Below are 144,179 nucleotides of genomic sequence, written 5' to 3'. Positions count from 1 at the left end.
AAAAAGCAGACACTTTATCTCAGTGTGTTTACAGGAAAAGGAATGCAACAAAATAGAAGCATACAATGGTCAGAAGTCAGAAAGAAGAGTGAGCCAAAAGAACAGAAGAAGAGATTCCAGGACTTGTAGAATCCAAGTAATCCGCCAGAGTGTGAAAGTGCAAAACTCGAAGGAGAAAGAACCTGAAGCAGAATCTGGATAAAAAAACCTTTGCAGCTGAATAACTCACAGAACCATCTTTCCAACGATATCTGGCAAGCCCAGAAAAGAGTCTGAATGAGCGAAATATGGCTTTCGAAAGGCAAAATAGACCATTTGGCTTTGACTGCCAAAATAGGAAACCAAATTGTAGAAAAAATCAAAAAAACTTGTAGCATCATCTCCGTCTCAGAACCATCTTTTCGACGCATTTTTTGGATCAAAAAAATACGTCCGTATGCTCAAGTTACGAAAGAAAAATCGACAAGGCCTCCTCATGAAGAGCATATGCTAAAAGTGAAACTTGGGCACAATAATCAAGGAAAAAAATAGCACCACTGCGATCTACTCAAAAAATCATGCACTTTCAAAAAAAGAATCACCTCGATACGAGGTCGTATGAGAAAGTTATGATCCCCCGAAGTTTCCAAAACGAGAACTGTGCACAGTCACGGCTGAGAATCTGCAATTTTTGAAGAATTCATGCATGAAAATCAAAAAAAAACTCCACTAATGGATAGAGAAAAAAAAAATAGCAAAGTTCATAACAAGAATCATCAAAATCGGAGTCCGTATGAGCAAGAATAAGACATTTGAAAACTGCATTCAAATCTGCGACTGCCAATGGAGAGGGGTATGGCTGTAGCTTTGCATGCTCGATTCTGCAAAACATACAGCTTGCATGCAAAATCTAAAAGATACCCAGATGGTTTTTTGGGGCTGCAAACAAAACCCAGAAAGCATTTTTCTTGCTAATGTACAGAAGATGTTGCTGTAGTGTAAATCAAACACTTTTAACAATAAAAAACGGCTCCAAAAATCAAAAAATGACCCCAGCAACTAGAATATGAAATGCAAATGCTAGATCAGCTTCCTAAGTCCACCAAAGGCATACTGGAACCTGCAAAACTGATTGAAAATTCCAAATATGCAAGTTGGTTGTCAGATTTGAGATTGAAACCCTAGAGAAAAATCATTTTTGTCAAAACTTTTTTTATTCTTAGGATCATACAAAGATGCAAGAGAAGAGCATACTTCATTTTTCAAAAAACTACAATAAAATTTATTTGCCCCCCTCGAATCTCTCAAATAAGAAAACTAAAATCTACTCTTGCACATAGAAAAGCTCTGATACCATGTTAGAATCTGATAAGATAATAACCCAGAAAACTGGTGCAAAGAGTAAATATCTAAAATATGAATGCAAATGATACAAAATCAAAATAGCATCATAGAGTTAGTCTCCAAGAGAGTAATGCAAATGCTAGAAGCAAAATAGCATTAAGAGGACGCAAAAACAAGAGATACAAATACAAGTCAGGTAGCATGTTTATATAGGCTAGGAAGAGGGAGGAGGTGGCAACACCAACCAATGAGGAGCAATCATCTATCAGACTAAAGATAGCAAAGTATCTTCCCAAGATAGCTAATGGATGCTCACATGTAGGAAGGTGGCACCTCACAACCATTCACCTAATAAGACATGCTTTATTAACCTAAGCGAGATTATTAAAAGTGTAGGAAAAACCTTGCAAAATAGGAAAAATAAAAAACTACACTAACACCCGCAAGAGGTTATGCCAAACCTCCTTAGCATTGGTGGGAAGCTCTCTATTATAGGAGAGGTAAATTTGAACACAGTTGGAATACTAAGACCCACTAGTCACCGGCTCTAGATAACCTTGATAGGAAGCCATTTTCTTCCATTTTCTAGGTGCATGTGGTTTTACATTTCTCTTTGGTTCTATTGATATTGTGCTTGCAAGTACTTTAAAACTTAATAATAAACACTAGTGTGGATCACAAATCCTTCAAGAAAGACAAACTTCAAACCAGTATCGAGAAACCATGTCCAAGATGAAAACATTGTTGAATAATCCTGAAAGTAGTGCGTATACTACATAAAACAGTGCTTTTGAATATTCCTGTAACACTTCTAATCTATGTTATGATGCATATACTTATAAAATAGTGCATCTGAGCCTTCAAGAAGGCATCCAATTCATGAAATAGCACATCTTGTGATACATCTGAGAAAAAACATAAAATAGATGCTATCTGTGTGCATCATAATTGTGAACAAATGATAAATTTGGATACCCTTTTCCTTGATGGTATTTTACAAATTTTGAGAAGTTTCATATCTGACCAAAAACATCCTTTTTGAAATAAGAAGAGCTACAAACATCATTATCAACCCAACAATTATCATTGCTTCATTTGGCACATCAAGTTAGAAATGTTTGGAGACACACATCCATCCCTTACCTAACTTCGTGAAAGTGAAACTCATCCTATCAACATTCGTAAACACCTTGTCCAATCTAACTTGTTACCACAGACAAATCACAATCAATGGGAACCCTTTCCTTTTTGAAAATTTCCTAAGAACTAAAGGAATCCAACTCACGTTTCATGCCACTACATAAAACCGGTATAGCTACAAAACCAAAGCAATTTCCTATATGAGTGAGTGCTATAATAGCCAATAGAACCATCAAACACACAAAACCTCTAAATCTCCTCAAGCTTACTACAACAACAGATTGCCCACAAAATGCAGTTATTCACAAGTCACCCTTGTTCAATCAAAACTCAGAATATGTGGCCACAATGGGTTTATCTAACGTATGGGATGACAAAAGTATCGAAACTAAGATCAAAGATTTCCAAGAAAATCCTAAGCTTGTCGACATCATGGACAAGATACTCAAAAAACATAAGGAACGTTATATACTAGTGTTAGCACAACAAGGTGTGAAATTACCATCCAATTTTGATGTGACCAACTTCAAATGAGATAAATAAGAGTCATCCCTAGATGTTGTCATGCAAAAGTTACAAGACCTACAAGTGCAAATGGAAAGAATGAAGAGAGGAAAAACACAACCTATAGAATTCAGCCTCGAGAAGGTGTGTCCTCTCCCCTTTGACAAGAACATTACCTTCACTCCTTTCCCACAAAATGTACAAATACCAAAATATGATAAATATTTTGGCACATTAGATCCGCAAGATCACCTTAGATAGTTCTATACCTTGAGTATGGAAATTTTTCCATGACACAACATACCTGGTGCAATTGTTCCCTAGAAGCCTTGGAGGGAAAGCCATGGAGTGGTTCTCCAAGCTACCCTCCAATATTAAAACCTTTGACCAACTAGCTTTCGTATTCATCTCCCAATATTCCTACAATATCAAAAGGGAAGTTACAATGATCAACCTATGCAACATGAAACAACTCCCTGGTGAGTCACTCAAAACTTTCTTACAAAGGTGGAGACAGACTTTCGCTAAGTATCACAGAGACATACTTGATAAAGAGAAGACTAGCATCTTCATTAATAGTCTCTCCAAGCCAATGAATTATTGGCTCCAACTCCAAGGGCCCAAAGATTTCAAAACCACCTTAGAAAATGCTACTAAGGTAGAAGAGACCTTACCAAATAATGACATCATTAAACTATCAAAAGATGGTAAGTTTTTTTCAAATAACTCCATGCAGACTCATAATTCCTCTAATCGGGCCACCGATAAACAAAAGTCGTGTTGGCAAAATAGCAACAAGAACACTGTTAATGATGGGATGGTTGAAGCCAACCATGTGAAACCTCAAAACCAATCCCATCTAAACCAAGCATATCCTTTTGTCAATAACACCAACCCAAATGCATCCCAATAAGGCAATGCCCGCTCGTTCTATCGATGCAATGTGAAAACCCCCTCAATGACCAATCAACAATTTGCTTACAATCAAGCTCCTCCTCCTAGTAGATACCAATCTTCCGATATACCCAAGGTATATACTCCTATCAAAGTGTCTTACAAGAGTGTCTTGCAAACCCTCTTGGTGGATGAGCTCATTATACTTCCTAAGGCTAAACCCTATGAACCTCAAGTCAAACCAAAATGGTGGAATGACAAGCACATTCTTGCCTACCATCAAAATAAGGGGGCATTTAACGAATAATCATTTTACTCCTAAGGAGGCAATCCAAAAATTGATCAATGACGGGGTCATCGAAGTAAACAACCTTAGCAATAATGAAGACCATACAGCCTTCAAGAATCCCTTCATGAGTCATGAAAAGGGTGAATCCTCCAAAGCCAACCAAAATGCACCCCCTCACACTAAGGTTAATTATGTGCATCATTACAACAATACCATTAACATGATTTTCAGCTTTGATGACACCATAAATGTCATCATAGTTAAGGATAAAAACAAAAAACAATCCTCAAACACTGTTACCTGAGGTCAAGCCTCTAAAGTTATCCTACCAGGACCTGTGACAAATCTTGATCATGCAGCTATAAGCTCCTCCTTGCCCAAGTACAACTTGGTCAACCAATTACTTAAAACTCCTGCCCATATCTCCATTTTTGAACTATTATAGATTTCCTCAGAGCATAAAGAAATACTTACCAAAGCCTTAGTACTAAACAACCTAGATGTGAGAAGATTTCAAAACATGGTCAGCAACTTGGTTGCCCCTCACAAAGTATCTTTTTTAGCCCAAGATGACATGTCCATCATCCAATCCCAAATCTCTCCTTTGCATATTGAAGTCTTTATCCATAGAAATAGGGTTAAGCAATCATTGGTCGATGGTGGAGCAGGCCTCAATATTTGCACACTCAATTTAGTAAGAGCACTAGGGTATACAAAGGATGTTGTTGACCCAAGGAAGAAAATTACCATCAAAGCTTACAATGATGAGGAAAGATCCTCCAAAGGCATGGTTATTTTGCCAATCAGAGTAGGACTAGTTGTGAATGAGATTGTTTGTCAGGTCTTAGATCTACAATTAACTTATAACATCCTATTGGGAAGACCGTGGATTCATGACATCAGTTCATTCCCTCCACTTATCACCATTCTCTTAAATTTCCTTGCATGGGTCAAGAAGTGACCATACCCGGAGACCAACATTTTGCACAATATTGTAATTCCCTAGTTCCTCACAATCGGGAAGAAACTAATACACCAATAAATAACATCAGCCAGTCCATAACTATAAACACTTCATGCTCTATCAACCAAAATGATGACCACTCATCAACGTCAACTAAGGGTAAAGAGAAAGTAGGTTGTTTAGGTCCTTTCATTCCTTCACCATCATCATCCAAAGACCCTAAATGGTCACACTGTGAAGAAATGGATAGATTGATGAAAGAATTTGATAGAAAATGTAAATTGCATCGCAAAGGGGTGGGCGAGTACTCAGTTTCTTTATTTGATCCCCTACTTTCTCTAAGATCTCATGGAAAACTATCATCCACAAAGCCTTATCATGCACATTTTATTAAAGCAAGCATCAGGCCTCCAAACTCAATGGTAGAAATCAATCAACAAAACATTGATATCTCTCCCACCTACATGAAAAATGTTTTGACCTAATGAAAAAGATGGGATACATTGGAGATGGTCCTTTAGGAAAAGGGACATGCATCATTGAACCTCTAATGGCACAATTCAAGTCCAACAAGTCTAAAATGGGGGTAGGATATGATGAACAATATAGGACAAAAGCCTCTTCTGAAGCTCATACTAAGCATAGTGATTCCTCCCCTTCCACCCTTGCGTAGGTACCTAAAAAAAAGGATGGTTATGGATAGAAAACAACTGACATCATAAATGTGAACCTATCCCTCTCAGGTTCATATCCCATGAAAGAACCATCTATAAACACCTCTAATAACAAAGATGATGATGATTCCACTAAATGGGAATTTGAGTCATTGTCCAAGGAGTCTCTTCACGATAAAGAATGTGATGTAGCTCACATACCCACACATGACAGTTTGGCTACACAAGGAACAACTCATAGTCCAAGACCCACTTTGTTGAGAATCAAGATACAATAGAGCAGCTTAGAAGATGATGAACATGTCAAAGGATTTCAATTTCAAACCTTATTTCATGACTTCTTTCCAATAGAGGTTGAAGATGACTACTATGAGCCTCTCGCAAGCTCTACTTTTTCCAAAACTCTAGAAGCAATGATAACTTTAAGAAACCCCTCCCAAAAAAAAGTTTAAAATGCTAGTGAATCCAACATTTTGTGAGCAAGAAAATTTTAATGTCGAGGGTGATTTTTTTGTTCCATATAGGGAAATAAAATATTATATGTTGGCAAATTTTTTCTTGCCCTAGCAAAAATCATTTTAAATGTGGCGAATTAAATTTTTTTTTTCTAACAAATAAATAAATTATGGTTAGTTTTTCCCTTGCCAAAAATGAATTAATAATGTCAGAGGTGAATTACTTGTTTTGTAGGAAAATGAATAATAATGGTCTTGGCTAATCTTTAGTGGTAAACTAAAAAATTGTTTAATCTAAAAGCAAAATTTGCACATGTATTGGCTAGTGATTATACTAACTACTAAGTAGTCACTTCAAGTTTCAGCTTGTGTACTGTCTTAGGTGTATTTTTATTTTTATTATTATTAATGTCGTAACATCATTACATCAGTGTCACTATTACCAAGTTGGCTACAATCACTTTCATATTGTTAATAGTAAATACAATAGTTTTATTGTTCGTTGATTAGTTAGAGATCAACAATAGAACATGCATCTTAGGGCTACTCACTTGAAAAGACCTAGAGTCGCACATAATTCTCCAGAATGGAGACATGTGGAAAGGTTTTTATGGAAATCATTACTCAATGTCAAACACTATTGATTGTCCAACATTAATGCCAGTACATTTCGACGTTTCACACACTTGAAAATTTAATAGGAATACAAAAAAATAAGAAATGAAAGATCGCGAACACCAAAGAATTAAATGCAACTGCAATTAAATAGCCTCTTCAATTCCTCTTTCATTATCATTTATCATATTCTTCAATCTGAATTTAGTTTGTAGTTGCACTTTGCAAAGTTTCTTGAATCTTAGTAATGGATATGCCAATTCACCTGAAATACACTACAATGGCTCTGCAAAAGCCCTTTTTGGGCAGGATTCCTAACGATGTCCTCGCCATGGTTTGCAAGGTAGATGCTCAAAGTCCTTTTATCCACCATGCCATATTCATAGTACTCAGCCATGAAATTTGAGAAATGATAAGAGGTACCGTGTGTCCACGGATATTACCCCCTGCTTCCTTGTGTCTCTTCTCAACCTTGGAGGTAGTCAAACAGACATGCTGATGCTTTTGCATAATGTTTTAAGGAAACATTTTTAGAAGATGATGTCAAAATTCTTGTATTGGCCAAGCAGGTATCGAGGTCAGGCATTGGCATCCCTTTTGCAAATGTAGAAGACAAGTGTTGGGAGGAAGGCATAGGGTGCATTATATATAAGCATCATTTCTTGCTCGGTATGAATGATTAGCAATTGACTCACCATCAGAAGTGGGTGTGGCTCGAAAGGGATTTTCTATGAAAATGGTTGTTGTTGGATGATGTCAACGAAATTGACTTCATAAGGCTGGATGAGTTCAGTGACATCTGTTGGGACTAAAGATGGAGTAACTAAGAGGGGGGGTGAATCAGTTACTACAAAAACTACTCCACAAATCCCTTAGATGTCTAGTTACTGCTGATACTTGGTAACCATAACTTGTTACTGATCTTCAAGCATTCATGCATGCAATTGTAAATAAAATGAACAGAAGAGACACCAGATTTAACATGGAAACCCAATATGAGAAAAACCACCAAGTAACTAGTTACCAATTTTCACTCTTCTGAAGTGAGCCCTGTTAGGAGCCAACCCTATTAAAGGTTACAATACACACTGTTAGGTGTGACCCTGTTAGAGGATTTAATCACCCTATTAGGAGTGGCCTTGCTAGAGGTCTTTAGAACAATTCAACTGAACTGTCACCTTGTTAGAGGATTTACAAAATGGCTGTTAAACCAACTCTGTTAAGAGATTTGAAATCACTGCTATACTGGTTAGAAAATAACAATGAATTGACCTGAATAAGATGCAACTGAATTTGTTGATTACAGGTCTCTATTATGCACCATTAGATCCTCTTCGATCAAATATGGCTTTGTTGCTCCTTAATGATCTCTGATCATTCTTCAAAATTCGCTTTCACAATACTCAGTCATTCTTCACATTCATATCACATCAAATCCACCACTTGCACTTAGAATTTGCAAATTGACCTCTTATATATACCATTCAGATTATCAAGTCAGCTCATTCATAAGTTACATTTATCAATAAACCATACATCAGTCGGCTACAAATATTACTTTAAACAAATAAACGTTATTCCATAAGTCAATCAAATCTTTCATTGGCTGACCCTGTTCAGTAAATACTGCTTCCAAAAATAATTTCCTGAGTTAACCATCTTGACTCGATTAATAATTGCAATATCTGCAAAATCCTTTGGTTGTCGAGTTAACTCAGTAAGAACTAAATTCCTTTATTGTCCATGAGAGCTTGGTAAGAACTGTTTCTACCATATTTCCCTTTGATGACCGAGTGAGCTTAATAACAACTAAATTTCTTTGTTTAACCTTGAAAGCTCGGTAACAGTTGTCTGCTCGGTAGACACTGTAAACCTGTTTTACTAACCTTTTGAGCTTGGTAGGCTCTATCTTTTTCCTTGCTGACCATCTGAGCTTAGTAGACTCTGTCTGATGACTAATATGACATTTGTGTTGCATCAAAGACAACACACAATTGAACAATTGTATCCAACAGACATCATCCTCTCCAATAGATTCCTCATGAACGGACTTGAAGACCTTTCTGATTAAAGGCTTCAAGCCCTTGGCCCCTCAATCCGCTAATGCTTCCAGCCTCCCTAGTTCCCTGGTTCCCTGTTCCCTGTTTCTTGAATATTGTTTCCTTACCCATTGCTCTTAGGGCAAAAAAATGTTTTTAAGATATCTATATTTTTCTTTGGATTGGACCTTGCCCTTTTTTGTAAATTAAGAAATAGTATAACCAGGCTAATTTAATTAGCTATTTTGAATATCTATGCTATGAATTAATATTATGTACATTGTACAATCTAAGATATTATCAATGAAAACAATAGTTTTTGGCTTCTCAAATTGTTGTTCTTGTTAGTCTACAACTTTGTAAGTTTTTTTTTGGCATCTTGATTCTCAATGCACTGTTGAAATGTTACTATTAGTTTGCGACTTTGTTAGAAATAGTTAACTATTAATAATTAACTATTTTTCTTTAATCTGATTGGTTAAAACAAATGGAGCTTCAAGGAAAACTAAAAATTAATAGATTATAACCTTAACAAAGTTAAATATAATTTTGATAATTTATGTGTCAAATTTTTATTTCATGCCTATCTTGTCACCTATTGCTAACTTTTTTTCATTATGAAATCTTTTAAATGATGAAGAATAGTTTATAAACAATTATCACAATTTTTAATATATGTTAAATTTTAATAATTTATAGATATTTTAACTATATTATATTTTAATTTTGAAACTAAATAATAAATATGAATAAAAATATAGCATTTCCAATTATATTTTTAAATTGTAATTATTTTATTTACATTAAACTATTGTCATTATTATTATTTCATGATATCTTGCACCAATTTTATTTTATAAAATTTAATATATCTTCATTGAATTTTTCATATCATCTTTACAATAAAAATCTTATGATAGAAAAGAAAATCATTTTTATAATAGAAAAGAAAATCATTTATTTATATATATTAAAATTATTATAATAATTATAATAAATTATATTATATATATAATATTTTATATAAATAATTAAATTAACATCATGATTTTGACATGCTCATTGCTCAAGCTTACAAGTAAAATAATAATAATTAATAACAATTTCTTTTATTTTTCTCTATATTAATCAATATGCTATGTAAATTGAAAATTCTTTTCAATAACTGCGATTCAATTTTGGGCCAAATTTTAAAAGATTGAAGATAAAGTCTATTTCTACCTAAAATCGGGACATGTGTACTCGAAGATTCTACTTGAAATCTTGATTGTTGCATAAAAGAAGGATCGACGGCCCGAGATGAATTTCGAGTTGATTTGGAGAATGCTTTCCCATGTGCCTAAATTCATCCAGAATCGTGATACGTGTCTGGTCATTGCCAATTGGAAGACTCGGTTAATATTATTAATAATTATGTTTATAAAAAATTCTCACAATTATCAATATATGTTAATAATTTATAGATAATTAAACTATATTACATTTTTATTTTGAAACTAAATAATAAATATAAATATAAATATAATAAATATGAATAAAAATATAACATTTGTAATTATATTTTTAAATTTTATTTAAATTAAACTATCGCCATTATAATTTATTAATAATTATCAGTACTTGTCGGTAGGTACTAGACTTAGGGCTAAGAGCTAAATATTTTATTTACAATGTGATTCATTAATGTGAATATTTTTATTTTTTTAATGTAAGTGCATTGGTTTATATTTTATATTTTAACAATGTATTTTTTAATAAACCATATTATGTTTTTTGTCATTCAATTAAAAATAATATTACTTATATTATATAGTCATTTAAAATTTTTTATTATTATAAAAATATTTTTTATTTTTATTTATAATTATTTATTATATAATAGAACATATAATATAATTATTTATAATATGATATAATTATAACCATATGATATATATATATATATATAATGGAACATATATATCAATGATTATATAATTTATTTATGAATAAAATTTAAATTTAAATTAACATCATTATAAGAAAATATAATTATATTACATTTTTAGTAATTAAAATATTTTTTATATTATAATAAATTTGTTAAATTTAAATTAGATTTATATAAAAACTAAGGCAAGTACTAGTGGCACTTGTTTCATATTTTGCACCAATTTTATTTTTTAAAATTTAATATATCTTCATTGAATTTTTCATATCATCTTTACAATAAAATGTTTATGATAGAAAAGAAAATCTTTTATTTATATTATATTATAGCTATTATAATTATTATTATAAATTATATATTTTATATTTAAAAAATATTTTATATAAATCATTAAATTAACTCAAAATTGAGACATGTGTACTACAAGATTCTACCCGAAAATTGAAATCCCGACCATTGACTAAAAGAAAGATTGATGGCCTGAGATGAATTTTGGGCCGATTTGAGGAATGCTTTCCCAAATGCCTAGATTCATCTAGAATTGTGACACGTGTCCTTGACAAGTGTCATGATTGACATGTGTCATGATTCTGGATGACTCTTGACAACAGCGATATCACTCCACAAATTCACCCAAAAATCATATTGAATCATCGATAATTAAGTTCTATTTTTATTAATTAATTTATTTTAAATGAAAAAATTTATTCAAATGTATATCAATGTAATAAATTTTTTCTTTTTTGTATTATTGTTATGTACATTACTAAATTATTGAGTCTTGACTCTTTATGTCGTTTACATGTACATTGTACATACTATTAGTAAAGTACCTAAAACCATTGATTACATAATACTTTCTTTTTAACTATTAACCATGTATGCTTTTAGAGTATGAAGTTGAAAGTTCTCCAAGTCGAGTCTAATACGATAGGGTTTTTTTATTTCAAATTTTCAAAGACTGGCAGAATTCTATTTTGTGTTCTGAAGACTGAAAGTGTGAAACTTAAGAATCAGACGACAACACCAATTATCCAATCTCGATTCTGGGTATTTAATTTTTTTTTAACTTTTTCCATTGCAATTTGCAGCAATAAAAATCTTGATTTTAACTGTCTTAGGTTTACACTTTATAATTATTTTAAATAGGGTCTAAAGAAGAATTTTGTGTAATAACCAGTCGTAGTCATGGAAAAAACAAAGTCAAAAACCTCCCATACGAGTGCAATCATAAAGGAAAAGAAACACATCATAGAACTCAAGAAAGTGCAACAAACCCTAGGTTTCACCGATGAATGTCATGATATTTTTTATTCTATTATCCATGGAGATTTGGGAATCATGGAAATTAGGCATTCATTGTTTAATAAGTGGAAAGATCCATTGAAGGGGAGAAATTGTTACAAATATAACAACAGTATTTGTCCACATACCCGAAGTATTATCTTGCCCTGAAACTGTAATGCTATTCGCTCAGAATTATGATAAAAATAGAAAGGCAATTGTAAACCAAAACACTCAAGAGAAAATTTATCAATGTGGACGGTGACATCAACAATTTCAAGGATGTTGACAATGCAGGCCTAAATCTGACGTTTCAGATCTAGCGGTGAGATCTAACAGTGAATGCTTCCGCTCCTCGACCATATAAGCAATGTGGAATGTGGGGAAGCACCTAGCTGACATTGGTGTTGATGTGGCATGGGTAGGCTTATGACAAATGGGTAGGCAGTGGCAGGTACTCAATAAGACATGACATGGCAATGATTGAGCGGCAGGAGGTCCAATGAGAAGTTGCCACATGGTAGTGTATTAGGTGACCAGTGGACCAATCAGAGAGTGTCATTTGGAACCTAGGTGGCAGGTGATTTGGTAGACCCCAACCAATGGTGTGTTGCCACGATGCATAGGTGGTCAAGGTAGGTTGACCCGAATTGCAAAATAAGAGGGAAAAATCCCCAAAAGTGTAGAAATATGTTTTAAAAGGTCTTTCCAAAAAAGGGCACGAATTGCAAAATAAGAGGGAAAAATCCCCAAAAGTGTAGAAATATGTTTTAAAAGGTCTTTCCCCACATTGTGAAGTTGCTCGACCATTTAAGCAATGTGGGGAAGGTGAGATCTATCAGTCAATGCTTCCCCTCCTCAACCATTTAAGCAATGTGGGGAAGCACCTAGCTGACATGTGGCAGTAGGCTTGGTTGGTGTTGATGTGGCATGGGTAGGCTTTTGAAAAACTGCAAGGTACTGATGGTGAGGTGGCAAGTACTCAATAAGAGATGACATGGCAATGACTGAGCGGCAGGAGGTCCAATGAGAAGTTGCCACATGGTAGTGTGTTAGGTGACCAGTGGACCAATCAGAGAGTGTCATTTGGCACCTAGGTGGCAGGTGATTTGGTATACCCCAACCAATGGTGTGTTGCCACGATGCATAGGTGGTCAAGGTAGGTTGACCTGAATTGCAAAATAAGAGGGAAAAATCCCCAAAAGTGTAGAAATATGTAGATTTGACTTGAGTTAATTTATCACAAATAATCTAACTTTATTGTGCTTCCACAAAATCTCTAACCTCCCATTCTAGTGCTGGAACATAATGAGTAGGATGAGATAAATTTTTTAATATATAATAATTCTTTTATTTTTGCAATTTATAATATTTACAATGTTTAACAATCTAGATATTTATATTCTTATATTTAAATATTTTATATTTAGGAAAATATATTTTAATGGACATCTGATTTCAGAATTTGGTTATACATCACAATTATAAAATATTAAACTAATATTGACAAAGAAATTTCCACTTTAGAATTTCATTAGGACTTTATAGCTTGCAAAACACAGATGTGATTTAACAACTTTTATGTTTCCAACTACAATGCTTTACTACCATTTAACTAAACAACTTTTATGTTTCCAACTACAATGCTTTACTACCATTTAACTTTCATTATATGTTCTCTTGCTATTTGACAAGTTTATAACGCTCTCATTTCATAAATAATTAGGAAATAAACAAGTATTCTCAACTTGTCAACAAAATTGTTTTCTTGAACAAATATTCTTAGTGCTAAGTAAAACTTTGATCAAATCTATTTAAAACTTATCAACTATTGATCTACTTAGCTATCATATCCAAAAATGCATGTTTCACATGAACATAATTGTTCTTATCAATTGAACATTTTAGCTATCATATGGAATCTATCTATGTTTCCCCATCTTCTCACCCTATATATTCATTTCTTTGTCTCACATAATTCTTCTTCCATCTCCTAAGCAGAAGGTCGTAGGTTCGACCCCTACCTGGCACGCGTACCCTTTACAGTTTACCGTTTTAAGTCAATCTCCTACTTTCTTCTCCAACACTCCATTTTGTATTGACTGGTGCATTGCTGAGCGCATAACTAATTATAATGTTGATTCCCTCCTCTCCTGCCTCGAATATTTTCAATAGAAGCTCGAGAAGTTTATAGAAGAGTACAATATATCTTACTACCATTTGAAGTGCTCTCATTCTACCCTCAAAATATTAAAAACATAACATGTACTGAATGGAACATCAATTTAATTTTGTTATGTTTAAATTGAATTTATCTTGCAATGGTTTATAGTGACAGTCTTGCTAAGAATAAAAATGTCGTAGCTATTACCAACCATAAAATGGCTCAAATTTGCTTTGTTCACAAGCATTGACAAATTATCTATTTAATCAGTTTCTTCTAGTTTCTCAACCACCTCTTATCGAACCATCTCAAGACCATCACATTATCATGTTGGTTATCTTATCTTTATTTATAGGTGGATCTTCATATAGAGGGATGAAAAACACCTCAAAATGTACTCAACCGAAAATTTATCCATAATTGAGAGTGAATTTTTCACTCTATTAGACCTAGGGCTAGGGTTTAAACCAAAAAGCTTTAACAAGCGCATTGACTTGGATAAACTAGCATAGGTTTATGACAAATTGAAAATAATTTGTCAAGATTCATTTATTAAGGGTTTAATAAACTATGAGTCCTCTACTAGTGTTACACTGGACATAGACCATAAGCCTCTTTATCAGTATGATATTTTTGTGCCATGGGTTCAGAATATTATTTCTTTGTTATCATTTTGTCTAGGATTGGACACTAACAAGGAAGTGGGGGCTAGTGTTCTTGAAATGATTTATAATATCCATTGTTGAGGTCAGTCAGTTGAGAAGGTAGATGTAAGATATAATTTTGTTCAACACATTCTTGAATCTATGCAACAACAATTACTAATGATTAAGCAAAGTACAACTACAGGCAAGACGAAGACATTTAGGTTCACAAGTTACTTGTGCTACTTTCTTTTAGCAAAACATCACCCAATATTTGAGACAGAGAACAACAAGCTTGATATTGAGGTCTATAAGTTTGATGAGAAAACTCAAAAGAAATTAGAGACTCCAAGTCTGGTATATGAGTGGACACATAAGATGAGGATGATTGTTGCAAATAAAAACTACAACTATTTTGTAGACTTCTTTTTGGCACCTATTTACCAAAAAATCACAGGCACTTCGATGCCTAGATTTCTTGTGTCTTGTAAAGATTGCATTCAACTAGGAAGTCAAATTCAATTACTTGACTAGTTCTTCATGGAAGAGTACATTGTCTTAAAGTTTTGCGATTCAGTAGTTGAACCCTGCAAACTTCCAATGCATGTTACAGAAAGGGTTTTTACACTAGAATATGTATGGTAGATGGAGAGCGCATATGAACTTTTAAGTGGAAAAAAAAAAAAAAACAATATTTCCTTCCTTGCATTTTGCAATTGAAGACCTCACATTTGAGAGAAAGTCTTTCAAAGTGGCAAATGAATTGGTGACTTTTTTTGGCATTGATTTTTTCAGTCACTGGAATTATGATCCACTGAACATAATAAAAATGAGACTTATTGTCATTGATAGAAAAGTTAGAAAACAAAGATTCATGGGATGAGGTTAAGAAAGAGATAGAGAAACATGCAATAGAGAATAATATTTCAATGCAAGAATTGTCATCCCAAATTATGACATTGCACAAATCAAAACCTCTGACATACTTAAATTTCTACAAGAAAGCATCTAAACCTTCTAAGAGGCTATGCCAAAAAAAATTAAAGAGGCATTTGTAATTGAATTGTGCTATCAAACCAAGATGACTGATTTTTGCAAAATGTGGCAAAATTTGGGTGAACCAATGACATCTGCTAGTTTTGATGAAATTGAGGAGGATGAACTTTTTAGCAATTATTGGAATAAAGAGTATCCAACTGTACTATATGATTTTGGCAATGATAGTGATAATGAAAGAAAGAAGGACCTCAAGTCTGATGTCAACATTCAAGATATTTAGGATTCTGGGTCAACCAGGGGCAAAGATATTGTTAAACTTCAAATGAGTGATTCTATTAAACAAATGTATAGTAAAGGGGCAACTATGATACAAAAAATGAGTTATGCAAGTATAGGGCCCATTGGTGCAAGTGGTGAAGGGATTTGAAATCCAGTTCCAGTACTAGACCCACCCAAAAGAGGATGTAATCCAGTCATTGGACTGTCTGAGATTGAAGATGATTCATCTAGAAAGGGAAAAAACATTATACTTCTACTTTTGAAGGTCATCCCAAAGCATTATTTGTTAAATCTTCAAATCCAGATGTAGTTGATCCCACTAACACTGGCATTGGCACTAGCATGGATGAACTTTGTGCAAAAAAGAAAAAAGTTATGACAATTACACCACCAATAATGTCAGCGATTACTTCACCAATGTATGCACCAGTAGCTTCTATACAAAACCCAGAAAAAAGTCCTAAAACACCAAGATTTGGAATGGGCCATCTTCAGTATGTTGAAAATCCTCAAAATACAATTGTAGGTGGAGTAAGTGTAACTGGAGTTGGAGGAGCATACAACAATACAACTGATAATTCACCTTTCAAACACTCTATTGTGTTAGTAAATCCAAATTTTAGTTTGAACAAGTTTGCATCAAAGTTTGAATAGACAAGTGAAAGAAATAGGCAAATTATGAAGACTTTGAAAAGTGATGCAATTGCTGAATGTCAGGGGTCTACTAATAGAATATTTCCAACATATGATCCAAATAATGAAATGATGAACTTCATGACTGTTATGCCCCTGGATAGAGATAATAATCCACCAGAAAATGTAATAAATCATAACAATATACAATTTACTAGTCTTCAAATGGATTTGTCAAAAGTGAACAATATGGACAAAATCAATATATCAAAAGAGAGCAACAAAATGGTCTACTCTACACTTCTAAAAGCGGAAAGGGAAAACAAAAGGCTTACAAAGAAAATAGAAAAGTTACAGGTAGACCTTGATAATGTAAAGGTGAAGGAGAAAGCAGCAGACAATAAGTTCAAAGAATTGCAAAATAGGATAAAGAAATCTTCTCCTACAGAGGCAATTGTCTAGCAAGAAAAGATGAATGAACAAGTGCAAGATTTGACTAAAGAATTGGATGAGTGCCAAAAAAGACTTTAGCATGAACAAGCCTCTACTGCACAGTTGTTCAAGTTTGTAGAGAGTAGTGCACAGGTCAACAATAAATTAAAAATTGACCTAGACTCTGTTGTCAAGGAAAAATAATAATTTGAAGATTGAATTGGAGAATGAAAAGAAAAATTTGAAGTCTAGGGCAAGGATAATTTTTAATTTGCAAAAAGAATTGGGGAATGAGAAGAAAAAGGAGGAGTCTAGTGCAAACACAATCCACAATTTGAATAAGCAATTGGAGAATATGAAACAAAAAGAGGAGTCAACTGCAAAAACTATCAGTGATTTGAAGAAGGAATTGGAGAATGCAAAGAAAATAGAGTCTAGTGCTACTGCAAACACTAACACAATCCACCATATGAGGAGGGAATTGGAAATGCAAAGAAAAAAGAGGAGTCAGCTGCAAAGAAAATCATCGATTTGAGAAAGGAATTGGAGAACGTGAAGAAAGAGGAGTCTACTCAAAGACTCCGTGATTTGAAGAAGGAATTGGACAATGCAAAGAAAAAGGAGAAGTCCACTGCAAAGACAATCCATGATTTGAAAAGGGAACTTGAGGATGAGAAGAAAAAAGAGGTAACCACTGCAAATAAAATCCAAGATTTGAAGAAGAAATTGGAGGATGAGAGGAAAAGAGCAACTAATTGGCAAGGGCAACTAGAGGAAATACAGAAAAGGAGTGAAAAATAGATGTCTAAAATGAAGAAAAAGATGGAGAATGTAATGGAAAAAAATAGAATGACCTCTTTCAAAGACCATCATGTGAAGGATACTATAATAAACACAATTAAGCTTATCAAACAAGAAAATTGGGACAAAATAATGAAGAACAGTGATAGTTTGTTTGAAAGGCTTGATTTAAATAGCAATCTCAGACTTGTCTTTGAAAATGTAAAAAATGATATTGTGGGTAAAAGACAAATCTTCACCAATTCCTTAAAATATCTTGCCTCTATAATGACCATTGAAGTCTATCACAATTGTGAACAAGTAACAGAAATAGCTGAAGCTCTCAAATCTGCTTCCAAAGACTTGATAAAGATGAATAACATCATACTAAACTACTGACTTGGATTACCAAATCCAACTAACTCAGACAAAAAATCCATTGGAAAATAAAATTACATGAAAAAGTTACGAGACAGCATAAATTCTGATTTAGGCAACTTGCCTAAGGAAACCACTCTAGAAAGAATTGCAAGTTGCATCAAACCACTATCAGTAATGAATGAAGTTATAGATAAATTCTTTGATTCATGTAAAAATATCTGTCAGAAGTATTTATTGTTGATGAGGTTACAACTATTTAGCTACAACTTCAAACAAATGGAGCTTTCAAATGATGCAGAATGTAGTGCCCTAAAGAAATTCATTGAAGCTGGGACATCTTCTCAAACTAAAACTATTATTGTTGTTGTCAGTGGTAGTCATAGCTGATAGCACTAATAAGTAAAAACTTAGTAAGTGATAGTACTATAATCATTTTGTAACTTGTTGCTCTTTAATTTCAAATTTTGGATTTAATTTCAACTTTATTTAATGTTAATTGTTACAGGAATCAAGAGCCAGCATATTAGGATAGTTGGGCAGCTAGGCACTAGCATACTATTACTACACAGAGTAGATGGAAAAAAATTCCCTACTACTTGAAAAAATTGTACAATTAACAATGTGATTATATACCAAAGTAACAAGAATCAGAATTGGATCAGAATCAGCAAGCTCGAATCAAATCGTGAATCAGATCATCAAATCATGTGAATCGTGTGAATCGCCATGATTCTTAGAACTATGTTGTATGCACATAATGTATTATGTAGTAATAATCTAATTATACATACAATTAAAAACCGACCTACAACTATTGTTGCTCCCTTGTATCTACAAAAGGGAATTTAGGGTCAACGGTCATTTCAATTTGACATCAAGTCATTTGCAAAGGGTTGTAATTGTTTGTAATTGTTAAATGTATTATGTTACAAGCTGATTTGTAATTATAAATTATAATACAATTTTTTTTTAATAGAGCTTAGTATGTTAAATGCATTATGTTACAATTTCTTAAAGAAACTAGAATCAATGAAAATCTCAACATGTTAAAAGAATACAATCAATGAAAATCTCAACATGTAAGTTTGTAACATCAACATGTTCAAAAAAAAAATTAAGCATCTATAAAAGGACAGTGAATGAAGGCTATAAATTGATTTCTACAAACATAATTTATTAGTAGATAGAGTCTTAGATCAAAGCTACTACTACTAGCCTACTACTTGACTTACGCAGAAGTTAGAACTTAAGGTTGAGAAGCTACTATAGTTGCCAATCTGCCTAGACTGGCTCAACATCACTATCATCAGAATCCTCCTCATTTATTGCATATAACATTTCATTGTTCATTGTGTTTTCTTCAGATTCACTATCAGTATCAATATGCATGCCAAGGTCAACATCATCATCATTGCTTCCACTATTAGGACATGAACCACTACCACTGCCACTGCCACTTGGGTCTGAAATGTTGGCAATCCCTCTTCTTTGAGATTGGTTTCTCCAAATGCTAAGAGCCCTATCATATGAGAAACTATCTACCTCGTACCTAGAATTATAGAGCCTCAAACAATTATTCAAATTTTTGTCTAATTTGTTTCTAACCTTTGACTTCAAGAAGCACAAAGTACTGAAAACTCTCTCATCCTCCACTGAACCCAATATCATTGTTAAACATAAATCGCAACCTTGAAATATTTTGGTATATATTCTCTTAACTAATTTCTCTCACCAAGATTTTTCCAAAGCTTTGTTACCGCTCCCTCTTCATTTGGGTTCTCCATAAGATCATATTATTCCCTCATTATGTTTGCAAAAGAATATGATTGATCTCTCATTCAAGATTCATCTAAAATTTCATTTATAGTTACTCCATTGATTACTTTAGGTTTGCGAAAATGTTGAATCAAATTCGTCATCCTTCTTCAAAAATTAGTCAGACAGTTTAGAGACCAATATTTTGGAAATACAATTGACATTGCTTCAAGAAGTTCCTCTAGGGGGAATCTAAATCTAATTTCTGACGAAAGATTGTAGCAAACTCACTTGACAAATTCAAGCATAGAGTCTTTGATCTTCCTGAAGTCTTCACTTGTAACATGTGAAAGTACCTTCTTTGGTTCTGATTCAACTTTGTTTCCTACTTCATTGGGGTTGGAGTCAGGGTTGACGCAGGCATAGTACTGCATTGATATGTCAACTCCATGTACCCTAGCATAAACCTCATCGTTTGCACCAATATGTGAAAAGTTTTGAGGATTGTTCAAATATGTGATTTCTATCCACTTTGCAAACTTTGATTCATCTAATGGTAGCAATCGATACAAAGTATCCAGGCTATTATATGTCATTTTACGCAGCTTATTATATTTTGCAATGTACATAGCTCTTTGTTGAACCTTTTTTATAATATTTCTCATGTCCTGTAGCATGGGGAGAATAGCTGCTAAAGTTAAGAGTATCTTAACATTAGTTAGACTTGAATATCACCGAGGGAATTTGTCTCGCACAAAGTGGATTAATCCAAGCAATGAAGGATATTCAGAGATTACTCGATGCACTGGTCCATCCAAAGAAATCCATCTGGTACCATTGTCTTTAAGAAGATTCTTCCCATCAGTAAGTCCTTGAGAAAAGTGTTAAAATTCTCGAACTCATTTTGGACTTCAACAAAAGTATTGGTAAATCTCTTTGATTAGAGATTTCACTTTATCTACACAGCTAAAATTGCTGACAATTCTAAAAGCTAGATTCATTTGATGGGCCATGCAATTAATGGGAATAGTGTAGGGTGCCAAATCATTCTTGATCTTTTTGCAAAAACTGCCTGTATGACCTTGCATAACTGAAGTTCCATCCGCTCCAACACACACCAACTTTTTGGAAATCTCCATTTTATCCAAACCTCCACATTCAATTAGAGTACTCTTTAATAAATCATATAAATGTTTAGTTTTTGCACTACAATTCAATTTAGCAACAGATAGCAGAAAGGGTTGACGACAAAGATTGTTTATACTATAAACATGCATGCACACCTAGGAAGTATTATCAATTGTTGTAACTTCATCTAGAGATAGTGCAATGAAATTTGAGTGTTTTATTTTTTCCTTCATATCTTCTTTTTCAACCTGTGCAAGACATCTAGCCCATTACCACCATCTATTTACTGACCAATGACTATTCGAATAGTTTCAAAGTTTGAAAAAGTGCAATAAGGTAGTAATTGAAGGGTAGCCTGTCATAGGACATCCTCTACTTAAAATATAAAATACCACACTTAATTGAACTACTTTTCTCATATTTTACACTTCCATTGCTTTCCCAATGAAATCTTTGATGAAACCTTTTACTATAGAATGCTTCTCCCGTATTTTCTGGTGTAACTCGTATATTTTGACATTCCTAATATGCAAATAGTTGTCCTTTGTTTTCCAAGTTAGCATGGATTTTTCAACTCCATCTATAGTTTCTTTTTTGTAAACTTTACCAACATGCTTTTCTATGGTATCAAATTTAAGCTGCAACCTCTTCTCCTTCTTTGTTATCTTTGTGCAAATCTTACATTTGCATTCTACGGGAGTCTCACCATCAATTGGATTGGCCACTAGTTCAATGAACTAGTACTTTTCCACACATTCTAACTGAAAATTCCTTTTGGACAAATCCCAATGAGATTGATCTTTCTTTGATTCCAATTTTCTTTTCCCCTTTTGTGCATGAACATGATTTATGGAATCACTTTTGGTTTTCTCACCCTACTGGTTTGGGATTGACTCCAACTCTATAATATCAATTTCTAAGTCCCTACTCAAGGGAAGAGCCTCAAAATTGTGTTCAAGTTCGTTCTTGTTAGATTTAGGATCTTTGCAAATGTAATAACATTGTTCTAATTCTATGTGTTTCAATTGTAGATTTCCAAGATATATAAATATATCTTCAAGAGGCATGTGTTGTGAAGAGACATGTCTCTATGGTTATATTAATTAATAATTAATTATAACATTATTAATTATAACATATATATATATATATATATATAATGTCTAATTAATGATTGCTAATAACCATAGAAGGATTAACTCTAGGACAGTTCAATCCAACAGAAGCTACAACTTAACACTCCCTCTTAGCTTAGGAGGATTGTTATAGAATACAGTATCATGATAAACTTAGAATGTCATATTAAAGAAATCAATATATATTTAACACACTAGATGTTATCCTTTGATAATATAAGTTTCAACAATAAGTCTTAATCATATAGTTGTGATCTTTATGTTTATAATAGACATCGCTTCACAAAATGTGTCAATATAAACATGCCAACAATATCTAATTCTAACAATGATATGTATATCAATCATTTTCTACCACAGCTATGACTTAGATAGAATTGAGGTTATCTCAACACTCCCTCTTTAAAAATGAGGGTTTGAAACATCTTTATACTACTAGGTATGAGTACCACTCAAAATGTGGCTGATAGAATATCCACCAGTAGTTTCAATATACAAAATTGCTAACATCCTTAATACTCCCTCTTAACTAGGGAAGATTGATATATAACACATTATTCTCTTGAGTATATGAAGAGGTATGATCTTAGAATGATATTCCTAAAATGACTTAGTAAGAATATCAGTATAATTCCATCAAGACACATATGTATATATCAACATATTTAACATATGGAATTTAATTCAATTCACTATGAGGCTAAATCCCTCAACTCTCCCTCTTTAGAAAAGAGGGAATTTAAAGAAGTATAACACAAGATTATACACCACTTAAAATGTGGTCAGATTATGGTGTCTAGAAAAATCTAGCCCAAAGAACCATAATAGATTTTTCATGGTGTCTGGCAAAATCTAGCCTGAAGAACCATGATGGTTATCAATGTGTCCAACAAAATCTGGCCCAAAGAACAATTACACCAATTTACCTTCAACACATTTGAAGGAGGGTCATCCAATCTGAATAACCAATTTACCTTCAACACATTTGAAGGAGGTTCATCCAATCTGAATAACCAATTTACCTTCAACACATTTGAAGGAGGGTCATCTATTGATAAGATCATCACCTTACAATAGATACCTTAAAACATATGTCAATGAAAGATCGTCACCTTCCATGACATATACACACCAACTAAATGATGCAAGTGTACCTCCATATCAACTAAATGATATAACTCATCCTTGTGATAAGTGCACAAGTATCACTCTTAAGATACATATCACAAGGTCACATGACATTAAGTCATGGAGCATTTTCCACAAGAGTAGATTTATTGCTATATGCATATAATCATCAACCATATGATATTAGTCAATAAGTGCATAAGAAACAAAAAAACATTAATCATATCAAGTTTACCTCTGAAGCGATATGGTCTACTCCCTCTAAATCTAATAATAATCTTTTCGACCTTTAGGTGATAAGTCAATACTTCCTCATGATGTGCATAGAGTAGGCCCATCATAAATCATGAAGACACACCCATGTATTTCTAGACTCCCTCTTATTATAAATCTTTTGAGCTCCAACATTGCCTTAAAAGAAATGTTAGACTCCCTCTTAATAAAGAAGGATACTCTAATCTCAATCATCATGGATATTTGTTTCAAGATCCTCACATTATCACAACTTCTTTGGAGCTACTATCATAAGATTGTTCTAATATAAAGGAAATGATCAAGGAAAATAACTCTTATAGTATGTATAGAATTACAAATAGGAGAGAGACTACAATGAGTAAATAAATGAAAAAGATAGGAAATACTTATTTGTACATGAAGGTTCAGAAATTTCCTTCTTAGATTATTTGAGAATGGAATACGGTTCAAGTGGGAATAGAACAGTGACTATCATTCCCCCCTCAATGTAAGATTCCCACTCTTATATTGTTGACCCATAAGATCTACTTCAGTCTTGTGTCTCATCTACATATTTTAAGTAGAGTTTTGGTGATGGTTATCATACCAAATGTGTATGTGTTCAATGGAATCCTTTTAATAGACTAAAAAATTCGTAGTTATGATATCTTGCCCCGCAAAAATGTGCACCTTATTTCTTTTAACTATATTTCTCAAATGGACCCATAACTTGATCGAAAAATTATAATAAGTTCTTCACACTCTTCTATTACAAATTATCAGTATTACACTTTTTTATCATAAGCTTACAATGTATGACCCACCATCATAGGAATATGGGTATTCAACCAACAATACATTGTAGCAATAGGGTTCCTTCTGCAATCCTTTTTGGCTGTAGTAATTCTCTTGACTAAGTTTACACAAAAATTGGGATCTAAAGTCAACACTGAAATATGGACTATATTAGTATGAACAAGCTCATGTGATCCCGCAACTCGAGGCAAATAATCATCTGCTTCTTCAACCAAATTAGAAAGAAATGAATTGATGCAAATCTGTACTACTAGAGACCTGTGTTGGACTGCAGTTTGACTCTGTTTTGTACCCTTCAGTAGATGGCAACCCTCTCAATATAGTCCACCGAGAATTTCTATCCACAATAATCACTAATTGTTTTGGCATTAGATTTCATATAAGCATTGCCCTCTTTGCCACTTTTTACTCTAATTTCTCCTTTGTCCAAATATTTTATTGAAGACTCTTGGAACTTATCATCTGCTCATAGTATCCTCTATGATAGTATAGGGGTTCAAATTTTTATTTTTTTATTTTTTTTAAAATTAAAATCTGCTTTCCATCTTTCCCACGACAAGGCCCTTACTCTCGTTTTCATAATCCACCGTAATGAATTATTTGTATTTAATTAAATCATGGCTTTGATCACACCCTTTCTTATCTTAGTTTTTTTTTTTAAATTGCACTAAAAACAATTTTAATCTTTAGGCCGTGCAATTACTTTGAACAAATCATTCACATATTGTCATATGTGTCAAACTTCTTGTAATGGACGGGTTACATTCCTTATAGATGCGTTGGGGGCTTAATCTTTGTTTCTCTGTAGACTTGGAGACTCATACCAATAGACACATTCCTTATATGACATCATTTCTCTCTATACCAATCATTTCTTTCCTCTATCTGTGTGTCTATTTTGTTGTCAATAGAACCCCATTTCAGAGTATAACAGACAATGACTTGGCAGATATGTGGCCACTTTGACTATTCATGTGTATTCCCTATTATTTGTGTTTGCAAGATTTACAACTTCTCATTCTTACTCATTATGATTCATTGTAATTGCTCAAGAATCATAAATTCCAACATCCTATCTTTGTATAGAAAGTTTATTTTCTATTTTAAACACTCAATATCATTCCCCTAAATATTATTTGATATCATTTTGATAGAGAGATGTATCATCTTCCGCACTTTTCCGTCTGAAGACTTTTGTTGTTCATAAGTTCATTGATGTTGTGACCGGTTCGGATTTCTTTTACCAGACATGCACGAACTTGGTAAGCCTACTTCAAAGGTGTTCATGCCAGACTGCAATTCATAATACTAGTGTTTTTGTTCAATTTAATGTGTTCATGTCAAGGAAGTTAAGGATCAATGATAGAGAAACTTAACAGTCTTTTATATCAGATTATATCAGATGATAGCTTTAAACTTTATCACAGATTTATATATTTATATTCTTCCTTGAAGAATAATATATATGATCAACTTATCTCAGCCTTGATTGAGATTGCAATAATATTGTGATTATAAATATATATTGAGAACTTTATGAAGAATGCTCTTAATATATGATTCAAATGACTACACTGTGAATTGCCTTTTAATGATAACAATATATTGTATATCATATGCTTGCTATAAGTAACAATATTGCCTCCTTTATTAATATGTTATGGCATATAATATATTCTCCTTGGCAATTTTATGACCGTCCAAGAATTAAAACCAGCCAATTCACTTTAGAACAATCAGATAACCTAACTATAATTGTGTTCTAGGATTACTTTCCTGAATCTGTTGTTTAATTTACCACCTGAAAACCACTATAGTTGAAGCGATGAAGGCCATAGATATATTGTACTTTGAACCATCATAATTTTATTATCCTTCTACATTTGCAATTGGCTCTGATACCATGTTAGATTTAGGATCTCTACAAATGTAATAACATTGTTGTAATTCTATGTGTTTCAATTGCAGATTTCCATGATATATAAATATATCTTCAAGAGGCATGTGTTGTGAAGAGACATGTCTCTATGGTTATATTAATTAATCATTAATTAAAACATTATTAATTATAACATATATATTATAGTATGTCTAATTAATGATTGCCAATAACCATAGAAGGATTAACTCTAGGACAGTTCAATCCAACAGAAGCTACAACTTAACAGTTCTTGACTAAGATATCAAGTTCACCAACTTGAACTTCAATATGGTCTGAGTCTCCAACTTGTGATGAATCTCCTTTTTCAATAAGCACTGGGGATCTAACTTGTGAATCTTGTAGGTTGTGAACATTTCCACAACCAAAATATGCTGCTATGCTTTTGCATTTTGGTAACTGTGGCCTCTCTAGGCTTTCAGGGATCCTACTAGAACCCCTGTTACCCCTCTTGTTTGACATTGCAAATCGATAAAAGCTCAATTTAGTTGTTGAACAAAAGACTCAAATAGTGATAACTCAAAGACTATGAACAGTGATAGTAGACTACTTAGACTACATATAATAACAATAATATGATTCATTCTCCAAAAAATGATACTACTGCTACAGTACTACAGTCTACGATACTACCCAATATAATTCACAAACCTATAGGCTATCTTAGCATGTGAGATGTCCAGTCACCAGTGGTAAAACTTAAAAATAACCAATATCACTGTCCCAATATGGTAGTACCGCTGTCGACATAAAAAAATAAAAAATCACTTACCTTTTACGAAAACTAGGGTCCACGAGTCAATGGGCAATGCATTCAGCACTTTGAAACTTTGGCGGCAATAAGAAATGCCAGTCTCTAGACTAAAAAATAGTGAATTGTGTTGAATAATAATATCTTATAGTCCAATCTAGGTTGGTGAATTATGCAAGATTAACAAGCGGGAATGTCAAACGTAGGTGAAGCGCACCTTCCTATGCAATCCCACAGTATGAAACAATTGGCTAAACAAGGCTGGTGGTCAACACATGTTGAGAAAATGATAGGCAATGCCCAACCCAAGGGAAAATTATTTGGTCGTAGTAATGGTGAAATAATGTGGGCCAATAAGAAATAAACATGTAAAAGCTGGCAAAATATTTAAAATAAATGTATCCAAAATGTATATTGCATTGGTGATTGGACCGATATTTTTGACCAATCATGTGATAACTAAAGGGGTGACTACCATGGGTGTTGAACCCAAATTTGATAAATATCCAGCGACATGGTTGGCCTACGTTGCATGTGTTATTCACCAAATGATGATTGACCCATGAGACAAGATCAGCAAAAGGAAAATATTTTCCATTAAAGTAATCTCTATCTAGAAGAAGCTCATGTCATAGATCTAATAGATATAGCATATGAGCCATCCAATGAAATCATGTTTTAAACCTTGTTGAACCTGTTCCATGTTATGAATCATTACCCCTAGTGCATCCTGAACTCATTAACTGGGATACAACTGAGCCTTACCACATCCCTCATCTTGACACTAACTGTAAAGTATTCTTCTACCTTAACGCAGTTAAACCATCTCATCGACAAAGAATAGAAGAAAGGCATATAGTTGAGTCTGGTATCAATTACCTTAGCCACATTAGAATAGGTCAAGCATCCCACAACCTCAATGATCACTACCAAGTTGTGGTTGACCTCGAGAAAAAAATGGAAACAAACAAAAGTGACACATCCCAAAGTGAAAACTCAATTGTGGCACCCATGGATGGGGTGATCGATACTTTACCCAAACAATCCAAGGAAAGATCTTCTATTTTGATTGAACCAATAGAACCAGTCAACATTGGCATAGAGCAAGAACCAAGGGTCATCTATTTAGCACAATCCTTAAGCACAAAGGAAAGACAGGCATTCATCCACTTCTTTAAAGAAATATAGATAAACTTTGCATGGTCTTATGCAGACATGCTCAGCTTAGACCCAAATTTAATCCTCCATCATCTCAATATCTCTCTGGAGGCCAAGCCAGTAAAACAAAAGCTTAGAAAGATGCATCCCCATATAGCTCTGTTAGTCAAAGAAAAGTTAGAAAAGTTATTTAGCATCAATTTCATCCAACCCTTGGCATATGCATCATGGACATCCAACATTGTTCTCATATCAAAGAAGAATAGAAGCATACAGATCTGCATCAATTTTTGAGATTTAAACAAAGCATCTCCCAAAGATGATTTCGCTCTTCCCAACATTGACACCATTGTCGATCTAACAGTAGGTCATTCCATGTTTTCACTCATGGATAGTTTTTTGGGGTATAATCAGATCAAGATAGCACCAGAAGATCAAGAGAAAATAGTTTTTACTTGTGTGTGGGGTACATTTTGTTGGAACATGATGCCCTTTGGGCTAAAGAATGTTGGGGCTACCTATCAACATGCTATGACCACTATCTTTCATGATATGATGCATGTCTTTATGGAAGATTATGTGGATGACATTCTCACCAAATCCCATAGCTAAGAAGAACATCTCCCCATACTGGCCAAAATATTCACCTACCTAGAAGTGTTTAAAGTCAGGCTCAATCCCAAGAAATGCACTTTTGGTGTCAGATCAGGCAAGCTTTTGGGATACATTATCTTGGCCAAAGGAATAGAAATTGACCCAAAAAAGGTACAAGCCATAATCAGTATGCAACCTCTGAAAAACCTGAGTCAGTTACACTCTCTCCAAGGCAGGCTTCAATGAGTTCGTCAATCCATTTCTTTGTTAGCAGAAAAGTGTGTGCCCTTCACCCATTTACTACACAAAGATATAATTTTTAAATGGGATGACCAATGTCAGAAGAATTTTGAAATACTTAAAACCTACTTGATGAGTCTACCCATGTTGGTACCTCTAGTATCACACAAACCATTACTATTGTACATTTCTCTAACAGCACTAGTACATTTGGGCTTATTTTTTGACCTTTATTGGTCAAAATTTTGACCCAAACTTTGACCAAACTTTGACCAAATTTGACCAACCCATTGGTTGAAATTTTTGTCGTCAAAATTTTGACCAATGCGTTGGTCGAAAACTTTTGAAATCGTTAGCACATTTTCTGCCAAGCATTGGTCAAAATTTCAACCAATACTTGGTAGAAAATTGCCAAGCATCGGTCAAAATTTTGACCACTGCTTGGTAGAAAACTACCAAGCATTGGTCAAAAAAATTTTGAGGCCCACTTCAGCAATGGCCCTTCCTATGAAATTGCTGTCTAAAACCTTTCTAATGAGATAATGTGTTATGAGCTCTTCATCAATGGGATGGAACATGAATCCAAGAGGCATTTATTCATCACCCATATCATGACTAGGCAAAGGAAATTAATATGGGTGATAGGGAAGAGAATTCAATAATAGATGCTCTACACTTTAGTTACAGTCATGATATGGGTGGTGCACAACTACCTCCTAGATTCACGTTCCATCCCACTGATGAAGAGCTCATAACACATTATCTCATTAGAAAGGTTTTAGATAGCAATTTCACAGGAAGGGCCATTGCTGAAGTGGACCTCAACAACTGTGAGCCTCAGGGAGGGGGGAGTGGTTCAATTCTCTCCTTTATTATTCACTATGTGTATAATCCCACACACCCACACACCCATTTGATCTCGAATGATGATATGTATTGAATGTTGAGTGTCTATGTTGAGTGCTCCAAAACCATACATTTCATACCTTCATCTATGCACAATGTCTTTCTAGTTTCTTTCTACTCGCACACCGATTTCATTTCATATGATCATCTAAAAACTGTGTCACTCTAAGATCTCAATTGTTTCCTCTTGATTGATCATCTCATAATTGTTGAATGAGAGCTTTGGGATAAGCTATAGGCATCCATCAAAGCATAAAGGATTTTTTTAGATGGTGTAGATGAAGTAGTAACATTTGCCTTGGGAGACATGCTTGCAAAATGGAAGCATAAATAAGTCATGTGAATTGTTTGACAGGATGCCTGAATGTAATGTGGTCATCAAAAGCCATGGTTGCTGGATATGCACAAAATAGATATATTGAGAGAACATATTTTTTTAAGTTCCAACTTCCCTGGTAGACATGCATGCAAAATGTGGAATCCTAGAGAAATAGTTCAATTGAATCCTCCTCTTCGAAGAAGGCTACAACAAATACATAGCTCAATTGAATGGCCTATAGACACCATCAAGATCAACATTTTGGACAATCCATCAGGATCCTGAATTTCCACCCACACATTAATGAGGCTTGGCTCAAGCACTTCTTTTGGTGTTTGAACATAACCAATGCAAGTAATAAGCAGCAAATTCTATATCAGAGTTCAACTCTAGCAATTCAAATTTTGTTTAATTCATGAAGAATTATCAAGACTTGTCCTTGAAAAGTTAATATCAATTTTTATTAAATGCAGTGATCAATTCCATCAAAGCTAAGCCACAATTTCAAAACCTTATGCCAAATAGATATCTAATGCCCATTTGCCATTACATTGAAAGCAAGAAATGAAAATCTACTATTCCTTCAAAACATTTAGGTGCTGAAACAACTCATCTAGTGATATCCAATTGATTAAATAGTTTCCAACCAACAAAACATTTATGAATCTACATCACATACTTCAAGTGAAAGAAAAATGTCTCTTTTACATTAAAGAGTTTGATAGTTGAATTTACATCAATGGACACAAATACTAAAAGAATGAAATTTGATTTTTGCAATCCACAATATCTAAATTGTAAAATTAATCTACTAACTAAAAAATACCAAAGAGAATTTGGGACATCCATCATCATGTATCTTCAAGCTCCATAAATGAAGGATTTGGCTTCATAAACTTTAAAACATTTGAACTCAAGGATTGTAAGGCTCCAACACAATTTCAAAACCCCAATACAACACTCTCTCAAATTGTTCCAAGAGTCCAATTCTCTGCCCTTTAGGCTTGCTACATACTTGAAATGGGGATGACTTTGGCTTTTCACAAGATATGTGACAATGTAATGATGCTCACTAATGCCCTATTTGGTGTATTACAACATATCATGGATTTCCTTATGTTTGTTTCGGATTAGCACAACTACCCTTGACTGGTACCTTATTTTTATGCATTAAAATGACTACTTTTTCAAAGGAAGTATCATCAAATGACATCCAATCAACCCCAACTCCTGGATAGTGATTTATTACCTCTTCAATTGCTCAATCCCAAAAGGAATTTCTCTTGAATACCATGCAACATCAAAACCCCCAAACTAGCACTCCCAAACCCTTGAATAGTGGCTTGCCACCCACTCTTTGTTGGTTTTAATTTGTCTTCTATTTAGCTTTGTATTATGGCTATTATGTGTTATCAACCAATTCTCAATCTATATATAGGACTATCGGTACTGATCAAATAGCTAGAAAGAAGGAGAAGGGGCAACATCATGCCTTGTCAAGATGCAACTATCACTTTTCATTAATGATCTTAGAGGATCTATCAACAAACAATGAACTCAACTTGCCTCTATTCAAAATTCTTTCAAGCTTAACAGCATAGAATTTGGGCACACGTAGACAAGGAGATGGAAGATATGGAGTGGTTGGGAACATAGGTTGAGCAGATGACTACAGCAAAACTAGCACAAAATGATAATGTCCACAAAGGCACTCTGAAGAACTGTGGAACATTTATCACATGAATAATCAATCCATCTTGACAAGTGGTTTGCAAACCACCTATCATTGAATCAAAGTCCATTTTTAGTTTTTGTTCTCCTTGTATTAAGGGTACTACTATTAAATTTTTTCATCCAATTCTCGATCTTTGTGTATGACTGTAGGCAGATGGCATATTCTTTATAGGGCCTATGGTAATATTGATAGGCAACCATTACCATTAAATAGATTACCAAACAATATTTGATTTCATTTGTACTCAAAGCTTAACAATTTCACATCTATCTATTACTTAAAATGATAAAATAGTACTTTTAAGCCCAAGAGTAAAATCTATGAGAATGAAGTGGTTTGAGTTATACCTAAGAATTGACCATGTACCACTTCCGGAGATGCCTAATATTGAATTTTGGGCATCCCCCGATCCTTTAGTCATGTTCCAAGTCTGGTAATTTGTTCTCATCCCAAAGCACATGATAATGTGTTGGTCTGTTGGTCCCCTGTAAACAATAGAAACCAAATCAATTTTTGTTATAATAAATAGCAAAGAAAGCATGACAAGTTGATCTAAGAAATAAGTATTATACCTGTATCTCAGCATGATTGCAGAGATAAAAGTCAAATTCTATGGGATGGAAAATTTTGGAATCAACCACAGTGCCTAAAAAAATATAGAAAACCCACATCAACGTTACAAATTGACACCTTTGAATAGAGTAGAGCAGTACTATATAGCCTCATAGGACCTTCCTACCTGGAAATATGTTCCCACTTCTATCGATAAAATGCCTATCTACATGGTTGTTTGCAAATAGTCTAGAATGGTGCCTCTTTTGAACAACAACAAATGTCACTGAGGGCTGGTAATTTGGCTCAAGAGATGCACAAGCCTGTTCACACCACAAAAATTTTAGTTCATATAGCATTTAGTTGTCTTCTTTAACAAAATCCAAAGAGAATACAAACAAACTAATGAGCCGTGTCAATCTTAATTGAATAGCAAGTACTATAGTGAGTATTAGGAAACTGACCCTATGAATAGCATCCAGTTCATAAAGTAGAACTTGGTAAAATTGTCCTTCACTTACACCATCTCTGAATAAATACCAAAGTTGTCACTAAGGAGACATAAGAAATGTATAACTAAATCTCACCATAAAAACCAATCAAAATGAAATAAATTACCTATAAAATATGATTCGCAGAGGCTTTTGTCATGTTGCTCTGCAAAAAAAAATCAGTGGCTCCCTACAAAGAATCAAAGTGAAATAATCATTCAAATTTGATATGTGTATCTGTGCACATGTAAGCATGTGCCTCAAATAATTCACATGCCTTGTCTATGCTTCCATAGTTTGCATTAGTCTACCAAGACAATTTGAACTTCAACATCTCACAAAATGCCTCTATCCTTTGTACTTTGATGGATGTCTATAGCCTATTCCAAAGCTCTCATTCAACATAGGAAGGCTAGATGTTGGTAAAGGTTTCCATGTTTTCTTTTGAGACCAAATATCTTGTAATCATGACATGTCATCAGACTGCATTTCTTTGAGGTAATCAGTCAAAAAGTTCCCATGCCTTTGTGATGAACCTCCTTATAGCAATATCGTGAGAATGCTCGAAATAACAGAATACAAAGTGATAGCAGAACTCAGAATGAATCTACTGATCGCAGGCCACTTCGAGGGGGTAACCTCCTTTGAGCAAGCTCAATACAATAAATTCGTCCGTGCTCATCAAGGGCCTCAACCTATTCTTATATACTGAGTACGATCTAGAAAAGTAATACTACCTATGCATGTGGGATAATAAAATATACTCACGGGACGACTTACAAAGCATATGCGTCCAACAACACTACTCTAACAAAATAAACAGAAGGAACACACAGGTTCCTAACATCCCCTCTCCCTTAGAAAAAAGCTTTGTCCTCAAAGCTTAAGGTGTGGAAATTGTTGTTGAATCTGAAGAAGGGGTTCCTAGGTAGCATCCTCTGGTTGCATGCCATGCCACTGAATCAAGACCTCAGAGATGGAGCGAGAGCGAAGCTGGCGAGTGCGCTGGTCAATGATTGCCACCGGCTCCAGGATAATGGATCCTTCCGTATCCATTTCAGGGAGAGTAGTTTGTGCTCTGACAGTGGTACCCAGAACTTTCTTTAGACAAGAAACATGAAAGACTGGATGAATGCGGGAAGAAGGAGGAAGTTCCAGTTTATAAGCAACTGAACCAATCTTCTGCAGAACCTTATAAGGCCCATAAAATTTTGGGGCCAGCTTATGACGCCCTTTCAGCTTTAGGGAGGATTGTTTGTATGGCTGTAGATGAAGAAAAACCATATCCCCAACTTGAAATGAGCGCTCAGAATGGTGTTGATCTGCTTGTTGTTTCATCCGATTACGGGCCATGTGAAGATTATCCTGTAAGGTACGAAGAATCTGATCCCTGCTGCGGAGAACTATGTCAACTGCCTAGACTGGTGAGCTGTTGGGAGTGTAGGGAAGGAGCACTGGAGGTGCCTGACCATAGACTGCTTCATATGGAGTCATTTTAGAGGCAGTGTGGTAAGAGGTATTGTACCACCATTCAGCTAAAGGGAGCCACTTGGCCCACTGATGTTGCTGTTCGGAAGTGAAGCAACGAAGATAAGTTTCCAAGCATTTATTGACAATTTCAGTTTGACCATCAGTTTGTGGGTGATAGCCCGAACTCATCTTCAGTTTGGTGCCAGTTTTCTGAAACAGTTCAGTCCAAAAATGACTGGTAAAAGTTGCATCACGATCAGAGACAATGGAAGAAGGGAGTCCATGAAGACGAAATATCTGGTCCATGAAGATTTGTGCAACAGAGGAGGCAGTATAGGGGTGGCTGAGGGCACAAAAATGACTATATTTCGAGAGACGATCAACCACAACCAAGATCACTGTCTTGCCACCGGATTTAGGAAGCCCTTCAATGAAATCCATAGAAATATCAGTCCAAATCCGTGTAGGGATGGGCAATGGTTCGAGCAAGCCAGGAAGGAGGGTCGTTTCACCCTTGTGGCGTTGGCAAGTATCACATTCAGCCACCATCTGTTGAATCGTCTGTTTCATCCCTTTCCAAAAGAAGTTTCTCCTTGCTCGCTCATAAGTTTTGAGGAAGCCTAAGTGCCCTGCTGAAGGAGAAGCATGGAGTTCATAAAAAATAGCCTGATGTAGAGCTGGGTTCTGAGGAAGCACTAGCCGACCCTTGTATCGAAGAGAAGCACCATCCCAAGAGTAATGTGGTATAGCAGAAGGATTATTGGCTAGCTGGTGAATGATTTGAGATAAAGAAGAGTCACTGTCATAGCCCTGCTGAACAGACGCTAACTAATTGGGAATGGGCATAGAAATAGCGGAAAGGGAAGCTTGATTATCAAATGTGCGAGAAAGAGCATCTGCCACAATATTCTCCTTACCCTTCTTGTAGGTGATCTCATAATCATACCCCATGAGTTTGCTGACCCATTTCTGTTGTGTAGGAGAGGATACCCGTTGTTCCAGGAAGTATTTCAGACTTTGGTGATCGGTTCTGATGCAAAAATGACTCCCTAAGAGGTATGGCCGCCACTTCTGTACAGCATGCAAAATAGCCATCATTTCTTTTTCATAAGTAGAGAGGGCTAGATTCTTACCAGAGAGGGCTTTGCTAGTGAACGCAATAGGATGGTCATCTTGCAGGAGAACAGCACCCAATCCATTGCCGCAAGCATCACTCTCAATAGTGAAGGGTTTGGAAAAATCTGGCATCGCGAGAACAGGTGTACTGCACATAGCCTGTTTCAGTTGTTCAAATGCAGTCTCAGCAACAGGGGTCCAGGAGAAGGCATCATTTTTTAACAGAGCTGTCAATGGTGCTGCAATTTTCCCGTAATCTTTGACAAACTTGCGGTAGTAGCCAGTCAACCCCAAAAAACCCCGAAGGCTCTTGAGAGTTTTAGGATGCGGCCAAGTTTTCATGGCATCTATTTTTGTAGGATCCACCCGCACTCCATGGTGTGCAACAATATGCCCGAGATACTCCACTTCCTCCTGGCCAAACACACATTTAGATAGTTTTGCACAGAGTTGATGATCAGAGAGAAGTTGCAAGACAAGCTCCAGATGATGGAGATGCTCAGCCCAAGTTTTGCTATATATGAGGATATCATCAAAGAAGACCAGAATGAATTTCTGGAGGTATGGTCGAAATATGTTATTCATCACTGCCTAAAATGTTGAAGGAGCATTCGTGAGGCCAAAGGGCATGACTAAAAATTCATAGTGATCATCATGTGTGCGGAAGGCAGTTTTAGGTATATCCTCCTCATTAACCCGAATTTGATGATACCCAGAACGAAGATCTAACTTGGAGAAAAAATGAGCCCCATGAAGTTCATCAAGAAGTTCATCAACAACTGGAATGGGAAACTTGTCCTTTATAGTGAGATGATTAAGTGCTCGAAAATCAATGCAGAGTCGCCATGACCCATCTTTTTTGCGAACAAGCAGAACTGGAGAAGAAAAGGAACTGGTACTAGGGCGAATAATACCTTGCTTCAGTAAGTCACGGACAAGTATCTCGATTTCGGTCTTCTGATGAAATGGGTAGCGGTAGGGCCTGATGTTGGGCGGAACACTGCCAGGAAGGAGCTGAATACGGTGGTCCTCTGGACGAGAAGGAGGTAATCCCACAGGTTCAACAAATACACCAGAATACTTGTCCAAAATGTGTTGGAGATCGGAAGGAGTGCTAGAGACTGCTGATGGCTGCATCTGAATGGAATGGAGCTGAGCGATGACACCATGTGAATTCTTCTTAAGAAGTTTTTCCATACGGTGTGAACTGATGATGCTGAGAGACCCTGGTTGTAAGCCTTTCAAAGTGTGTTGGTGCCCCTCGGCTGAAAACTGCATCCAAAGTTCAGCAAAATCCCAGAGAATGGGGCCAAGAGTGCGTAACCATTGGGCACCCAAAACCACATCACAGCCACCTAAGGGTAAGGCAAACATGTCAGAGCGCATGTTATAATCGCCAATAGAGAGACGCACATTGCGACATTTCCCTTTACAAGGTAAAGTGCCCCCATTGGCAATCATGACTTCAAAGCTAGAGCAGGGATGGATAAAGCAATCAGCCTGTTTGGCTATTCGTGGATCAATGAAGTTATGAGTGCTACCAGAATCAATGAGTATAGTAAGAGGGATCTTCTTGAAGAAACCCTGGACCCGCATGGTTTGTGGAGTAGTGACTCCTGCCAAAGCATGGACAGATATCTCTGGTGGAGCTTCTGGTGAAGGAGGTTCAGGCTGGTGAGGCTCAACCTCATCATCCACTGTTTCCTGAGCATCTACATATTCTTCCAGTTAAGGTGGAGAATCCACATCCAAGAGATAGAGCTTTTGCTGAACACATCTATGGCCCCGAGACCATTTCTCATCACAATTATAACAAAGCCCTTTGTCTCGCCTGACTCGCATCTCTGTTTCAGACAAGTGCTTGATCGGAGTAGTTCTGGGAGCTGGTATGACTGGAGGGTTGTGAGAACCTGTATTTCTGAATGGAACAAAATTAGATCTGGAGCGTTGTAGAGCACTAATCTTGTCTTCCGCTAACTTAGCCAACCCAAGGGCTTCCATCATTGTAGTAGGTCGAAACATTTTGACTTCTGAGCGAAGTGCATCCTTCAGACCACTGACAAAACAACTACGGAAGAATTCATCAGACAAGCCCTCTGTGTGATTAGCTAATTTTTCAAACTCTGTCTGGTATTCTCTTACAGTGCCTATTTGACGTAGTTTAGTGAGTGCTCCTGTGAAATCATCAAAGGAACTAGGGCCAAAGCGCTCCAAAATGAGGGTGCACAATTCTCTCCACGTTGGGCCTACATTAGCCTTGATGTACCAACGGAACCATTGAAGAGCTTCATGTTCCAAATGAAAAGATGCAAGGGGGACTTTGTGGTTATCCAAAGTATTATGCAAGCTGAAATACTGCTCTGCCCTATAGATCCATCCAGTCGGATCAGAACCATCGAAGCGTGGAAAATCAAGCTTTGGTCCACGGAAATTGCCAGAAGAGGACCCAGTATCTCCTGAATGGTTTCGGCTCATGGCTGACTGCTGAAACTTAAGACCCAGAATTTTGTCATCCAGATCTTGAAGTTTGGTTTTGAGGGATGCCATTTCTTCTTCCATGATTTTTGCTCCTGTACGCGTAACAACCATAAAGCAAGGTTTTTTTTTTTTTTTTTTTTTTTTTTTTTTTGGAATGGGTAGAAGATGAGAAACAAAAACTTTTTTAGTTACGGCAAACTTGGATTTGGGTAAAACTCAGATAGGAAATGGGTGTTCGACGGGTGGTGGGAGACTATCTGGGGACAAGGGAAACAGAAAAATGAGGGTTTCAAGGGTAGGGAGGCGAAATGAGGCGAACAGTCCAAGAGGGATAAGGGAGCAAAATGAGGAATTGAATCTTGTGGCGCAGTTTGGTGGCGATTGGATGAGAGGTGAAAAAGATAGGGCAAACCCTAAAATTAGATAAATGAGGGATTTAGGGCTTTGATATGTAAAATTTGGGGTTGGGTCGCCAAGGAAGGAAGTGTGCGAAATGATATTGCAGATGTTCTGCGAAAGTATGAGCAGAAACAGAAAGCAAACAAGGAAGCTACGACTAAAAAACAGAAAAAATTTTACTCTTTTTTTTTTTTTTTTTTTTTTTTTTTTTTTTGAACAGTCGACTTAGAAAAATTCACTCACAGACAGAGCAACTGAAAAGAGTTATTGCAATAACAAGAGATATTAGAAGTGAGAGGAACCTGAAGGCCACGACAGAAAAAAAATTTGATGTAATTTCCACCCAGCGAGCCCAAGAGAGTGCTCTGATACCAGATGTGATGAACCTCCTTATAGCAATATCGTGAGAATGCTCGAAATAACAGAATACAAAGTGATAGCAGAACTCAGAATGAATCTACTGATCGCAGGCCACTTCGAGGGGGTAACCTCCTTTGAGCAAGCTCAATACAATAAATTCGTCCGTGCTCATCAAGGGCCTCAACCTATTCTTATATACTGAGTACGATCTAGAAAAGTAATACTACCTATGCATGTGGGATAATAAAATATACTCACGGGACGACTTACAAAGCATATGCGTCCAACAACACTACTCTAACAAAATAAACAGAAGGAACACACAGGTTCCTAACAGCCTTCTACATGCTTCCACATTTTGCATCCATATATGTATGAATGCACATATATATGCATACAACATGCATGCCCATATAAATATACATGCATATGTGTGTATATATTGCACGTACATGTTTGCACATATGTATCCACGAGATTCCATTTAACACTAGATACATGCAAGCATGTGTATAAAAACATACATATATACATACATATATGCATAAATATATACATACATACATGTTTGCACATATATATCAACTTTGTACATACATGCACAAATAACAATAATGAGCTATCCATCTTGACCATTGAGGACAACAAGGTCTGAGATCAATAGCCCTACCCACCTGCCTACCCTATCAATCTCCAGTAGCACTGGTTACAAACTCCCACCAGCAATCATTAATCAACAATCATAAAAATGATAATAACAAGATCAAACAGTGTGCTTTCTCAGAAGAAGATCCTTATCCTTCTCTATAGTTTCTTCATCATCTTCTTCTTCTCCATGCCTTTTTCATCATCACAAGAAGAGTCGTTAACTGTCTTGTTTCATAAGAATTGGTCCTGCACACAGTGTTAAGGATAGCAAAACAAGTATTTCCTTGCAATCATACATTCATAGTTGTCTAATAATCGGAGAGGCAATCAAATAGTTTTTATTTGTTCCATATCAAATAGTTTGTATTTGTTCCATAGGTTAAAACTCACCAACTTGCAAGCACTCACAAAACAATCTCTTTGGGTAAGTAAACTCACCAGCAAGTTTTTTGGGGGTTCCTTGTCAAGAGGCATGAGTAAATGGGAAAAACACACCCACTGGTGCACAATGCCAGTTAATAGCCAAAAAAGCATCAAAACCAATTCGTTTCAAATTTCTCTTGTCATGTTTCACTACTTCAACAATCTGACAACATTTGATGCATTTGCAAGTAATTGCAAAGTATATTTTGTAATATTGCACTAATTCGACAAACTTTTTGGGAGCATTTTAAATAGTATGCAATAATGGCCATAATTGTTAGAGTAAATAATTATATATTAATTATTTATTCTATTTACTTAAGCTTACTTAGGTTAACGCATTTATATTTAGTTGTTGTAGTGATGAGTTGTTGACAACACGGGAGTTTGTTCCCTTCTAGCATGTTCCACCTTTTTGTGGATGCTTATTTGTCAACCTTATCTTCTACCACTTTCCAGCTTGTTCTACAAGCTTCCATGAGGCCTTTATATTTGGGCTCTCTCATTGTATTTTCTCATTGCATTCTCATTGTAAATACATTTTTATTATTTTTTAATATGTTCTCTCTCATGTATGTTTAGGGTTTTTCCAAGCTCCACCTCTTCTTTCTTTGGTTTCCCTTCGATAGGTTATTTGCATGCAGGTGATCTTGGCAAGCTGTGGAGTTGGATTTCATCAACTCCTAAAATAATCGTGTTCTTTTCTCCCTTTTTTGACATCTGTTTTATGATTTTATCTCACTATCATCCTAAGGCTTTATTTATTTTTCTACTTGTTTTTAATTTCTAGGGTTCACATTTTATAACCTTAAAAAAAAATTGGCTAATACTAGTGTTTAAAATTGAAATTGTGTTTGAGTTATGGCATTGGGAAAACAAAAAAGCTAGTAGAAACCAAGGGGAACTTATGTGAAAGGACTGGTCACACAAAGATTGTTCTAAAATGATAGGGTTTACTTCTATTAAGAAAAAAAGCCTCTGGAAGAAATATTGCATACACAAATTTTGAATCGAATTAGACCACTCTCTCAATTCAACATGTGCACAATATCAACTACAATTTATCAAAAATTGTGATCACCTCAACGTGAAAATTTATTTAAGATATGGTGATTAAAAGTTAGGTTTTTTCTCAAAATCAATGCAACTCAGAGGACCAAAGCTTTGCTGATTAGTTTAACATAGACTGGTGAATAGAAAATTCATAATAAAAATTTGATGAACAGATGTGAGAGGATGGTTATGTTCACTAGAAGAGGGCTTGACCATTATTTTAAAGGACTAAAAATACTTAAGTCCAAGCTAGACAAGAGGAATATGCAAATCAGGGGCAAATGATAGAAACAGAAAAAGTAAAAGGAAAATTTTATTTAGGGATAAACAATGATTCATACATTGGCCCTACAACAAAGATTTTGGTGCTTGATCACGAGATTGAGAAACATGAAGACAAGAATAATGAGACTGCAAGGTTCTCCAAGTTAAGCACTCACCACTTGCTGAATAAAGGAAGCATCTTGCAGTCTAGCAACCCATGTGAAGTACTCAATTAAGAGGAGCCTACTAGAGAGTTGGTCAGCACATTATTTTTCATTGTTGAGATATTTTAGAAACCCAGAACCCCAAATAGCAAAAGCAAACAAACAAATTCAAGACTATTTAAGCTTTATCCAATAATAATATCCCATGAGTCCAAGAACAAAATTTGACTACAAGGGTGGTGACGAGAAGTGTGGGGCAGCATCCCTTCAAACCATATAAATTCTTCTATAGTTCATGTTCAATGACACAACTTTTCCATTTCAAAAACATAAGCATGTTGTCTAGTGTCCTCTTAAATTAATGAAAATCAATACAATCAGAGAAACAACAAGAAGAAAGATGAAGAATCAAACACCTGAAGGATACAGTGTTGATGCAGCTTCAGAAAGATCATTTGAAGGACATGACATGCTCAGGATGAAGGAGCTTTGAGATTCATTACTACACTCGAGAATGGGCTCATCTTCAATCTTTTGAAATATCACACACTTGATTTTTTTCCACATCTTGTTCAAACCATATAATGCAATCTCATCTATGAATCGTATTAAAAGCTAATAGAGCATCTTCGCTAGCTAATCTCCCTTGTGAGCTCAACTGAAAGAGAATTCCTAAAGAAACTCAGTTTGCAAATCTATTTTTGCTAAAAGGAATTGAAGAGAAAACAAATCCTTATGCTAAATGAACAGACCAAAAAATCATATGTAAAAATAAAGGCAAGTGTAACCTTCGTTGGCATCTTCCCCCCCTATGCCAAAATGGAAGCTCTAGAGTAGGTCATGGACATCCATCAAAGTATGATGAAAAGACTATTATTGTCAAATAATTTTTATTGTTGGAAATTCAATGATAGATATATATGAAAAATACAAAAGAATAGACAAGGCACATTATTCTTCAAAGTGATGTTATCTCATGGAAATCCATGATTGTGGGATATGCAATAAATGGATATATTAAATATACATTGTTCAAACTTGAAAAATAGTAGAATTGGTAATGGTAGTTGTTCGATACATATGCAAAATACAGAAGAATAGACAAGGCACATTATTCTTTCTTTAAAGTGATGTCATCTCATGGGAATCCATGAATGTAGGATATGCAATAAATGGATATATTAAATATTCGTTGTTCAAACTTGTAAAAAAATAGAATTGGTAATGGTAGTTGTAAGGAAACATTTCACTACTTCTTTAGCCTGCTTCTAAGTTGTGGTAAAATGGCACCTCGAGAACATAGTATGGACATCAAGAAAAACATAGAGGTTAATGGTGGAAGTCTCCCTCTCCAACCACCAGAATCCTATCAAATCTGCAGCTGTGCATCAAGATGGTCTAGAATGGAAAGATCTCTATAGAAATTTGGTGCATAAAGAACCTATAGTTAGCTCATATTTAAACCAATATCAAGATTCTAGAATGTCCCCACATAGGACAAAGCGATTCTCCACATCTCAACAAAATTAACATCTAGAATAAATTTTTAAGGTTCAACATTCTCAAAACCTCCAAATATTTTGCAAAAAAATTAAGCTATTGATAGAAAAGATGACTTATTGGGATGAGAAGATGAGAGATAGATGGATTTGGGTTTTGCAATTCCTTGGTATGTTAGTTTGAGCTTCACTTGGTTTCTAGAATACTATAATATTCTCTACTTAACAAGGCCAACAACGTGAAGGTGGAAACTCATCTGGCCTCACCCCCCTCCCCCTAACATCAATCTAAATTCCCCATTAACATCTAATTACATACTTGATTCATTTCATTCATCCATTTATGAACTATAACATTCAATCAATACAATCACATAACATTCATTAATATGATATAAAATTCATTAATATGCAATAGTAATCAAGACTTTATATTATATTATCAAAAGATTTTACAAAAGTTTCGTCATGTTCAACTGTAGGCACTAGGGGAAAAATAATAGGGCAAAGAAAACCTCTGGTATAGCCTAGGATCGGAGTCCTGTATACATTACAGATACCTTTTATAAGGGTCTTTAAGAAGGCATACCTCCTTTTATACAAGGGGAAGATTTCTAATAGAAGAACCTCCAAAAACAAATACAAGGTTGGATCAAAATCCTTCTCAGCCAGATTCCCTTCCCAACATATTGGTGATTACAAATAATAGCAGCTGAGAGGGTTACAAATATTAATGTTGGAGGAAATTGGAGCGACAAAATTTTGAGGAGATCTCTGGTCTGGTTAAAGAAATGGTGGACACTAGAGGTAAACGTTTCAATCCTTGAATAACCTGCAATAAAAAAACAATATTCCACAAGAGCCATAGGAGAATGTTGAAGATAGTCACAATGTTAATTAGCACATCGTGACTATCTTCGGCATTCTCCTATGACTCTTGTGGTTCTAATCTTATAACATGAGGTTTCCTCTTCTTTTTTCGAGCATAAGGCTGATGCGGCCCTGTAATAAGAAATAAATGGGTTTAATTCTTTTTTTTTAAAATTAATGTTATAAGTATTTCATTAATCTAAAGAACATAATAGGGATTTTTCTTTACTTGATAAAGCAACTACAAGAGGCACCAAATCTTTGGTAGAACACGTAAAAGTGGCCACTTTATAGAGTACAACATTAGAATAGTTAGTTGTAAAAGAAATGCCTAAGAGTACGTAGTGTTTGGGCACAAGATTAAGGAATGGTCCAAAAATCATAAACTTCAAAAGTAAACAGATGGGAAAAATCACAATCCTAACATATCAATGTGTTATTTAATAATGTGCCTGCAATATATATGGTGGTGACTTGAACAATTGAGAATGTTGAATATCATCAGTAGCTTGTCTTCCATCCCCATTCTTATAGATCATAATCAAATCGTAGATATTTTATATAAAAGAAGCCCAAAAAAGAACATACAAAAAGGGCCATAGCATAGATAATCGCTATCATCAAATGCAATTGGAATGCTTGGTATAGTAGAAAAGGAGAAACCCCTTACCAATATGGAAGATGCAAAGTGACATAAGGGAGAGATAAGTTTAAAAAATTTAAAGCATTGTCATAGATGAATAAGTGAAGTTCAAGATAGTGAGGCTAATTTGGATTATGTACAACACAAAGAAAACCAAAATGTAATAGCAAATTTTAATAGAGAAATGAACTATATAAACTTATAAAGCTCATAATAATAATAGGCTATAAACAAGAGCTAAATTCTAAGTAGACAAAGTCTGGACACATGAAGCGTACCTGATTGATCAAAACCAAATCATTGCCAAGCCTTTTAACCATTCCTTAATAGCACTTTCTCTATCACCAAGTTTACAGCAAGATTTCTGTTTATTTTTGGATCTAACATTATTTTGGCCTCTAGGGCAATAAAACACAAAGTGCTAGGAAAACATAAAGTGCAATAAAACACAAACAAGTACACAAAACACAAATCATGATCCTCAATTGTGTTGACATAAAATTTTTTGATAATCATATAGTGTTTTCTGACCAAGCTAGTACAAACAGCTAAATAGAATGTGCACCCATGCGAGAAGAGACAGGAAAGCTTGTATGAATCGATGGGCATTATTATGGACTTGAGAATTTTAATTATGGACGCACCTTTTTATTATCATCATGATAATAAATACTATGAGAGTCGAGAGACTTCAAAATTTGAAATATGGATGCAAGTGAGGGCTAAAGAAAACTATGAGATTGTTGATTGTAAACTTAAAAAGGAAAGAATAGATGCATATTAGTCATAAAATATGCATTTAAAGTGATGAAGCACAAGTTGTTTCAGATAATGTTTGTAGAAAACTCTCTAGAATGTAGTGTGGATCATTGTGGAAGTACAATGTGGCTAAGGTACCTAAGGGACTATCAAAATTGATCCACTGTTAGTCCAAAACATGTTTAATTCATGTGAATTGAAATAACATTAATAGAGTTGTAAATTATTTACCTACAAGAATGGTTGAATACAGGCTAACAGAATGGTGAAGGCCAACAAAATAGATGACTTGGCTAGAGAAACTTCATAGAAAAGATAAATAATGGGATAAAAAAAGGTTAGCATGGCTCCCAACTCATCAACAAACAAACAGGGAACCTCATAGGCACAATATGGATAAAGCATTACGTATTATGTTGTTTCTTAGGTATATCTATTTATTTTTCTTAAGAATCTTATCTGATCATGATAATTTCAAAAGCACATAAACTTTGCAAAAATAAATTATGTTAAAACTGACCTCTGCCACTACTGATGTGATCTCCTACATAGTGGGTTGCTTGGAAGCGTATACTGTTATCATATAAATAAGTAAGACCAATCAATAAAGAAGATGCAAACCATGCAAGGATGGACCAAACTTTTCTTAAATTTAAGTGTCTAAATATTGAGCCAATAATTAAATCCTTACCAATCTTCTTGTTACAGACATCAAGAACATATAAAACATAAAGGAAGAAGATAACTATGAGAACAGAGCACAATTAGATGCTTAACTAAAAAATTAATTAAAAATAATTGATTCAACAAAATAATGATTACATTTCTAGACAAAGGAAAAGTGGAGATGAGATATACTGGCAAAGATGAGCCCTCCTTACTCATACAACAAAATAAAATTTGAAACTTAAATAATAGATCCCAAACAATTCACAAGAGGTAGCATAGAAAGAGAAACTACAAACAACTTGTGGAAACAGCTTCAAACACTCATAAAAACACAGCTTATTTGTGGGAGTAATAGAAAATATAGCTTATTTGTGTTTAAAGGATCAACTTTATACCTGGAGGTTTATTTTACTCCAGCAATGAGAATCCTCATCAACTGAACCTGGTAACCAAAATTGATTCTTCTACATGGCAGTTGGACTTATTGGGAAGAGAGAATTTGATAGAATTACTAGGTGGTTGATATGGCAGTCTTGTTAGTATTGTGTGTAATTTAATACCCAGACACCACTTGTTTTAACTCACTTAAATCATAATTTACATTCTAAATTAGCAATGTTAATTGGGAATGCCTGGAAAGCTACTAATTATATATCGACAAGTATTAATGAATATGAAAATAATTATCGAAAAAATGGGATTGGTGTAGTATAACTGCATCTATAAATTGATAATGCACCATCATTTTTTGGTAATAGAATCTAGTACCTTATTGTCTTTGTAGATGATTAATTATTTGAATTTGAAATTTCATGGCATGTGTGCCTTCTTATGCAATCTTCTATGGATTAGCAGCAAGAGTGAAGGCTCAAGTGTAAAATGCACGTGATTAACTCACTTTTAGAAATATTTTTTATAGATGGAATGTCTTGCCTACATGTCCTTGAAGAAAAAACTTTGCGTGCAGTGTGTGTCCAATAGTGTACCATGTGACCATGTCTTGCTTCCCCTCTAAATGTGGATATTAGATTCTTTAATGTGATTATCTATTTAGATGAATAGGGGAAATTTATTTTTAATAACATTTTATAAAAACATAAAAGCCTATGCACCTAATTCCACCCTTCAGTGATGAAATTGTGAAGATGGCACGCATCATGAAGCCTTGTGTAGCTCCAAAAGTATTAATATGGACTCTATGGTAGGGCATATGTCCCTCAACCCTGTCTTGCATCATGAACCCCCACACCCCCCCCCCCCCCCCCACACAGAACCCACTAGGGCACTACCCCTCAACCCCATTAAGGTCTCTAGTGCTAGACCCCCATTACTTTTAGGGTCTCCTGTCATGTATGAAACTTGATTATAATGAAGAGATCACAAGGAATTGGGATCTGACCTTTGAGTGTATTGACATAGATGTTATTGTTGCACAATTTTCTAGAAATCTCTTTACATGAGACAACTTGTGGAAGTGGAATTGTCACTCATTGTGGTTCAAGTGAAGTTGAACCAGATGTTCACTTGATGCTTTTGATGCAAAGCAATATGAAGATTATCAATTTTAAATATTGATTGCAATTTTTCATTTTTATTGGAATTTAACAAATCCCTAGATTATGTTTTTATGAGTATTTCCATTTTTTTCATATTAAGAGGCGCTTAAATGTTTTGTTTATTGGAAATTATGAGTATCACTAGTTTATATTATATATTGTTATATTTTTTAAAATATATTATACATGTACATTGAAGTGTCTGTTAATGGTGCTTCATTTTTTATTGGCTCTAAAAATAACAATGAAGCAGAGACTTTTGTGGCTTTGAAGGGTTTAAGAGAAGTTGTAGCTTTCTGATGCAAGAAGTACAGACCAAGGGTGACTCCCTTGTTATTGTTACAACCTTATGAGAAATCAGATTTAAGATTGGTGTTTAAGCAACGTGTCAACCCAAGATGTGCCAACCCTTGCATTTTGTTAAAGCCATTATAGGTATGGATGCGTGGATACAATTCCAAATGTGACTTTCAAATTGATGACCATAATCATGTTCAAGAACATCTCCTCTATTATTATTTTATATAATCATAGATCTGACCCAAGATGGTAAATAGAAGAATACAAGGCTTGGGACTACTTTGAAGAAAGTGCAAATAAAGATAAGCAAAGGAAAATTTTAGGTATTGTTCCCACTTTTAGGAGAAAATGTGTCATTTGCACGCTCATTATACATAAAAAAATAACATAATTAAAGTGAGTTAAGAAATAATGAGAAACCATGGTAAAGAATGTTGTATTTTAATCACAAATTGAATTTAAAAAGTTATGGATATTTATATTGCTATATATGCCTAATAAATAAAAATACATTATATATAAGGCAAGAGCCTACAACACAATAGTAAATTGTGAGCATCTTATATGAGAATTGATCACAACACATAATAATAATGATCTTGACTTCAGCCTTTTATCGATAAAATATTGATGCAGGAGCATCCAGAGGTATAAGGGCAATCCTGTGTCACCCAAAAAAATGTACTTAGACTTAGTTTCTATTTTATGTCTTTACATTTTTGATACCCATTTGGCTCAAATAAAGGTTCCAACTCTCATAGTTCAACTATCAGTGCATTTAAAAATCCCGAAAAAATAGGAGCATGCAATTTGACCATCATTTTGGTGACCTAGAAGGTGTGACTTGGCCAGATGAATGTAGTCGAGATTTAGAGCATTCCAGAAAAAGAATCAGGTCAAAAGGCCCCACGGTTCGAAAGTTATTGCAGTTTTTCGAGTTTTGGAGACCCCCTAAGAATGCTTCAGAGTCAGATTTGGGGCATTAAATGACCTCAAAAAGGGTCGAAAAATGGGGGACGAGCGAAGCTTGTCCATAGGGCTATAGAGCGCTTCGAGAGCTTTCCGAAAATGTAAACGGTTTGTCAATCGGAGTTACGGTTCAAAAGTTATGCCTCCCGGAAGTTCGGCTACCGTTTCTGGATTCTTCTAGAATTGCACCGACTTCTAACGCAGCTTCCGGAACCTTCTATTTTGTCGGTGGATGCCCACTAGCACTTTCTAGAATATACTCCTAGTCCTTAACCCTCCGGGGTCTATTTAAGGAGGTTTATGGCATTGTAAAAGGCAGTTCGGATTGGAGCTTGAGAGGAGGTGCTAAAAGGAGAAATATTCTCCAGATTTATGCTATTGTAAGCCCGCAGGGCATATTTTGAGTTTATTTTATTTGCACTGTTTGTACCAGCTTATTTTCTCAGTTAATATAATTTCCCCTTTCTATTGTGTCTATTCTGGTATTTGGGTTGTGTCCCCATCAAGTGGTATCAGAGCGGGTTTTCCTGAGTGTGTAGACAGAGCGCCGACTGTGAGGCAGTTTGCACCAGGACTGTGTGGTTGTGGGTTCGAGTTAGAAGATGCCTCCACGAAGAGAGCATGGTGGAAGGGCCAGAGCTGTTGATCCTGAGGAGGTTAGAGCCCTCCAGAGACAGGTACAAGCATTGCAAGAGGAGCTTCGTAGAGGAGAAAATATTGCCGCAGATGACAATAGTGAGGATGACAATGAAGAGGAAGTAATGGAAGTTGACGGGGAAGTTCTGAATCCTGTAGAGGAAAGGCTTTTTAGGGCCATTTCTAGGTTTGGGAAAAGACCTACAATTGAAGTGGGTATATTTTCGGGAAATTTGAAACCAGATGAGTTGATCGATTGGATCAATGAACTGGATGAATACTTTGAGTATGAGGATATAAGGGATCCAGATAGGGTTAAGTTTGCAAAGGCCAAACTAAAAGGCCATGCCAAAATCTGGTGGCAAGAGGTTCAACTGGAAAGACTTAGAAGAGGAAAGGAGAAGATCACAAGATGGGATCGCATGGTGGACAAATTGAAGAAGCAGTTCATTCCTGTGGACTACGAGCTAGATCTGTTTAAGAAGATGCATGGGTTAAAGCAAGCAGGAAGATCAGTCCAAGAATATACAGAAGAATTTTACCGACTCTTGATTAGAGCAGGGCATGCAGAAGCAAATAAGGAGAAGGTTGCTCGTTATATCAGTGGGTTACGACCTAGCATCCAGGAGGAATTAAGTCTGGTAAGAATGACCAGCGTTGAAGAAGCATACCAGTTTGCCCTACGAGTTGAAGAGAAGCTGAGTAAAAGGTTTGAAGGAAGACAAAGAGGGCACGGTCAAGGAGGAAGGGGAAGCGGTAGATCATCTGGAGGCCGCAATGAAACTCAAAAGAAAAATGAAGATGAGGGTACTAGTAGGAACCAGAGGAATGAGGGTTTCAATCGCTCCCGTGATCAAGATTTTGGAAATCAAAGAGGAAGAGGTAGAGGACGTGGGCAAGGAAGAGGAGGCTTCCGTGGTACCTGTTTCCATTGCAATGAAGAAGGTCATCGTGCCTTTGAATGCCCTCAACGACAAGGAAGGACAGATAGGAGAGCTGAGGGCCAAGCTAGGGTTGCTCATGTGGATGAGGATGCACAATCATCACATTCAGAGGATGCAGAAAGAGGAGAGGCCTTGGTAAATGAAAGAGTCCTACTAAGTGGGGAGAATGAACCAGGGCAACGGAGGAGTCTATTCCGTACCAGATGCAAGTGTGAGGATAAATGTTGTGATGTGATCATTGATGGTGGTAGCACTGATAACCTGGTATCAGAAGAGATGGTCTCTAAGCTGAAGCTCAAGAGAGAGAAACATCCCCAGCCCTATCGGATTTCTTGGGTAAAAGATGATCATAAGGTCCTGGTAAGTGAACAATGTTTAGTAAAATTCAAAATTGGGAGTTACCATGATGAAGTTCTCTGTGATGTTATTTCGATGGATGTTTGCCATCTACTGTTGGGTAGACCATGGCAGTTTGATAGACATGCAATACATGATGGACATGCAAACACATACTCTCTGACAAAGGATGGAGTTCGCCACAAATTGAAGCCCATGAAAAAGGAAGGTGAAAAGGTATGTAGCAGTGCTAGGATTTGTCTTGTTGATGGAAGGAAGTTTTTAGATGGCATGAAACATCAGCGCATGTGCTATGCTTTGATTCCTAGAAAAGATAAAGAAGGTAGTAGTGAAATACCATTTGAAGTTTCAGATTTACTAGGAGAATTTGGAGATATTATCTCTGATAATGTTCCAGATGGATTGCCACCAGTAAGGCAAATCAGTCATCAGATAGATCTGATTCCAGGAGCTAGTTTGCCTAACAAGGCTGCTCACAGGATGACTCCTACTGAAACAGAGGAGCTAAATAGACAGGTTCAGGAGCTGTTGAGGAAGGGCTTGATTCGAGAGAGCCTGAGTCCATGTGCAGTACCTGCAGTACTTGCACCAAAGAAGGATGGAGAGTGGAGGATGTGTACAGATTCTCGAGCTATAAATAGGATAACCATCAAGTACCGGTTTCCTTTACCAAGGATGGATGATCTTATGGACTGCTTGAGCGGAGCTCAGTACTTCACAAAGATAGATCTGAAGAGTGGCTATCATCAAATACGGATTTGAGAAGGAGATGAGTGGAAAACAGCCTTCAAGACCAAGGAGGGTCTTTATGAGTGGTTAGTCATGCCCTTTGGATTGACGAACGCCCCAAGCACCTTCATGCGGCTCATGAATGAGGTACTTAAGAAGTTCTTGGGAAAATTTGTTATTGTCTATTTGGATGATATTTTAATTTTCAGCAAGACTTTGGAAGAACATTTACTGCATATTCGTAGTGTCTTTGAAAGGCTAAGGGAAGAGAAACTGTTAATTAATCTAAAGAAGTGTGTCTTTGCAAAAAGGGAGTTAGTCTATTTGGGATTTGTTATATCACCTGAAGGTCTCAAAATGGATCCAGAGAAGGTAAAAGCCATCTTGGAATGGCCTACTCCAAGGTCTGCTACTGAGGTAAGATCATTTCATGGTCTAGTTAGTTTTTACAGAAAGTTTATTAAGAATTTCAGTGGCATATGTGCACCCCTAACTGATACAATAAGAGGGGATAGAAAAGAGTTCAAATGGACCGCAGCAGCTGCGAGAAGTTTTGAATTGCTGAAGAAGAAGGTGACTGAACAGCCTGTGTTGGCACTTCCAGATTTCAGAAAAGTATTCCAGGTGGACTGTGATGCTAGTGGTAGCGCTATTGGGGCTGTATTAAACCAAGAAGGTAAGCCTATTGCATATTTTAGTGAAAAATTGAATGATGCAAAGAAGAAGTATTCTGTTTATGATCAAGAGTTCTATGCGATAGTTCAGGCCTTAAAGAAATGGAGGCATTATTTATTGCCAAAGGAATTTGTTTTGTATACTGATCATCAGGCATTACAGTACCTAAATAGCCAAGGTAAGTTGAATCAGAGACATATGAAGTGGGTAGAATTCTTGCAGAGTTATACATTTGTGTTAAAGCATAGAAGTGGAAAATCTAACAGGGTTGCAGATGCATTAAGTAGGAGACAGTTGTTGCTTACAACAATGCAGGTTGAAGTAGTTGGGTTTGATGAACTCAAGAATTTGTACCCCGAGGATCCTGATTTTGCTGAAGCATGGAAATCTTGTAAAGAACCTGTTGCTGTAGATAGAACCAAGTGGTTGGACTATTTGATTCAGGATGGCATGTTGTTCAAAGGTAGTCAATTGTGCATTCCAAGGAGTTCCATGAGGGAAAATCTGATTAAGGAGAAACACAGTGGAGGGATGGCAGGACATTTTGGTCGGGATAAGACCATTTCCATTCTTAGAGAACATTATTTTTGGCCTCAAATTACACAGGATGTGAAGAAGTTTGTACAGAGTTGCCAGGTTTGTCAAGTTGCCAAGGGGTTTAGTCAAAATACTGGCCTATATCAGCCATTGCCTGTTCCATCAAGGCCATGGGAAGACATAAGTATGGATTTTGTTCTTGGATTGCCAAGGACACAAAGGGGTAATGACTCAGTATTCGTGGTGGTTGATAGGTTCTCCAAAATGGCACATTTCATTCCATGCCATAAAACTCATGATGCTGTCCATATTGCAGACTTGTTTTTCAAAGAGGTGGTAAGACTACATGGTCTTCCAAGGAGTATAGTTTCTGACCGAGATACTAAATTTGTGGGGTATTTCTGGAGGACATTGTGGAAGAAGTTGAGAACAGACTTGAAATTCAGTTCCACGCATCACCCACAGACTGATGGCCAAACAGAAGTGGTAAATAGAAGTCTGGGCAATTTGCTGAGATGTTTAGTTGGAGATAAGCCTAAGGGATGGGATTTGATTCTACCACAGGCAGAGTTTGCTTATAATAACTCTGTAAATAGGAGTACTGGAAAATCACCATTTCAAATTGTATATGGAAATAGCCCAAGGACTGCACCAGAATTGAGGAAGATAGAACAAGGGGAGAGAACAAGTGCTGAAGCTGAGGATTTTGCTGAACACATCAAGCATCTACATGAGGAGGTCCAAGCACACATTATCAAGATGAATCAAGAGTATAAAGCTAGGGCTGATGCAAGGAGAAGACATAAGGAATTCCAAGTAGGGGATCTTGTCATGGTACACTTACGAAAAGAAAGATTTCCAGTTGGTACTTACAACAAGCTGAAAATGAAGAAATTTGGCCCCTGCAAAATTTTGAAGAAACATAACTCAGGAAATGCATATGAGGTGGAGCTGCCAGATGGTATTCACATTTCTCCCATTTTCAACATTGCAGATTTGACAGAGTATCATGATGATGGTGCTGATGAGGAGCTGGTTTTAGAGCCATGTCCAATTCCTGCTTCTAAGAAGGAGGAGATAGAAGACATTCTAGATCATCGTGTGGGTAGGAGTACCAGAAACAGGCAGTATGAAGAGTATTTGGTCAAATGGAAAGGACGACCGATCGAAGACTCAACTTGGATTTCAGCAGCTGAGGTTTCCCATTTGGGATTTCCTCTACCATCCATAAAGTGACAGGGTCACTTTTCAATCTACCCTGGGTGTCTGATGCAGGAGCATCCAGAGGTATAAGGGCAATCCTGTGTCACCCAAAAAAATGTACTTAGACTTAGTTTCTATTTTATGTCTTTACATTTTTGATACCCATTTGGCTCAAATAAAGGTTCCAACTCTCATAGTTCAACTATCAGTGCATTTAAAAATCCCGAAAAAATAGGAGCATGCAATTTGACCATCATTTTGGTGACCTAGAAGGTGTGACTTGGCCAGATGAATGTAATCGAGATTTAGAGCATTCCAGAAAAAGAATCAGGTCAAAAGGCCCCACGGTTCGAAAGTTATTGCAGTTTTTCGGGTTTTGGAGACCCCCTAAGAATGCTTCAGAGTCAGATTTGGGGCATTAAATGACCTCGAAAAGGGTCAAAAAATGGGGGACGAGCGAAGCTTGTCCATAGGGCTATAGAGCGCTTCGAGAGCTTTCCGAAAATGTAAACGGTTCGTCAATCGGAGTTACGGTTCAAAAGTTATGCCTCCCGGAAGTTCGGCTACCGTTTCTGGATTCTTCTAGAATTGCACCGACTTCTAACGCAGCTTCCGGAACCTTCTATTTTGTCGGTGGATGCCCACTAGCACTTTCTAGAATATACTCCTAGTCCTTAACCCTCCGGGGTCTATTTAAGGAGGTTTATGGCATTGTAAAAGGCAGTTCGGATTGGAGCTTGAGAGGAGGTGCTAAAAGGAGAAATATTCTCCAGATTTATGCTATTGTAAGCCCGCAGGGCATATTTTGAGTTTATTTTCTTTGCACTGTTTGTACCAGCTTATTTTCTCAGTTAATATAATTTCCCCTTTCTATTGTGTCTATTCTGGTATTTGGGTTGTGTCCCCATCAAATATATATAATTAGTAAGCAATAAGACAATGGGGCTTGTGAAAAAAAAGAGGTGAGTTTCAAAAGCCTCAAGGCCCATACTTAACTAGTTTCACTTTTATACTGTAGAGTATTGACCATCACTCGGCACCAACAAGAAGAAAGAACAAAGTGCAGGTTTTGCAAGGAAACCCAAGATGCTCCTGCATCAGACAACTAGGGTTGGAGAAATGATTCTCTCGAGTCATGCAAGTGTCACAAACTGAGCTAAATCCAACTCAGATTGATAAATCCATGTAGCATCTTCGACTAGTTGGTTCTTCCATTTCACCAAATACTCATAGTAATCTTTTCCTCTTGTGCTCTTACCAACTCTTTGATCCAATACCTTTTCAACTTCTTCAATCTGTTTCTTAGTATAATCTTCTGACACAACAACTTCATCATCTGACTCATGATACTTTTATAAATCAACAACATTGAATATAGGAGATATATCCATTTCATTAGGTAACTCAACTTCATAAGCATTACCACTATCAAACTTCTTCAAGATCTTACAAGGTCTAAATTTCTTCATCTTCAGCTTACTGTATTTTCCAACTAGGAATCTTCCTTTCTTCAAATGAACCATCACCTCATCACCAACTTGAAAATCATGGTGTCTTCTAGACTGATTAGCATTCTCCTTATACTGTTGATTACTTTGTTCCAACCTCAACTTGACTTCCTTATGCAAAGACTCCATAAAATCAGCAAATTCTTCTTCTGCAATGCTTCTCTTCACCAACAACATCTCTCAAATTTGATATACCTCTAGGATGCATTCCAGTAACCCTACTGGGGTACTCCATTTTCTGTTGGTTGGATGGAACTCTCCTACTATTCTAAGGGGCCACCCGAGAGCAACAGGATAAGTAGTTTCTAAATGGCTAGAACCCCACCCCAGGGACTCAAGAAGGGAGGAAGGTCGAAAGAAAGTAACAACGCCAGGATGGAGCCCGGGAGGGCCAAAGCTCAGTTTCAATTGGCAACAACCACACTTAAGTTTAGTTGCCCCACTCATCCACAATAGACAGTTCAGTTGAAGGGAGGATGCCCATGCAGGATGGCCCTATGACCAAGTTTAGGATGGTAAACCAAAAGACATAGCAAGGGAGAATTGCACATGCACATCCTATTAGTAATGACCTCACCAAGACTTGGCAGATAGTGACCATTGCTCCCTTCACAATGATTTTCCTTACCGTGAAAAATAATAACCCAAATAATGCATTTTACAGATTTTGCTAGTGTGCCATACTAAAATTTGTAAAAAGGTACCAACATAAAATGTAGATATACTATTAAAAGGAAAGCTAAAATTTAACAAACATCATTATACAAATTGTAATTTGATTTATTCAAAACTAGAATTCCTATGTTTCATTGAACATCACATTCAAATTCTTAGTGGACATCCTTAAAACAGGATATAATCCTTGCAACATTATCTTTGTGATTAATGTCCATCATGCATGTTTCTCTACATAATATGACACAAGAATAATTGAAAACAATATCAATCACTTGATCATCTTAGGCATAAGAGAATCAATAAGATTATATTATGCCCATGAGTCTATCATGGACACTTCAAAATAAAATTGAAAGAGGAATTACAAAGATACAACTAGACCATTACAAAAGTTGCAGACACCCATACAAAACTAGAGAATATACCTAATTGAATCAGATATACAGTTCAGGTCACATGCTGAGACATGAACCAAGTCACTCACAATGTGACTGAATATCTAAAGCCTAACCTGATCATTAAATTTGACTGTAACATCAGCTAGAACTAAGATCCAAAACCATACCCAAACCAAAATACTTGTAATTAATTTCACACAAAAATTTCCATTCCTTGGTCAGTGTATGCATTGGATCGTACTATCTAAAGTGCTAAAATACCCAAACCATAAATATTACATCAGTGATATATTTAGTGTATCTCAACTACAAAGAAACTCCAAATAATTGCAGTATCAACCAAATTGCCTCAACTTCAAAAGATTAGAGAGACCATATTGTCCTCTCAACTACAAAAATAGACAAGGAAGCATAAATGTAATCTTACTCTAATTAGCACTTAATATAGTATATGTATAGGCATGTCATATTACAATGGGATGCGGCTATTCTCTATACAAAATATATTGTTGATCAAATTTTAAAAAATGAAAAATATAATAGATTTTCACAAAAAATTTAACATTTGTTCCTCGAGAAAACAACAAAACATTTGAAAAAAAGTATGAATAAGCATAAAGCTGAGACTAATCCTAATTGGTCCATGAAAAAGACCTGAAAAAAAACTTGCCTATGAAAAATAACACTGCAAAAGAAAATAGAAAATATTTCTGAATTGTATTGATTGTCTCACCTCTATATCCATCGATAGGTTTATCTCAATAGCCTAAATGTATGTTTTCGGGGTTTATTTATGCAACCCACCTCTGACTGTGCTTAGCCCATAGCCTACTAAATGTGCTCCAACAAGATTAGATGGTTTTGATCTCCAAGCTAAGTCTCCATAAGCAGAGTTGTTATAACTATCAGTATATGTACCTCCATAGGCCCCTGTTATTGAGCTATATTTTTCCACTTTAGTTCCATACCCACTATTTTGTGTTGGATAAGCACCGGCACTTGAGCCATAGATATTTTTAGAGCTTCCATAGCCACTTGTATACCTAGAAACACTTCCATTTTCCTAGTTATTACTACCTTGACCTAAGCCCCATGTTGCACCTCCACCATAACCACTTATGCTCCCATTTCCTCCAACATATGGTATAGTTCCATTACCCCACATATTTCTCACTAGAGCTGGATTGTTGTTATAAGCTCCAGTTGTTGGATTGTCATAGCCAGTGGGAGCTCCTCCATAAGAGCCAACTATGTTGGTAGAATAGGTTGGGTTGGTTCGAAAAGAAGAACTTTTATAGTTGCCTCCATTCATTGTAGGTCCATATCCTACACCATTTCCATAGCCAACCCCAGGTGCATTGTATCCACTTCCAATAGGTCCATATGAAGTGAAACCACCTCTACCTCCTGGAGCAACAACATGCTTAGTATTCATTCTAGGCCCATAGGGTCCTGCCACACTCGAATTGAAGCCATATCCAAATTTCCTCCTCGACCTCCTCCTAAAGTATACCTGGCATTCCCAATAAATTGTTCCTTGAGGATCGATCGCTTGACCTCTACCATCTTTCCATTGAACTTGTGAAAGGGCTTTTGCACAACAACCTCCACAGCATCTTCTGAGTCATAAGTGATGAAGTAAAATCCTTGAGGTCTATGAGCTCCCGCACTCCAAATAAAATTCTTGTGTAGCTCCCGCACACGCTCATAACAATAAACCCTAACTTGCCCCTTTTTTATTTTAACATGCTATGCATGTGTTGGTCAAAATTCATGGATTTTTTTTTAAAAGACATTTTTCCTTGCCTATTCTGACCAATTTGAACCCATTTTATTAAATGGTCAAAAATTTTGGTCTAAAAATGGGGTCAAATGTACTAGTGCATGTAAATCAATCAGAGCTCTCCTACCGCAAGATAATGACCAAGGAAAAGAACGGGCCATCTATTACATCAATTGTACCTTGGTAAACTATGAGCTTAATTACTCTTTCATTGAAAAGGCTTGCCTAGCCGTAGTTTTTGCTTCCCAAAAACTACATCATTATCTTCTAACACACAAAGTCAAGCTCATATCCAAAATTGATCCCTTTAAATTCCCTTCTCAGCAAAACAGCATTAACAGGTAGATTGGCCAAATGGGTAAGATCCTGAGTGAATTTGACATTGAGTATGTTGATAGGAAGGCAATAAAAGAATAGGCCATTGTCGATCAATTGGAAGATGCAACTATAAAAAGTTCAAATCCTATAATAACAGATTTCCCAAACATGTACATTCTTCAAACAAAGCCAGTAACATGGAAATTCTATTTTGATGGTTCCTACACACACCATGGATCAGGCGTCGATATCTTGTTCATCACACCACTAGGTGTTACCATCCCCAAGTCTTACAAACTTTTTTTCCCCTGCACCAACAACATGGTAGAATATGAGGCTTTAGTCTTGGGTCTCAAACTAGCTTTAGAATGGAAGTTGATAGCACTAGAGGTTTTTGGAGACTCCCAGTTAATCATTAATCAGGTCACTGACACTTACCAAACCAAAGATGAAAAATTATTTCCTTATAAACATATGGTTGACACACTCAAGGCATGTTTTGTTCACATTACTTTTGAACAAATTCTCAGAGAGAAGAATAGAGCAATAGATTCTATGGTCACCTTGGCCTCCTTACTTTAGCTCCTAGAGTAGCACGAGCAGTATGAGTTCCTAGTAGAAGAGGTGGTTCAACCCGCGTTTATCCAACTTGATTCCCTTATCATTTTCCACTTAGACGCTCTCGATTCCCTTTGGTATAACCCCATCATCACTTACTTCTGTGATAACACCATTCCGTCTGACCTCTCACATAACCAAAAATGGAATTTCATTCAACAAACCTCACGTTACACTTTGGTGGCTGATATGCTATATAGGAGAGGTCTCAATGGTACTTTATTTAGATGTCTCAAAAAGGACTAGTCTAGAGTCGTTCTGTAGGAAGTCCATGCAAGGATTTGTAGGTCATACTCCAGTGGGTTCACACTAGCAAAGAAGATTCTTAGGATGGGCTATTTCTGGCCAACCACGGAAAAGGATTCTATCGACTATGTCAAAACTTGCAAAAAATGTCAAATCCATAGCAACCTTGTTCATGCACCACCCCAAGAGCTTAACCCCTTGGCCACGCCATGGCCTTTTTATCAGTGGAGCTTTAATTTAATTGGAGCCATCCATCCACCTTCCTCCAGTGGACATAAATGGATTATCACCGCCACAGAATACTTCACCAAGTGGGTCAAAGTGGTGCCACTTGCCGACTATACGGGAAAAAAAATCTCTTCCTTCATTCTAAACCATATCATTTGTCAGTTTGGCATACCTCATTCCATTCTTATAGATAATGCCCTGTACTTTAAAAATCAAATAATTGATAAATGATGTGAAAATTTTCACATTATACACCACTCCTCATCAATTTATTATCCCCAAGGCAATGGCCAAGTAGAGGCCACCAACAAAACCATTATCAACATCCTCAAAAGAACCATCAATGATATTGGTAGATATTGGCATTTACAATTGAACCCCACCCTTTGGACCTACAGGACGAGTGTAAGGACGCCTATAAGTGCGACACCCTTCTCCTTGGTTTATAGCTATGAAGTTATTCTCCCTTTAGAGGTTGAGATCCCATCCTTGAGAGTTACTCTTTGGGACATCCTATTAGATGAGGATTACAGAGTGGCCCATCTAGAATAGCTAGAATTGTTAGAAGAGCATTAGCGTGTAGCACATGACCACCTCAAAGTGTATCAGAATAGCTTATCTAGACATTACAACACAAAGGTGAAACCCTGTGTTTTTTAGATTGGTGACCTAGTACTTAGAGAAAACCCTAAGAACCAAGTGGCTAGGGAAAAGAAAGGAAAATGGGAGGCTAATTGGATTGGTCCTTACCTTATCACAAAATCCTTTGAGACTAGTACTTATAGACTTTTAGATTGTGATGGTACAGAACTAGCAGAACCCATCAATAGTATCCATCTCAAACAGTTGTATGTCTAAAAGCTTTGGAAACACATCAAAAAAAAATTGGTACAAAAGAAGTGAGAACGCTACCTTTGAAAAGCGGTGAGAGACAACACCTTTGGACTTCCCTAAACAACACAAGTCCTTCAATGTTGAAAAACCTTCAAGACAGCCCTCAAGCAATTGTCTTTGGACAATTTTTTCTTGTTTAAGGCTCATCTAGCACACTCAAGTTAATTTCACACATACCCAATTGAGAAACACTTGTGGGTCACAATTTTGTGGTTCTTTGCATCAAATATAGTTCATAGTAGCAAAGACGGCCAGTATGATAGTGACAAAAGGGAGCGCAACAAATTCAGGAAAATAGGGAGTATGATTATGTATTGAGATACCATAGACATGAATTGCAGGAAAATCAATACACATCTCAGCTATCCATCTTGACCAATGATCACTAATGCTTTTTTTAGTCCTCATCTGACCCATTTTATCTCCTAAACTCCTTTTACTACACCTTTGCATCCCTAAACACAGTCATCCATGCCCATGTTCCTGCCTTTTAGCTCATCTTGGTCTCCTGACCTCTTTAGGTGCCTCACACGGTCCTGGTTACACCTTGTATTCCAACAAATCTCACTTACATCCTCATTCCACTCCCAAAAATCAAAATATTGTCTAAAAATGTCAAAAAAATCCAAATATTGCAAAAAATCATCAAAAAAAATTCAAAAATCGTTTTAAAATGTCAAAAAAATCCAAAATTTACCAAAAATCATCAAAAAAATTTCAAAATTTGTCAAAACATATCAAAAAAATCAAAAATCATCTAAAAATATTTTTAATTTCAAAAATTGCCCAAAGCATTCAAAAGGGGGTCGTAATTGCCAAATATAGCTACGAAAGCTCAGAAAAAAAAATTCCCCAAAATTCTTGTCAATTCCTACCTCACCTTAGTTCCATTAGGCTATACAATAGGACATGAAATATTTGAAACCAACATGCCTCACTGATATTAAGAAGTAACGTAGTAATATCCTGAAACATTTTCCAAGACTTTGGAAAATTTGGCACAGCGCAGATAGCACAAGAGGTGCCCCTGTTTCCTTCCTCTTGTCACGAGCAAAAATTCCCCATGGATCATTAGTCTTATTTATGTTGCAGTGGCCATGATTAATCCAACCCCCCTTCGTAAACAAATATATCAATGTTATCTCAAAAGCCCATAAATCTATCGGATTCTTGCATCCTCACTCAACTGGGGGCACAAAATAAGTAAGTGTAAGCGTGAGAGCTTGGCTCCCCCTCTAGTGCCTTTTTAGGCCCAAAGCGCTTTTTTTAGGCCTCTCAAACGCCTTTTTAGGGCCCAACACCTTTTTAGGCCTCTCAACCACCTTTTTTTAGGCCCAAACACCTTTTTAGGCCCCTCTAGCACCTTTTTAGGCCCAAAGCGCCTTTTTTTAAGGCCCTAATGCCCTTTTCAAGACCCCTCCAGTGCTTATTTAGGCCCAAAGCACCCTTTTCAAGCCTCTCAAATGCCTTTTCAGGTCCCTCCAGCACCTTTTTAGGCCCAAAGCACCTTTTTGAGGCCCCAATGTCCTTTTTGGACCCCTCTAGTGCCTTTTTAGGCTAAAAGTGCCTTTTTCAAAGCCCCAATGTCCTTTTAGGTCACCTCCAATGCCTTTTCAGGCCCCCAACACACCTTTTGGGTCCAAACACCTTTTTCAAGGCCCTATTTCATCTCCTCAAGACCCAAGTATCCCTTTTGGGCCCCAAAACGCATTTTTATAGGCCTCAAGAATGTCTGTCTCAACACCCGCCTAAAGGACTGTCCCAACATTGGCCTTATAATTGTCTGTAAAGGCAATTAATACACAAATTCATGCCTTACACATTGCAGTTCCCCATATACGAAGCAAGCAAATACCAAAATAGCGCATTTATTGACTTTATATTCCTCCATTATGTGCCCACACATATATTCTCGCCTACTAGTAATAGTTGTCCTTACTCTACGGACCGCATTGTTCCCACTTTTACGAAGTTTAAACCATTCCAACATTTCTCACAAAATGCCAAAATATTCAAATACCTATCAAAAATCCAAAAACATTTACATATTCCACAAAACGCAAAAACATCCAAATATATTCCACCAAATCCCAAAACACACATGACGATGCATTACAATCAACATCTTTTGTCCCTTTGATTTCCACAACAACAAGCACAAACTTTTCATTCTCCTACAACGTCAATGACAACATTACAGTCCAACAGTTCTAGCGGATCGTTTATTCTGGCCTCCTTGGGGGAGATGGAAAAATAGGGTGTCCAATCAATGGCGTCCCTTCTAGCCTAGCTCCAAACAAAGAAGCACCTAGTGTCAACACCCTACGTTTCCACACTGCATCCATGGGAATTGGAAACCTCCCACCACGTAATTTCGTGCTCAACAGATGTGTAAATTCCCTATCTATAAATTGTGTCTCTCGCCAGTCCTTGTTCGAGAATGTCTGATAATAACATCCCATCCAATAAATAGATTCTCGGTGTACCTTTTTCGTCTGGTACATTTCCATGAACACATTCTCCACTAACTTTCTTACCCCCCATGTAGGGCCACATCCTACTCCTATTGCATCTAACCAGTCATCATTCCCCAATGCTTCACGTCCGCTTTTGCCTCACCCAAACGATACTACAATTACTTAATGCTAACTGCTCTTGCAACTTCAATGCCAAGGAATTCACCTTCGTAATCGCTTCTCTAAAAGACTCGAACTGTGATCGTAATAACACCATCTCATTCTAAGCGCTCTCTAAACCCACTTGTGCCATCTTCAGCAATTCCTGTAACTGCTAAGCGCGTGACCATTCAACCCACATACTCGCATCATTTCCCTCCACCTGTGAGTGCTCCACATGTAGCTCTTTCTCTAGAATTGCACCCACACCCTCTCTACATCCACCACTGCCTCGTCTTGCCTCTATTTACACCCCATCCTCTCGTGCCTTCTCCATCAATCCCACCAAAAATGCAACCTCTTGTTCTGCGTTCTCCACTTGAACTCTCTCTACAGCTAACAATCTCTGTAATCCTTCCACGTCCTGTGATGATTGATCTCCATCTCCCACCTCTAGTTGTGGCTCCTCCACATTTACACCACTCGTTCCCCCTTCTGTTGACCCTCATCCTGGTGTCCCGAGGCTTATCAATCAATGTGTCTCACTCATTACTTCACCTCCACTAACACCTCCCACATCCTTTGAAGTTTCTTCCAAAAAAAATTCAGGAGATTTTATTTCCCCCACCTCCTCCTCTGCTCCCGACATACTCTTTGTCTTCTCAGGTGGACTATTCTCCACCTATGTCACTGGCTCATCATCTAATACCACCTACAATACTTGTTGCATTGTTGTCCCCATTAACATCATTAAAGCTGACAAGGGCATTTCTTCTGCCTCCATCCCCACCTTTTCGGGTTGCGCTAGCCCTTTTCCTGGTTGACTTGCCTCACTCAAACTTGAAATTAACACTTCGAGTTTTGAATGATCCACCCATTCCTTGAAGGTTTTTCGAATGCGCTTTTCTCTTTGTCCTTGCCTCATCCACCTTCCCTGGCTAGCATCACCCTCTTGTTCTGACTAATCTAGTGAACCTGACATACTTTCACTTGCACGATTCCTACAACTTCTCAATACATCCAATAATTGCATTCTACTCTTCATTTTGCCTTGATTCATTCACATATTACCTGCTTACTTATAGTTGTCACTCACTCGAAACTTGTTCTGTACTAGTCTTCCACATATCCACTCTCTACATCCTGTGGCACTGGTACCTAGTACACTTGACCCTTAGCTCTGACATTTAGTCACCCAAATCCATGCCAATGCACACTAACCATCAGATTCCGCTACTAAATCACTGCTGACACATCTCACGCCTTCTTATCTGCCTAGTACAACAGTTGCTCCCTGGCAGAACTGAACAAACTCGACATTGTTACACACAACTAGAAGCACGCTTGATCTGCAAATAATGGTTTTCTATGCTATCATTTTCTTTTAGTACCTCGGTGATGTGTTTGACTAGAGGTACTGAGATGAAGTCATGATATTTTTATTGGTTTTTCACTATTTAACTCTAGTGATCCTTTGGTTTCACACATTATCGGTGTCCACTTATAAGTGTCTCCTCTCATATAGAACACCATGTGTACCTCAACCAATTTTGTGCGCTATCTTAGGTAACGTATTTTATCCGACATGTGACTATTTGCATGTCTATTTTTATTATCCTGCGGCTATAGCTTATATTTCTTAGTGGTTGTCATGTTTTCTTGTACAATGTTCCTCTTTGCTAGTACTTCTCAGCATGGCATAGTATTCATATCACTATATAGTGGTTGTTGTACTTTAGTCACTTTTTATCACACGCTCTATGATGACAATTAGTTTGTATCTCTTTAAAAAAGTGATAGTTAGTTGCATTCATCTAGTTTGCATTTTCACCTTGGGTTCCTTGAAAAAAAACGGTTGGCACATAAACTAGGATGCAATTCCCAAACATTAATTAGCAACTTCACAACTGGTTATCAAAAAAATGGACAACAACATCAACATCAACATCAAAACGAGCTTCTAAGCACTCGACTATCATGGACTTTGTCTATTTGCAACATCCACACCAACATTACACTTCATGAATTCACCTTTTCATTCCACTCATTGCATTATATGGCTTTCAAATTTCAAACAATTCTAGTCACTATCAAATTTCACCACCTCATTTGCTGCCTTGCGTGGCCTCTGAATCTTAAACAATCTCCTTTGATCACTTTCCATCTCATCTGCTTTGCTACATCATCTCCTCTCATACTCCATCTCCTTTCATTTTGCCACATCATTCATTCATTTCATGGCCTTTGAATCTCAAAAGATGACACTCCACCTCATAGCCTTTGAATCTCAAACAACTTCATTTCCTTCCATTTTTCATTTTCAATCACACTTCATTTGTCTCATCCTATTTTATCACATTTTCATTTATCTTTCCATATCCTTTCATCCCATCCCCACACTTGGGCATTCCTTTTTATTCTCATGCATTCCATGACACTTTTCCACATATTCATGCATTTACATTTTTTGTGTTCTTTACCAATTTCATCTCATTCCATATTCATCATATCACATCACACCACATTACATTGGGTTCCATCTCATTACTTCATTTCATTACATTACCATGACATTCACTTCATTATGATTCATTTTTCACAATTCATTCCATTACATTACAAATCATTTTCATTACATCATGTTACATGTCATTATATTTCATTTTCTTATATCCTATTACGGCCAATTCATTACATCAAATTTTCTTTTACCACATTTTTGTTTCATATCATTGAATTCATTAGACCACATCACATTTTCATTACATTATTCATGTCATACCATCTATTCTAAATCATGATACATCTACATTAATCACTCACATATATATATATATATATATATATATATACACACATGTGCATCCACTGCTACCATATCCATCAACTCATACAATCACATGCATGCATAAGTCCATGATATAACAAATGCACAAGTCCAAACATCAACAAGCTTGAATATCTCATAAATCAAAAAAGTTGAATCATCAACATCAGAAGGTCATCAACATCAACATAAATGGGTCCTCATCAATGACATACATGATAAGCTAGCCAAATGACCACAAACACTCCACAAATCAACCTTGCATCTCATCTCCTGTATCATATGTTTGTGTCTGATCCAAATGTCCCTGCTCATTGGGGGCACTCATCCCATCCCGAACAATTGACCACCGAACAACGACATCAATTTTTTATCACAAGTGATCATCCTACATCAATCAGCTAATAGTTCTATCTTGGACCAGTTATGTGTCCTACTTTGTATCCTGAGATGGACATGTTAGTTTTCCCTACTTTGTATCCTAAAGGGGGCACTTTTTCTATCTATCAACATTACTTGATTGATCCTAAACATCACTTTGTGACTACACATTCCCTATCAACTGTTTTCATCAACATTTTCAGAAATAAAATTGGAACATCCCTATTTCACGCATCCATTTCTTCCAATTTCATTTTTGAGGGGGCAGTATACCAGGGCATCAAAAAAATTTGAGATATCAAAAACGTCCTATCACAGCCAAATTTTAAACATCAAATCAAACCGAGGCATCAAATTTTTTTTGAAAAATCAAAAATGTTCTACACCAGCCAAAATCAAATCTACCAAAACCAAGGTATCCAAGCAAAATCAATAGCAATCAAAACATCAAATCAACAGCAATTAAAACATCAAACTATCAACAATCAGACATCAAAATATCATCGAACAGATATCCAATCATTAGAAGTTGACCTAAAATCAGAAAATCAAGACAGTCTTTGAACTAATATGCGACTCAAAGAGGGGTATTTGTAGACACCAAAAATTTGGCAAAGACCTAAATCACGCAATTTCGATCAATCAATGCAAACTAAAGAGAAAATCAGAAGAAACACAACAAACTTTCAAATCAAAAATCACATTAGGTCATTAATCACCTATCAAATTGACAAGACCTAAATCAACTTTAAAAGAGAAGAAAAACAATTCAAATTCATAGAATGAAATGTAAAAAAAGAGGAGGAAAAAAAGGCAAAAGTATTGAAAATAAATAAGACATTAATTAAATCAACAAAATCATTTATCCTCACAAAATTGGAAATCTCCCTTTTTCATTTTAAAAGAATTGGAAATATCCTCAATCATCCTCAAAATCAAGTCTGTTGGACTCTTCCTCTTGGTCTTTTATGAGATATTTTTAGTTTCACTTTCACCCACCAATCAAAGGTGAAAATCTTGATTCTTACCCCAACCCCTTCTGAAATCCTATAAATAGGAGGGAAATCCAAGAGCAAAGGGACCCAAGTTTTAGGCATCTGCACTATAGGCATGTTTTGATTCATCATTTTAGCATTAGCATTTTGGCAAGTTCGTAGCATTTTAGTATTGCTTTTATGTCATTTAACATCATTCATTGCATGTTAGCTTGTTGCATATCCATTTTGATAGCATATAATCTACCTTACAGTCATAGATCTTGCATGCATTCTTATAGATCTGCATTTTTAGCATACTCCCATTCTAGAACTGTCACTAAGATGCTGGTCTGAGAGCTATTTTAGCAGTTGTAGTTAGGGAAACATGAGATGCTCATAGAGATTACATTCTGATGATGATATCTTGGATCTAGTCTAGTTTGTCATCAGTCTATTTGCATTCTACACTAAGGTTTCATGAATACGCATTCACACCGTGTACATATATCATACATGATTTCAAGTATGTCATTTTTTGCGTCAATATAGCTTTCAACCACTTAGTCTATATAGCATATCATCAACAAAACAACATTTCATGTAATTACTTAACTCACTGTCTCTATATGTGTTGAGTGCTAGTAAATAAAATACTGTAAAACATAGCTTGCATAACAATAACATCCACACATGATAAGTAGCACGTTGACACCAAGATTTAATGTGGAAATCCAATTTGGGAAAAACCACCAAGTAACGTGCTACCCATTTTTCACTCTTCTGAAGTGAGCTCGATTAAGAGCCAACCTGTTAAGGGTTATACAACACATTGTTAAATGTGACCCAGTTAAAGGATTTAACCACCGTTTTAGAAGTGGCCTTGTTAGAGGACTTTGGATTATTCCATTATAATGTCACCTTGACTAAAGGGTTTACAAAATGACTATTAGGTCAAACTTGATTAAAATATTTTGATTGATAAAATGGTTAGAATGTAACAGTAAGTTTGATCTATAAAGTACAACTCACTTTGCAAATTTTGATCTCCATTTGCTCATATGTCGATTCAATGACTAGCCTCCATACACCTCCATCACTAATCTGCTTGGCACCTCCTCAAGCAATCACTCTTCACCAAACTCTTCACACTTCATCTTTGTTGTTATGTTCTTCACAACTTCTCCTTAAGATTGCCAAACAACAACGAACCGACCTTAGAAAACATCTCTTATGTCTCCTTACATAGGTAATTTTGATCTGTTGCCACTTAAACATCATCGTTGATCTTAGGGTTAGGTCAAATTCATTGAATCCTTCCATCTTTTCGTTCTTCTTCTTCTAGAGACTTTCAATCAAATCATTGTCTTTGATCGCTTGATAAACTCTCTTCATACATTAAATATGTCAGCTCATCAATCTTTATCTTCCATGTGCTTTAACTAATTCAAAATTCCAACTATGTCGACCTCAAATTCAAATCTTTCTCAAACTATAACTTTTGTTCTCACTCAACAATCATTGTGTTGTTTTTCTTGGTCATCACTATGTAACTCATCATACACTATATTGTTTCACTCAGCATCAACATATTCACTCTTCCATTACTACGTTCGTTCACTACTCACATTTCTTTATATACTTGCTCGGCAATAACTAACACTCGGCTTGAACTGTTTTGTTCGACTTTTACTTAAGTTCCTTGATCTTCTGCTTCAGCTCCTTCATTGATCGACCAATACTAATACTCGTTCAAGCTTATCCGGTGACTTATTCCAACCTCTAAGCTTCATCCAATTGTCTTCTTCATGTATTGATTGAGCAATACATTATCATGTCAACGACTAACTTATCAAGTGTTGTCCATTATGTTTCCATGACAATTTACTTCTCATCACTTCAACACCACTAGCTCACCTTGCTATCTCTTATTTTCAAATCCTCTTCAAATGATATACACTTTATACCATTAGTAAATGTCTTTCTCATAGGTTTGACATCAATGACAATCTAACAATTGTTCCAATTATAGTTTCCAACAGTGCTAAGTATTCAATTTATTCTCATGAGAGATGGACTCGTGTGTAAATCACTACTCATACAACATGGGTCAATGAGTTTGACTCAAAAACTACACAGTTAAATCCTAATAGCTATATCACAATTTGACTTGATGTGGAAAAATAGATCTTGTGTATCAATTGATAAACTTAAGGGCCTTTCTAATAATGGTTCAAAAGGCACAACATTTGGTGAAGGTTTTGGGAATGGGGTTGAAAGCAAAGTGGCTTTAGCCATGGAGGAAACTCTCGAGCTAGAGTAGTACTAGGATGGGTGACCTCTCGAGAAGTCCAAGTGCTTCACCTCTTTGAGTGTCACCTAGATCCAATAAGTGCTAAGTGTTCCATTTATTCTCATGAGAGATGGACTCATGTATGAATCACTACTCATGACACATGGGTCAATGAGTTTGACTCGAAAACTACACAGTTAAATCCTAATAGCAATATCACAATTTAAGAGTATTATTTTCAGACTTTGCAGGTCTATTGCAATCTATTACTCTCATGCTCAAGAAATATTCGGATTTTAAAAGGACCACTAAAGGGGAGAAACATTGGAAAAGATTAAAGTTGCAACCTCTTTAGCCTTCATGTTGGCCAATCCAGTTTTATCGAAATATTTCATCATGTATGCAGGATAATGTAGTATAGATGTATGAAACTAAAAGGATGACTGAAAGGTGAAAAACTTTATTCTAGGAAATTGTGGGCATGTAAATCCAAATATAACCTTGTAGGGAAACAAGCTTCCACAATGGTGGAAAGTTTGAAGAAGTTTAGTGGCATGAAATAAGATTATAGAATATGTGGTTCACCAAGTGTTAGAGAATTTATCAAGTGGATATTACTGAGAAAAGAGAAAATTGGGTCGTGAAGATCGAGTGGTTATTACTAAGAAAAGAGCACATTGGATCATCAAAATCAAGTGGATATTACTTAGAAAAGAGTAAATTGGATCATGACAATCCAAGAGTATCACATTGTAGTCTAATTAATTAAAAATATTGAAGAGAAAGGTAACACTATCGACTATAACAAATTTTATGCACATAATTAAAATATATCAAGTTGTAACAATTTTTTTAATTCTCTTCATATGTTACCTAAATGTCTAAAGCTAAAATTTTGACTTTTGGGTATCAACAATACACATAGGAGTCATTATGTGCGGAAGGGTCAAAATTTGGTCATTTCAAAGTATCAACCAATACATGACCCCATTGCATCGATAATCGTTCCCTCAAAATCACTAGTGCTTGTGAATAAATGTCTCAAAAGTCATGCAGAAATGTCCCAGTAGAGATTCACAAATCTCCAATAATGGTGTAGATATGGGCCAATCATGGATTAAAAAGCAAAAAGCAAAAAATAACAACTACCAATGCAATGGTCCACTATTGGTATATATGATATTATTTAAGTAGGTAACTCCATTGGATATCATTATGACAAAAAGTGAACGATTATTGGACCCCAAACCGTTGTTGATACCTTTCCCCTAGAGGTCTCTATGAATGCTTGACAAAAAGTGAGCAATCATTAGACCCCAAACCACTATTATGCCTTTCCCCTAGAGGTCTTTATAAATGCTTAATGAAAAATCTTGATCCTTTGGTTGAAGCTAGGAAAGCTTTGGAAACAGTCTTAGTGAATAAAGGGTTCATTTCATGGAAACAAATCAGTAACCGAACCAACTTCTCTTGCACACAAGAATGTTTTACAAATTACAAGGGCAAAATTTGTCAATAGTACAATGAAAAAAAAAAAAATTTAAAGAACAATTTCAATGGTACTCTTCAGATGAATGAAAAAGAAGTGCCTCACAAAATTTTTAATGAATTGCATCACAGAACATCAAGGGACTACTTCTCAACCAAGACCATCATCATAAAGATTATGTGTTTTGGTTGTTATTGCTCAACCCTCTTCTCTTAGTAGAGTCGACAAATTTTCACCAACAGGGTAATAGTCTGGTAGAGTCAACAAATAAGAATCTAATTAAATTAATTAAAATAACAAAAATAATAGGAACCAATTGCTAAAAGATGAATTGCATTTCTTTGAAGCAACTCCTCAAAACATCTCCTTCGCCTTACGAGTTGGTGTATGGGAAGAGCGCGTAATGTTCCACCCTTCAAATGATATGTAAGCCCAAGATATAAGAGAATGGAGAAACGCCCAAGATATAAGAGAATGGAGAAACGTATGTTAGATTGGTTGAGTTTAACCTCGAGGAAACAAGAGAGCACATGATTCTTAGGCAAAAGTTCTATGAGAGGGGGTTTGGGTTCTATTTTTATCGGAGGAGGCTTATGATTTAATTGAAATTGAAATCTTTTGCCTACCACATGTCAAGAATCTATTAATTATTTTAAACATCTAATGAAGATAGCAATAAAATAATATTATCATAAATTTAAATTCTTCAAGTGATATTCACAGGACCACTAACTTCCTTAAATTTAAGAACTAAAGTTTTTAAGCTGAGACATATTTAAAAACTTCATAGAATCGTTCGCCTTTAGATACTCCTAAAAACTCAACAGTCACCCACTCCATTTTTAAGGAGGCCTCCCTCCATGGTACCCAGCCTAAGCAAACTATTAAAAGATGGTTTAATTGCGAGACTTCTAATCCGAGGTTCAAAGAAGCAAAATTTGGTACTTAAAATAAGAAGAGCTGCCCAGTGTAAAAAAAAAACATGTGATTATGACTTAATACGGAGAGATCCGTTCCAAATTGTTATTTACAAATAAACAATGCTTATGAACTACTAGCTGATGAAAAGGAAAGGTTTTCGAAATCCTTGTAAATGGGATTTTCCTATAACATTTAATGTTCTGAATTTTGCTTGTACATAGTCTAGGTTTCCATTTTTGCGGAGTGTTTCAAATCAGTCAGAGTGGCTAAGAGGTGTTCTTGTCAAGTGCCTATGTTCTCGGAGCTCTTTTTCAAATTATAGTCAGTCTGAAAGATCGTCTACTAGTTTTCATGATGGGAATTAAGTTAACAAAGGTTAATGGCATAATCTCCATGGCATGCGTGTTGTTGACTCACTAAAATGAAGGCTACTTCATAAATTCACTATATGGGCTAGCTCTTTACAGACATAAGTAACGTTGGGGAAAGGAGTATTTGCATTCACGATTGAGAAATGAGAAATGGTGGTGGAGAGTATTCTGTGGGTTGAGCCAATTCCAATTTTGGGTCGGGTATTTTAGTTCAAAGAATGCTTTGACGGAAAAAAATCATGGTCCATGATGAATGTCAAGATGAAAGATGGTTTATCATTAAAATATGTATGTAATATGGTTTATCATTAAAATATGTATGTAATAGTTAGTCAAAGAGTTGACAATTTTTTATCCTGCCTAACCTTAATGTATGCCTTTCAGAAAGGTTCTAAATACTGTATTTCTATGCATTCATGGCTTTATTAACTTTATTCTCCCTTCAACAAGGGAAAGTTTGGGGCATGCTCATTATTTCTAGTCTCTTTATCTTTGATACCAAAATTGTTGGCAGAAGCTGTATTACATGTTAAAATCATGCATTTTACCCTTTTGAAGTTCTTAGATCATATGCAGTCCTAAAAGATTATACTGAGCTATTCGAAATTCAAACAGATCGCCATATTGTGAGATGGTTATTTTAGGATTCACAGAAGTGCTGACTTCTATAAAAAATTAAAAATCCAAGGGTTATAAAAGGTTACTGATTTCCCATTGTTGATATTCAAATGCGTATGTGAACATCAACACACCAATTCTAAAAGGTAGGCATTCATAGGAGAATCGGTTCCCACAACTATGTCATTATGTCAATGAGATGGCCAATCTATTCAACACTAAAGCACTCCTACGAACAAAATCTGGTTTCTTAAAAGGCCAACACTCTTAAACACTGCATGTGCATGTGGTTGTGGTTGATGTCATCTATAAACGATTACCACCGCTAGCCTCATCTAAAGATCCATCCAATTCCTTTAGAAAATGATAACTTTATCCGCATCCCCATGGAGACCATGGATAAGGACGCCAAGAATAAAATGACATGATAACCAGTCGCCCAAAACACATTTCCTTATAAGGAAAGAGATCAACCCAAGCAAGTCGCCCAAAAAAGAATAAGATGCATCCTCGTTCACGGAAACTGAGAATCAAGTGTTTTTCATTAGATAAAACTGGTATATAGAGACAGTGGAAGGAAATCACCTCTGAAATCTCATTTAATTTACATAAAGTCAATCTCTGCTCTTCAATTCAAAATACAGCTATCTGACAAGACGATCATCAGAAATGTTAGTATCAGAGGCGTTTTGAAAGAATAAAAACGCAATACACTCAATAACCAAGATGCTGCACCTCCTTAATGATGCAGTCATAAGGACGTGACCAAGATTTAAGCTTGCCACCCAAACCATTTCTGTTTTGAGCATCAATAATAGTAGAGAGAAGGCTTGACAGGTGCCTTATCATGGTGTTTTCATTGTTATCAAGCCTGAATGATATAGACAATCCAAAATGGTGAGAAATATGGGCACACAGCTTCTGTGGCACAATTGGTGCCGCCACAGGTGTCTTATCATGGTGTTTTCATTGTTATCAAGCCTGAATGATATAGATAGTCCAAAATAGTGAAAAAGATGGGCAAACAGCTTCTGTGGCACAATTAGTGCCGCCACTGATTATGGAATTTTTTTTGTTTAATTCCATGTAATTGTGATCCCGGTGAGGGTGAAGACTCCCAGTAAAACCAAACGATCTTAAATAAAGCAGAATGATTCTCAACAACTACAGATGGTTCTGTAGCCAAGTATCCAACGAAAGCTTTTTCATTAAATAATTCAACGAAGTCTATTTTCTTCAGCTTAAAGCAGCGGCAACATAAAGCAACGACCCTAATCAATAGTTTAAGTCATCTTGGATCTTTGGAATTTGACGCCAGCTCGTGATATGATGACAATTTATGATAAATAAGGCAAAAAATGCATATAATGTTAAATTGCACCACTGTACATACATCCAACTAAATTGCAAATGATCCATCCACAAGAAGTCAACAATTAGAGAATAAACTAGAAACCTTAACAATCGAAAAGGTTCCAATATTTATAAGAAGAAAACTGGGAAAACAAACTAGTTTGTAAAGATAATCAACAAAATAAAAGCCTCTACCATCAGTGGAGTTTTTGAGAATTTCACGCCTTGCAGCATTTTAATGTGTAATACATTGTCCCACGAAGAGTTTCAGTTCCAGCGCCATCAGAATTTGTCAAAGCTGCAAAGTATACAAAAGCACTTCCTAAACTAATCTTAGAGAAGAGTATTGTGTAAATTCTAGGTCTTCATATAAGAGAACCAATATTTATACACAAAAATATATCACAACAGTGTGGGGTGAAAAGTTATTTCAAAAGAATACCCACTTTCCCCAATGATTATCCAATAATCTAACGATATTTACAATTTACTTTAATCCAATAATCTATATAATTGAGAATATACCTATAGAGCAAGCCTTTACAGAGGTATCACCAACCTTAACTATCTGGTAATTATAAAGCCAAATTAACAACGCCCAATAATCTGGGAATCGAATGCCTGTTAAAAAAACCTTACGCCCAAACCCTAGGATGAGTTCACAAATTAAAAATAGCATAATCTCCAATTATCATAAGTAGGTCACAACTTTAATTTTTTTATTGTCACGAGCTTAAAATAGTATATTCCTTCCTTCCCCCTGTCATGGTGCATCGAAATTCATTTATGTTTTTTTTTCTTCCCATTTTGAATACGGAACTCCACCTTCATTTTACATTAAGAATATGCGAAGCTCAACTTCCAGATGCTATGATTTTTCAACTACGAATCTAATTATTTTAATTATAGAGCTCAAAGAGATTTACGCAACATGGAAGCTCGAGTTGAAGATGCAATAATTTTTTATCCGAGGATCTTATCTTTTAGATTACAGAGCTCAGAAAGATCTATGCAAAAGACATCCATAGCCAAACAACAAATAATTTAATTTTGCCAAAAGAAAAGAAGTTAAGAGCCTAGAATTATGGTTTAATGTTTCATAATCAAAAAATTGCTTTACCTCAAAAGAGCAAGGTTGAGACAACTTCCCTATCAAATTCCAAGGTTAAATTATGACAAGGTGTTCATTTTATGAAAAGGAGCCAAGTGTTGCAGACAGGCATATAGATGGACCAGGAATTGTACGGCAATGTCTCAAAAAAATGCCGTCTATAAAACTACCATCACTGCTGTATAAGTAAAAAACATTATACCCAATGATCAAACAACTTAGCGAAATTGCATATGCAAAGCATAAAACCGGTTTCATTTACATAGGTTCCATAGGCAGTATCATATAATGGCGCTCTATAATAGTACAAAGAGTAATCAGTGAACGATCAAAATTATTAAAAGCAGGATGGCGTTTGTTGTTGTGAGTACCTAGCAGGTTTTCGAAAACTACACCTGTATGCAAAGGCTGCAGAAGGAATTTTAAATTTACATCAGAACGACTGGAGTGATGAGAGCCATATTCTAAATCTCCTGCTAACTACTTGCATGTTGTTAACAAAGATCCCAGGGAAGAACTTGCATGGATCAAGATTCTTTTATCCGAAGCAGGTTACTATAACTAAAAAAATCATTTGTCCAAAAATGTCTCGAGAGAAATGCATACGAGAAGCGAACTGCTGTCATCATTTCAAACAGGATTACTCTGGAGACGTTCTAAATGGCCAACCCACAAGTTGTCTGTTGCTGCAGTTTAAATGGAATCGTACCATTCTGGAGGAAATACAAAATTTTCTCAATAGTACTGCCGCAGTCAGACAAAGCAATATGACAGAATTTAATAATTTATTGAGTAATACCCAAAGATGCGCTTGGGTGATGCTGCATGAATGCACTTATATGCATTCATTGCCTTCGTGCGTGTTTCCTTTATCAATTTGGCAGGGGCAGGGAAGTGAAAACTCTGAGTGAAATCCATCAAATATGTAGACGCACACACCAATATGTACATATATATAATATTCAATACTGTCTCACTGCACCAAGGTCTTGTTTGATATCTGATTATCTTGGTTTTGGTTTCCTTTGCTTGGTTTTGGTATCCTTCTGAGGCCTGAGGGAGCAGGAATATGTGTATACAATTAAAAACACCCTACAGTGACAATAATGGTAAATCTCATGTATTATAATGACTTTCTTTCAATGTTAACATTCTGGATCCTTGGTTTGCAGCTTAATGTTAATAGAGTAAAGAACAACCTAAGCACCCAATTTACAGATATTTAGACTATTATTATAGCTAGCACAAATACTAAGCATTTTCAGATTATGACGGAATAGAGAATTGCACCACATTTAAAAATGGTCATTATTGTCCACATACAAAATAACGTTTAGCAAAATGGGAGACTCGAGATACATTTCCTACTCTGCATAATAATCAAAGCTCATAAGAATTATTTATTTAATAAAGGCAAATATATTTAACATCAGTTAACAATGGACATACAAAGGACTTCATGTCTCACAGCCATACCTGGGTATAACAAAAATCTAAAATCTAAATAACTGATCATGTCTTTCCTTCAAATCATCATACCTCCCCTGACTTTGTCTGGAATATATGTAAACAATATTAACAGATACAGTTCATGACAGAAGCCAACATTTGTTTGATTCACTTTAGAGATGGTAGTGTTGGCACACAGGTACAATGCTTTTAAGTTAAAACCAAGGGCCATGACTTGGTGTGATCACAGTCTTTGTGAGATGTGCTTCAAATCCTTTTCCTCAACTGCGAATACATAATTCCTGTAATATGGATATCACAACCTGCTTTTTCTGTATCGTTGTCACGCAAATGCTGAAACAAGATTAGGAACTTAACAGAAAGAAGGACAACGCCTTATCACATCCTCGTCAAAATCTCAAATCTGGCAACCAGCCTTTTGAGATGCAATGCTTCTAATGGCTCCAGTCAGTGTTCAATACCTACGAAAAGAAACCTCAAAGTTAGATCAAATTAGATTAGGCTGTAAGACATGTTGAAACTAATCTGGATGCCTGAAATTCTGCAGGATGCCATAATTGTATTAAATTTATAAATCTAAGTTATCAAGATCGAGCGAGACTTGACAAACACCTTTACCAGTTTTAGTAGACACGGAATTAATTGATACTTTTTACCTATCACCAATGAATAGCCATGTAAACACCAAGTAATTGAATGCTTCCCCACATTTTTATAGCAAGGTTTTTCCAAATTTAGAGTTTCCCATATTAATACGAACATATTTCGGTGCCTTCGTTCCTAATTCCAATCATTATTCTTTGGAATCAAGCTTATAAATATTTGAATAGTACGAAAAACAGATGCCTTTCTATACCAGTACTGAAAGGACAGCACAATCCTGGCAGCCACAGCTGGTTCAGTAGCAGAGTCATTCTTACGAACAAGGGAAAGGATCATGTCACATTCTTCTTGACTTTTCCATCTGTACAACAAACAACTTTCATAGAGATTGAGAGAATGAAGTTGATATCCCATTAAAGTTATCTTGACCAAGAAACCTTGTGTTGAGCTTTAAAAGTCTGACAAAATATCTGAGATGTATATCTTTTTATAATTGAATAAATATAAAACAATAAAGCATATAACATCAGATAATGAAAATCCAAGAATCGTAATTTTAAATTAACAACTTAAAACAAGATACCCTGAAGCATAGAACACAATCAATATGCATGACTGTACTAGCCACAGGCACAAAGAAATGAAGAAATAGGGCCATTTTCCTGCTCATACCAGATCTGACCTTGCCAGAAAATCTTATCATTGGCAATCTGAAAAGAATGGCTATGTATTAGCCATAACAATTATACTTAAAGCTCATGTCCTCCTATCCATGTGACAATTTTTGGGGAGTCTAAACAAAGAAATTTGTTCTGGTCGGCAAACAAGCCCAAATGGTTACACCTAAAGCAGTACAAACTTTAGAGATGCCACTCTAAAGTCTCATATAGAGTTGGGATGAGTGAAGAGTGATAAAGAATATTTCTAGAAACCTTAATATGCCAGCTTATAAAATCAACCAATCCTCCTGTAATCTCTTCGGCCTTGAATAGAGGGAGGAAAAGTGGTGAAGGTATGACCAGTCCTTTGCCCTGCATATAAAAAGAAAATTAATTACAATGAGAACAAAATTGAACATAGCAATGTAAAACCATTTCTTCATTTTATATCACACTAAAAAGAATGACATAGATAAGGAATTGAAACAAAAGCATAGCAGATAAGTTTCTTGAAGCAGTGGTGAATTAGTACCCCAAGAAATTTCATTTGTGCTCTGTGGTTGGGCACGTGGCATTCCAGACAACCAACTGGAAGTGTTCTCTAACACATGTTCTTGTGGATAGTTTGTGTAACTATGAGCCCCTGTGCTAACGCTACTTCCAATACCAGGGACATGAGTATATTCTGCCCGGTTATCATTTTGAGCATAGGATAATGGATAAACAGAGTTATTTCCCCCATTTGAAACCTGATTGTGCCCCACATTACTTGATTGATGAATAATATGCTGTCCCAACACATTAGGAAGCAACTGCTGATCGGGATTCAACACTGATAGAGGACGATACTGTTGAAAATGTTGCTGGAAAGTCTGTGATGACTGCTGTCCCAGACGACTTGGAGAGTTCTGCCCATGGTGTAAAGGCTTTGACATTGATCGAGGATAACCTGGCACCATTGCATGAACAGATGGTGGACTCCCTTCTGGATTAGAATAACCTTGAACTAATCCGTTGGATCTGGGGGAAAGATGCATGAAAAACAAAGTTGAGAAATTTCATGATAAATGGATGACTGAATAATTTTAGCATGTGAAAAAAATTCCAACCAAAAATGATGATTTTCCTTTCTTTATTAAGTGATATTTTTTTACTGCACAAACTTCTCTGCTTTGAGAACGAGAATCAATTTTCCTTTTGGAATTTTAAAAATAGCTTTATTTCTGATAAATATCAACATGTAAGATTACAATAAGATATTATCACAAAAAAATATCCACATATTTTACCTTGTAAACTTTGCTAGTTATAAGGTAATAGCTTTATATTTGTTCATCTGCTCCTACCATTAATATTTTTCCACAGATTCATGCTTATGCACCATGGGTGCCTATGAACCACATATCCAAAATACATTGAACCCAAGAACTTACAGTGCCCAAATTTGGGTTTTACTAGGTCTTTGTTTTAGCTGTGCAGATCGTACCAATCTCAAATTTTTAGCAGTCACTAATCAAAGGTAGTGCATGAAATCTAATCACTTACATAATATCCTATGAGATTGCAAGTTGGTTGTATTGTCCGAATCTGTTTCTTATGCTTGCAATTTCTAAAGTGATGCAGTTTACTTTAAAAAGGTGAAAGTACTTATGGCCATCTTAACAATAATAATAATTAATAAATGCTATAAATAAAATGCTCACCAAATGCAAAAAAAAGATCTTGCTGGCATGTTTCCACCACCCTATATTCTATCCTATCAATTGATTTCATAGAATATGATTTTCATTACATTTGAGGTAAAAATCTACAAAGACCCATTCTGATCAAAACCATCAATCTCAAAAATTCCAGCAACTAACTTCTTGTTTGTGACTGCACCCCCAACAACATCTGCAAATGTAATCATTGTCAGCTAATCACTTGGGTATGGATGTTTTATACAGTTCTCATCACTAGGAGGTTTGCTAACGTTGACTGGCATCAAACAGTGAAACCAGAGAGGTTTGGCAGTGTCAAACCAGTTAGATTCAGTGGCTTGAGTGAAACAAATCCATGTAAGCTCTCTTCATGCAGGATAGAATAACAAAACCAAGACAACTGATAAGAATATTTGACAAGTGTTAAAATATGATATTATCTTATTGAAACATTAAACCGGAATGCTGGCTAGTTCATTCATCATTTAACTAAGAAGAGGGAAAAACATAAGCCATGCATGAAATAAACCCCTTGCAACATAACAAATATCTTCAAATCAGTTGACTGATAGAAGAGAAGACCTCTATCTTCTCACAAATAAATGGAAACTACTCATCAAAAACACAAATATTATTTTTGGGATTAAGTCCTTTTCTGTCAGATGTAATAGATTTCAGCAAATTATAATTTCCCTAAAACATACTTTGTTAACCCTTCAGTAACCCTCGAACTATACGAATTGTGTCTTAAAAGAGTTTTCCAGCAGAGGTTGTAATGTGACATGTCAAAAGACCAATGGGATGGGTAGGCATCCAGATGAAATCCTCTGAGCTTAACAGTGGTCAGTTTGCATACCCCATGCTTCGAGATCGCACTTGAAAGATTAACCAAAAAATAAATGCTTGGTTCAGCCATGAATCAACATGCACCACATGGAGGAGTGCATACCTGACCGACCCTCACCAAAAGTAAAACCTTCAACTAATCACTGAGTTCCCTCATCGATTGCGATTTTGGTACTAACAGATTCACAAATGTACTTATAATTGTTGATTGGTACTAACAAAACATACACAATTGGTATAATGTGTTTGCAAACCATATAATAGCTGAAAATCCAAGAATCAAGAGGACATATATCAAATCATGTATTATCTAGCAAGGGTTTTTCCTTCATCTTTGCCAGTTCTATATCGCAATGACATAGCCATCAAATCAAACTCAAAGCAACCAGAGAGGAAATGTTTCAGTCGTTCCGTGAACAACAAGACAAAAGACTTCAGTGCTTACAAATAGTATATGAACACTCGAACTGCTATAAGACACAACAAGCTTATTAAGTCTAGTGAGGCTACCCTCCAAATTTCCAGGTGAACATGTAGCACTAATGATTCATTTTTATAGCATCCCAACACGCAAAGATATTTTCATTAACTGACAATTTATCTGGTGCATCATGTTTAAAAAGTCAGTCTTGTGGTACTGAATAGAGACCTAAAACCCCTTTCTATATTCCAGTATACAACAGTATAAATAGTCATTTCAATGTTGATAACCATAGTATTAGCCATTAATTAATCTGAGTGTATTAACATCCTGCATCTTCTACGTGATAGTCCTTGAGACAATACTCTTACTTTTCTTAAAAATATTGGGGGCAAACTGCACTGCCAATTCCATCACTAAACAACAAATAACCCCTTCAGTTATTTTGCTATTTTGAACATGCTAGAATTTGAATTAGGCTGTATTGCCTTCAGAATCATCTAATAAAATCACGAAACAAATAATTATCTGTCTGATATCCAAAGTTCCAAACCATTGTACATACCTTGAACCATCATTATCGTCCTTGATCTTAAATATTCTCTTCCCTTATTCGAAACTTCACAAGAAACTGTTTATTTGTTCTACTTCCGTCTGATGTTTTCTTTCTTTTGTCAACTTTAACTCAATATCTGTAACTCATATATCATCATTAACTGCATTATAGGACATTGTTGTGCCAAGTGATTTTGAGACTTAATGCTTCACAATAGCTTTCTGCTTGTCAACATACATTCAACTTAAACGTCTTTTCCTTGAACCCTGTGGCAACCACCTCATAAATCACTTCCATGTCATCCATAAATGTCCCTTTATAAGATCGGAGATCCTGCAACAAATCTTGCTTTGAAATTTTTCCCACAAACAGAAAATTTTAACTCAACTCCAGTACAGATTATGAATTTAAATCCCACTTAACTTTTAAAGATTCAACTCTACTAGAACATACTCTTCTTGTATCTACTTTGTATAACCATCTTACCTATCATAGCTCTTCTGCTGCCTTTATCTTTACAAGAAAAATTAAAAACAAAACTGCCCTTCTATGTGCATCATGTGCTACCATGCTTCAAAATTAATACACTAGATACACTTTGACACATGCTTCATTTGTTGCAAGCTTAGACATTTACTCCATTGCAACAAATGTCATATTGCTTTTCGAAATAATACAACAATTTATTAGCCAAACCATAAACAGTGCTTGTGCAATCTAAACACTTCTTTGTCTACAAATTTCTAAAGCATCGCTTTGAACTGGCCCTCGATCTTTCAATTTTATAAATGTTGAAAGCAGTGGATCCATCGTGAGCTGATTTTAAGTTATAAACAAATGGAAGCATTTGACTCATGTTTTTCCTGCTAGATCACATTTAAATCGAGCTCTTTTTCCTTTTGTGAAGTGAGATACTTTGGGCACCGGAACTTGTTATGTTATGCTATCATTGTAGGGTAAATCTGGAGTTACAGTGACCTGTTTTCCCAGTAATTAAAATCAGCTATTACTATAATCTCCTCTTTCTTTAAAGTTTTTCTGCCTCAAATTTTATGCACACAATTTCTAATTTCCTGTAACACAAATCCTAGCATAGTGTTAACCGTCCCATATGATGCTGCAGTCACTTCAACATACTAATAGTAAACAATTACAAGATGAGACAATTTTTGAGTTGTCAATTCATAACATCTAGAGAAACAAACTTTATTCTCCGAATTAGTTCAAAGAAAAGCAGCAAACCTTCACATCTCTAAACAATTCTCTAGATTGTTAAAAACATTTCAACATTACCTTAATTTTTCTATTCAAATGCATAAAACCTATACCAAAATGTCATAATACCATTGAACTATTTACAGTATTTAGAAAAAATTCAAAATGTCTAAAATGGGAACCAGATCAATACTTATAAAGGACCCATATTTTACAAACAGGTCTTTCAAATTCATGTGGCATTCCACTCATACACTCAAATTAATCTTCTAGAGTAGCTAGATATTGGAAAATCATTTTTAATAAATTATTTGTCATAATATCCTGAAAGAGCACACCTTAAAAAAACTTTGGTATAATAATTTTCCTAACGCCTTCTAGTCATCCTGCCAACAGAGTTCAATGTCTTCTTTTGGTTAGAACAAAATCTAAACTACAACAAGCAAGAGTTACGACACCATTGGTCAAACTTGAAAGATTGAGGAAAACCTATTATAAAATCAGCACCCATACACAAGTTAGGAGTTAAGACACGAGCATTAGTCAGACCAGTTAATCTACCACATATGTTACACTATCTAAGCTGACTATGATAGGAACATTAAAAAAATCAGTACAGCATGCATTAATTTATAACTATTGCAGCCTACATCATCCTGTAGGTTTTTTTTTAAATAACTCACAAATCCCAAAATAGATACAATTATCAAGGAAGAACTAGAAAAGATGCATTCATAGCATCTCATCTGCTCCAGCTGATCCTTGTTAAGGAATCTTGATCAGTAATAGAGAAAATTTCGATAGTCTTTTTATTTCAAATTGTTTCAAATCTCTATCACAGATTTTATATCATTCCTCGAAGAATAATCTATAAGTATATGTTCAGACTCATATATATATATATATATATATATATGACTGTTACTGTAAATATATATATTAACAGTATGGTATATGTATAACAATCAATGATCTGAAAATTACTTTGAATGTCTTGAACTAATGAATCGAATGCCTGCTGTGTATGACTGTATCGCTGCTTTAATTGATATGTCATAACAGCAGCCATCAATGTTTACTATATATGAGTATGGGGGTTAAGTCCACAAAGGGACATGACTGCCACCATGGCTTATGCCACGGGGACTCATGGGCCTCCATGGCCTTAACCATATTACTTAAACAAGTCAGCGATTCAAAACTAAACACTAGTTTATAATTATGACTTATAGGGCATGGATAATAATAAGTCATGGAAATAGATGACAACCAATGAGGGTAATAAGAATGTTTATCATTCTGCTGTTAAACAGATGTTATTATTAAATGATTCCATTCAATATTTATATAAGGGTGTTTGTGATTATGTCTGTGTGTGTGTGTGTGTGTATTTACTATTCATATCATATTTCACAAATACAATTATATATCAATTTAACAATAAATTAATAATGAAATACATGCTTCAATCCAAATGAAAGTACATTCTTAACACTCCCTCTTAGCAAAAGAGTATTGAATTGTCATAAGCATTTCATGATCAGAATTGCACTGAAATCAACTAGTAGTGCTATCATGAGTTATGAGATTACCGGCACTCCGGGACAACATTGGAATGAAGTCTATCAGATAACAACAATCACAATCTCAAATATAAATAGTCCATCTTATCATGACATCCGACACATTTCGTGACAACAGTTATTGTAGTCAGTCATGGTAAAGCTATTTTCATATCATGATATCTGGCGCAGTCCGGGACACAACTAAAGGAGTCAATCATGATATGTTTGTTATTATAATCACCGACACGATTCGGGAAAACACTAAGTGATAACAAAATAACACAATATATTCTGTATCAAGATATCCGGCACATTCCAGGACAGCAACTTAATGTAGTCAATCTTGACATAGTTGTTAATCATGAATTCTGACACATTACAAGACAGCAAATTAATGTAGTCTATCATTATAGCAGGTCAAAAACTATTGTTAAGGTTGGCACCTAACAATAGTCACCTTACACACACATTCCATGAAAGATCTTCACCTTTTATGACATAACACATAAACGCAATATTGAAATATTTAAATATTCATGAATATATAAATTTCATAATACAGAGATTCAATCTCAGAAATTTCAATTACAATTTAGTCATACCAAGTTTACTTATGAAGTACTCCACTTTTGACTTTCCAAGAGGCTTTCTAAATATGTTGGCGTTTTACTCTTCAATTGATGTAAACGAATTTGATAACATCTATATATGTCATATCTCTTATGTAATGGTAAGGGATTTCTATATGCTTAGATCGATTATGAAAAACTGGCTTTACTGAAAATTTGATGCAACTTTGCTTATCAGAGTGAATCACAGTGGGACTCAAAGGCTTCCCAAATAGTCCACCTAGTTGCTTCCTCAACCACACTACTTGGCGTCCTCCCATGGAAGCAGCCATATATTCAACTTCAGTGGAACCTCGAGCAACTGCTGACTGTTTTATAAAACCAGGAAATCATAGCCGATCCAAAACTAAAACAACACCCTATAGTACTTTTACAATCAATGGTGTTGCCTGCCCAATTCGAATCAGAATACCTTGGAGTAGTATCTCAACATTCTCATACTTCGGGCCAAGTCCAATAGTACCACGCAAGTATCTCAGAATATGCTTGGCAGCCATTAGATGAATCTTCTTAAGTTCGCACATGAAATGACTTAACACATTAAGTAGCATAACATCAGGCCGAGTGTTTACTAGATACATAAGAGATCCAATAATTTGTCTATAGTAAGTAAGGTCTGTAGGTTCTAAATCTGCTGCTTCAACTTTATGCTTATGAAGGTTTGATTCCATCAGAGTAGATAGAGGTTTACAATCCATCATTCTAAATCTAGTCAAGATATCAAAGGTGTATTTTTCTTGATTTAGGAAAATATAATTATCCTTTTGCCATACTTCTAGGCCCAAGAAATAGTGCAAAAGACCCAAATCCTTCATGTCAAATTCAGCCACAAGTTCTTGTTTGCATTTTGCAATAAGATGATCTTCACCTATTATTAACAAGTCATCAACATAGAGAAAAAGTATTAACACGTCACCGTTAGATATTTTTTAAAATATGTTAGGATCAGCTTCATTTTTGGAGTATCCCAGATTGGAGAGATGATTGTATATTATTTCATATCAAGCCTTGGGAGCTTGTTTAAGGCCATAGAGAGCTTTCTTTAGTTTGCATACATAAAGATTTTTGTCATGTGTTGCGAAACCTTCAGGTTGTTCTATTTATACTTCTTCTATAATACCATTCAAAAAAGCAATCTTAACGCCCATTGATGTATCTTCCACCCTTTGGATGTTGCAATGGCGATAATAGCTCTTACAGAACTATATCGGGTGACTGGGGCAAAAGTCTCTTCATAATCAATTCAAGCCTTTTGAGAAAACCCCCTGCCAATGAATCTAGCCTTGTGTTTTTCAATGCTACCATCTGATTTGAATAACCACTTTGAGGAGACAACTATTATGTCTTTCGGTCTAGGTACAACATCCCAAGCATCAATTTTTAAAATAGATTGGTATTCCTCAATCATAGCATCTTTCCAAGCTTGACATGTCAAAGCCTCTTCAACAATTGATGGTTTAGTTTTAGTAAGCTTAGTTATAAGTGCAACATCGCACGTTTGGTCTCGTTGTTACATCCCAATTTTTGGCTCAAATTAAAATTGTTCATGTAGTTGTTGAGGTTGCCTATAAAGTCAGTTAACTAGTAAAATTAGTTACAATCATGTGAAATGGTAGGATGGTTAATTGTTATAATTTCATTTGAAGTTGGCATGCTAGTTAACCGTTATGATGTTACTTTAAGGTTATCTTGGAAGGTTCGTTATTCATCATGAATTCATGGAAAGTGAAATGGTGGTTAGTTGTTATGATAGTTTATGATTAATAACTTGTTATAGTAATTATTATTATATTGAGAAATATGATTTAATTGTGGAGAAATTCCTTGTAGGGAGCACGTCAAAAGGGTGTAAGCATTGTTAGAAAAGAATTGGGCACAGAGGCACCACCATCATTGGGCAAATAGGTATGAATCTTGAATCGCCATAGTTAACGGAAAACGATTAGGCAAGCAAAAGTGTACATTGGGCAATACCATGAGCTACTTGATCAATTTTTATAACAAGAAAAATGTTAAACATTTAATATCACGATAAGAACTATTACCTCTTTGTTGTTATGAGACACCGACAATCTTATCATTAAGAGTATATATATATATACACACACACACATGTGCATACTAAGAGAATATGATGTTAGAAATAAACCATTATTTCTTTAAAATACACACATATATATAGATGTACGTATACTGATAGGTGCAATTTTAGATATAACAAATAGCATGATGAAATCATATATTTTAAAAAATTGAAATTATATATATATATATATATATATATATATATATATATATATATATATATATATATATATATATATATATATATATATATATATATATATATTAGAACTTATGATAAATTTAAAACATATAGTTTCATTTATTAAGAGGCGGCCACCTCCACTTGGTGCCCTCCTTTCAATTTCAAAGACCCTTATGAAACTGTTGATCTTTGAGAAAATTGTCATCTTGGAACCAAGTCGGGAGCTACAAGGCTCCACGGGTTGCAATGCCTGAGGTGGTATTTAATTGTGTGTCTTGCAACAAACCAGGAAATATACCAACCAACGATCTATTTCATTCTTTCCTTCTCACAACTCTACCTTGTTACATTCTTCCTCTCACAACAATACCAAAGATGGGCCATTCAGAGCCGCACGACATAGACAGACTGACTTTTTCTTTGGCATTTTCCTTTCAATCAAGTTTTTTTTTTTACATTCCAAGTCTCTTTCACCATGTTTTTACTATGAGAATATGTTGCAGCTGCATTGAAAACATCTCTATCAAGCTTAATAGCTCTCCATCTTTGAGGCTCGATATGTAGAGACCTCGTATATTTTTTCTCAAAACCGAGTATCTTTTTTAAGAGAGTTATGTAACAAAGATTGATCCTCAAAGCAGGATATGTGAATGTACATGTTAGTACTTGTTGTATATCAGTTGTTGGAAATCATTCCAAGATCAACATGTGATCAAATCTTAGTATGATGTAATAGTCTCCAAGGACCTTGGGCTGGTGAAGCCAATGAAAGAGGGTGGAGAGGAGAGGATTCCTGCAAAGGAAGAGCAACAACAAAATCATAACTCCATGCATGAACATTTATCTTTTAAGATGGTTAGTAAAAAGACCCAATTCACCTCATGATTGTCCAAGTATACTTAGTTGTCAAGTCGAATGGTGAAATTAAGTACCAAAATGCTCAGTGACGTGTTCCATATCTATTTTGGGTAAGAAGGGCCTTTCTCAAATGAGATTTTGTGGGGATATTTTAAGGATCCACGGTTGGAAGGTTAAGCCCCTGACAATGTTCCCCCTCTCCACCAGATGCCAAGATACACACGAGACAGAGATAAGTTATGCATTCAACATTTGTTGGTAACAGGTATTTTACTTTTGAGATATTTGAAATTACAAGTTGAAGATATGTTAGATTGATTTATATCATTGAATTAGTTGTTTCCTTCAATGAAATCAGCTTTCCTCGTCAATGTAAATGGTAACCGATTAGATTAGTTGATCTTCCATTTGAACATGAAATGTATCTGTATGCATGAGATAGGCTTATCCAATGGTTGTTATTTTTGTCTTTCATTCATGTGAATAATGATTACAAATGTATCTTCTAACTATATGTTATTGCCATAGCTAGCAACAGAAAGAAAAGGGATGATACATTGGTATTTGATGTATTAAATGGTATTTGTCTTTATGACATAGTGGTATAACTATTTGTGCCTTAAGTGGTATATGTGGATTAACCTAGGTTTTGCAGATGTTGCCTACACGAAATCTAGTTTTGGAATTTAGGGTATGTAAAACTCAAATTCTTTATTTAGATTTATTAATGATGCTATCAATTGTTAGTTATGAAATTTTTGTTTACTTAATTGTAACCATTAATCTCATTTACATGAACATGAGTGTTATAACTACCTTACCATGAATATGAAGTAGTAATTGTATTTCTATGATATGCTAGTTGTTAGTTAAGACACGGAAATTGTGGATGTTACACTTGTTCTCTTACTTTCTCTAAATACTATCAAGTTCTACATTATTTTCTTTAATCATCTTCCTTGCCCATAGTGGCCTTTTCTTCTTGTTAGAAATTTCAGGAATCTCAGGATTGGATGATGAAGGTTCATGATCTTCTATAATATTCTCCCTTTGATTTCCAATTGTATCCAATTTTGTGATTGAATCATCTTCAGCATTGAGAGGTTGTAGGTGGTGTCTTCTTCGAATTTAACATTTCTACTGATCTCAATAGATCTTTGTCCTAGAACATAAACTTTGTATCCTTTAGTGGTTTCACTATAGCCAACAAATATGCCTTTCTTCTCGGAGGGTTCTAGTTTAGTCCTCTTTTCTATGGGAACATGAACGTATATGGGGCAACCAAAGATTCTTAGATGTCTTAAATCTAGTTTAATCCCTCTAAAGACTTCTTCGGGTGTTATATTCTTTAAGATTGAGTGAGGGCATCTATTTTGGATATATACACTTGTATTTGAGGCTTCAACCCAGAAAGAGATATGTATGTTTTGATAGTGCATCATGGCTTTTGCAGCTTCAATGACGGTTTTGTTTTTCCTTTCTGCAACTCCATTTTGTTGAGGATTATAAGGTACTCTACTCTCCCTCTTAATGCCAAGAGAAATGCAAAATCTTTTAAAGTTTTCAAATATATATTAACCCCCATTATCTGATCTCAAACTTTTTATTTTCTTCCCTGTTTTGATTTTCCAATAAGGCTTTAAATTCTTTGAATTTCAAAGATACTTCATTTGACTCTTTCGATTTTAGGAAGCAGCTTCAATGATGGTTTTGTTTTTCCTTTCTGTGACTCCATTTTGTTGAGGATTATTAGATACTCTACTCTCCCTCTTAATCCCAAGAGAAATGCAGAATCCTTTAAAGTTTTCAAATATATATTCACCCCCATTATCTGATCTCAGACTTTTTATTTTCTTCCTTGTTTGATTTTCCACTAAGGCTTTAAATTCTTTGAATTTCAAAAATATTTCATTTGACCCTTTCAATTTTAGGAAGTATATCCATGTTTTTCTAAAATAATCATCAACAAAGATTACATAATACAAAAATACCCCTAGTAACAGTGTTGACATTGGTCCACATGAATCAGTGTGGATCGTTTTCCTAAAATAATCATCAACAAAGATTACGTAATACGAAAATGCCCCTAGTGAGGGTGTTGACATTGGTCCACATAAATCTATGTGGATAAGTTCCAACATATTTTTTGACTTATGTTCACTTGTAGTAAAAGACCTTTTTGTGTTTTTCCCTAGAGCAAATCCTTTACAAATTCTAGTATGTTCAGATTTTAGATGAGGTAAACCAATAGTAATCTTTCCTATAGTAGGTAGAGCACTATATAGGAGATGTCCTAATCTTCTATGCCACATTTCATTATTATTTGATACTTCACGACTCTGGGCATGTTTTTGATTGTTGCATAGTTTGTATAAGCTACCATCTCTAGATCCTATGGGAATCACATTCTTAATGTTAGAATTTTTAGGCCAAAGTAAAACTTTATCTTCATGGAAGGTGACGCGATAGCCTTGATCAGCCAGACCTGAAATAGAAACCAAATTTCTCTTTATGCCAGATACAAAGAGAACATCTTTTAATTGTAAGGTAACTCTGGTTCTTATTTGAATTGAACAGGTCCCTATTCCTTTCACTGGATACATGGAATTGTCTCCAATGATGACTTCTTCAGTTGAATGTCCTTCAAAAGTTTCAAACTAGTCCCTAAATCCGGCTGTGTCATAAAGCTCCGTTATCGATTATTCAAGTGTTTCTATTTGAGGTTAAGTCACTTGATAATGCTAGGAGGAATGCAAGATTCTCAATTTCTTTAACTTCGGCTATGGTTGCTTGAGCTTTCTTTTGTTCAAGACAGAACCTACATGTATGTCCAAACATATCACACTTGTAGCATTGGACCTTAGAGAGAACTTTGTTTTTGTGATTTTGGTTGTTATTTCCTCTCTTTCGTTTAAATTTCTTTTTCTTCCCTTTGTTGCTTGAATTTGCATTTAGTGCTTGAATTTCTCCCTCTGTATTCGGACCAATCCCTCTTGAGATTAGCCGAGATTCTTCTTGAGTGCAATCGTTCTTGAGTTGATCGAATTTAGGTAGAGAAGGTTGACTAATGCATTGGATAAAAGATTCCCATGAAATTGGTAATCCTCTAAGGGCTATTAGAGATAGTTCCAAATCATCTACATTGTTTCCGATAGTAGAGAGTTGATCTCTTAATTAAGTGATTCTCAAGAAGTAAGATGAAATCATCTCCCCTTTTATCATTTTGATACTTAGAGACCTGCTGCTTTAATGTGCGTAATCTGCTTGCATTGTTGATTTCAAATGTATTTTGAATGATCTTAAACACTTCATAAGCAGATCTCAGTTTTGATATAGATAGAAGAATGTGATCTTTAACAGCATCAATGATTATTTTCTTAGCCTTGTTGTTGCATCTCTTCCAAGATGTCTTATCTGGTTCATTTTCAGGCATCTTAATGTATTCTTCTATGTAGAAGTCCAATTCAAGTTCTTGAAGTATTGCTATGATCCTGATTATCCATGAAACAAAATTTGAAGCCCGTTCGAGCCTATCCTCAATTCTAATGTCGTTCACCATGATGCTACCTTTTTATTCTGATTACAGGTCTGATAATTTTGACTCAAATTTTACTATCTTTATTCTTCTCTAACTAGGCTCTGATACCATGTTACGGACCTTGATCAGTAATAGACAAAATTTTGAGTCTTTTAATTTCAAATTGTTTCAGATCTTTATCGTAGATTTTATATCAGTCCTTGAAGAATAATATATAAGTATATGTTCAGACATATATCCTTTATATACATCTCAGATATTGATTGATATAATATATGACTATTAATGTCAATATATATATATATATATATATATATTAACAGAATGGTGAATATATAAAACAATCTCTGAATCAATGATCTGAAAATTACTTTGAATGTCTTGAAGTAATGAATCCAATGCCTGCTGTGTATGACTGTATTGCCGCTTTAATTGATATGTCATAACATTAGCCATCGATGTTTATAATATATGAGTACGGGGGTTAAGTCCATGAAGGGACATGACTCCCACTGTGGCTTATGCTATGGGGACTCATGGCCCTTTGTGGCCTTAACCATATTACTGAAACAAAGTCAGTGGCCCAAAACTAATCGCTAGTTTATGACTTATCAGGCATGGATAATATTTTAGTCATGGAAATAGATATGACACCCAATGAGGGTAATAAGAATGTTTATCATTCTGCTGTTCGGCAGATGTTATTATTAAAATTAAGTCATGGAAATAGATATGACACCCAATGAGGGTAATAAGAATGTTTATCATTCTGCTGTTCGGCAGATGTTATTATTAAAATTAAGTCATGGAAATAGATATGACACCCAATGAGGGTAATAAGAATGTTTATCATTCTGCTGTTGGGCAGATGTTATTATTAAATGATTCTATTCAATATCTATATAAGGGTATTGTGATTATATATGTATATATATATATATATATATATATAGACACACACACACCAGGGATAACTTTAGTGGCAAATTTCACTCATTGGGGACCCTGAATTTGGCGAGAAAATTTGTACCTTGAGGGTTGCCATGTTGCACACACTTTACAAAAATTGGGTCCCATGCTTGGACCAATCACCAATAATGATACATAATTATTTTTATTTTGGTGATGATTTTGCCAATGTAATCTAATCTTTCCACATGATAAATTAAATATTTTCGCTGACAATTTCTGAGGTTTGTCTTATTTGATGGTCACATTCGCCAATCTGTGGTAAAAAATTGAAGTTAGGTTAATGTAAAGTACATAGACTTGACAAGTGTCTCTATTCCGGAGACTTTCCAAGTAACTTTTTATCCTTCTTATCTTTGGCCCAAATAATTGATTGTGGACAGGTGTCATTATTCCAAAGACTCTCTAAAACAAGTTGTTCTTCAACATTTTAGCCAGAAGTAGGATATATAACATTGATTTAGGATCATCTCAAGTTATTAAAAAGGGTTACTATGTTTGGATGATATAAAATTATGGTTTCTAGGTATTTGTACTTTTGGTCACTATTTTATTGAATTATTAAAGATTCGCCAAGGTTTTTACAAAATTTTCATATGGCGAAAATAAAATCACCAATAAAATTAAATTTTTCCCTACTCTGAAAAAAAAATCGCCAACAGAAATTATTTTTTCCCTCCAAAATAATGTTGGATTCGCCACGATTTTATACTTTTTCCCAAGGGGGGTTTCTTAAAGTTACATCCCTGAAATACACACCACATATATAGACACACACATACATATGTATATATGTGTATGTGTGTGTGTGTATACTATTCATATCATATTTCACAAATACAATTATATATCAATTTGATAATAATGAAATTACATTCTTAACAATCCTAAAGACACAGCCTGACCAGAGTTCAAAATGTTGGGTCCTGCAACAACTCAGCCAACTCAAAAATAAAATTAAAAACTTAGCAAAAACATAGCAAATTTTCTGAACATTTTAAAAAATATAAATTTGTAAAAATATTCAAATGTATTATCTTCATTCGTTTCAAATCTGTTTTCTATTTTTAGGGTATTCTCTACCTCAAAATTGTGCTTATTATATCTTTAAATTCCTCTATTGTCTTGTTTGTCTTGAGTCATTACTACAGAGGTGTGATTCCACGTGTAGAACATATACATGCAAACTTATTCCCTCTTATCATTTGCAATCCTAAAAAGTATTATTAAATTATGTGAAATAGAATTCACCAAATGCCTAGATTGTTCTAAAAAGGGTTCATTAATAAGATAGTGTATATTGGATTGGGCATATTAAATTTTTTTTTGTTAGTTGATCTTTAGATTTCCAACATGAGTATGAATAGTAACATAATTGTTTCTAAAATTAATTTCTATTCTAAGTTCAACTGTTAAGAATTAAGAGCTTAACTATGAGAACTAATTTAGGTTAATACTAGCATAAATGCTCGAACACCTAGTAGACCTTGGCATATTGAAAAATGTAGTAAATTCTAACGGAAATACATAGATGTGGATTACCATGGACTATATCTTATAATAGATAAGATTGTGGGTGTAATTAACTGCTTAAAATTTTGCATGATTGCTTTCCTAAGACACCATTAGGAAAGAAATAATAATCATGACTCCTTAGTGATGTGAAGAATTATTCTTGCAAGATAAAGTTCTTGCGTAGAAACTAAATATACAGGCATTTTGAACTTTAGCCAAATAAGAATACTGTGAGGATGTTGATTGCCCCATAGATATAAATAGAGACTGAATTTGATAGTCTTGATTTCCTATATGTTCAGGTGTTTGAAACAATTGATAGAATGAATGTGTTTGGATATCTGAAATAGATATATATTCTTATCTTAACACTCTTGGGAGGGAAGATAGTTTTCTTTCATTCGTTGGAACTATATTTTGTACTGAATATGGGTAAACAGAGAAGGGCAAATCTATCTGTCGCCAAACATCTTAAGAAGATGCCTTGGCCAAAGCTTCTGAAATCATTTGTTAATAATGATTGTGTTTCTTTCTATCTACCAAATCATGATATTAGATGCGTATCTTTTTCTATATGTGTGAAATTGTATGTTAGATATATCTTGTTGCAACAGAGTCCATCTCACCCAACAGTGTTCCAGATTGCTCATTACCTTATGTTGGGTCAGATAATCTTCAGGTTAGTAAACAATTGCAGGGAAAGCAGAGAAACTTCATGATTTGGTGGAGAAGCACCTGGATCATGTTCTCGTCTCACAGTTCACAAACGAAGAAGTGTTTGTGGCAATTGAAGACTTCAAAATCTTATAGTATCACTACAGTTATTTATGCAATAGACCTTATGGTCTCAATATTGTAATATTTTCCTTAAGACGGGATGAACTATGTAATTGAATGTTACATTATTCTATTATTTCAATATATGAATGAAATATATGCAGCAAATGTGTTTTAAATTTGTCTATGCCTTCACAAATGAAATTGCTGCTAATTACTTGTGTACTTTTACTTTCCAAAATCAAGTGCTTTCATATTTCCATCTATGCTCTCCAAGGAATATTGACCTCTAAATAGGTCTGTTGTTGAGAAAAAGTAGAGTTCAATTCCTCGAGGTAATATTTCTTCGTTCTCCCTAACACCTTCTCCCGTATACAAGTGTGAAACATATTTACAACAAATATCTGTATTTCTTTGCCATAATTAGGACAAGCATTCAAATGGATATGCCATTTTCTCACCCATCTACAATTTTCATCCATGACTTCTTTCTTATGCTCAAAACATCTTCGAAGACAACACTGACCTGGTGATTTCTAACTACATGTCTCGGCTAGAAGAATCTCACATGGGGCCAAAGTCTGTCACTTGAATTTTCTTGTGGTCGTGCATTTTTAAATTCTCTCTACATACAGCTATTTGATGTCTAAAGTGTTGCTCGCCCTCACTTCAACGACAACACTTTAGACTTGTGGTGTTGCAAAGTGTGCAAAGTTGACGAGGATGCATAGGAATAAAGGTAAGTAGAAGATTTAAACCAAATGTAAGATTCAGAGCGAGGTGAGAGAACAAAGCAGAGTGTGATAAGTTGAGCATAGAGCTGTCAGCAATGGAAACAGTGCTTCTGGATATTAACATGGACAAAGCAACTCTAACCAAATTTTTCATAATAATCACCTGTTTGGTTTCTTGCTACAAGTGACCTTTACAGGCATTAAGGGCCTAACACACTTCCACAGCTCAAAAAAAGGAAACTAGCAAGAGCTGCCACTAGGACAGAAAATATTCATAGGGATGAACTTGCTCGCATGGAGGACCATGGTAACAGTGGGCTAGTGAAGCTGCAGTTGCAGTGGCTGGTGATGGTTGTATAGGTTGGGCTTCAACAGCGTATAGTGGATCAGGTGAATTCTGGTGGGGCTTGTTGGGGGGCTTCAGACTCTTCCCTGAACTTGTAGTCTACTAGTTTTTTTGGTTTTTTTTGGCTGTTTGGATTTTTTCTCATGTTTTTTACTTACTCGATCCCTATGCAGATTGTGCAGGCAAGCCTCTGTTATATGTTCTGCTTTGATTCTTCATTGGGCATATCAAGCTGGGGCCCTTGATAGAACTTCATACTATTATCCAATTAAAAAATTAGAGTTAAAAGTAAAATGTAGGAAAAAAAATTCCTATTGTGTCAAGGAATGCCTAAGATATTTTAAAACGGTCTTGCATTTTCAGTATTTATATTCAAATTGCAGTCATCCTATGGCTTCCATTTCCTAACCGAGAAAACCACACTAAAATCTTCACAAGAATATTGACTTTTCAGGGATATGTATTTCTAACTTCTGAGCATAAGGAACTGGGAAAGACAAATCAAGTGAAGAGCCAAACCAGTTCAAAATTTAAATATCCCTTGTAAGGGTGGGGGAAGTTCTTCCTCAGCATGCAAATTGATAATGAAAATATTCTGTATATCTGTTTGAAGATAGCTTTAGTTAGAAAACATAGATATACCTGTATGCATTTGAATTGCTATTTGAACTTTGTGACTGGGTATGGCCACGACCATATCTACCAGTACCAGTACCAGAAGTACTGGCAGTACCTGCTACTTGACCTGATCGTATACCTCCACTAAGCCCTGATTTTGGTGAGATTACTTCAGTCCCGTCCTCTTGCAACAGAAGTTCATCACTAGAACAAAAACAAGAACAGTAAGCAAAATTGAGAATTAGCATTCAAAAAAGTTCAATCAATTTTGTTCCATTCTGTTACCTGTAATTTGGATCCCAGTCTCCAGGATCGGGTGGTGGTGAATTGCTTTCCAATCCCTCAGAAGTCAACTCTGTTGAGGTGAGAAGAATACCCAATGAACCAGAAGCACGTGGACTGGCATTCTTTTCAGCATTAGATACAACTGATGCTGTATTCGTTCCATTTCCACCTTTTTGTTTCCAGTGTTGAAGATGAGCATTTCCTTGACCACCACGAGGCGAACTAATATAACCACCTCTAGAAGTTCCATCTGCAGAGTTAGCAACACCTGCATCCACATTTCCAGGGAAACTGGCTTGATGACCCTGCCAATGTTGTGCTACATTCTCCTGAGGTGGCAGATGCAAACTGCTAGGCATCCCCAATCCTCTACGTTTATGATACTGTCCTACGGCAGCTGCTTTACCCAAACCTGTCACATGGATGCCACTCCTCGCAGGTGATGTTGGACCATACCTACCAGGTGAACCTATTGGTGAGCCAGATGAACCTTGCATCTGAGAGCTTGGAGGAGTAAACTGAGAGGGACTGGCTCCCAATGACATTGGTCTGAACATGGCACTGGAGGGACTTACACCAAGTGCATGCCCGGGAGGAACTTGTGACAACCTCCATCTTGTGTCAGGGCTTGTTCCAAGACCTGAACTACCATGAGTAGTCTGAGTCTGACTGTTGATCCCAGCCGCAGTTGGCCGGTAGCCGGTATAAATATTATTGGAGTCGCCATAGCTACCAAAACTACTTCCAAAGCCAACACCATCCCCATAACTACCGTGGCTTCCAAGACTACCATAACTGCTTGCATATGAAAAAGGAGCCAGCTGGTATTGTGGGCTATTGTACCGAATGCCTTTGTTCATATTCGTGACCTGATCATTTAGTTAAAACATAAAACTATCAAATTAGTAAAAAAAAAAATGAGAAATCTACTACAGTAAACAATTATACCATGGCAAATTGAGAAACTGGCTAGTGAATAATTGCAAGATGAGATATCTAACAATATCAAATAATAACCTGAGGAGAAAGACCAGCGCCAAACCAGTGGCCTGAACCTGGATTGTGATCCACCATAACTATCTGACATACAGGCTACAATATGAAAGAGGTCACAGGTTAACAAGTGTTGAATTTAGACTATCTGCATAGAGTGTTAAATTTTAGGCCCACACCTTACCGTGCGAGGTGTTTCTGGAGTGGGCTTGTAGGGTCCAGTAAAGGCTTCTTCAGTCACAAAGGGATGCTGTGCAGCCTGCACAGCACAACTGATAGTCAACATTGCAGGTACTGCTACTAGTAAACACCATGAACAAAATAAGTATTACAAAACAATACTTGATAAAAGAGGGAAAAAGGGATTCTTGAATATCTAAAGACAATGTCACCTGCCGAGGTGTCCATCTCTTAACTGGATCAAACTGAATAAGGCCTCTCAAGAAATCAACAAATGCTAAGCGTATTTGATTCTCTGCTAGATCGTAGGCACCCAGTTATAAGTGTAAGTATGTAAGCACTTTGAAGGTTTGACTCATTAATATGTAAACAAACTACTAAACTAACTGATAGTTGCATCACTTCAACTTCAATGATCAGTAGCTAGACACAAATTTGAGTAGAAGAAAAACAAACAGAGTGTTGTGAAGTACTCTTCTTCAAATGACAACTAACAAACATGCTAACCTTTGAAAATTTCTTCCTGGGTGATCTTTTTTCTGTGAGGGTAGTTGAAAATAATATCTTCAAGTGTTTCGTAGTTGAAATAACGCTTTGCTATTGCGGGCTTCTTCATTTCTCTCTAAATCATGAAAATGTCAGGCAATGAGTTATACCACATGTGAAACCAGCAAACCAAATAATGTATTACAAAAGCATATGCAGAATAATTTACGAAGTATGACATAGTGCATGAATAAACAAGGGAGACACAGAAGGGAAATATAGAACAACATGTGACTCACTGTTTCATATTCTGCTTCGTTAAGAAAACGATATCCACTTTGCTGTCCCTCTGTAGTGCGGCTATCATCTAACCGTGACGAAGCACCTACATGCTTGAAATATTTATTTGTATTTTTTGCAGACCTTAAAATGTGATCTGGTGGCTGACCTCTGAGTAAGGAAATTCATAATTCAGGAGTTTATTTATAAATCACCAGAGGAATATAATGCTTCACATATAAACTCGACATCTGCAAGCATCTTGCAGTGTTCATTAAAAACACAAACTATTTAATAGCTTAATGTTTTACACCGGAGATAGACTAATATCATTTATCGAATGTCCAAAACTAAAACAAGGGATTATACTCACAAAGGCAAGTCAACAGAATGCAAACAGAAGAGACAATCATAAAATTTGGATATTTTACACCAGAAAAAAATATATATATCATTTATTGAATGTCTAAAATTAAAACAAGGGAAAGTATAGTAAACAACAATACATATAACAATTGCAGCGATTATGCTCACAAAGGCAAGTCAGCAGAAAGCAAACAGAGGAGCCAATCATTAAAAATTATACGTTAATTGTGAAGTGTTAATTTTGAATTAACTTGATCAGTTAAGTTTCCCCCATTCATGGCTGTTGGAAAAAAATAATCTTACATAAATGCCATGTCAAAAGCAACATGAGCAGAATTATTCCACTGCAATTTTGAATTTTCCCCTTTTCACATACTAAGTGTAAAGATTTTCCTAAGCAAACATTTTGAGCATGATGGTTATGTACAAGCACCATAAACTTACCCAAGTATCTCTATCATTCGTTTAATGAGATCATATTCTGAAGCTCCTGGAAACAGGGGTAAGCCTAAGAAGAGCTCAGCAACAATACATCCGAAAGACCACATATCAATAGCAGTTGTATATCTGGTAAAGAGTTAAGTAGCAGCTAGCAAATCAAAAACATATATTGAACTTAGACAAACAAATGTGAGCTAGAAAAGATGTTTGATTAGCTCTCCAATTATGTATATCTGTATAAATAGCTATCCTGCATTTCATATGATTTATGCTACGAATCAAATCACTCAAAACTAACAAAGAAAAGACAAATGAAAAGAACTGATTATGTAATAAAAATGAAAAGAACTCCCATTAGAAGCAACATTTGCAAGGATACGGGTGCCCAAGAAGAACTTCTGGAGATCTATAGAAACGGCTCTGTGATAAGAAATGACAAAAAACACTGTTTTATGAAAAAGATAAAATTAAGAAATTTATTTCCATGACATGACAATGTTGTATGTTCATTTCATGATCCAGAAAATTTTGGAGCATTAAATCACAAAGAGCCAAATATTACAAAGAAAAAACCTGTATGTAGGAGTAAACTGTTCTATTCTCCATACATGCTGACCCAAAGTCAATAAGTTTAATTTCTGCTAACTGCAGACTGCATTATACAAATCAAGAATGTCGTTATTTCATTTAAAAATCCATTGAGGAAACAAAATTCTAGCACATAAGAGAACAGCATACTACCTTGTTGATAAAAGTATATTTTCAGGTTTCAGATCACAGTGGATAACACTTGCTTCTCGCAGCACAAGCAATGCATCCAGGATCTGAAAATAATAACACAAATAAGAAAACACAAGTAATTTTCATGCATCAAACTTCATAATCATCATGTGATATAACCAAAATTGACAGAAAAATAAATCACCGAAGAAATATCAAGTTCCAATGACCTAGTTCAGATGAAGAACAGAAAATGGGTTTGAAGTTATTAAACGTAACATTGCCAAGAGAAGAAATTGCTAAATGTTGAGATTCTTATTAATGAAAAGATAAACCAGATGGCACCTGCTTTGCAAATAACCTTAACAGGTTAAGAGATATTCCTCTGTACTGATTCAATTTGAGTAGTTCAAACCTGTTGAAAAGATATATTATTCAAATAGTTAAAATTGTCAAGAAACTAAATATAATCAAGAATAACTCAAATAGTCATATCTAGTGAAATTTAACTACAAAACATAATTTCAAGAAAACAACCACCTACTAATATAATTAAAAAACAAAACAATAAAAAAGAGATCCAAAATAAACAGGGTCCCATTAAAAATAATTTCTTTCATAATTCTACGTTTAATACATCAATCATCTTGCAATCTGTAGATACTGTAACATACTTACAAATTTACTCCAAGTATTTCAAAAGCAATGCAGAGATGTCTTTGACACACAAAATGGTCAAGGATGCGAACAATATGGTGCTTGTCCTCTGGGTCAAATTTTTTATTAAGCTGCCATAGCCAAAGAACAAAAAACATGATCACTATAACAAAAGCTGCAATCGTTTTTCCCCACTCAGCAGTCTACAAACAACTGCTTTCTTACCATGTTCAAAATAGAGATCTCCACAAGTGCCTGATGGTAGTAAGCTGGCTGATTTTTTATTATCTTGACTGCAACAAAGCTATTTGTTTCAGGCGTCCAACATTTGGCAACCTGTCCAAATGTTCCCTGTCCCAGTATATCCTTCACAATGTACCTAATTCATTAAAAAAAATGTTATAATGACAAAAAAAACACCAAGTACAAACAAACAAACAGACAAGAAAAATCACAAATGACTACTCTAATATGCCATATAACACTCTCATATTTTAGCCATGTGTCAACTATTGTGAAAATTTAACACTGCATAATTACCAAGATATCCAATTAATAAAATAAGAAGCAAACAATTTCTTATCTAGGTTAACAATGATCCAAAAATAAAAATAGTAAAAAAATAGAAACTAAAACTAGTGAAAACTAAATAAAGCATAAAGACTAATTCAAGATTAACCTAAAGCAGAAGAGACTACATAAAACTTTTTATTCTAGAAACTATTTGACCACTACAATATGAGAATACTTTAATAATGTTCAAACTACTAACCACACCAAGTTTATCCCAAAGTGTAATAAATTTCTTAGAAAGCAAAGACTTTGTAAGAATGTTTACATTTCTATCTCCCAAAGGACAATAATATGACAACACTGATCCATCATCTACAAGTTTGCTATAGTGACAATGCAGTTCCACATGCTTAGTACACTCATTGAATATTGGAATTCTTGACGAATTTGAGCATCCCTTGATTGTCAAAGAAAGGTTGGAGGCTCTGCCGAACATGTGACGGAAGTGAATGTAAAATAATCATGTTCTTGAAGATTATACATTGCCAGGCCTCTCTTCTTGGTTGAGTTTTTTTCCACAAAGGTTTCTCTATGTAAATCCTGTACTGTGAAATTTTCTTTTGTAGCTGATTATGTCATTGTTTGTTGCTGCTATGTTATGATGATATAGTGTTCATTTCATTGATGTTTATGGTAATTTAAAATAGTTCTTAAGCATATTAAAGTGGTTGATTATAGCATAAAATCGAAGATTTCAATGGTTTTCTAATGTTCCATATTGAGACTACCTAGTTTTCAGATGTTTAAACTTTATACAACCATAGGTTTCCATATTGTAACGGTCTAAGTGGTGAATTTTTCAATTTTATTATTCAATTAGAGATGGAAAATTTTCCAATAGCAAAAAATTTCAACTTGGTACCACAAAACAAGAAAGACACAAAATTTACACTATGTTCCATAAGCTTGGCTACTATTGTTTTCGAGTGCTAATAGTTAGACGAGGTAATACTGCATTATCCATGCCTTAGTATCACCCACAACTTGGGGTATACCTAATTTTTGTCCAAAGTAACAAATTCCACAACATAATTTGTTTACTAATAGTATTCTCTAGTTTATTCTAGTTAATTCATATGATAGCAATTTAAGCAGGTAAAATAACATCACATGCTTTAGTCTATTGTGCATCACATACTTAAGTTAAATGACATCAATAGTTTTGGTCACCACATTATGTATTCCTCTCCAATCCCTAGGATGGTTGCTTGTTAGAGCTGAAATGACAGAATAGCAGCGGTCGTGTATAGGTTAGTAAGGAGACACAATTGTTAGGGTAGAAACTAGTTTCCCATCTAACTACTCCACCCCATGTTGGATGGGCAAGAATTCCTGCCACTTGAAGGTCAAGGGGTGATATACCTCACACTTGGGCTTAGTTGCGGCAAATGTTTTGAGCATCCTACTGTGCATCCTTCTCCAATCTACGATGGTTGGTTGCTGGTTGTAAAACTAAAGATTAGAATCAATCATGTATCGATTAGTAAGGAGACACAATTAGGAGGACAAAAACGGATTCCTCGTCTAGGTAGCCCACCCAATGTCAGATGGACAAGAGTTCCTGCCACTTATGAGCTAAGAGGTGTAATATCATGCCCTTGGGTTGATTGTGGTGAATAGTTCAAGCACCGTATCGTGCTCCCCTCTCACACTCTCCTCTCCAATCCCCACTATGGTTGATTATCAGAAATGAAGCTATAGACTAAAGTACGTGATGATATTTAAGTTAGTTGCATGTTAAATACTATTAGTAAACAAATTAAGTGGTGGAATTTTTATTTGGGCAAAAATCAGGTGTACCGCAATTTGGGGACTGTACATAGAGTCATGGATACTGTAGTACTACCCATTCTACCTATTAGAACACAAAAGAAATATAGTAGCCAAGCTTATGCAAGAATATATGGTTACCTCATAGTGTAAGATACGGTAAATTTTGTTTTGTGCTATCAAGATGAGATTTTATGCTATTAAATATATCTCTAATCTAACAATAAAATTGATGACATGTATTATCTTCAATAAAAAGATTATTATACATTCACTTCCATCACTCCTATGTTGTCAATCAAGCACCTTAACCCTAGCCCAACATTTCCCATCTTTTTCACTGTTAATTAATTTTACCGAGAAATATATTTTGCTTATATGACTTGTATGTTTAGGAAGTTGCTAGGCAACAAAATGTCAAGTGTAGAAATGGTTACTTAACATTGAGCTATAAGGAAGAAATGGAACTGGTAAATTGACAGTTTCAAACTGAGATTCCCTACAGCAATGTTTCAAATTTCAAGTTTACATTCCTGTGTTGTTTCATTTTCCGTAAATGATTACCTTTCATATTCTGTTTCCCATAAAATTACAAACTAATTATTGCACAAATTAAATTCAATTAACTGTCGGCTTGAACTGCCAATTTTTTTTCACTGTCACTCAATGTTCAACACAAGCATAAACAGTTTACAATTGTCATTTCATTTCCACCAAATAGGAACTTGAAAATTAGAGATCAAATTTGACCTAATGTATAACTACATGGATCAAACTTTGCAGCTGCCACATACTTCCAAAAGCTATGCAAATGCCCTCAATGGGTCACCACACTCACCTTGAACAACTTTCCTAGACAGCCAGCACTTCCAGCCCAAAAAAAAAAGGGATTGCCTGTGAAATGATTTCTTCCCGGGCTTTACAAACTTTTAACAAAGGTGAAGCAAATGTTGAGACAATCATTTTTCACATCTTACAAACAGTAAACACCATACCACCTGACGGGGAATTCAGAAAGCAACAAAACAAATGTAGATGTACAGACTACAGACATAAATATATATGGAACAATGTGTTGGATATACAGTCATTGATTATATAAAAATTGGATATGAGTGTTTATGACTTTCACCATCTCAATGTTAATTTAGTTAAAATACAGAAACACTCATATCCAATGTTATGGATGATGAAAATTTGTTGTCTTAATTATTTACTATAAACTGTAAACATATTACATAAGTTATCTGGAAGTGTTATACACCACAAAAAGATATTAATTATTATATAATAATTATGAGACAGGTTTCTAAAAAAAGATCTGGTAAAAATCCTGTCTCATAATCTCACGGACTGTGAAATCCAATAGTCAAAAATTCACAAAATTGTCTCTATAATGTGAACTACTCAAAAGGTATAAAAAGCAACCAATAAGGAAGCATATAAGCTTCCCATAATCTCTTCCTACAAAACTAAAACTGAAATTCCCTTCCAACTCCATTTAGTATATGCATAATTAAACTAACACAAATAATTTCAGAAATAAACTTCGACTCACAAAGAATTCACAAAATTGTCTCTAAGATGTCATGAACAACTCACAAATGAAAAGTAAATCAGTAATGAAGAATAAAAGCTCTTCAACTATTGTTCTACAAGAAATTATATCTCTCATAATCTCACAATACACACCTAGAAATGAAATTCCCCTCCATCTCTATTTAATTTATGTATAAATAAACTTTAACATTTATGGAATAAAATTAGCAAGCATTACATGCACTTAAAAGCATTGGGTATTACTGCACCACGAACCTATTGAAGACATTACAATTACAACCTCTATTTATGAATATTCTTCTTATAGCATCTCCAGCAGTCTCACATACCAATACAATTTAACAAAACATCTTACCTGCGATTGGCATCAGAATTCACCAGTACAGCATTAACAGTCAGGATTAGGTCTGAATTCACATTGTCTGCACCATCATTTTGGACAGCAGTAGATGGATTTGTAAGGTATCGCTTTGGATTAAAAGAGTCAGAGTACGTGAACATGTGGTTACAAATTTGGAACGTTTCAATTATGTCCTTTGTCAGCTTGACAACAAGCTGCAGAAAAAAAGCCCCCAAAGCATCAGCCCTGTGAACAAAATAGTTCAAATTCTTCCTCTTCAAGAACCTCTATTGAAATTACTTCCATACCCATGTGGAACAATAGTCTGCTAATGAATTGAGAAAAGAAATATATGCATAAATTCTAGTAATCAGAAAATCACTGTCCAAAAAAAAAGTCAACCAGCTGCACCTTGCTGTTAGGTGTTGTCTACATCAAAGACAACCTAGTAGAAACAACCTAAAAAATCAAGAAGATGATAAATATACATTTTTGCATGCAATACACAAGGCATTTTGAGTAGTATTTGATTACCACTACTAAATCATACTAGTGAATACCATGAATTATGAATACTCCAAGCCAACACACAAAAAAAAAAATTATAAACAAAATACACATGTTTCCCACATTTTAATTTCTGGGCAACAATTCTGAGCTCCTGAAGCCTGGGTTAGTATGACAAGGGAGAATATAAAAGTAGAGCATTAAGAAGAATTTTGAAATGAATGGGAAAAGGGGAAACAATAAATTCTCCAATATTTTTTACAATGTTGAAGAAAGACTAAAGTCTATAAAGTAAAAAAGGCAAGAGAGTATAAAGTTTACTGTATAACAGGGCAATTCCTTGTAAGTAAAAGGCATACGATTATCATTAAATGAATAGGGAAAAGGGAAACAATTAATTCTCCGATATTTTTTACAACGTTGAAGAAAGACTAAAAAGGCAACAGTGTATAAACTATAAAGTTTAGTGTATAAATAGAAATGTTAAGGGAAATTTCTTGGTAAGTAAAAGGCATATGATTATCATTTAATTTTAGATGATTAAACACAAATAAAACAAAATATTCAAAATAGAGGAATCGTCATATACTTTTTAAAGTTATTATCTTGACAAATCACTTAGTATTCTCATAGTAACAGCACAGCAGTGATAAATCAGAATAGCGGGAATATTTAAAGTACGTGCCCAGTTACATAGACAAGGATGTGCATTCTTTTGTTATTGAATAGTAGCATAGGAAAGGCTGCACATCCATAAGCTAGCCTGATCCTCTTCTAAATTGAAATAATGTTCCAGATTTAAAAGCTTAAGTTCAGACTTTGCTGATGTTTACTTTCAGAAGAATGATTTTTAGATTAAGCAGTTTAGTTTCTTTCTAGCCCTCCAGGCATGCAAATGATTTAACTCTTTCCAGTTTTGACTAGTGGAATGCATTTTCTTTTCAGATTTATGAGAAGACAGTTGCAAGTTGAGAGTTGAACACTGCACATTTGCTATTCATATTTTCAGCACATCTCTGTAGGTAAGCATATTTATGTATTATTGTTTCATTTAACTTTTTGTGATTTAATTTACTGAGTTTTGTGATTAAATACTCTAAGTGCAGAATTTTCTGACCAGGATCTCATTATGAACATGGTATCAGAACATGTAGTCTGAAATCTTCCAGATCTATGTATGAAGTGAGCTGCTACATCTGAGACTGAGATTGGCGCATTTCAGTGTGTGTTGTGCCATTGCCTCAATTATAGAAAGTAAAAAGACCAGAACCTGTGAAAGATTGCATGATGTGATGGCCTAATTTTTCTAATGATTGCCATGTTGATCCACATCTTTGACAGGCCGCTGGTCTGATAATCCAAGCCGATTTGTCTGGTTTTAACATGTTTCAAGAGCTGCATGTATGACTAAGCTTAAAGTGTGTGACTGGCTTCTGGACACCTATGAGAGGCTACTGACCTGACTTATTGCTCGCTGATTTTTTGTTTTTAGCATGTTCGCAGAACCACAAATATAACTAGCCTTAGTCTTAAAGAAAATGACAATCTAGAGAGTACTTACAACTTTACACTTCAATGTGCAATTTACAAATACCACTAAAGGAGGTTGAAGTTATGTAAAAACTATTTAAGTTATTTGTAATATATCTATAACGGTTATTTAGTTTGTTAGCTGGGGTAATTTCTTTTATGTAGTTAATTCCTACTTAGAATGTTTCTTTTGTCTTTCATTTCCGTTTTAAAAACTCTGCCTGTAATCACTATTTAAAGAGATTTCATCTCCATTATAATTAACAATAATCATCATTTCAAGGTATCAGAGCATAGGTAGCTATTTGACAAAAAAATTAAATTTGTGAATTCGATGCCCAAAGTTTATTTCTAGAATTTTTTTAATGAACTTACACTAGAAATTTCATCTGAATTTTTAAAAGAGTTTTCTATTTGTAAATAAATCAAAGATTTTTACCACTTTTTTTCTGGTTTTTGCATGATTTTCCCTAAAATGTTTTTGTTTTCTGTTTTTTGGTGATCTTTTAGAACAAAAAAGGAAGCTTTCTTTACCATCAAGGGTTTGATGATCTTTACACAAAACCATGTTGCTGGTTCACACAGTTTCCTTGACACTTTTTGGCAAAGACCTGGTTTTAGAGTTCTTTTGCTGATTTTCTTTCCAACAAAAATAGAAGATCTTGAGAAGCTGATCTCCATTTCTGTGTCTCTGGGTAACAAGAGGGATAGCTTTGTTACCCAACATAATATTGAAAGGCACTCAGGAGTTCAATGGTGAGAACTGCAATACTTGGAGGAAACATAATGCTCACAAGTTTGGAAGGAAGAATATATGATTGGGGGTCAAATGGAGGCAAGTGAAGGTTTTCTGTGTGTACAAGGAGACGGCTCAATGGACAGACAGATTAGTTGCACAACTCGTTAGTGATAAAATGACATCAAACTGCAAGTAAGTAAAAAACTGTGTAGGTGGTAAACCATAGACTGTAGATTCTAACATTTGTACTGATGCAAGTGCTGAAAGAGCTTAATGCTTGTGTTACTACTCTGCATAGGTTGTACATGATAGAAACAATGCAAAAATAAATAAATAAAGCACACAACTACTTAAGGCCCTGAGGGTGCCACATAGTTGGGTAGCATGACAAGCCACCATTCGGGATTAGTGTTGATATGTAATAAAAAAGAAAAAGAATGAGCAGCAAAACAGAGATTTAATTCTACCGATGAGATACAAATCTCGGCAGTCAGAGAATAAATTTTTAAGCAAATTGAAAATTCCCTGCAAACAAGCTGCAAACTTTCATTGTTCCAATGCCTCCTAGAAGAGAAGGCTACAAATTTATAGGCACTACCATGCCTAAAATAAAGCATCTAGAAATATTTCTCAAATCTCTACGTGAGATGGGAAATAATTCAATCTATAATATTATTACATATTTCAATGTGAGATTTGGAATAATCAAATAACAAATGTGTAGCTACATACTAATTTATGCTAACCTCCAACAACTAGGAAACCAATATTTTACTTTTCACTTTTGACTTTTATTTTTGACATTGGCATAGGATTAAAAATAATAAAAACAATACTAAGCTAATAACTAATAATATATCATAAGCATACCCTATGAATCCTCATTATTCCTCCTGTTGTCCAGCAAAAAGGGTAGTTAGACAGTTATTGGTGCGGACACGGTTGTGTCGTTTCATTGGCACTGTTTCGGACATTATAAATGTTGTGAACACTTATGTATTTTGGCATCATTATTGTTGTATGAAATATCATTGTTGTGTACAAAGAAGCATTTGATAATGAATATTATTTTGCATTAATTATATGTTTTCTTTCCTATTCACCCATGGGTTGAACATTTGGCGAAGTTGCTAGTTCGAATTCGGAGTAGTATGGAAGGACGGAGATAAATGGGAATAACAATACAAGACAATCGGAAGACGAATGGCGACAACGAAATAGAAATTTTTTTAAGGAGAGCACGAGGCAACGCAGAACTTTCACATTCTGTGTCGCATCAATCTAGAAACTTTCATACGGAGAGAAGTCATGGAAAACGAGGTTATGACAGACAATGTGCGAGATGCTATGCACGCAAGCCCAACCACAAATAAATTTTTAGACCAACTTCCCTGTCTGATCGCAAAAGCCTACATAGCACAGAAGGGACGCTAGGAGGAAGAGGAACATGAGGAACGTCGTCAGGAGACTGAAGAAATTCTATGAGAGAGATGCATGGCGTCAAAAAACTGAACAATGAGCGGTTGCCTCGTGGTGTCAGGGGTCTCAGAAATCTGTAATTGTTGCATAAGTCAACACATGATGTATACAAAATAAATAAATAAAAGTGTGTTCTGTTTTGATTTTGTTTTATAGTGGTACTATATGCCAAATGCCCAATCTTTTAAATAAGAAGAGGAATTTGAGGGAAGAAATCGACGAATTACAAATTGTGCATGGCGAAGCCAAACGAGGGTGGAGAATAAGACAACTCACTGGGGAACAGACTAAGGGGCAGTCGGAGGAATCGCCTAGTGTGGTGGTCGTAGCGGGATTCACAGGAACCAACGAAGGGTGCCTCAATGCGCCAGAACAACAAGGACGGAGCAACAAACGCGGCATTGATTGGCAATGCTTGAGGAGACAAAAGAGCAATTTTTACATTCATCACGTACACCACTATGAGAGGGAACCTGTGAAGTAGGAGAGGAGGCAAGGCTGATAGAAGACACTGGGGCAAAAGGAAGTGCCAAAGCGGCACTGCACAGTGGTCAAAGTAACCCGTCGGGATCAATTTCTAATAGTTTAGCGACACGATCTACTGATAATCAAAGGGCAAGAAGCACTATGTCTCAAAAGTAAAAACTCTTGAAGTTCACGGGCAACAGGAAGGAAGATCCCGTGTGGCATTGATGTACGTGCGAAACAATATGGACCGCCAACACGATCACAGATGCAGATGAATGGTTGAACCAATTTCCCGCCAGCCTAAAGGGGGTAGCGGTGGATTGGTTTTCCAACATGGACAAGGCAAAGATCTCCACATGGGATGATCTGAAGAAAGAATTCCAAGCAAAATTTCGATTGCTCCAAGATGATAATGAGGTTGTAGCAGAAATCTACAACTATAAACAAGGGAAGGACACTGTTTGAGCCTACAATCGAAGGTTTAAAGATCTTAGCCGGATGTGTACTCAACTGGTGGATGAACTAAAGAAACGTTGGTTTGTAAAAGGCCTCCGCGGAGCATTGAGAAGAAAAATGAAGATAGTTTTGCCCACGTCATACATCGATGCATACGATCGTGCCCTAAATCGAGAAAGTGAAAGCAAAACAGCAAAGAAGAAGAAGAAGAAGAGAAGTAAATCTTCATCCTTCTTCAAGAGTGACAAATCCTCCCACGAGGGTAGCAGTGCAGACAGTGAGGAGGAGCCCAGCAAGAAAGTACAAGCACTTCAAAAAGACTTAGAACGGATGCAAAAGGAATTCAAATCCATGATGGGAACCAGTGGCCACACGGAGGAAGGAGAAATTTGGTGTACAGATTGCAAAGAAAAAGGTCATTCAAAGGGAGCGTGCCCCAAAAAGGCAATGTGTGATATCTGTCAAGTCCTAGGTCATTCTACAAAGGAATGTTTGTTTAACATGAAGACTAGAAGCCAACAGATATTGTTCACACAAGAACAACCATCCACTTCTAGCACAAACAGTGAAACCCAAGGCAACAATAATGCCACATTTAGCGGCTACCGGAACAACCGCTGAGGAGGACGAGGTAGGAATGACACCAGAAATCAAATACAAAATGATTCCAAGGGAAGGCCCACAATCCAGTGCCGGGCATGTAACCAGTCAAGCCACTTCACCAAAGAGTGTCTGAAGAATGACACTCCGCAAAAATTACGTCGATGGCGTGGTCCAGGGGACCAAGAAGATGCTAATTGCCCGAAACAAGTAAATCTTATTAACATCGACGAGGAAAAGGTTCTAGTTGTCACCCACAACCAGGCTAAGTTGGCCACCTATCCTAACCCCCGCACGGAGAAGCAAAGGCTACAAGAGGCATGGGAGGACGTACAAAAAGCAATGGAAGCTACGAAGGATATGAAAGATGCTATTCCTCGGCAATTGGAATGAGAAAACAACTTGGTCAATCAAATCCTACAAATGGAGGTGCCCGTTAGAGTTCAAGACCTGTTACAAGTAGTACCACAACTAAGGACGTCATTACTGAATACCCACGCACACACGTCGAAGACGAAAGGACAACCAACCGTACCAGGAGGGTCCGTGACAGGTCCCATGTTGCTGACAATAAGCAACGGTCGTCATCCAATGGTGGTCAAGATAGGAATCCTCAAAACCATCTTGACGGACACCATCGTGGATGGTGGGTCAACGTAGAGGAAATTGGGAAAGCCTACCCTGTGGCCATCCACATTCAACCTACTCGACATCGACCGACAGAGGATAAAACCCCTAGGGACCTTAGTGGCTCAACAAGTAACTATCAGGATGCAGCCATTTGTGCTAGATTTCGTAGTAATCCCCTTGAAGAAAAAGGGATATGACGCCATTCTTGGAAGACGATGGCTGGTGGCCGCAAAAGTAAATCACAACTGGAAGAAGAATATCCTGTCAATGGAATTTGGAGGGCAGAAGTTTGCGATTGATCTCCGAACTCAAGTGATAAGTGAAGAGATGGCATCGTCTACGGAGTCCGAGTCAGACGGAGAGCACTGGATAGATTAGGGAAGAATGGATCCGAATGACAAAGGCATTTTAGAGCTAGAGGAGAGCTGGAGGAGTGTTCAGAGGATGAGACAAGTTCACTGAATGGACTTTTTCACTGGCAGATGGAAGACTATGAACTCTTCCATGCATACATGTTGGGCGTCAAGGAACCCAAAGATGAGGAGGTATTCCCACCATAGTTCGTGGAATACAGAGAAGGAAATGCAGAGATCAATGAGAGTCCCACCCATTGCTTTGAAGGAAAAGACATAAGATACGAAGAGCCGTCCATAGAGGTTACTAATCTCAGAGACGCAGAGAATCTAAGGAACATACTTGTGGGAGATGATTGGAACCCGATACTGAAGGCCATGGCATTCAAAATCTTCTTGGAGTACAAAGATGTATTTGCATGGACTTACAAGAATTTAAAGGGAATCCCACCAAAGATGTGTGTCCACTGTATACAATTGGTACCCGGAGCCATACCTGTGCAGAAGCGTCCATACAGAATGAACAAAAACTACACTGCCGGTGTAGAGGAGGAAATTCAACAAATGTTGGAAGCCGACATAATATTCAAAGTTCAAACAAGCAAGTGGGTGTCACCAATCATGATATCAATGAAGAAGAACGAAATCTAAATCCAGAGATGTGTGGACTTTTGGTGCCTCAACGCAGTCACAGTAAAAGATCCCTTCCCAATTCCGTTCACTGACACGACTCTGGAAAAAGTGGCTGGACACAAGATGTACTCCTTCATAGATGGATTCTTTGGCTATAACCAGATCTCCATCACTGAGGAAGACAAACTGAAAACTACTTTTGTGGTGGAGGATGGAGTGTACGCGTACAACCGAATGCCTTTTGGATTGTGTAACACACCTGCCACATTCCAAAGGATCATTTTGCACATATTCGACAAAATGTCGATAGGCAACTTCCACGCATTTTTGGATGATTGGTCCATTTTCAATGGACAAGACAACCACTTGAAGGCACTTTAGGAATGTATGGAAAGGTGTCGACGGGCGAGGTTGGCATTGAATCCAAAGAAATGTCGGTTCATGGTTCCTCAAGGAAAACTACTTGGACACATTGTTTGCAAGACAGGATTAAAAATGACCCCGATAGAGTATGGGTGATAGTAGAAATGGAAGCCCTAACGGACATATCTGGAGTCAAGTCCTTTCTCAAGCACATTGGGTATCATAGACAGTTTATAAAGAACTATGCCAAAATTGCTTTGTCCCTGGACAAGTTGACACGAAAAGGAGAACCATACATCTGGACTTCCAAGTAGGAGACCGCCTTCGCAAAATTGAAGAATAGATTGTTGAGAGCACCCATATTGACGTATCAAACTAGGACAAGGAGTTCCACGTCCTCGTCCACACATCAAACTTCGCCATAGGTGCGACGTTGGCACAAACTAGAGATCATGGTCTCCATCACCCAGTGTATTTCGCAAGTCGACTACTATCGAAAGCCAAGAGGAATTATAGCACCACTGAAAGCGAGGCTCTTGGATGGTGTACTCGATACAAAAGTTTAGGATTTATCTATCGGCCACACCATTTACCTTTTACATGGATCACCAAGCATTGATGTACCTGGTGAACAAACCAATCATCCAAGGCAGAATTAGCAAATGGTTGTTGCTACTACAGGAATTTACCTTCACCATCATTGTGCGACCTGGGAAGAGTCATGTCATTGCCGACCAGCTCTTCTAAATCAAGTCCAGGGAGCCGCCGGAAGGGGTCAATGACAATTTTTCGAATGTACACTTATTCAAAATCACCATTCTTCGCGAATGGTACAAGTCTATAGGGGAGTATCTATCAACATCCCAATTTCCGAGAGAGATGCCGCCAAGTCAATGGCGGAAGCTAGTCTTAAGAAGCCAGACTTTTCAACTAATAAATGGTCTTCTCTATAAGATGGGTCATGATCAAATACTATGGCGATGTGTAATTAAGAAAGAAGTGCAAAGTGTTGTAAGGGAAGCACATAAAGGGCAGGCAGTCAGCCACATGGGACCCGACACAATAGCACGGAAGGTTCTTCTCGTCGGGTTATGGTGGCCCACACTGTACAACGATGCACGGGAATGGGTGTTGAGCTGCTTACATGCCAGAGAGTCGGCAAACCACTGAAGAGTTACTTCATGCCATTAACCCGTCCCACGCCCAAGAGTTGTTTGAAGGTTGGGGACTAGACTTCGTCCGTCCACTGAAGGCGAGTAGGGCCCGACGCTACCGATACATAGTGGTAGCCACGGAGTATTTAACAAAGTGGGTAGAGGAACGGGCACTACCTAATAATTCTGCAATTAGTACGACTAAGTTCTTGTATGAACAAATCATCACACGATATGGCATACCTATTCAGTTGACAAATGACAGAGGACGTCACTTTGTCAACCACGTGATCAAATTATTGACAACAGAATTCAAGATTTTCCCTTCTTTGTCAAGTCCCTACTACCCACGAGCCAATGGCCACGTGGAGGCCACAAATGAAATTCTGGTGGCCATCATATACAAATCATGTGGCGTCGAAAAAGCAGACAGGGAGGAAAAGTTGTCTTCGGCGCTTTGGGCCTACCGTACCACATTCAACGTCACAACAAGACAAACACCGTTCCAGTTGATGATTGGCCAAGAAGCTGTGGTACCAACAAAATTTATGGTCCTAAATCTACGAATTGCAATTGACAATAGACTCAAAGATATATGGAGAGTTTACGAGAACACCTATACCAATTGAACAAACTGGATGAACGTAGATTAACAGTGAATGGGCGACAAAAGTAGTGTAGACCTGTAGAAAAGCATGACACAACAAACATTTGAAACGGACGAGGTTTCAACCAGGCCAACTCCTGCTTCAGTACAACGGTCGTAACGAGATAAAACCAAGGAAATTCAAGGTTAAATGGCTTGGACCGTATAAAGTGAGAGAAGTCGGCGACAATGGATCCATAAAACTATGGAGACTCGACGGGCAAGAAATCCCTGAGGCCATCGATGGATCTAAGCTTAAAATATATTACGAACGAAAAGAAGGCGAAATGGGCAATACCAAACAAGAAGAAGAAAAAATTTTTTAAAAAAATTTACGAAAAAAGAAGTAAAAAATTATTTTAAAAAAAGTAGATTTTAATGTCTCGCAAGCACTAAGAGTCCCACAGACCCATGTGACCACAAACACTAAGTGTTTCGCGGTCCACGGACCCATGTGACCACGGACACTAAGTGTCCTCGAACATGTGGCTGGGGACACTTGTGTCCCACGGACCCATGTGGCCGGAACTAGAATGTACAACAAGTTGGAGGTTATTATGCAAGAAGTTTTATTTACCAAGGTCAATCAGTAGCACAAAGTAAAGCCGCGGAGAAGGTAGGGAAGAGAACAAGAAGAAGAGAGAGTAACCCAACCGCCAAGTATAGAGCATCCACCGTGGAGAAGGGCAGTCTGCGATAGCAGTATTGGTGTAAAAAAGGGAAGTTATAAGAAGAGTATCCGCTGAAGGAGAAAAAGGATGAAGCTACATTCCAGGGGAAAGGAACCATATTGCAAGCATAGCATCTGCGGGAAGAAAAGAATATCCGCAAGGAAGTAGAGGACAACAAAGGCATTCAACGTGGGAACCATTGCCACGGGAGAATCACTACCGCAGAAGACAAAAAGAGAGAGCAAACCCTAACCATTTCTTGTGGTTACATTAAAAGACAAAAAAAGAGACCATTATTATGGAGTCCACTGGAAAAAGAAAGCAGTGGAAAAATTAGTTGAAGGCAAATATGGAAAAGAATAGGAGTGTGTTGGCTTCCGAAGTCCGAGTTGCAGGGCCAAACAACATCCAGCAGTAAGAAGCAGAAGGTGAAGGCCGACCTATCACACCTTACAATTCAGTTTGATGGGATAAATTAAAAGCAGGTTGACGAGAGCAAGTCGGGCCTCAGATATAGCCTTGCTGCAAATTACATTCATGAACGGCATCATGAATGGTAGCATGAATGATTGGGCCACGGTCCTCGAGGACAGGATGGAGCAGTTTATGACTCTCCAACATCGGACATTTTTCATGCTGCATCATGCCATCAGCTTGTTTTTGGAGGTAGCCCTCATCAAGTTCTAATCGACAATTTTGAAATTCCACCGAGGGGGAAGTTGGCACAAGGAGAACCCCCAATATTCTACTGGAGACATTTAGACACGGGTGGAACTGTGGCCGAGCAGAAGAAAGTATTACAGGGATCGGAGGCACATGGGGACATGGACAGCGGAAGGAAAGAAACCACAAAGAGCAATGGGAACGATTCTGAGGAAGAGAGTACCTCAGCAAAAGTTAGCAGCGACGCGGCGGCCAACAAGTCCACATTCTTCACCCCTCTCCAATTGCCAACTTCGGCACACTTGACAGCCGCTGCCTCGCTCATTCCTTTGTTTGGCCAGAGACATGCGTCGATCATCATGACTCCAACGACGACCACAACAAAGGTTATGACTTCACAGATGGCCACGACAGATGCTATGCCTCTATACAGTTTTTCGCCAGACTCAGTTGCACAAGCAGTGCCAGCCACAGAGATATTGGAGATGCCAGTGCCAGAGCCCAAACCTCAAGTTCGACTTGATGTGATTGGCCCTAACATTGTGGTTACCATATCTTCCTCTTTGTTGGCCAAGGCCTAGCCAGCCCAACGAACCCAACCAGTACAACCAGTTCTGCCGTTACAGCCAACACAGCCAAATGAGAGCATTGAGCCGACACAAGCAACACAGTCCGAGAAGATTGAGGTAATGGATAGAGCCAGTGCATTCCTACAACAACAATTTCAACTCATTCCTGGAGAGGTCAGTCCTTCCATTCAATCCCCAAGGCATGGAGAGGTATCCCTAGGAGCAACTGTCATATTGGAGCCACAGGAGGTGGGAGTACTACAGTGCTAAGATGCGCCCGGAGAGGAGGCAGCACTGGATGTGGACGTGGCTACCGCAGGTGAGGCAGGAATGGATACTGACGAGAAGTGGACTATCGAGAATGTGGGAAAAGAGGATTATGGATCGGATAAGCATAAATGCAAGGCGTACCTCAAAGCTATGCAAGTTGTGATGGAGAAAGGATGCATCGTTGCATGTCAGGCTTTGACTCGTAGGAGGGAGTTACATTTGATCTGAGCTTATATTCGGAGGGTTTGTCCTGAGCGTTTTTGCTCCTACTTTGAGGCCAAGGGATGGCCAACAGTGGAAACACCGGAGATGTTGGTTGATTGGGCTACAGAGCCTGAGTTGGGATTGTGCAACACTTCGATGAAGAAGCTAGCACATGAGATAATGGGGTTATATAAAGGCATCTACTATGCTCATAAGCGTGCAGAGGCGGACAGGGCATCAAAGAGGATGGCAGCTGAGAGGTCTCTGACAATTGAGAGGGAAACTAGGGAGAAGTTAGCTACTGAATTGGTTAGCCAGTAGGTAGCGTGGGCAGCCTAGCGCGCAGCGCTTTTGCAAGAGATGGAGACGGCTGAACAAAGACCACAAGCGGTCAAGCAAGAATTGCAGACAGCTAAGGCCCAGGCTATGGACACAGCGCTTCTTCTGAAGGAGGCAGTAGAGGTTAACACCTGGACTCAGAAGGATTTACACATTTGCACTGATCAAGTGTACGAGTTGCACCGCCAGCAGAGCACTTCACGAACGCCACCTCTTCCCTAGTCTATATTGTTTCTATGTTGTATGTTGTTGTCTCCTAATTTTGTTAGTTTTTTAAGTCGCCAAGAGACAACTTTTCTTTTTTGGGGGGGATGATGTTGTCCGGCAAAAAGGGTAGTTAGACAATTACCGATGCGGACATGGTTGTGTCGTTTCATTGGCACTGTTTCAAGCATTATAAATGTCGTGAACACTTATGTATTTTGGCATCATTATCATTGTATGAAATATCATTGTTGTGTACGAAAAAGCATTTGATAATGAATATTATTTTGCATTGATTAAATGTTTTCTTTCCTGTTCACCCACAGGCTGAACACCTCCTACCAATATTGGCATTGGACTCCAATGCTCGCAAAAGAGAAGGAAACTCTTGAGATTGTTGATGGTGAGATATCCAATAAGACTGATGCGCAAGCTGACATTGCTTTGCAACAAGGTAGGAAGTGGTGGAACCATGCCGTGTTTGTCGAGCCTTTGTATCAAAAACTTTATCAGAATCAGGGAGCAGCTAATAATCAGGAACATCTACAGGATGCATAATAGAGGGGCTCAGTTTCTAGCATCAACTCATGGTAGTGCTTAAGAAGATCAACATTATGATTTTGGGCTCATTCTCACAAAGTTGCTTAACAAGGTTGTTTACACAAGATTCCCTCCTCTTGGTCGCATCATATCATTCATTTGACTCACAAGGTCGGGCCTACATCAGATCCCAACAATTATAGGACCACCATGGTAACGCACACTTCCTCTAAACTATATGCGACATCGTTACGCGACATTCTTTCCCAAGAGCTTGATCAAAGCTATTCGAGCTAGTGGGTAGGCACACTTCTGACCAGATTTTCAAACCATGGATCACATCTTGACTCTTATATCTATTATTGAAGAAGCATGCCATCATTCCTCAAAGGCCTATTGTTGCTTTGTGAGTTTTTGCAAGGCATTCAACTCAGTTCCTAGGACAGACTTATTCCAGAGATTTTTCAAACCATGGATCACATCTTGACTCTTATATCTATTATTGAAGAAGCACGCCATCACTCCTCAAAGGCCTATTGTTGCTTTGTGAGTTTTTGCAAGGCATTCAACTCAGTTCCTAGGACAGACTTATTCCAAAAAAATTTCAAACCATGGATCACATCTTGACTCTTATATCTATTATTGAAGAAGCATGCCATCACTCCTCAAAGGCCTATTGTTGCTTTGTGAGTTTTTGCAAGGCATTCAACTCAGTTCCTAGGACAAACTTATTCCAGAAATTGCGAGACATTAGTATCTCGGCAATTTATTTTTGACATTGGCGTAAGATTAAAAATAATAAAGATAATATTAAGCTAATAACTAATAATATATCATATGCATACCCTATGAATCCTCATAATTCCTCCTTGCAATATTGGCATTGGACTCCAATGCTCGCAAAAGAGAAGGAAACTCTTGAGATTGTTGATGGTGAGATATCCAACAAGAGTGATGCACAAGCTGACCTTGCTTTGCAACACGATAGGAAGTGGTGGAACCATGTCGTGTTTGTTAAGCCTTTGTATCAAAAACTTTATCAAAATCAAGCAAAAGCTGATAATCAAGAACATCTGCAGGATGCATAATAGAGGGGCTCAGTTTCTAGCATCAAGATCAGCATTATGATTTTGGGCTCATTCTCACAGAGTTGCTTAACAAGGTTGTTTCCATGGGATTCCCCCCTCTTGGTTGCATCATATCATTCATCTGACTCACAAGGCCAAGCCTACATCAAATCCCAACAATTACAAGACCATCATGGTGACATACACTTCCTCTAAACTATATGGCACATTGTTACACGACTTTCTTTCCCAACAGCTTGATCAGAGATATTCGGGCTAGTGGGCAAGCAAACTTCTGACCAGATTTTCAAACCATGGATCACATCTTGACTCATATATTATTGAAGAAGCACGCCATCACTCCTCAAATGCCTATTATTGCTTTGTGGATTTTTGCAAGGCATTGAACTCAGTTCCAAGGACAACCTTATTCCAGAAATTGCAAGATATTGGTATCTTGGAAACTCTTTTGAGTGTCATCATGAGACTTTATGAGATGGTGGTTGGTCACATCAAGACCCCTCACGGAATGTGAGACTTCAACCATGACACCATTGGGATGAAATAAGGTTGCCCTATATCTCCCACTTTGTTTGGACTCTATATTGATGAGTTGGAGGGGTTCTTGCAAGCACACTCCCTCCCTCGGGACTGTTGTTACTTACACAAGGTGTTGATCTCTATTGTTCTCTTCACGAAAAATGTGGTCTTTATGGCCACTCTCCAAAAGGGCTTCATAGACTCCTTGATGGCCTTGCTTCTTTCTACAATCTTCAACAGCTAACAATGAACCTCAGCAGGATGAAGGTGACGGTCTTCAATTATCTTAAGGCCTCTCACCTCTGCTTTCTATTCCAAGGTAAGGTGATTGAGATTGCTTCAGCTGAGACTAGTGGTTTAACTTCAAACATCATTTCCAAGGCACGAGTTCCAAGCTTACTCTTTTGGAAACGTTGATCAAACCGACTGTGCTATATGGTTTTGTGGTTTAGGGGTAGTCTTTACTTGAGTCAAATTTTGTCCTGGCCAAGTTTGGTGCCCATCCTTTTAGACTTGGTACTATTTTTAATCAGGTTTGGTTCTTGCATCCAGCGAGGCTTCGTAGACTCCTTGGAGAGGCGTCATTAAAATTCTTACTTGGCCTATTGATCTTCAAAGGTTATTGCACACTCAGACCCCACTAATCGAGCCCATTGTTGGTTCACTCAAACCTCATCTTTGTTGGGGTCTATCAGGATCAATATTAACTACCTCCCCCCTTTCCAATACTCCCTAGATACCCCGTCACTTCTTTTGCCTTCCTGACAAGAGTTAAGCACACATGTTAGAATGGACATCTACACACAGTATATTTGTAAAAGTTGGACTTGTCCCCCATGGTGCTTCGTACTATGATGGCATTTTATGCAGGGCATTTCCTCGAGCAACAAGGTCCTTGTACACCCCTAGTAAATTTCTCATGGTTGGTCTCATGCTCTTCATACCTCTCTTGGTTCTTTCAAAGTGGGCTCCCATTAGCTCCTCATCCAAACCGAACACCATTTGACTAGAGAGAAGCTTAGACAAATACTCACTTCATTTAAAGATGCCTCATCTACTACAAGATCACAAGGAGATTTCATTGATTATTTAGAGAGACCCAATCTCTACCAACCTTCTTCACATATACAAATCAAAGGTGTCTTTTGTTCTATATTCAAGAGACATGGAGGCTCCAGGACCACATCCTTCAGCAGATCCTCTCCACCCCTCCCCGCCAACCCCCAAGATCGCACTACGATCATCTCATCACCTCCTCCTTTACTATGGTCCCCCCATGCAGGCCACCAAGAGGGTGATGGACCCCCCTTCGGATCTCCCAAGGTTGTGAGACCCCGTAGATACTCCACTCAATAGCGATTTTCTTCTTCTAGCACTTCCACGGGATCTCGAAGATGTTTCAGGACCTCTCCTCCTATGGCCTATCCATCAATTGTAGACTTTTTCCCAGCTAATTGGAGCAGCTACTTTGTTCGGTTGTTAGGTTGGCTTTAGTAGCTTCCTCTTGCATTGGTTCTTCGGTTCTTTGTTCTTTGTACATCTTTTTTTACAGACACTATTTAGTGCTCCCGCTATTTTTTGGGTTGTTTGTTTTTGGTAGTTTAGGTTGGTCCCTCTTGTAGGCCTCTTCTAGAACTTCCAAGGGATCTCGAAGATGTTTTGGGATCTCTTGTCTTATGGCCTATCCATCAATTCTAGACATTTTCCCAACTGATTGGAGCAGCTAGTTTGTTGGGTTGTTTGGTTGGCTTTGGTGGCTTCCTCTTGCCTTGGTTCTTTGGTTCTTTGCTTGTTGTATATCTTTTTTGGGACACTATTTGGTGCTCCTCCTATTTTTTGTGTTGTTTGTTTTTGGTAGTTTAGGCCCTCTTGTAGGCCTCTTGATGAACATTAATAAATTTATCTTATCTAAATAGATGATAACAAATTTGTCCAATTAATCACAAAACAACTCATTCATTAATCACATGAAGGTAGCAAGAGCATTGGTGAGACCAAATGGCATCATAAACCACTCTAAAAGACCCTTTAGTATTTGTTAATGTTATAATTCTATCGGATAAATTAGATCTTATATATATGAGATATATAATATATGACAATGTTATATATGAAATAATTAACTTATTAAGAGTGATATATATATATATATATATATATATTGAGAGTATATTAATTATAATATATTGAGAGTATATTAATTGTGTTATAATTATAACTAATGTAAGTTAATATATTAAAGAGACATGTCTCTTCAAGAGGCATGCCTCTTTATATCATATATATATTCATTGGAATAGTAACTTGGAAAACACATCAAATATCCACAAGTGCTATTACAAGTTATAGATCCTATTTCACTAACATGGTATCAGAGCAGATTCGATTCTTGCCTGTTGAAAGTGAGTTGAATTTACAAGTAGGAGACATATTGATTACTGTTGCAGCGATATCCCCCTAACTGTGTAAGATTGAAAATGTAGATCAGTGATTCTCAGATCATGCTATAACTATCATTAACTACTATAACTATTGGAAGATATAAAACCCACAATTCCCTAACAAAATTCTATCTTTCCATTTGCAATCTCATGGACTGCTTCGCGTTTGATGATTGTTTGAGCAAATTGACTTCATCTCGCTACAGGCAAATAGGCTCGTAATTTGTGTATAATGAGACAAACGCATGCGTATACCTTTTCCTGACCATTCTTTCATTAGCATTCAATCCTCCCATGTTCAATTACTAATGAGCACACTCAGTTCCCTATTAATCTGGAAGAAATTTTGGTCTAAATACTATTGAATAATGCCCATGGATAATAAAATTAGAGTCTACAAATATATTACAGGAAGAAATGAAAACCAAGTTCTCTAGACACACATTTAAACATCGATAAATACTAAATCTGAATGACATAGCATGAATTAAAATTGGCTATAATGTGTTGAATATACCATTGGGTAGTGAAGTCAAAACTCCTCCATCTGTAATGTAGACAACGTGAACACAGTGTCTCCCACATCAAAGAAATACCAAGTGAGTGGCATTTGATATAACATCAAACTCATTGATATCAGGAGTGTCATTCAGCAGTATTGACCAGTCATAGGGAATGCACTATGACTATGGAGCTGATAACTGTCACGTCGGATGCACAATTTAAAACAATTAGGACATCATCAATAATGGTATCTGAAGGTGGTATCTTGTCACAGTTTCAAACACATAAAATTTTACAAGTTACAACATATTTGGAAAACCTGGGAAAACTTAACAGAGTTGTAAGTGATCAATGTTTCCGGAGACATTGATCAATAACCTCTGCTCATCATCCCATGGAGCCTCACAGAATCAGAATGGCGCACAACCTAATTATGAACTATGGGCTACATGAGAATATGGAAATCTGCCGGCCGAATCTATTACAGAGCAAGGAGCTCAGGGTATTCCACACAGATGATTACATCTCATTTCTTCAGTCTATTACACTCGAGACCCAGCATGAGTAGCACAGGCAGCTGAAGAGATTTAATGTGGGATAGGACTGTCCCGTGTTTGACAGGTTGTACAACTTCTGTCAGACTTATGCAGGGGGGCTCCGTCAGAGTGGCAGTAAAACTAAATAACAGGGATGCAGATATAACCATTAATTGGGCTGGTGGTCTCCACCATGCTAAAAAGTGTGAGGCATCTGGGTTCTGCTATGTCTATGATATTGCCTTGGCCATTCTTGAGCTTCTGTAGGTGCATCAACAAGTGCTTTATATTGATATTGATATACATCACGGGGATGGTGTTGAGGAGGCTTTCTACACTACAGACAGGGTTATGTCAGTATCTTTGCATAAGTAAGGTGGTAGACTGATGTGTCGGGTGTACTACAATATATGTCTCACTTACCATCAACGGACCACATGCCCATATTAAGAGAGGGTATGGAGAGGTACAGGGCGGGCCAACCAGAATTAACCATGCAATGCTAGTAGATAAGATTAGAGGAATAAAGGGGAATCCATATGGTTAAGTATGGAAATGGTAAATGTATTGGAGAGTGATCCTAAGGATTTATGACTATTGCACGGTCCATGAAAATTATTACTTCAATCTGCTTGTAAGGTGGTCGGACCTTCATTGGAGCAGCTTAAGTGTGCCATATTTAATATGATACAAAATTGTTCGATGATATAAAAGTGGGAATTTTACATTGTAGGGGAGAAATAATAAACAATATTTTATTCCCACTTGAACCATCCTTAGCGAGGAGCTGATTCAAAAGAGGAGACGTCTCTAAAACAATCTAAGAAGTCATTTTCAGATATGGACCTTCATATATCAAGGATGCATAGATATGTATTTATTATCCTTCGGAAAAGAAGATTGGTACATTAGGCATGCTACCAAATATTGTGCAAACTCAATCTTATGATAGTAGCTTTAAAGAAGCTGTGATTTAGGATTCACGAATCATCTGATGATTAGGTTGGATAATGTGAGTTTCTTAAAGCAAATATCCTTGATGATTGAAATTATGAGAGGGAGTCTGACAGTTCATTAGAGGCAACCTTGGAGAAAGAGAGGGAGCAGAAAATAGAATTGCTTAAACCAAACTTTTGATGATATTGGTTCAGAAGGAGTAGACCTTGTTGATGGATTCAACACTAGTCAGAAACTATAATAGCTAAAAGACTATGATTCATGGGATAAATTCTCATGTATGTAGGCTGGAAGGCTTTATGCTATCAGGATACCCATTGAACTAGGGAAGCATGACATGACTTGCTACCAAGAGGTTAGAAGGATGATAACAAATTCAGAGGAAGTCTGATACTTCATCGAAGAGAGGCTTGTGCTAAGAGGTCAGAAAAGTTGATATCAAACTAAGAGGGAGAAACCTTATTCTCTAATATGTTTTATGGTGAATGTTGTGACAACACCACATGTCAGTATTCATGGAGACTTCATGCAAATTTTTGATGTCATACATGTATGAGCCTGTCCCCTGTGTACATCATGAAGAAGTGACGACTTCTAAATGATTATCACTTGTATTAGGAGAAGTTGTTGTAAAGTGACGTCCTTACAATAAGTTGTAGCATGATTCATTTTTGCAAAATTGATTCATGTAAAGGCTTTATCTTATAAATCAACAAATAGGCGGTTGATATCATTAATTTGATTATCTACAAGTTGCTTGTATAGATATATTTTCGGTACTTGGTGTATATCTTGCCTTGATATTCTGATAGGCCATTACCACATTGAGTACTTGGTGGATATCATTTAGTTGATGTTTTGATAGGCCATTACTCAGAGTATTTGGTGAATATCATTTGATTGATATTCTGATAGGCCAATGCTCATGTTACCAAATATGATATAAAATAGTAATTGGTGAATATCATATGTTGATATTCTGATAGGCCAATACTTACATGATATCATATTCTAGAAATCTTCCGATCAAAGATTTCCTATATGTGTTATTTTTGAAATATTACCTATGGTGTAATCTCTATGTGTTTTATCCTTCTTCATTAAGAGGGAGTGTTAATGTTATAATTCTGTCGGATAAATTATATCTTATATATATGAGATATATAATATATGACAGTGTTATATATGAAATAATTAACTTATTAAGAGTGATATATATATATATATATATTGAGAGTATATTATTTGTGTTATAATTATAACTAATGTAAGTTAATATATTAAAGAGACATGTCTCTTCAAGGGGCATGCCTCTTTATATCATATATATATTCATTGGAATAGTAACTTGGAAAACACATCAAATATCCACAAGTGCTATTACAAGTTACAGATCCTATTTCACTAACAGTATTGAAAGTTTTCTTCTATGTGTCCTTTCCCTAAACTCTAACCTAATGATACCCACTTTTTAGATCAATCTTACAAAAGAAATTGGCACCTTAAAGTTGGTCAAAATGGTCATCAAAGTGAGGAAAAATGATATCGATTTTTTATGGTGATCAATGCCCAAAAATCAATGTGAAGATGCCAAGTTCCATCTTTCTTGAAAACCAATAAAATTAGTGAAGCACAAGGTGATGCTCTTGGTTTAATGAAACTTTGGAGAATAAATCTTGAATTTGTCTTTTTATCTCATTACTTTGAAGAATTGATTGTCGATACAATGGGGCATTAGAAAGATGCAACAAAAGCAATATCAATTGAGTGATTGATTGCTCATTTTGGGCAAAGCATCTTAAGCTCCTAAAATATATCTAAATATTCTTGCAACAATTTTTCCAAACTAGCATGTCGTTTAAACATAATGAAATTTGCCTTTGAATTATCAGAATGTTGCCTTATGAAGATTAAGATAAGCTCCTTTGCTTGATTGATAGCTTTACGTGTTTGTTTGCAACTAAGTACTAGATTGTCGTTGCTCTCAGTATATTTTAGTAGGCATGTCTTATATCTTGTTGTAGTGCATAAGTGTTATTAAAGGCATCATATTGAGCTTTCCTTCATACAAATATTGTTTTCCACATAACAAACCACAATGATCCATGGTGGTCACATCACATGTGACATTATCAATGAATTTGGGACCAAATGCAAAAGACACAATGCAAGTGTGTGATTGGTAAGGATGGACCATTATTGATGATACAATCCATAGAGAAATCAGGTGTCAAATGAGCACAAGTGACAAACAATTTGTCCCATCCCCTTGAGCTAGAATGATGGTTCATTAAGTTGACCTTATTGAGTCTACCTTTCAACTCACCACAATTCCTATCATCATAAGTCTCGATGGGAATATTTTTACTTTCCTAATCATGATACAATTAGATTCTTCTTTTTCAACTTAGAACACTTACTTTTCATTTCCCTTCATTTTACAATAAGTACAAAAAATAGATTTCTTAGTATTAGAAGGAAATCGAACGAAGATGGAGACAATTTTTATCTTCACAAAAAAATTGATGCAGTCAAGAACTCAAAACTTTTGGAGTAACTGCAGAAAATGAAGGTCAAGATGCTTGATTTTGGGTGGCAAGCTTTTCTTCCACCAGTTGTGCTTTTGGTTGAATGCAACATCTTTTAGAGAAAGATCTCTCAAATTTTGCTCTCTCTTTACTTCTATTTCTAATGGTCACTTGTTCAATATGGAAACTTTTCTCTCTTTAGAATGTTTCTATTTCTCTCTCTTTGTTTGTTATAGAAACATTCTTGTGTATACTTGTATATATAAATCATTTATGGTCTGTTTAATAAAACATTCATTATTCATCATAAAATGGTATAAGAGCTATTTTTTTCAAAAAATAATAATTTCATTATTGGAATTTTTAATTTTCCAAGTTATTTTTCAAAATAGGTTTTGAAAATCTTTGATTTCTTCATGAAATGTTAGACAAGATTTTCAAAATCGTTTGTCTATATATGCTCAAAAATTTGTTTGCAGGGATATTTTCTAAATTCCACCTAGGGTTTATGTTTTTTTTTTGTGGGCAACTTTTCTCCTGCAACTCGCATGTCATCTGTCTTTCTCATGCCCGTGCAACCAACTTCCTATGAAAAAAAACTGGCTTTTTGGCATTCTTGGGCCTGCATTTGACATTTATTTTTGCGAGCCTGTTTTTCTGTAAATTTGTGGTTTGTTGGGGCATTTTTACCTTTTTCTTTAGCAAAGGGCGGCATCTAGGGTGTTTTAAACCTTCTAACCCTGAATTTTGTCAAGCGGTATTTGTTTTCCACCATTTTTACAGTCAAACCTGCACTTTCATGTTTTTACCAAAAACAGCTAGGATTTCTTACGCAACTCTAATTATTTGTTGTTTTGAGAAATTTTTGCAAATTATTGGTGGCTTTTTGCAAATCTCAATTGGGTTGCTCTCCGTTTTTGGCGTCAGTGTTAAGTCTCTAATTTTATTTCTCTTCTGTAGATTTACTTCTATTTCCAATGGTTCCTCCTCTTCTATGTTTCAATATTCTCCCTCTATTCAATATGGAAACTTTCTCTTGCTCTCTTCAAAATGTTTCTATTTCTTTCTCGTTGTTCGATATAGAAAAATTCTTGGTGTATATTTGTATGTATTAGATCATTTATGATCTCTATTTAATAACACATTCATTAATTTATCATAATAGAATCAAGCATTTCTAGGGTAGTATATTTCAACTCCCTAAATAAATGTTCTTGTAAGCCACTCTTGAATTTGAGAAATAGAGCAACACCGAGTTCTTGGACTCGAAGGAGTATTCTCAAGTGATTGAACTGGTAAATATAATCTTGTAGGGATATTTCGCATTCTTGTCACAAGCAAAGCCGCCACTTGATGTGCAATTCCTACTCATACTTTGAAGGATAAAATGTATTTTTGAAGATTGTGATTAGTTTATTCCATGTGGCAATAGGTTCCTAAGCATATTGTTTTTCAATAAGCAAAACTTTAGCAGCACCAAAGAGCTTTGATTTTGTAAAAAGAACCTTATCTTCATCTACAATCCCATTATAAGGGAACTGAGTCTTAATGTCAAGGACGCAACTATGGAGTACAGCATGATCTCAAGATTCATTATATATCTCTACTTCACATTCGGCTGAAGGGTGCTAGCTTTCAAGACCAGGCAGCTGTTAAATTGCAATGTCATTGACTTAATCAACCCATGCATCAATCACATCAGCAAATTCAACAACTCACTCCGCCAAACTGGCAACCATATTATTGCGAGTCAAAGCCACTAGCATATTATTGTGAGTCAAAGACAGTGAAGTGTCATACACCTCCCAACAAAAAAATAATTAGAGATACTATGGACAAATCTTCTACTAGACTTTAGGGAAAATTGAGGAAATTAAAAGATACTTAACCGTTGTAACAAGATATTACAAAGTAATTGGAAAATATTTTCTTGTTATTAACAATGATCAAGAGATCAATTTATACAAAAGACTGAATGATGTTTCCTCAAGAAACAATCATAAGAATAGGAACATTTTATTCTAGAAACAGAAAACTAAATATTAGAAACATTATAATATTTACAGAAGATTACAATAGATAACCATTAGATACTAAACAAAGATAATAGAAACTATCTATTATCGTAATACCCTCCCTTAAAGGTTAATCTATCCAGAGCACAACGCTGACAAAAAGCATAGAAAGCAGATTCTGCCTACTCAAGGTGCTCCACACTGTTTGTTGTGGGCTACAAACTATATTGTTTAGATGGGGCAGCTAAGCGCTTCCAACAGTCAACCTTCATGTGCCCAAACTTGTGGCAATAGTTGCATTGAATGTTTTTCTTCCAGGAGCCTTGTGAATTTGGAGCAGAGGATGTCTGCTAAGAAAACTATTGATGATACTTTAGATAATGCTCCAAAACTTTGCAGACAAGCATAATGCTCCAAAACAAACCGCAAAAAGCCATGATTTTTAGGAGAAGCGAAAGAACCAAACACGATTTTTGGGGTGAAAAATCAATCAAAACCAAACATGATTTTTAAGGTGAAAAATCAATCAAAAACCAACATGATTTTTGAGGTGAAAAATTAAACGAACCCTGACATAATTTTTGAAGTGAAAAATCAATCAAAACCCAACAATACAAAGCTTTGTTTTTTAGTAAAAATGGTAAAACCCAACAAATAATTTTTGAGGAAAACCCACAAAGGAATCCCACACAACTTTGAGAATTACAAAATAATAAATTTTAAGGGAAAATTTTTAGAAGCCCATAAAAAAAATCTATGGAAAAAATATGAAAACCCATCAAAAAAAAATTTGAGGGAAAAAAATTATGGAAAAAACCCATCAAAATTTTCAAGGGAGGCAAAACACGAGACTTTCCAAGGTAAAGCAGCACATGCAAACAACATGCAATTAGATGCAACCCTCAAAAAGTAGAGACCCAATAAATTTTAAGGGTGACCCAGAAGAGCTCGAAAAACTCAGAAAGAATATGTTGTCGATTTCTAGATCGGTTTGCTTGATAATTTAGGCACAAAAAATCAAGGCACCCAAAAACAGACGACAACCCAGTTGAGATCTCAAAAAACTCACCAAGACTGTAAAAAAAATTGATCCCCTACTAAAAATTAGGGTTTTAAAGAAAAATGGCCCTGCTGCAAAAAAACCACAAAAATGGCGGAAATGTGTAGAAAAAACAGACGAGTCTAGGCAGAAATGGGTTTCAAAACCAAACCAGAAGTCAGCGGATACAAATCTCTGAAAATAGAAACCCTAATGGGATTATAGAGAGAGTTGGAAGCAAATATGAATGTAAATAATTTCAACCAAGAAATTATAATTATTTTCGAAAAAATTTAGAGTATTGGCTCTAATACCATACCATATTGCGAAGTAATTGGAAAATATTTGCTTGTTATTATCAGTGATCAAGAGAGAGTTGGTAGAAAATATGAATGTAAATAGTTTCGAATATAAAAGGCAGATAATTTCAACAAAGAAATGATAATTATTTTCTAAAAAAATTAGAGTATTGGCTCTGATACCATACCATATTACGAAATAATTGGACAATATTTGCTTGCTATTAACAGTGATCAAGAGATCAATTTATACAAGAGGCTGAACGATGTTTCCTTAAGAAATAATCGTAAGGAATAGAAACATTCTATTCTAGAAACAAAAAACTAAATATTAGAAACATTCTAATATTTTCAGAAGATTACAACAGACAACCATTAGATACTAAACAAAGAAAATAGAAACTATCAATTATTGTAATCCAAGATCAATTTATGAGGAGGTTTTAAATTGCTTCTAACAAACAATATGACAAGTTTTAGAAAATAAGGAACTAAAATTCCATCATTTTTGAAGCAAAACTATCCTAAATGAGAAAAACCACATTTTCAATCCCAAATACCACATTTTTGGATCAAAAATCACTCACAAAACTAATTGGGTGTTTGAAATCAGCACCTATAGCACAAAATTTGAAATGGTTATAACTTTCTCAAAACACAAGGAAATTCAAAACGATAAAATGTTCTGGAAAGCTCTCAAGAAGACGCTTCCATCCATATAAACCATTTAACAAAATATTTTATATATAGAAAGCTGTTAATAAAATAACAGCATGGGTTTCCAAAAGTTTGCACAAAAAATTGAACAAAGTAGTGCTTACTTTTGCAAGCAATCACCTCCAATTGATTCTGAATGAAAGAATCTCCTCAAATGAGTGCACAATCTTCAAAAATATGCTCCTTTTGGTGAGAACTTTTAGGACGATTTTTTTTCCTTTAAAACCAAACTGGATTTGAATTGCAAAACTCAAACCCAAGGATCAGAGAATGCTCTGATATCAATTGACATGGAATAAACAAGAAAAAGAATGAGCAGAAAAACAGAAATTCTATTCTATCAATGAGACGAAAATCTCTGCAGTTGAGAGAATAAATTCTAAGCAAAGACAAAATTTCCTTCAAACAAGCTGTCTGCAGAAATTCATTATTCCAATTAGGCACTAATATGCCTCAAATAAAGCATCTAGAAATATTTTCCACATCTCTACGTGAGATGGAAGATAATACAATCTACAATATTATTCCATTACTCAATCTGAGATGAAGAATAATCAGATAACAAATATGTAACTACATACTAATTTGCTAACCTCCTAACAACTAGGAAACTAACATTTTACTTTTCACTTGTGACTTTTTATTTTGACATTAACATGGGATTAAACAAATAAAAATAATACTAAGCTAATAACTTATAATATATCCTACGCATACCCTATGAATCCTCATCAAGTGTATAGGTTCAAGGATAGACCTAGAACTACTCCACCTTTCTCCTTGCTTCTACTATTGTGTTGATGTTTTTGTAACCATTGTAATGTACTTGTATTTATTGTAATATAATGGATATTATGATGATGATTGATGCATTAGAATCAAGAGAACTAAGCTTCATTGATATGTGTTTTGTACCTTTGGTAGTGAGTAGAAATGTATTTTAGTCCTATAACTCACTGATTGGAGTTTTTGGCAATCAACATATTTGTGAATCAACATATTTTTTGCCTTAGCTTTTGCACCATATTTGTGAATCAACATCTGAGGTGCCTAGATCAAATTGTCCTAGATAAAACTACTCCAATCATAAGAGAAGTCCACGACAAATTTGATAAACATAGCCACGAGCTGGTCATGCTACTTAAGTTATCTATCACCAATGTGCTTCCAGAAGTGTCGTCAAGCAAGGTTGCTACAGAGATGTGGTGCCACCTGAAGGATCTTGCACAAGACATCAAAAAAGGCAGAGTATTCTTCCTTAAGAGTATTTTGTTCTCAATTATGATGCATGACAAGAAGTCTTTGCAGGATCGTCGAAAGACATTCCCAATTAACTAGAGATCGTTGGTTGCAAGATGGAATAAGAGGATATGATGGTTACCATGCTGAAAAATTTACCACAATCCTATGAGCACTTCATTGAAATTCTCAACATTAATTCCACTAATGTTTCAGCAAACCAAGTGGAAACAGCTGATTGGTAGCAGCAGCAGCATGCTTTCTAGTATGGAACAAGCATTTATTGCCAAGGACAAAGGCAAAGGGAAGACCACTCAACAAAAAGGAAAAAGTGAAGATTCTTCAAAAAATCTAAAACCTATCACAAATCATTATTGTGGCAAACTAGGTCATGTCCAGAAGTTTATTAGAAAGCAACTGGCTCACCAGAAAGGTCTTAGGAGAAGACTCAATTCACAGAGCATTCTGAGGAGGAGTCGGCCTTCTATGCATTTATGGTCAAATGACATGCAGATTATGTCAAGACTTCTGTAAGGTGGTAGTAGAATGAACATTTAGAGAGGATACTGACGTAATATTAAATATTGTAGTATTTCCATAATGGTCATTTAGTTCATTAGCTTGGGTGATTCCTTTTCATAGTTAGTTCCCATTTAGAATGTTTATTTTCTTTCTGTCATTTCATCAATCAATTATCATTTCAAAACAAAGGTTGTAGCTTTTACCAACCTTGTTTTGCTGGCCAAACATAACAAAAAGCTATCCAGAGCAATAGAAATCATCCTAGATTAAATGGAAGGCCATTTTGTCACTCGCATTATACAGAAGATGGAAATGGACATGCAAGATGCCTTGATCACTCTATATCAAGTTGTGAACATTTCCCAAAAAAGATGCTAAAGAACAGGCTCATTGCCACCGTGCATTAGCAATACAAATACAATAAACTAGTTAACTTAAGAAGACAGCTGAGCTTCTCAGCTTGCTGTTATTGAAATAAAGGTGATAAAGGTGGGTGGTGATAAATAATGCTTGTAGCTGGAATGGTCGACTTCATCATAGAACAAGTTTGTTCAAGGTGTCTGTACTGAAAAGTTTTTCTTTTTCTAGTATGAAGTTACATTAAAAAAGAATACAGATTATTTAAACTAAACTGAACAACTGTGGAAACTTAGCCCTCTTGAAGAAGACAAAGGTGGCATGGATTTCACTTCTTCACAACAAGAAATGAAACAATACTTGAGCCATATTTCATGTTCCAAATTCCGCAAGAATTGACACTGATGAAGAGGAAGGACCAGCAGCAGCAACAATAACAATAGAAGCAGTTTGCAGGAAATGCAAAGCTTCATCCCTTAAGCTTGAGAAAGCATTTTCTATGATGTTGTGGCTATCCAATAGAACCATTCATTAGTGTAGGATGGTATGTGGAGACAAGCTAAAAGCCAAGTGACCTTCGAATAGAATGATTTCAGCAAAATTTTGGTAAAAGGAAGCAAAAGCACAGGTAAACTTTGGAAGTTATACCACATACTGAGTGTGTACAGGTGACGTTCTTATGTTTCATAATGTCTTTTATCTTTGTAGGTGAACCAAAAACTTGCTTTCAATGTCACCCATGAGAACTCTTAGTTTTCTGGTTGAGTTTGATGATGAGCAATCCACTATGAAAGATCACAGCTAGTATCCCTATCATGGTCTAGCCAGAGAACGCAAGACGATGGCATTTATAACTTGCTTGTTGACCTAATCAAACATGGAGCCATAGTGCATGATAGAAACCAACTGTGCAAACTTTGGCACCAAGAGACTTGTTCACTTGTACCATGAATCACTGACTCTTTTGAAGGGCATAACTACTGTTCAAGACAGAGATGGCATTTATAACTTGCTTGTTGACCTAATCAAACATGGAGCCATAGTGCATGATAGAAACCAACTGTGCAAACTTTGGCACAAGAGACTTGTTCACTTGTACCATGAATCGCTGACTCTTTTGATGGGCATAACTACTGTTCAAGACAGAGATGAGCGTGCAGGGGTTGTATGGTGGACAAGTGTGCCAAGAAATCTTTCCCTAGCAATGAGCACTGATTTAGAAGGATTCTTCATCTAACTTTTGAAACATCACATGCTTCACTATCAAGTATCATTGTTTGACTCAATGCTTAATTACGTAGGAAAAGTGCTTGCATGCCTCCAACAAAGTGCTAACCTCATCCTCTACTAGATTAGAATGTTGTGCAAGTTTTAGAAGTCTAAGTTCAAAATTTGATGAATATGCTTTCCAAGATTGGATTTTTCAAATTTCATGATTTATTTTTCCACCTGACAGTCTTCTTATTTAATAGAAAGGGGGTTAACTAAATCTAGTCAGAAAAGTGTAGTATATTTTTATTTGTAATCTATATGGATATTTGTTAAACAGTTTAAGGATATTCCTTAACTAGCCATCCAACTATGCATTTGTTAGTCTTATGTTGTGAGAGTAGAACGACTGAAAATACTTTAGCAAATTAAATAAATGATAAAAGACAATATTGGAGTTTTTAGCACATACCCATGAGAACAAGATATCATAGAAAAACACCTTCAAGCTAAAACCTTAGTGAAATATGAATTTACACTCGTGTACTTAACTGCAATTGATCTCCAGCCCTTAAGCTCTCCACAAGAAGTCTAGAACAAGACAAAAACCATTTCTTGAGACTAGTTACAACACCCTGTATAACATTCAACCACCCTTGCTGTGTACAAGAGTCATAGAACTAACTAATTCATGCACTAAATTCTAACGAATCAATGCGAGTTGCAACAACTCTTAACAAGAGAATTAAGACTTAAGCATATTGAATTCAATGTCCAAGAGGTTATAAACAGATTCTCCCATCACAGGGAAGCTACAATAACTGTCAAAGAGAAGGAAGTGGACAAACTCTACAACGGGGCTAAAAGAAAGAAAGAAAGAAATTAGACAAACATCACAAATTGACAAAAAAAAGGACTTAAAAAATAATTATTTACAATAGGAAGTTCCAGGTAGAAATTGGAGAAAGGCCTCACCAAGGGGATGAAGAAAAGTGAAAAAAGCCAATAAATAAGTAAACAACAAGGGACCACCAACACAATGGTCGAAAATTGCTACAAATTGCAAATAGGAGAAAAAGTACCCCAAAGAGAAAAGAACAACTACAAAGCGCTCACATCATCAAGTATCATTGTCTAAATTAGAAATGGTGAAGTCACCAACACCATTATCGATCACACTTAAGGAACCAACACAAAATCTAAAAATGCTCATCATGCAGTCTAAAGTGTTGGAAGGGTACTCCCTCTGGGATCACACCCAACATCCAAGATTAATAACACTTGTAGTAGAGAAAAAAATACAATATGTATCTATCCTTTTGACTAATGGAGTGGCCAAAGAGGAGTATGTCTACATTGATGAGAAAACGATAGGACAAGTCATCAAATAGAGATAGAACCATGACGCTAAGAAGAGATGTTGAGATAGAAGCTATGGGATACATTGTCTCATAGGTGTATTTGTCAATCTCTTACATGTGCTAAAAGAAGGTGATTAACAGAGATGATTGTCTCATACGTGTATTTGTCAATCTCTTAAATGTCCAGTAGATTGATATGATGTCCTCCTATTTTATATTCTTCGCAAACAACTTGCATCCTCTGACTCCTACATATGAACAGCATTATAATATATAATATAAGACCAGAGCCAAGGTCCAATTTTTTTCCAATAATTGTCAATGCTGTAACTTGATTAACTGAGCGTACATGATATAAATGTCCAATTCGAACTCAAATAATACAACTGATAAACAAGCTCTGCACTCACTCTAGGCATCTATAAGAGAACCAGATTTTTAATCAAAGTTCTTTCCAATTATAGTTACTCTATTCTCTTTGCTTCATTCTGATGATGAGTTATGGAACTAAAATCATCCAGACTAAGACCTACAAATACATTGTGCAATAGAATCCATATAAGACAACCCCTACAAATAAGAGTGGAAACCTCCATTCTTTGATCCATTGTGTTTTCAACTGCTTACAAAAATTTATGTCATTCAATTCCCACCTTGTTTCCAGAAATATGTTGATTATCTGGGTGCAAAAATATGAACTGTTCAAATCAAAGTGTCTAGAAAGCAAGGAATATTACTAACAGTGTGAAATGTTGGCCAATGGGTGCAAGTTGCATGTACCCTGTAAATTATTCCAGTTCAGAAAACGCATTCTAAAGATTTGATCTGTTAAAGAATTAGGATAGAATTTATCAATTATGATTTAACCACTGTAGGTTAATCCTGAAAAATAAAACAGATGGTTTATTGTTTAATATTAGACTACTTCTCAGAAAAAGCATAGGATTTCCTATATGTATATATAAAGTAATCCCTATAGGTTCAGTCAAGGGAAATCCGGTGTTTGCAGAATGCTTGGTAAACTATTCTTGTTTTTCGATATGCCATTTATCTATGTCTACTTTGACCATCATACTTCAATTTGAAGGAAAACCTAGGATTCAAATTCATAGTTTATTGACAAGTTAGGCCCCTATAAGTAGTCAATTCTAGGACAAAACGCAGGATTTATTACCTATACAAGTTGATTCCACTGAAAAGTATAGCTATTAGCAATTTATACATGCCTGATTTGACCTTTTTGATACATTTTGGTAAATTTCATATGAAAAGTTTGCAAATAGTTTTTGAAAATTCATCAATTGGCAAATTTGAATTTCATGATAAAATTAGGCAAAAAAGGGTTAAATAGATTATTAGATACCAACAAGTAACGTGCTTCGGAAGCCACACATTTTAAGTTTACAAGTTTATGAGGAAAGCCAGAATTCATCAATATGCAAATCTAAATGTTGTTGTTACATGCATAATTTGACCATTTTGATACATTTTAATAAATTTCATATCAAAACTTTGCCAAATGTTCTCTTTGAAAAATCATCATTTGCCAAATTTATATTTCCTGATAAATTGGGTAAACGGCAAAAAAAACGGGTTGCTTAAATAGACATCAAATATCGAAGACAAGTAAAACAAAAACCAGCTAACAATATTCGGCAGCAGACATTTCAAGTTTAAAGGTTTACCGAGGACAGCCAGAAAATTCAACACTATGCCGAAAACTTAGAGCATTACTACACTCGTTTCAAGTGTACAGGAGTGGTTTCAAATATGGACACTAATTTTCTTATGCATTGGATTCCAGAAACATCAAGCAAAGTTGTATACTGCAAACCTGTCAATCCTGAATCAACCCCAGATAAATAATCATAACTGAAGCTCTAAAGATTTGCTTACAGGTTTGCCGACAGTGACACGCAGGGAACCCGGCGTATGAGAAGCTCCTCTGCCACGTGGAGCAGTATAAGGACGAAATAGCATTGCGCACGGCCTCCATGAGGAATTAGCATTGCCATTGCCCGATTGCAGAAGATCTGTCTCATCTTCACTGCTGGGACTGGTGCCCGACGCACCGCTTCTCTCCATATTACACCCCACCCTCAAACAATAAAGTCCTCCCTTTCCTTTTCTTTCCAATCAAACCTGACAAAGAAAAGCTGAGACCATAATTTTGATTTCCAATCAAACTAGATGCAGAATCATCAATGACACAATTTTCAGTGCGATCCAACCATACTTAAAACAGCTAAGGCCACAATTTTCCTTCCAACCAAACCAAGACCTTGCTGCTCATATTTCCCTTCTAATTAGACCAAAGTACAAAGCCTGTCATTATCAAATTCACATCCAATCAAGCCAGACGCATATTCCTCACACCATCAATTCCCCACACAAACGCACCAAGCCCAACGCTGTCAATTTTCCTTCCAACCAAACCATCGCCAAAAAACCTAGCACCATCAATTTCCATCCAACGAACCAGACGCAGTAACCCTAATGCCTTCAATTCTCATCCGATCAAACCCTAAATCCACTACCATTTCAACCCTAACTCCATTACTTCTTCGTTCCACAATCACAAGCCCTATCTCCATCAACCACATAAATAAAACCAAATTACATACCAATTCCCTAAATTAACAACAAAAACCGCGCTACGGATCTCCCATAAGATCCGTACGCCATTGCGCACAAACACCTACACCCTTCCCAATCCGATCATCCATACCTGGAACTCCAAGTTCTCCCGATCGAGCCTGAATTCAGCTACAGCAACAAACTTCCATGAAACCCTAGACAATCCACTGTCACAAACAAGAAGATCATATTAAGGAGACCTCCCAGGCCTCCTCCTCCAATGCAGTGCCTCTTTCAGAGCTGAAATTGTGTAAATTCTTGAGCTTACGTTACAGAATCAATCGCTTCTCTTTTCTTCTCTTCTCTTCTCCTCTCTTTTCTTTCTCTTCTCGTTTGGACCCGCCCTTCTTTTGTTTTCTTTTTTGGCTTCTTTTCTGCTGCCAAATTTTTCTGAGAGACGACCCTCCCTAGACCAGATTACTTGACTGGTACATCGGGGATTAACTACGGTCGGGGTTAACGTTAACCCGCGGTAAACTCCACTGCCGGCGGCGGTAAATGTTTTTATGTGGCGTCTTGCTTAACTGCGGTTGGGGGTTGGGTGACACCAAGGTTAGGGGTTGCCATGCGGATATCATGCAAGGAGACTAGGATGGCTTTGTAGTTTTGGGACAGCTTGTGGGCAAACCTGGAAACAAGCTCTCGTGGTGTGTTAAAAAGCTGAGCAAGTATTGAGTTTAGAGCCCAAAAAATTAGCAACTATTATAATAATTATTGGTAATTTGGGATGTGTTCTTTTATTGAAAAAATAATGAGTTTAGTGTTAAATCTTCTCTTTCTTTTTAAAAAAGAGATTTCACATTTATGTTTATCATTAGTATAATATTTTTGATTCGATTGTGTTGAAACAATTTCATCAATATTTTGAATCACATTCTATGATTCAACATAAGAATGAGCGCAAGAGAGCATAAAGAAAGAAAAAACATGGTGTTGACAATTGTGGTTGTATAGTATTGCAATCACCAATGCTTATTTTGTTATTGTTAATAAATTATTTAGTCATTTGGCATGTTATGTATGTCTATGCATATATGTGTGCGTATGCATACGAGTATGTGTGGTCATATGTCATGTTTTACTTCATTTATGTTTTATGAGATTCTTTATATTCTTAATGTTGATGATACGTGTCATCTACATATTAGTTCTTTGTGTGGAGAGGTTTTGATAACGAATGTCATATCAAGCAAGGCTCTAAGTTTGTTCAGTGATGGTAAGTATAATTTTACAAATGTTGTGTGTGGTGGTTATATGGTTGTTATGATTCTATGCAGCTTATGTTCATGTGTCATCTTCCTTACTTAGGATTCTTGCAACTAGAACTATGTAAGGCCTTTGGGGTCGTTGTTTTGAAGTAGATGGGCATAAGGTCTCCTCCTCCACATCATTGAATATCGTTGTTCGCTCCATGACATGTATCCATTGTAGATCAACAATAATGGTTTCTCATTCATTTGTCATCCCTAAGATTTGGATCCATGAATTAGTTTATGATTTACAAATGTGTGATTGAAATCAAGTGACTCATCATAGATTATTGTAATTTGTAGATTTATGAAGGTATAGTCAAAATTAAGCAAATTGCGTTCCCAAATGTTTGAAACTTGGAAAGAGATTTCAAAGGAAAAAATCTATTTATTAACATGCACTAGAGGATATTTTATAGTTGAATTTGAATCCTCTACTTACGAAGACTAGGTGCCCAAAATGGCCCTTGGGTTTTCCAAGATGATTCAATGTGAATGAAACTATGACATTCCTCATTTGATTCATGACATAAGACATTCTCCTCTATACTTCTATGGTGCACTTACCTTATCTTCCATTTCAATTTTGAGAATTAGATTGTTTAGAATCCATAGGCAATGGTTTAACAAAGTTTTATTGTAATTCAAATAAACCATTAAAATCTCAAGATCAACTTGTGCACACATATATGTGGAATAGACCTCTTTAATGGCCTACTAGCTAAGATTGTATTGAAGTTTGGGGGTTATTGTTTTATGCAACATGTGGATTATGAAAAAGTGCATTTTCATTACAACTAAAGTTCCTCAACATATCACTTTATGTACCAATGTCGTGAAGTATACAACCTAAGCATGATTCTAGGAAAAAGGGCCACCTATCGGATTGGGGTTGAAACCACACACAGTGTTTGTTAAGAGTGAATGCTTGATGATGTTGTGTGGGGGAGTTTGTCAATATGTCAAAGAGATGATTGAGTTCTCATATGTTGCATTCATGACAGTGTTTGGCATTGATGTCGACATATAAGTTTTCTGGATAGTTCAGTGAGAGTTGTAGAGGAAGATTCATTCGACAAGGTTTGTGGTCAGTGAATTATGTTATGTGCACTTGAAGGTATATTCAAAAATCTATCTCGATGCTATGTCTAAGTTCATGGACAATGTTATGAATATTAGCGAGAGTTACAAAAAAATTGTGGAGACTATTCTTAGACAGAGTTTCTAGTAATTACATTGTTCTTTTTAGTGAGGTTGGGGATCATCCAATGGGCTTTGATTATGGTTGAAGGCATGTTCAAGATGCTATGGATAACATGGTGGAATTAGATGTTCATTCTATGAGGTTTTGTGAAGACTATTCAACATGTTAATCCCAGGAATTTGGTTATTGCTAAAATCTTTATGGGAAGTGTTAATTATAATGTAACGTGTAATATAATATTTGGATGAAGTGTTATACTACTCATGTAAATTGAGAAAGCCTCAAGACTAACTCAATACGTGCTTTAGGACTTGGTACAAAGGAAAGTTTGTTTCCTTGTGGATTAATGTCCAAGACAGAAGGTTACTATTTATGCAAGTTTTAGATGTGAATTATGTATGATTAGAGCGAAGATTGATGTTAAGGATGTATTGTGAGCTTCAAAGAACTATATTGGCAAAAGGGTTGTTGTTTAGTTAGTTTAAGAACTTGGACATGTTATCTCGAACATTTCTTGGTGAAGACAGTTTGAGGCTATTTGCATAATGGGTTCAGTTGTCCTCCTTTCAACTCATAACAAGGTTGGAATCTCTTGATAGGGATTCAAAGTCTCCTAGTAGGGTGTATATACTAGTTGTATCTCATTGGATCCTAGTAGAGTACACCATCTTGTGGGCATCGTTCTCACTAAGTTTTTCCCTATGATCAAGGGTTTCCCTAGTTAACAATTTTGGTGTTATTGTGCATGATTATTTCTCTATGGTTGCATATCTTCATTACATATTTATGATTTTATAAAGTTATTAAAATTTATTTTAAGAAAACAATGGAATCACCCCCGCCCCGCCCCCTCTCAGTTACCTTTGTCGACTTTACTTTGTAGCAATTGGTATTAGAGCATTAGGTCCTTGAAGGAAAAGTTTAACATCTTGAGGAGAATCAAAACTTCTTACTTCAAGAAAGAAAGTTTGAAGTTTGATGGAGTAAATTATGATAGTTAGAAGGAGAGGACGAAAAAACTCACCTGATGTGCATGAGTCCAAATTTTTGGTTGGTTACATTGAAAGGTAAGGATGTGGTAGATAAAGACAAGCTTGACTCCTGTGGAAAAGATGCTAAATATCTATTCATGTAGAATATGCTTGCCAGAGAATTGTTTTTGTCAACTCTTCCTAAATTAGAATATGTAGATGTGCAAACTTTAAATATTGCACATGAAATTTGGATTACATTACAATAGATATTTGAAGGTGATGAATATGCAAAGAAGTCTAAATTGTAGAGTCGGATATGTATGCTTCAATATGCTAAAATGCAGGAAGATGAAACTATAAGAGGATAATTTAGTAGGATATTTGAGATTGTTGCAAGAATTAGAAGTTGTGGGTGAACTAAGATAAAAGATGAGATTTTGTGGAAGATTTTGAAGACCTTGACACTTGCTTATCATTAGAAGGCGCAAATGATTGAATAAGATATTCCTTATACACCTAATTTTACAAAAGAGACTCTTCTTGGAAAGTTGCAAGCATCTAAATAATGGATGAAACAAAATGATGGATTGCCTAGAGTTAAGACTACTTATTTTATACAGAGAGACCAACGTACATTGACAAGGAGTGTGAGAACAAGTGGAGATTATGCTAGAGAATGTGCAACCAAACAAGAGGAAGATAAAAAGATTGATGAAGGACTTGCCTTGCTCATGAAGAGAGAACCTAAAGGTGACAAAAATATTATTGTTTGTTGGACATGTAAAGAACTTGATCATTATTCATCTAAATGTCTCAAAAGAGAAAAGAAGATCAAGCCTAGGAAGCCTTGCAAGTCTAGAATACATAAAGATTGATTCTTTGTTAATGAGGATGATGAACTTGATTTTAAGATGGTAAATTTCTTGGATCATAGTGACGATGAGATAATATTTGTTGTTATTGAGGAAGAAATACCTAAGAAAGAAGTAAGAGAACAAAAGCCTTAGTATCTCATGTTGAGAAGAAAATTTTTGATTGGATTATAGACAATGGATGTTCTCGTCATATGACTATAGATATGAACAATTTTGTTGAATTCAATAGTTATTATGGAGGAATAGTTAGAGTTGGGAATAATGCAACATGTCACATTAAAGGAAAAGGATCTATTACTCTTGATGGAAAGACTAACACTTAAGATGTTTACTTTGTGGATGGATTGAAATATAATCTTTTGAGTATTGAACAACTTGTTAACAAGGGATTGTTGGAAATATGACTAAGTACGATGAGTAAGGGTTGTCATTTATGGCAACACATACTCTGGAACATAAGACAAAATGTATAGTTGAAGATCCCATTATCAGAGACAAGAAATCATCTAAGTGTTAGATAGTTTTAATAATAGTACAGAGATAGTTTTGGATATTGCAAAGTCTATAGTGTCAATTGGCATGTGTGAAGTCAAGGACAAGTAGTATAGACAGTCTTGATGATGTAGCTCAATGTGCAATATGATAAGGTCAATACGATGTCAGTTATATTAGGTTTATCAGTAAATGCAGTGAACATAATAGAACATAGCACAGAAGTAAAAGATGAATAACAAATTAAGTAATTATTTTTTTTATGAAATAATTATTAATTATTTGAGGATGACATCCTAGATGTTAACCCTTAGTTATCATGGGCTAATTTTGTATTTAGTCAAACGTATGGAACCATCAAGCCGACTGGGCAGAGTTTTGTATAAAGGAAAATTTTAAATTAATAATTATTACTTGTGAAGTATGTGGTGTGTATGTGAAGGCTTTATGATGTGAATTATAATATAAGGTAAGAGACATTTGAAGTACAATAGTCAACAGTAAAGAGGTTATTGTATTTATCTCATTTTGTATAAAGACACTATATTGTATAATTGCATGTTAGGGTAGTGGGCTCTTCTTGCATACATATGTAATTGTATTACCAACTTCTAAGAGGGTTGAAGAAACTCCAAATCGGGTTGAGGCTTTTAACGGGGCCTATTCATCTAACAAGGACTGAGACACTATATGTATTTCATAGACTCCTAATAGGGTCAATATCCTTAACAAGAATCTTTTGTTTAATGGCTTATTTTGTGAGTACCATCCCCACTGGGGTTTTAGCTTGCCCAAGGTTTCCCTAGTTAA

The 144,179-nt window shown here is 36.0% G+C and overlaps 1 protein-coding gene, 1 long non-coding RNA gene and 1 pseudogene across 2 annotated transcripts; all 3 read right to left on the bottom strand.

Annotated features, from left to right (window-relative positions):
- Window positions 1-57,397: 57,397 nt before the first annotated feature.
- LOC149575777 (uncharacterized) lies at window positions 57,398-63,961 on the bottom strand (annotated as a pseudogene).
- A 13,066-nt stretch (window positions 63,962-77,027) lies between these two features.
- LOC149575776 (uncharacterized) lies at window positions 77,028-78,268 on the bottom strand. The gene is made up of 2 exons (XR_016360232.1): window positions 77,977-78,268; window positions 77,028-77,581 (listed from the first exon to the last, which is right to left on the bottom strand). It is a non-coding gene; the product is annotated as an uncharacterized LOC149575776 (long non-coding RNA).
- On the bottom strand, window positions 78,258-138,973 carry YAK1 (YAK1-like protein 1). The gene is made up of 18 exons (XM_089815565.1): window positions 137,834-138,973; window positions 105,604-105,803; window positions 101,571-101,724; window positions 101,367-101,476; window positions 101,034-101,103; window positions 100,710-100,792; window positions 100,542-100,620; window positions 100,348-100,388; window positions 99,972-100,094; window positions 99,182-99,332; window positions 98,904-99,018; window positions 98,609-98,691; window positions 98,401-98,475; window positions 98,241-98,315; window positions 97,224-98,092; window positions 96,963-97,142; window positions 78,915-79,402; window positions 78,258-78,754 (listed from the first exon to the last, which is right to left on the bottom strand). Exons 1-18 carry the CDS (start codon window positions 138,020-138,022, stop codon window positions 78,678-78,680), a joined length of 3,162 nt encoding a protein of 1,053 aa, XP_089671691.1. The 5' UTR covers window positions 138,023-138,973; the 3' UTR covers window positions 78,258-78,677.
- Between the last annotated feature and the right edge of the window lie 5,206 nt (window positions 138,974-144,179).

The sequence above is a fragment of the Cupressus sempervirens genome, chromosome 2, assembly GCF_028749045.1.
Source record: "Cupressus sempervirens isolate cs-2001-9-10 chromosome 2, ASM2874904v1, whole genome shotgun sequence".
Lineage (NCBI taxonomy): Eukaryota > Viridiplantae > Streptophyta > Pinopsida > Cupressales > Cupressaceae > Cupressus > Cupressus sempervirens.
Note: the sequence above shows the minus strand (reverse complement) of the source record. Positions and strands in the feature narration are given on the sequence as shown.

Bases quoted from the DNA above. Each gene is read 5' to 3' on its own strand.
- YAK1 (XM_089815565.1), bottom strand. From the start codon at position 138,022: ATGGAGAGAAGCGGTGCGTCGGGCACCAGTCCCAGCAGTGAAGATGAG. The intron at 100,621-100,709 runs GTAGTATGCTGT...TGTATAATGCAG, and splicing joins AATATACTTTTATCAACAAG to TCTGCAGTTAGCAGAAATTA. The intron at 98,093-98,240 runs GTTATTATTTGA...CTAAATGATCAG, and splicing joins GCGCTGGTCTTTCTCCTCAG to GTCACGAATATGAACAAAGG.